The sequence below is a fragment of the Lampris incognitus genome, chromosome 11, assembly GCF_029633865.1.
Source record: "Lampris incognitus isolate fLamInc1 chromosome 11, fLamInc1.hap2, whole genome shotgun sequence".
In the NCBI taxonomy this organism is placed as follows: domain Eukaryota; kingdom Metazoa; phylum Chordata; class Actinopteri; order Lampriformes; family Lampridae; genus Lampris; species Lampris incognitus.
In genome coordinates, this window is record NC_079221.1 from 32,932,089 (window position 1) to 33,076,267 (window position 144,179).

At 43.8% G+C, this 144,179-nt stretch overlaps 1 protein-coding gene across 3 annotated transcripts; it reads left to right on the forward strand.

Moving 5' to 3' along the window:
* Positions 1-34,796: 34,796 nt before the first annotated feature.
* On the forward strand, positions 34,797-76,586 carry mrasa (muscle RAS oncogene homolog a). 3 transcript variants are annotated; one of them, XM_056289203.1, is made up of 7 exons: positions 34,797-34,840; positions 35,013-35,041; positions 60,808-61,063; positions 62,436-62,589; positions 64,628-64,727; positions 72,562-72,641; positions 73,686-76,586. In XM_056289203.1, exons 3-7 carry the CDS (start codon positions 60,871-60,873, stop codon positions 73,783-73,785), a joined length of 627 nt encoding a protein of 208 aa, XP_056145178.1. In that variant the 5' UTR covers positions 34,797-34,840; positions 35,013-35,041; positions 60,808-60,870; the 3' UTR covers positions 73,786-76,586. The 3 variants fall into 3 exon arrangements, with proteins under 3 accessions (XP_056145178.1, XP_056145179.1, XP_056145177.1); XM_056289202.1 differs by lacking the exons at positions 34,797-34,840; positions 35,013-35,041 and adding an exon at positions 40,685-41,026; XM_056289204.1 differs by lacking the exons at positions 34,797-34,840; positions 35,013-35,041; positions 73,686-76,586 and adding an exon at positions 40,684-41,026 and having other exon boundaries at positions 72,562-72,645.
* The last annotated feature ends 67,593 nt before the right edge of the window (positions 76,587-144,179 follow it).

The following is a 144,179-nucleotide window of genomic DNA, read 5'->3' on the forward strand; positions in this document are numbered from 1 at the left end:
CACTACAGACTCAAGAGGCAGACTCAGATTATTGTTCTATGTTTAGGGTCTCATTCTTGGATAAAGTGCCAGTGTCCTCACAAGTGATTGCAAAACAGACAGAGACTGATGCAGTACTACAAAGAGTGAAGCACTTCACATTGAATGGTTGGCCAAAGCATTTGAATGAAGATGAGTTAAGGCCATGCTTCATAAGAAACACTGAACTGACTGTTGAATCTGATTGTGTGATGTGGGGTTTCCGGGTATTCATAGCAGAGGTGTTAAGACCACAGATGTTACGTGAATTGCATGAAAATCACCAGGGAATGGTAAAGATGAAGGCATTAGCCTGTAGTCACTTTTGGTGGCCAAACCTTGATTCTGACAGAGTCACTGGTAAACAGTTGCCAGACATGCCAGTTAAACAGACACAAACCTGCCACAGCTCCTGTTCACAATTGGAGCTGGCCTAACCGTCCTTGGCAGAGGATACACATAGATTATGCTCAGAAGGGAAAGTTCAACTTCCTTGTGGTCACTGATAGCTATTCACGTTGGCCAGAAGTAGCTTTGATGAGTAGCACTGCATCTGAAAAGACCATAGAAGTTTTGAGGGGATACTTGCCACTTGGGGTCTTCCAGATTAACTTGTGTCTGATAATGGACCACAATTTGTATCTGCTGAGTTTGAAACATTCCTGAAAAACAATGGGGTGAAACACGTTAAGAGTTCTCCTTACCACCCAACTTCTAATGGGGCTGAACCTGAAATCAGCTCTTAAAAAGGGAAAGAGTAGCAATATGATGTTGCAGCACTGCATACACAATTTCCTATTCTGTTATAGGAGTACACCACAGTCTACTACAGGGAAAACACCTGCAGAATTGTTTCTCAGACGTCAATTCAAAACCAGGTTGTCTCCCACCAAACCTAATTTCACAGATTCCATGCAACAGAGACAGGACAGTCAACAGTCCAAGCAAGCAGATAAGTTGGCACAAGTCAGACACTTCCTACCAAAACAGAAGGTGTTGGTACGAAACCACAGGGGAGGGGAAGGTGTTAAATGGGTACCTGGGTGCATTGTAAAGGCACTTGGTCCTGTTACATATCTTGTGAAAGTGTGTGGAAAGGTGTACAAGAGACATGTCAATCAAATGATCAATACTGAGATTGAGAACTGTAATGTGTCAGATGAATCTGATGATGATCTGAGGGTTGTTCCAAATGTATCACTTGCATGTGTAGCAACGCCTGTAAATGTTCCAGAATCCACTGAGAGGGTTGTGCAGCAAGGATCCAGTGAGACTGCTCCCTCCTCAGTTGCAGAGGGTGTCCAGAGGCCGCAGCGGCATATGAAGCCGCCTGATAGATTAAATCTGTGAGAACCCAGTTGTTGTTATAACAATATAATGTTGAAAAGATGTAAAAAAAAAGAAAAAAGAAATGTTGTTGTACTGTAAATGTACCGGGTTCAGATTTCAGGGGAGGGGTGTAGCGTATGGAGATACACACGAAAGCAAATGTTTTTATTTGCAGTAACATGTATTTTATGTTTGACCTCTGACCCTCGATGACCATTGGTTGTGTATGTTGTATAAATGTACGCGCGCCCTTGGAAGAAGACAGCAAGAGGGTCACTCGTGTTTTTCGTGCCTGCTTAACGCGGTCATTTTGTAATGTTACTACGGTCTAGCAAATAAAAGAGGAAGACCAAGATACACCTTGATCGTTGTATAATTCAGTTATCCTGTAGATACACGACATTGAGCCTGTTCCTGTGTTTAGTTTTGATGTGGGTCATGGTGGAGAATGTCACCTCACACAGGTATGTGGATCCCAAGGGCAACAGTTCATTCAGGGCATGTTTCCCCAATTCAGGATACTCCTCCACAACACACCAGAACTGTATCAGTGGTGTGCCTGAGTACCTCATCTTCAGGCTCCTATCTGAGGACACAGCAATGAGGTTTTCTTGCAGTCTGTCGGGAATGCTGCTGTTAATGTCCGTCACAAATGGATTACGGACCCAGTCCAGTTTAGAAGACTTGTTGACAACAGTAGGAGTTGAACTCATTCTTGAACTTGGATAAATGTGTGTACTATTTTCACAATTGTAGCTCTGTCCCATTAACCAGTGGCAACGTATTTGTCGAGTTGCAGGAAACAACTTGTATTCCCATTTTCACATTTGCTCTGCCACATACTTTGTCATACAAGCTAAGAACGTGTCTTTACCTTGAAGCGAGAGATTCAGCTGGTAGAGTTTGCTGAAAATCTCGGAGGTATTCCAGCCGAGCTACCCAGTCAGCGTCGTCGAACATATAGCCACAAGGGAGTGCGTGCGCTCCGACAGAAATCCCCTCACTCCATTGCGTAGCTCGAACAGCCGCTGTAACGTCTTAGCTCGTGATAACCACCGGACACCGGTGTGAAGCAGTAGTTGTTCGTGTTCTGACCCACCGTCTTGACAAAGTGACTAAAACAGTCTATGATTCAAAGGCCTGGACTGTATGAAGTTGATCACTTTTACGGCATCGTTTAACTCTGGGCTCCTTCTCTTGCAAGCTAATGCTTCTCGATGAATCATGCAGTGCATCCATGAAATGTTAGGGTTGACCTTTTTGATGTGGGCCATTAAACCATTCACACGGCCGGTGTCATCACCGCAGCGCCGTCTGTGCACACGAGAGCAGGATTTCCAATCCAGCTTGGGTTGACAGAAAAAAATGGTCAATAAGGTTAAAAATGTCCTGTGCGGTAGTTCTCCCCGTGAGTTTCTTGCAAAACAATGTGCTCGTTCTTCTCCAGTCTTTGTAACGCACAAACGCAATCAGCTGCACTTCCCCACTGACATCCGTTGATTCATCCAACTGCAAAGCGAACGTACCCGACTCTTTCAATTTCTCCACCACTTGGGGTCAGTAATGTCAATTCCCATGTCGTCCATCCGATGGCACACAGTATTATTTGACAACGGCACTTTCTTCAGGACATCAGCTGCTTTCTTTTTGGTCGTTGTTTCTGCGAGAATGACGGCAGCAAGCAAGATTAGCTCTTTGGCTATGGCAAATGGCTTTTTGTCTTTCTTTTTTTTTAGCCACACAGCATGATGCCTCCAAAGCCTTGGTTGAGACCGATGTCGCTTTCTTTATTTTTTCTTGGCTTCTCTTAAATTCAGCCAACTTCTGATGGGAAAAACTCTGCGGGTTTACCCACACAGGAGAGATGCTTAGAGGTGGCGATGTAAATGGGACGGTTTCATGCTATTATTCGAACGCATATTGCCGCAGAGGAAACACACTGGCTCCGGCGGCCCTGTAGTTGTGGCAGTAAATCCAGAGAGCACATATTGTTCGCTAAACGGGCGATGCTTTACCTTCTCCATTTTCTTTTTCTTCTGAACGGGTTCTCCCGATCCAGCGGTATCAGCTGTGCTGTTGTTGCTGGATGAACCCGCTCGACTCTGCCATTTATCCATAACGTTAACGGAAACTTTGAAAGAGGCTTTATATTTTACTAGCTAGCAAGAAAAACAGCGCGCCAGTATGCGCTCGTGAGCGGAGTGACGACTGATAAAGTCCGGTGGGAAACTGTAGCGCAGTACGAAAAAGTGTAGCCAATAATAATATAGCCAGCAAATTATTACTTAATTTTAATTGTCCCAATTTTGGTTACATTATTACAGATTATAAATTGTTTGGTTACAGTTTTCCTGTACATTTTTAAAACATTTTTCTCATTTTTTAAATCTTTTCACATACCCCCTGGGGACCACCCACGTACCACTAGGGGTACGCGTACCCCCCCCCCCCGGTTGGAAAACAGTGAACTACTTCATAGGTGAAAAGAACCAAACAGGAGCGGAAGAGAACGGAGTCATTCCTATGTTCCCAGGGTCCTAGGTTCCCCATTTCTTTCGAGTACATAATAGGAACTCGAAAAAGATGTTCCCCAGCTCTGTATTCGCTTAATATGAGATGGGCTACTGTGGAACTCGTCAAAGGGGTTTTCTGTTCCTCCAGCACTGCTGTATGCCTCTCAATATATAATAGGCCTACACTTGAGGGAATTGATCAAATGGTTGGAGTCATGGAATCACCAAAGTTCATAGTTTAATGCTTCCTTGGGTGAAAAATAGCCCAGTATACATGTTTTTGAATCTAACTCTCAGAATCAGTTTTATTTGGCCAAGTATGTGCAGGCCTACACATACAAGGAATTTGACTTGGTTCCTCCATTGCTCTCCGTGTACTTACACAGAATACACATACTACAGCTAAAACAAAAACAACAAGGTAAACAACGAAGACAATAGTGCGATGGTGCAGAGTGCAAAGATTCTGGATTAAATATGTTAACAGTTAACTCTGTTAACTCTCAAACGTCATATCTGTCTTCTAACTGATATATAAAAACATGATATCATGACTTAAGTATTTAAGTTAACCCAGTTTGTTTTTGTCTCCAAGTGCTACCTTATTTTTTCTGCATTTATCTATAGTTGATTTTGAACTCCTTTTTCTATTTATAGCTGTGACTGGATTAATGTGTGTTAACAGAATATGCAATTGGGGAACATATGACCACAGGAACATAAATCCCTGGAAATATAGGCCCTTGGGAACTTAGACCTGGAAACACAGGACCCTGAGAATATAGATATGCTCCTGAAGAGAAGAGAGCAGGGGGGCAATGGAGCAGATCTCTCCCACATCTGTAGACATGGAAATCTTCATTACAGTCCCGTTTTAATTTACCTGTTCATTCTTGTGACCTTAGCCACAGCATATAATGGCAGGGTAATCGTGTGTGCGTGCATGCGTGCGTGCGCGCATGCATGCTTGTTTTTGTTTCATTTTATATTCCTTGTGTATTGTTAAAAACATACACGCACGCACGCACACACACTCACACACACACACACACTCACTGATTAGAAAGTGAGAAAGTGCTGCAGCATATAGTTGTTGCATTGTGATGTGTGTTTTTGACACATACGCGCCTCAGGAGTATGATACGTGTCAAAAAGCCTGCAAGTCGTTATTAAATCTTAATGGAGTAACTGACAACAGGGCTCAGGAATAGGATGCAAATGAAAGATACAGCATGCCACAGGACCTAATTTAAATGCAGTCATTGGGTGCAGAGGCATAGCAGTTGTTTAACAAATGGAGCTGTTAACGAGGGATAATAATGAAACCCATGGGAAGGTAGCAGTTGAGTTAATAAGTTATATTCCTACCCATAGTTTTATACTAGTGCAATGCTAGACAGACAGACAGACAGACAGACAGACAGACAGACACACACACACACACACACACACACACACACACACACACACACACACACACACACACACACACACACACACACACACACACACACACACATACAACCTCAAGCCCAAAAGTATGTGGACTCCCAAACATCACACCCACGTGTGCTTGTTGAACATCTCTTCCCAAAACCATGGGCATTAATGTGGAGTTGCCCCCTCCCCCCTTCCCTTTGTTGCTATAACAGCCTCCACTCTTCTGGGAAGGCTTTCCACTAGATTTTGGAACATGGCTGTGGGGATTCTCTCCCATTCAGCCACAAGACCATTAGTTAGGTCAGGCACTGCTTTTGGGGAGAAGACCTGGCTCACAGTCGGCCTTCCAATTCATACCAAATGTGTTGGATGGGGTTGAGGTCAGGGCTGTGTGCAGGCCAGTCAAGTTCTTCTACACCAACCTCGGCAAATCATGTCTTTATGGACCTTGCTTTGTGCATGGGGGCATTGTCATGCTGAAGCAGGAAAGGGCCTTCCCCAAGCTTTTGCCTCAAAGTTGGAAGCACACAATTCTCTAGACTGTCCTTGTATGCTGTAGCATTAAGATTTCCCTTCACTGGAACTAAGGGGCCTAGTCCAAACCATGAAAAACAGCCCCAGACCATTAGTCCTCTTCCATCAAACTTTACAGTCGGCACTATACATTTGGCCAGGTAGCATTCTCCTGTCATCCGCCAAACCCAGATTGGGCCATCAGATTGCCAGATAGTGAAATGTGATTCATCACTCCACAGAATGCATTCATTTCCACTGCTCCAGAGTACAATGGTGGTTACACCACTCCAGCCGCCGCTTGGAATTCTTTGGGCATGGTGATCTTAGGCTTGTGTGCGGCTGCTCAGCCATGGAAACCCATTTCATGAAGCTCCTGACCATCAGTTCCTGTGCTCATGTTGCTTCCAGTGGCAGTTTTGGACTCGGTTGTGAGTGTTGCAACCAAAGACAAAAGACATTTATGCACTACACGCTTCAGCACTTGGCAGTCCCATTCTGTTAGCTTGTGTGGCCTAGCTGTTGTTGCTCTGAGACGTTTGTATTTCACAATAACAGACTTACAGTTGACCAGGGCAGATCTTGCATGCAGACATTTGACCAGCTGACTTGTTGGAAAGGTGGCATTATATGACAGAGACACGTTGAAAGTCACTGAACTCTTCAGTATGACCCATTCTACTGACAATGTTTGTCTGTGGAGATTGTATGGCTGTATGCTTGTTTTTATGCAACTACCAGCAATGGATATGACTGCAATAGCCAAACCCAATCATTAGAAGCTCATTGCCTGGCAAGGCTCAGTGGGCTTTTGTTTGTTAGGGGCATTGTCAGGAATCAGGAACACTTTGTCATTTCAATTCATGGCGTTAAACGAAATGAAATGAAATGCCATTTCCCCCAGCCCACAGCAGTACAACACAAAAACAAAAACACATCCAAAAACTACAACAACATACGTATCCAAACTAACACATATATCCAACTAAACAAAAAAATACTTGTCCAAGACAACAAACGCCAGCCAGGATGACTGTCGGAACTGCCAGCCTGCATGGGCTAGCAGTTAGTTTAGCCCGCCCCGCTTCCTCATCCTGTCAGACCACCCTCATTGTTTCCTCCTTTGGCGCAGCTCCAGGCAGGGTCCATGGTCCACGGACTCACCGTAGGAAGCAGACCAAGCTCTCCCAGACAATCCAGCGCCACCTCTCACAGCCAGACACCCTCGACACACCTCTCCGCACTCCTCATGACGACATTAAAGCCACCACAGTCAACGCCAGGTGAGGCTGCCGCCAGACCGCCCTCGGTGTTATCGGAACTGCCAGTCTGCATGGGCTAGCACTTAACTTAGCGTGCCCCACTCTCCCAGCCATCAAACGAAGACAAAACTTAGATGCAGACATGGACAAAGACACTACATGGACGGTATTGGGTGAGGCCACTGCAAATGTGAATTCGCTCCGCCATCTTCCAACACCGGCACTGGATGAAGCCGCTGCAGAACGCGAATTCGCACAGCCATCTTCCCACACCGGAAGCAGAGATTACTTTCCTGGTAATTGGATCAGTCTTTAATTAGTCAGAGCAGCAAACCCCATGACATAGAACCAGAGCTCCACATTTTCACATGTGCTGGTCTGCAAGTAGTAAACATCACTATACTAGCAGATCAATCCATGTAGCTAGTTATGTCTGTACACGACTTTTGCTGTCGTTGTAAATCTCATCTCATCTCATCTCATCTCGTCTCATCTCATCTCATCTCATCTCATCATCAGCCACTTCTCCAGGGTCGGGTCACAGTGGCAGCAAGCTAAGTAGGGCACTCTAGACGTCCCTCTCTCCAGCAACACCCTCCAGCTCCTCCTGGGGGATCCTAAGGCGTTCCCAGGCCATATTTGACATGTAGTCCCTCCAGCGAGTTCTGGGTCTACCCCGGGATCTCTTCCCAGTTGGATGTGCCCAGAAAACCTCCAAAGGAAGGCGACCAGTAGGCATCCTACTCAGATGCCCGAACTGCCTCAACTGGCTCCTTTTGATGCGAAGGAGCAGCGGCTCTACTTCAAGCTCCTTCCGGATGTCCAAGCTCCTCACTCTATCTTTAAGGCTGAGCCCAGGCACCCTTAGGCCAGAATGCACATCTAGTCCCTCCAGCGAGCTCTGGGTCTACCCCGGGGTCTCCTCCCAGTTGGACATGCCCGGAAAACCTCCAAAGGAAGGCACCCAGGAGGCATCCTAATCAGATGCTCGAACCACCTCAACTGGCTCCTTTTGACATGAAGGAACAGCGGCTCTACTCCAAGCTCCCTCCAGATGTCCGAGCTCCTCACTCTATCTTTAAGGCTGAACCCAGACATCCTTAGGAAGAAACTCATTTCAGCTGCTTGTATCTGCGATCTCACCCTTTTGGTCACTACCAAAAGCTCATGACCATAGGTGAGGGTTGGAATGAAGATTGACTGGTAAACTGAGAGCTTACCTTTTGGCTCAGCTCCCTCCCCACCACAACGGTCTGCTACAATGTCCGCATTACTGTTGATGCTGCACCAATCCACCTGTCAATCTCCCACTCCAACCTACCCTCACTTGTGAACAAGACCCCAAGATATTGAACTCCTTCACTTGAGGCAACAACTCATCCCCAACCCAAAGGGAGCAATCCACAATTTTCCGGTAGAGAACCATGGCTTCAGACTTGGAGGTGCTGACTCTCATCCCGGCCATTTCACACTCAGCTGCAAATCACCCCAGTGTGTGCTGGAGGTCGCGTTCTGATGAAGCTAACAAAACCACATCATTTGCAAAGAGCAGATATGCAATTCTGAGGTTCCAAAACAGACACACTCCTCACCTTGGCTGCACCTTGAGATCCTGTCCATGAATATCACAAACAGAATCGGAGACAAGGGACAACCTTGGCAGAATCTGATACCCATTGAAAACGTGTTTGACTTTGTGCCAAGAATGCAGACACAGCTCTCACTTTGGTTATACAAGGACCGGATGGCTTGTAGCAACTGCCCCGGTACCCCATGCTCCTGCAGTACCCCCCCACAGAGTACCCCAGGGTACATGGTCATAAACCTTCTCCAAGTCCACAAAACACACGTTTACACGTCGTTGTAAATGTCTTTGATAAAACTAATTCTAATGCAAATTCAAGGCCAACCTCATCTTGAGCAGCCATTTCCAAAATATGGCACTGCTTCTTGTTGTCATCATCATTGGTCCAGCTTTCAGCAACCAGGCACAATCGATTCAAAGTGGATCTTTTTTCAGAATAACTTAAATTATGATTTGGTGAGACAGAGCTAGGTATAATGCTGGCACATACCCATAGGTACTTTAAAGTTTACCTGAAACTTTAAATATTTCTGTTCCATCTTAATTTCCTAATTATGACCATGTTCAATTTATTTTTTGCGGATCCCCCCCCCCCCCTTTTTCTCCCAAATTGTATCCGGCCAATTACCCTGCTCTTCCGAGCTGTCCCGGTTGCTGCTCCACGCCCTCTGCTGATCTGGGGAGGGCTGCACACTACCACATGCCTCTGCCGATACATGTGGAGTCGCCAGCCGTTTCTATTCACCTGACAGTGAGGAGTTTCACCAGGGGGACGTAGCGCGTGGGAAGATCACGCCAGTTCCCGCTTCCCCCAAACAGGCGCACCAACCAATCAGAGGAGGCACTAATGCAGCGACCAAGACACACACCTACACCCGACTTCCCACCCGCAGACACGGCAAATTGTGTCTGTAGGGACACCCAACCAAGCTGGAGGTAACACAGGGATTTGAACTGGTGATCCCCGTGTTGGTAGGCAACGGAATAGACCGCTACGCTACCCAGGCGCCCCTGAAGACCACATTCAAATTTAACTTTTGTCTTTTAGTTTTTCTTTTGGTGATCTAGGCAGGATGCAGCATTGAGGGTTGAAAGACGAAACAGGGTAAGTTTAAGTCATATGAATCCAGGTTGTTTCTAACACTTTGAATATTATTGCTTCAATAGAGATGATCAGGGTTGTTGGCACCCTCTCAAGAAGGCTGTGCTCACCGTATTTACCTCCCCTGATTGCTCGATGAAGTAGTCAAACGCAGCATGACTAAGACATTGTGAGGAGATGAGTATGCCATCTGAGGTTAGTAATCGTCCAAATCACTCTCTTCAGTGTAGTGCATATACTGCCTATATCTGTAAAAGGACACTGAAGTTGCTTTTGACATTGGTTGTCCATGCAAGAGGAAACAATGTAAAATAAAAAAAAAATGTGGAGCCGGTGTGAAGAATGAATAACAATTTGGGAATACTACAGAGTGGTTTTCCAAATATGTCTGTTGCACTGAGACAGAACTTGAGAAATGTTAACCCATAAATCTCAACAAAGCAGATATATACTGCAGGTGAACAACATGATGTCTGTATTTGTCAGGCACCCATAAAACATAGCAATGTAAGCACAGTCACCCAAGTGCGATTTTGCAAGATGTTGTCCGCATTACACCACTTGGAAATTATGTTTTCCTGGATGCATTTCACTTTGGACTGAAAAGACATTGCAAGTCACACAGCTGCACTATTCAACAACGGTGCTTTTCCTCTGAATGAAAACAACCTGTTGCATTTTGTGGATTTTTAATCTTTTTTATTTCAATACGTGCAATATAATGATATGAGAAGATACAGAAATGTTTAAAATGTACAACTGGTATATAGACAATACCAGTTTCACATCCCATTAAAACCAGCGATGTTTCAGCATCAGTCTGTTAAATGCACTATTTCCATGAGAGGAATGACTGGCTGGTCAGATTGACAGATTTCAGAGAAACAAAGTACAAAAACAATGTTAGGATGCTTGTCCAGACACATATGTTAATCATCTCAGACAAGAATTTTGATAGATAACGTCTATATTTCCATTTTCTTTTGTAATAATCACAGCATTTAGATAAAAAGTTATGTAGTTAGAATCAGCCCCCTCAATATTTAGTTTCATGTTGATGGATCAACATGGTGGAAAATAATTTCACTGTTTTACAATTCTGGGACACTTTCAAGTGAGTAGTCTTCAGTTCAGCTCTTAATTCCTTTATACCTTGAACTTTATCCCCAAAAGGACTTTGGTTACGAGAATAAATTCGGCTGTACACCTCTCACACTCTGTTTACAGAGAAAGAAAGAAACAAAGCAAATTTAATTTCACTTGGAGTTTGTATGTCAATCAATGCCAATCCCCCAATCACCTTGCTAGCATTTAACCTTTGGGCAATGGACTGGTCAAATATATCCATGTAAGAAATAAGAAAAATGTCTTTTACTTATCATATTTAAAAAAGAACACATCAAACAGTGTGAAGATTGTGTATTTTCCTCTTCTTCTACTTTTGGCTGCTCCCGTTAGGGGTCCTATCCTCTGCATCACCCCCTGTCACGCCAACCAACTGCACGTCTTCCCTCACCACATCCATAAACCTCCTCTTTGGCCTTCCTCTTTCCCTCTTCCCTGGCAACTCCATATTCAGCATCCTTCTCCCAATATACCTAGTATCTCCCTTCCACACATGTCCAAACTATTTCAATCTTGCCTCTCTTCCTTTGTCAACAAACAATCCAACCTGAGCTGTCCTATACTATACTCCCATACTATACTATTCTCATATACTATACGCGTTCCTAATCCTGTCCTTCTTCGTCACTCCCAGTGAAAATCTTAGTGTCTTCAACTCTGCCACCCCCTGCTCCGCCTCCTGTCTTTTTGTCAGTGCCACCATCTCCAGACCATATAACATAGCTGGTCTCACTACCATCTTGTAAACTTTCCCTTTAACTCTTGCTGGTACCCTTCTGTCGCAAATAACTCCTGACACCCTTCTCCACCCACTTCAGACTGCCTGCACTCCACACTGCCTGCACTGCCTGCCTCCACGCTGCCTGTACTGTCCATCACCATTGCAAACAAGAAAGGGCTCAGAGCAGATCCTTGATATAATCCCACCTCCAACTCGAACCCATTCATCACTACCACTGCACACCTCACCACTGTCACACTGCCTCTCATACATATCCTGCACCACTCTTATAGACTTCTCTGCCACTCCCAACTTCCTCATACAATACCACACCTCCTCTCTCGGCACCCTGTCATATGCTTTCTCTAAATCCACAAAGACACAATGTAACTCTTTCTGACCTTCTCTTCTCCATCAGCATTCTCAAAGCAAACATGGCATCTGTAGTAATCTTTTGTGGCATGAAACCATACTGTTGCTCACTAATCATCACCTCTCCTCTAAACCTAGCTTCCACCACTCTTTCTCATATCTTCATGCTTTGGCTGATCAACTTTGAACCTCTGTAGTTAATACAACTCTGCAAATCATCCTTATTCTTGAAAATTGGTACCAGTATGCTTCTTCTCCACTCCTCAGGCATCCTCTCACTTTCCAAGATTGTGTTAAACAACGTAGTTCAAAACTCCAATGCCATCTCTCCTCAACATCTCCATGCCTCCATATCATCTGGACCAACCACCTCTCCACTCTTCATCGTCTTCATACCTGACCTCACTTCATCCTTGTTAATCCACTGCATGCCCTGATTCACTATCCCCACATCATCCAACCTTCTCTTTCTCGCTCTCTCTTGCTCTTGTTCTCTCATTTTCTTCATTCTTCAACCCCTTAAAAGTACTCCTTCCAATATCTCAACACACTCTCCTCACTTGTCAGCACATTTCTATTTCTATCCTTCATCACCCTAACCTGCTGCACATCCTCCCCAGCTCAGTCTCTCTGTCTAGCCAATCGGTCTTCCTCTGTCCAGATGACACACCAAGTACCTTCCTAGCTGCCCCCTTCGCTATTTTTGCATTGCTTGCCCAGCCATCTGGTACCTCCTCACTACCACCCAGTGCCTGTCTTAACGCCTCCCTGAACTCCACACAACAGTCTTCCTTCTTCAATTTCCACCGTTTGATCCTTGGCTCTGCCTTCACTCTCTTCCTCTTCTTGATCTCCAAACTCATCCTACAGACCACCATCCGATGCTGCCTAGCTACATTCCCCCGTCATCCCCTTGCAGTCTCTAATCTCTGTGAAGATTATTTATGTAGGCTATTCTGTTCCTCATATTGTATTTTCATATTCATTAGTTCATTTATTGATAGAGTTAAAATAGATTTAGCAAACGAGTGCTTTAGTGCTCTACCGGTTTCAGGAAGCTGAAGGCATTCCCAGTTCTGTGGTCAATACTCCTACCTAGTGGTAGAAAAACTTACGTTACAAGTAAAATGTGTTTTGGTAGCTATTTTAGTTCGAGCATACAGAGTGGACATGCATCTGTCTTTTCCTTCGTCTACTGCCCTTGACACAGGATAATCTGTAAATTCACTGCTAGACAATGAAGTTGTATTATATATTCTAGCTTTATTGAGATAAATGAATCGAGTTTCATCCTTTTATACCGCTTTTACATGTTCGGATAGCATGAGCTAACTGATTGCTAACTTACCGTAACCTAGAATGTCATTAGATGTTAGCCGCTCACGTAGCAGAATTATTTTACTGTTACATCTTTGACTTACCTAAGGAGCCATTTGTTTAGCTTGCTGTCTAGGCTATGTAGAGGCATATAGCTGAGGGCAGAAGAGTAAAAAGATTTGTCAACACATCAAGTGCATCACCTAGGATTTGAGACACGTCACCTCCAATGCCAGCAAAGATGTCACAGGCAGGAGGCACTCCCCCCATCTCCCAGATGGTTGTCAGGTTGAAGTGCAAATTATCCGCTTCACGCCAATCAAGTAGCTCAACAGCAAGCCAGGCTGCAGCACAAGCACAAGCAAACACCGAAGCTGCCTGCGCCAGAGCTCAGTACGCCACATGCCAAATAGACATGGAGGTCGAGAAGGCACGCATTGAGGCAACGCTAAACGCTCTGAAGCAGGAGGGTGAGGCTGAACCGACACTTGCCACAGCTAAGGTCCTGGAGGCTGCGGCTGAAGACCCACCTGATCCTATTGAGCTGGCCAGTGCAGGCATCCCTGGTGCAATACCTGCTTCGATCAAGTACACTGAAGAATATGTAAATACCCACTTCTACAATGACCAGGATATAAACAAAGAGAGAAAGGATGACGTGGAACGACAGTCTGACCACAGCGACACTCACAACCTGGATCAGAGTGCGCCGCATCCACTCGCCGTGTCCGCACATCGGTGTTGTACAGACTCTTCAACAAGGTCGCCTAACCATTCCTCACCTAATCCACCTAACCACGTCAGAAAAGACAATGCCCACTTTCAAAGTAGATCACTGCCCAGACAGACTGAAACATCAGATCTTGCTGCCTACCTTGCATGTCGTGATCTCCTGACAGCAGGGTTAAAGGTTTCTGACAATAGGCCAGAGACCTATGTATCCTGGAGGTCTATGTTTCGCAACACTATTGAAGGCCTAAACTTCAAAGCCAGTGAAGAGCTTGATTTACTTATCAATTGGCTTGGTGAGGAGTCTCTTCGACTCACCCTAAGGATTAGAGCTGTCCACGTGAATAATCCAGAAGCGGGTCTTCAGTGTTTATGGCAACAGCTAGACAAGAATTATTGCTCATCAGAGGCAATTTAAGCATCAAACGTCTAGAGAGTTTTCCCAGGGTTTTTCACAAGGACAACCACCCTTTGCAAGAGCTTGCAGATCTTCTTCTTGAGCTTGAAGCTGCGAAAAATGAAGGTTATCTGCCGGGCCTCAGTTTTCTTGACACCTCAAGAGGAATAAATCCAATAGTGGAAAAGCTCCCACACAACCTCCAAGAGTTGTGGGTCAAACAAGGGTCAATATATAAGAAAGACCATAATGCACTTTATCCACCTTTTTCTTACTTTGTCCAGTTTGTGAATAGCCATGCTGAAATGAGAACAGACCCCAGCTTTGCATTACAAGGCTACAGCACACTGCCTCTCAAAGCAGAAAAGACGCCAATAAAGCAAGCAAAATTCAGGATTCCTATCAAAGAGGTTGGTGCTCCTGACAACGATGTTAACGCATGCTCGCTTGGTCCAGACAAACAGTGTCCAATTCACAGGAAGCCACATTCACTTGCTGAATGTAGGGGATTTAGAATGACGACACTGGATGAGAGGAAAAGTTTACTCAAAGAACACTCAATCTGCTACAAGTGTTGCTTATCCACAGATCACAGGGCCAAGGACTGTAAGGCAGCAATTCACTGTTCAGAGTGCAACAGCCATGGCCACATCACAGCTATGCATGCTGGCCCACCCCCATGGTCACTTAAAGAGTCTGACATATCACCAGGAGGCCATGGCGGGGAGAATGACAGCCCAAACTCCACAGTGACCCATGTCCAGCTGCACAGAGGTATGTGGAAAGGGGCTTCAAGGAAAGTCATGTTCTAAAATTTGCTTGGTCAAGGTGTTCCCCAGTGCATTTCCAGAAAAGAAGAGAAAAATGTATGCGATGTTAGATGACCAAAGCAATGCGTCTCTGGCAAGGTCTTCCTTTTTTGATAAGTTTGGTGTACAAAGTGAAGCCCTCCCATACACAATGAAGACATGCTCCAGCATAACAGACACCAGTGGACGAAGAGCCCACGGCTTTGTCATTGAGGGTGTGGATGGAAAAGTATCCATGTTGTTGCGTACACTCACCGAATGTAACCAGATCCCAAACAACAGAAGGGAGATACCTACCCTAGAGGCCGCTGCTGCTCACCTTCATCTTCAGCCCATCGTGTCACAGATACCTCCACTGGATCCATCAGCAGACATTCTTCTCCTCCTGGGCAGGGATATCATTTGGGCTCACAAGGTTCGCAGGCAGGTAAACGCCCCACATGATGCACCTTACGCTCAATGCCTATATCTAGGATGGGTAATTATAGGAGATGTTTGCCTCACAGGAGCCCATAAACCCTCTGTAAACTCTTTCAAGACAAATATACTTGACAATGGGCGACCCAGCTTTCTCTCTCCTTGTGAAAACAGAATCCATATTAAAGAGAGGTTCACAGAGAAATGCCCCTTCTTTGAAAACAAACAGGATAAGGATGATCTTGGCAAACACATTTTCAAGCAAACAACAGATGATGATAAACTGGCACTTTCTGCAGAATAAGAGTCATTCTTGAACATTATGCGTAATGAGTTCACCAAAGATGAGGCAAACAATTGGGTGGCCCCACTCCCATTTTGTTCTCTCAAGAGCGACTGCCGAACAACAGGGGGCAGGCTCTCCATTGTCTGATGTCACTCCGTTGGACGTTGAAAAAGAAGACTGAGATGAAAAACATTTATGTGGAGTTTATGGAGAAGATCTTCAGCAAGGGCCACGCAGAACCCGCCCCTCCCCTCGAACCTGGTCAAGAATGCTGGTATCTCCCGTGCTTTGGTATTTACCACCCACAAAAACCAGGAAAAATCAGGACAGTCTTTGACTTAAGTGCTCAGTGCAACAATGTGTCCCTCAATGAGGTGCTGCTTAAGGGCCCAGACCTCAACAACAGTCTTGTTGGCATGCTCATCCGCTTCAGGTGTGACCCTATATGCAGTAATGGCAGATGTGGAACAATTGTTTCACAATTTTGTGGTCAGAAAAGATCATCGCGATTATCTTCGTTTCTTGTGGTTTCAGAACCATGATCTGGATAAAGAAGTCGAAGATTTTCGAATGAGGGTCCATGTGTTTGGAAATTGCCCGTCACCATCGGTCGCCATCTATGGGCTGAAAAGGAATGCCATAGAAGGGGAAAGCGAATACAGCAGTGATGTGAAGCAATTCACTGAATGCCATTTTTATGTGGATGACGGACTGAAGTCATTCGCCTCTGAAGCTGAGGCTATTGATGTACTGCGCAGAACTCAGAAAATGCTGGCACAGTCCAACATCCACTTACACAAGATCTCATCCAATAGTCCTACCATCACAAGTGCCTTCCCAGATGAAGATCTCACCACTGGTCTGCAGGGTCTTGAGCTTGGGCAGAGTTCACTGCCCATGCAGCGTAGCCTAGGATTGGGCTGGGACCTGTCCACAGACCTATTCGTGTTCCGGGTAGCAATCAGTGAAAAGCCTTTTACCAAAAGGGGTGTGCTGTCAGTCATTAACCGTCTAAATGACCCCCTCGGCTTTGCTGCACCTGTCAGCATTGAAGGCCGTTCCATTCTGAGAGAGATCTCTTCTGATGTCTGTGATTGGGATGCTCAGCTGCCGAAAGAAAAACAAGATCAATGGCAAAGATGGAGAGACTCTCTGAAACACCTACAGAGGCTAAACATCCCCAGAATGTACACTTCAGTTCCCTTGTCTGCAGCACAGAGAAAGAGATAATCATTTTCTGTGATGCATCCACAAAAGCTGTGGGCGCTGTTGCCCATCTGAAGCTGACGACTGCTGATGGTTACAGTGAAGTGGGCTTCCTCTTCGGCAAAGCAAGACTCGTTCCAAAGCCAGACATCACCATTCCAGGACTGGAGCTCTGCGCAGCGGTGCTGATGGTAGAGGTGGCTGAATTAGCCCTGGAAGACCTAGATATCACAGTAGATGAGGTGAGCTTTTTCACAGACTCTAAAGTGGTGCTGGGCTACATTTTTAATGAGAAGAGACATTTTTATGTCTATGTTCATAACCGTGTGGCATGCATCAGGTGTTCTACACAGGCCCATCAGTGGCATTATGTGCCCACTCATCTAAATCCAGCTGATCACGCCACTCGAGCATCACCTGCTGAGCATCTGTCTCTCTCTACATGGCTGAGTGGACCTGCTTTCCTCACTGACTCAAAGCAAAGTCAAATACAGGGGGAACCCTTTGACCTTTTTGACCCCAAGACTGATTCTGAACTGGGTCCAGAGGTCGTGACCTGTGCCACCGCCCTGTCAAAAGGTAAACTTTGAAGTGCTAGATTTGAAAGATTCTCAAGCTGGAGTCTTCTGTTGAGAGCCGTTGCTAGGCTGCAACACATCGCCCACTCCTTCAAACATAGACCAGAGACCGCCTGTCATGGATGGCATGAGTGTAGTAAGCACCTTAACGAAGAACAGCTTCACCAGGCCAAAGCCACTATCATTCACATTGTGCAGAGAGAGGTCTACACAGATGACGTCAGATGCATGGAACAAGGTGAACCCGTCACAAAATCAAGCCCACTTGGCAAGCTGAGTCCATTTATTGATGCAAGTGGAGTTCTTAGAGTCAGTGGTCGGCTGACAAGAGCACAGTTAACATCAGATGAAATGCATCCTATGCTCATTCCCGGAAGACACCACATAGCCCAGCTAATAATCAGGCACTTTCATGAAAAGGTATGCCACCAGGGTAGACACTTCTCTGAATGGGCCGTCAGAGCTGCGGGTTTTTGGATTGTTGGAGGAAAGAGAGCTGTAAGCAGTACAATCTTCAACTGCATCACATGCCGCAGACTGAGAGGTAAACAACAACAACAAATTATGGCAGACATGTCTGAGGACAGGTTATGCACAGACCCTCCTTTCACATGCGTGGGCCTGGATGTTTTCGGTCCATGGCTTGTCACAGTTAGGAAGACACGGGGAGGTCAAGCAGAAGCCAAGAGATGGGCAGTCATCTTCACATGTATGAGCACGCGTGCCATACATATTGAAGTCATTGAATCGATGGATACATCATCTTTCATCAACTCACTGCATCGTTTCTTCGCCATCAGAGGTGCTACTAAACTGCTCAGGTCTGGCTGTGGGACCAATTTTGTGAGTGCCTGCAAAGAACTACAAATTGACAAGAAGGGCTGTAACAACAAGAAAATTGATGCATACCTGGAAGACAGTGGATGTCAGTGGCAGTTTGGCTTGACATCCTTAAGAAGTCAGTGGGGGGAGTATTCTGTCCCTCATATTATATTTTCATATTCATTAGTTCATTTATTGATAGAGTTAAAATAGATTGAGCAAACGAGCGCTTTAATCCTCTACTGGTTTCAGGACGCTGAGGTTATTCCCAGTTTCTGTGGTCAATACTCCCACCTAGTGGTAGAAAAACACGTTACAAGTAAAATGTGTTTTGGTAGCCATTTTAGTTCTAGCATACAGAGTGGACGTGCATCTGTCTTCTCCTTCGTCTACTGCCCTTGACACAGGATAATCTGTAAATCCACTACTAGATAATGAAGTTTTATAATATATTATAGCTTTATTTAGGTAAATGAATTGAGTTTCATCCTTTTATACTGCATTTACATGTTCGGATAGCATGAGCTAACTGATCGCTAACTTACCGTAACCTAGAACGTCATTAGATGTTAGCCGCTCGCGTAGCAGAATTATTTTACCGTTACATCTTTGACTTACCGGTTATTAAGAAAATGGCTTATATTGGTTATAGAGAAGAATGTAATGATTTGATGTGTGGTTTATGTATGTCTACACAGAATAGTCCGTTAGAATATCTTTATTTTTCTCTGTCTGTTACAGTTATACAAAATATGGTTTCTAAGTAAAAGCTCTGAAGAACTCAACACGGTCTCCAGAGTACTTACTGGAGCCATTAGCTCGCCGTCTAGGCTACGTAGAGGCATATAGCTGAGGGCAGAAGATGGGCTATAAAAAAGTAATGAAATCAAAGCAGTGGAGAAAGCACTTCTACCCTATTGTTCAGCTAGGATTACACTTGCAATATGATCTCAGCAGCATCCTGATGCTAAAAGCACTCCCTGATTGACTCATGTAACAGAAAGATGTTGCTAATGTTGGCTGTTTTCCTCTCAAACAAACAACAGATGGAACCAGTAAACATGCAAAACTGTCTCATGGTGGGTTGCACGACTTCTTTTTATGTGATACAATTCTTGGGGCCAAAATTTGGATCTCACTAAAATCCAAGTCTTTCAGAACAGCGAATATTGACGTGGCATCATCAAATGGGTGGGGCAAACCCTATTCCTGGCCCAAGCACTAACCCCTGTTAACCATTTCTTATGCCTTGGTCTGCCCTTAGACACCTGTGGCACTGATCTGAAATCCTGGACTTTGGTGAGACTCCCCAAAATTCCCACTGCACTCAAAATGTCTGCAGCCAGAAGATTTAAATAGTGCCTCACTGCAACAATGCAACAACTCTAATAGAAATAAATTTGCTGCCACTCTCTGTTATGGCTTTCAGTTTTTTTTCCTTTCACCATTCCCTGATTGGGTAAATACACACACACACAAATATATGTATAGTTTTAAGGTGTCCTCTTAGAGGGGTAAAAATGAGAGGGAAATTTCCCCTCAAAAATTAATAGAATATTTCATCATATCAACTCCCTGCATGACCTCCATGGATTCCGTCTTGCCTGCTCATCCAATGATGAAATATGCAGCATTTTTTGACAAAGTTATATCAGCTGTTTTGTCCAGCTTGGCTCTTTTTGCAAAACAGAGACAACTTGGGTATTGCTTCCTGCAGTTAAGTATGTAAGATGTTGGCTCAAGCCTAAATACACTGTCCTGAGTTTGCATCTGACTGAGGACATTTGTTGCAAATCTCCCCCTCTCTCTCTATCCTGTATTGGCTGACCTTCTTTATCATTCTGTCCAGTAAAGGCAAATATCACCCAAGAAATTAAAACAAATAGTTAAAACCCAAATATGTGTGTATGTGTGTGTGTGGGGGGGGTATGCGTGCATGATCTTCCTTAAAAGATCAAGTCAGATGCTTTGATCAAACTGAAGCAAAACAGCTCTCCCCTGTCTCCGTGGAAACAAGCAGGAAACGATGGAAGTTGTATATGTGTGTGTGTGTGTGTGTGTGTGTGTGTGTGTGTGTGTGTGTGTGTGTGTGTGTGTGTGCATGCAAATCTCTTTGGGCCGTTTGGATATGAAGCATCAGCTGGAATTGGGTCACTCTCTTCTTTCATCAAAAACCTTTGAAATTCTGTTCTTCTCTACTCCAGAATGTCGTTCTCATTCCTTCTGGATCATGGGTTAACTTGATCAACTTTTAATCCTCAGTAGTGAGGTTTAGTCTGTGCTAGGTGTTTCTTCCTTGATATAAAATTATGGTTGAACTGCTTTCGCTCTGTGAAGCACACCCTTCTCCAGCTCCACTGCCTTTACTTCATAATCTAACAGTCCACTGGAAATTATAGGAAGCTGATTATTACTGTATTAGCCCCTAGATCATCAACTCTGGGCCAATTTAATGCATAACAAATCAGTCCATAGGGGGTTATACATTGAGAGAGCGGGATCAACAAAACAGTAGAGAGAGAGAGAGAAACCAATCAGTGTTACAGTATCACCCTTTATCCATCCATCCATAATATATACCTGTTTCAGCCAGTTCAGAGTCACAGGGGGCTGCAGACTATCTCAGCAACTGCTGGGCAGAAGGTAGATGCAAACCCTGGAGTGGTTGTCTGTCCATTACAGGGCTCTCACGCACAGTCACTCACACACCATACACACACCTATGAGCAATTTAGAGACACCATTTCACCTAACATGCACGTCTTCAGACTGTGAAAGTAAACCGGAGTACCAGGTGGACACCAATACAAACATGGGGCGGAAATTAGAACGCCACACAGATTGTTCGAGTCAAACCTCGGACACTTGCTGTGACGAGACAACACTACCTGCTAAGCCACCATGGCAGTCTGACAGGACGCGGAAGCGGGGCAGGATAAGCTAACTGCTAGCCCATGCAGACAGGCAGTTCCGACAGTCATCCTGGCTGGCGGTCTTAGCTGGACAGTGAATTTTTTTTTCTTTTAATATATGTTGGATATGTGTTTTTGTAGTTTTTTGTAGTTTGGATATACTATGTGTTCTTGTAGTTTGGATATGTGTTTTTGTCTTTGTGTTGCACTGCTGTGGGCTAGGGGAAGCAGTATTTCGTTGAAACGACAAATAAAGGTCCCTGATTCCTGGTAATTCGTTTTGCAAAGGCATAAAGTTTCATTTTTCAGGGACTGCAGGAGCAGTGATGAAAATATAGCTGTTTTCAGGAGGAAATTTTTATGCATTTTACATAGAGAACAATAGGGCAATTAGCCAAATTGTTAATAAAGGCTTACCTATGATAAGCCCTAATAGCTATGCAGCTGAGCCAGCACTACGGTATTGGTAGAAAAAAAAACATACTCAAAGACAAGGCATTCAGCAATTCCTTGCAGTTTTTTTCAGTCTTTGTACTGCTTGTATCCCTGTTTGAGTGAGGCGTCCCATGCATTTTATTAATATACACGTGTGTGTATGTATGTGTATATATAATTAGATATACCATGAAATTTAAGGTAGGCAAAAAAGGTATAGTGATATAAATGAGGCCTAATAAAATATGTATATAAAGTTGGTGCTCTGTCTAGTCTGCATGTGATATGTCCAACAAGTCAACTAAACAAAATGCAATAACTCGCCTCCATTCCCATTCTTTAAAGGGAAGGGAGTTGGGTTCGTTTTGCCTATGTGTCACTAGGATGACGAGAGGCATTTCCAGTATATTCAGTATGTCAGCATCCAAATCCAACGACCTCCCTCACTGCAGTGCCCCTCTCACTGCCCATGACTGGAGCCACATGCAGTTTGATGGATGCTTCTTGTTGTGACTGTTCCCAGAAACGATTACTCCAGATGTGTTGTTTGCTGAGTAGTATTTGCATTTAGAGCCTCTATGGAAATTGCCCCACATATTTGTGTCGTGTCAAAAAAATGTATACACATGCATTTGCTACTAAAGAACATGGGAAATGTCCCTTGTGTTGATCTTTGCATTGTTGCATGCCTTGAGTTGTGCAGGCTATCTAGGGGGCCTAAGCCAGCAGTCACTGTCAGGGCTAGTTAAAGCTTTAGGTCAGATGACTTTGTTATATTTGAGTATAGCACAATTGTTTTACGCAATGACTTTAAGGAGTAATCTGGAGCTCGGGATTATTTCTATATTGCATTCTGCCTGTTTGTCCCTCCCCTGTCCGCTCCTTCGTACACTGGAAAACGACCACTTCATCACAACCCCCATCCCCCCATCAGTCCTCAGCATAGGGTCACTAGGCAACAGGCAGCCCAGGCAAGGAATGGAAAGATAAAGAGGGAATATATGTATGTGAGGAAGCGAGAGAGAGGGGAGTGCGTGTGTGTGTGTGTGTGTGTGTGTGTGTGAGAGAGAGACAGACAGAGAGAGAACAGTTCCATGCCTTCATCTCTCCCAAGCGTGCAAAGGTCAGTGAGGTTATCGCTGATGTCTTTTGGATTAGGTGTGTGTCTGTAAGTGTTTACTCATGCATCTGTGTGTGTGTGTGTGGGCGCATCGTTGTCATATTTTTGGACATCACTGGTGCTCAAGGATGCATGGTGCTGAATGGAAGGCAGACTTCCCAAAGACTTTCTTTAAAGGGAGAATTCATGCTGAAACTCTGTTCACACTCAACATGCCCTGATGGTCTTGGATAGCTCAATCAATATATCAGTAGATGATCGACCTCGTTTCAAAACTAAACCTGGAGATTTCTGAATCTATAAAACTGAATTTGTACTTTTGTTACAAGTCATTTTAGGAATCGCAATTTAAATTTTAATTCTTAAAAGAACTTATGTTTAAGAAAATAAAGAATGTTGGGCATCCACATCGCCGGCATGGGGGTCTATTCCATTGCCTACTAACACAGGGATCGCCAGTTCGAATCCCTGTGTTACCTCCGGCTTGGCCGGGCATCCCTACAGACATAATTGGCCGTGTCTGTGGGTAGGAAGCCGGATGTGGGTGTGTCCTGGTCGCTGCACTAGCGCCTCCTCTGGTCGGTTGGGTGCCTGTTCGGGGGGGAGGGGGAACTGGGGGGGAGAGCGCCGTGATCCTCTCATGCGCTACGTCCCCCTGGTGAAACTCCTCACTGTCAGGTGAAAAGAAAAGGCTGGCGACTCCACAAGTATCGGAGGAGGCATGTGGTAGTCTCCAGCCCTTCCTGGATGGGCAGAGGGGGTGGAGCAGTGATCAGGACGGCTCAGAAGAGTGGTGTAATTCGCCTGGGGGGTCCAAAAAAAAGAAAGAAAAGAAAATAAAGAACATAAATTCAGTCAAAGTAGATTTCTGATTTTCTGTGTCTGCACTTCACGGCACAGTTTGGCAGATTCACCCAACTCAAATTCTTCAGCTTGAAATGTATGGGCATGTGAATGAACAACTGGCAATTTAAGTTTGCTCACCGTGATCATCAGTTATTTCCATTGACATATAATGTGAGGAGGCTCAGTTAAACATGGAAAGTGATCAGTATGCCTAAATGTGCAATGCACTGGTAACCCCCTTTTCTTGGTTATACTGTGCAGAAACCACACCAGTCCTCTGAATTCAGGGTAGCTGCTGCAGGCCCATTTATTTTTGGCACAACTCAGTTCTGGCAAAATCAATATGAACATATAGATGTTGTGGTCAACCCAACTGTCGCCGTCGTGTGACGAAGGGCTTTCTACAGCTGATATATACATACATAATAAACACAAAATAAAATACAATAATAACAATTGGTTCAACCAAAATAAAACTTGATCATATAGTTTACAACAGTGTTAAATTTCACTACATGTTACATAATAACATTCCCTGAACCCGTTTGTATTAATATGAAATGAATATGTACATCGCGGAAAATGTATATTCCGCAAAACAACATACCTGGTAAAGTCAAAATGAACATATAGATGTTGTGGTCATATATTGTCAGCTCAACTCCAGCCCTGTTCGTAAAGAAATGTAACCAAATGTTTGCTAGCAAATGTTAATTGTGTTGTTTAAACGTTAGCTAGCAGAGAACAATGGCGGCCATTACACTGTTCATTAGCTTGAGTGTACGTTTCGTGAAGTTTAACATAAGAAACATAAAAACATACATAGCATGGAAAAATATTGTGCATACATTTACGCAACGATTGCCGTAACTGGAATGCACTTTTATCAATTTTATAACACCTTTTTAGCCATATTTGGAGTGAACTCTTCAGGACTACGTAAAGCTCTGTCGCCGTTGTATGGCCGACGGACAGCGATGTTACGTAATACACGTAACCACAACCGTGACCACTAGGTGGTGCTAAGCGAAAGATGCCAGGGTTGAATATGGGGAGTACAAGAGAATCTCAATATATAAAGAACAGCTAGAAGAACCCCGCTACAATGTAGCGGTTTGGTTATCCACCCGTCTAATAGTCCATGGGCCAGACGATATTTCGGTACACTCAAGGTGGCAAAACTTACTTATAATTTTTGAAAGGATCCATGTCTGTAGATGATATTTTGGTATGATAACCATTCCTGAGTGGCAGCTGTATCACAGTTATCAGCTCATGAAGTTAACCACCCGCTAAACTAAATTGCATTTTAGACGCTGGTGCATATCCTGGTTTAGCCTCATGGTCAGGACATTTTTCAATGTTCCATAATATTGTCTTTGGTATCATTTTAAAGGGGACCTTCTTAGCTTTCATTCAAGCCCTGTTGTGGATATTTCTCACAAATATAGAGGTCACTTGAGCTCTTCAACCCGTCAATAACACACATCTTTCTGCAATTTTCGCCTAAACTATATACTTTCTTTTAGCCCTGTGGCATCTAGGAATATCAGGGACACAAAACACAAAAACTGGAATACTCACAGGACTGTAAAGATTCAGGAAATGTATAATATACCCATACTATTTCATTGTGTGAGGTGATTGTGAACCTTAAATGAGAACTAGACCAAAGCCAGATAGGTCACAAACTGGTCTCTATACATTTGTTTAAATACACAATCAAAATACATGATAAAAAGGAATACCATAGTGAGGTAATGAACTATTTTAATATTTTAAACAACATTGACATTTACATATACTTAGTCAATGATACATGTAATCCCATATCATTAGTTGGTATATGTAATGGTAATGGGTAGGGTAATGGGTATATGTGAATATGGTTACATTATTGTTATCAAGCTCTGGGTAACCAAGTCCAGAATCAACATCCTGTGCATCAATAGACTACTACCACAGTAATACCATCAGAATCATCACACTGTCATTCATCAAACTGCTCGTTTCTCTCATCATCTGACTCCCCAAGTTCAAAGTCCAGTTCTGGACCATCCTGCTGTTTTTGGTTACTGCAGGTCTGTAACCTGCACATGTCTGTGCATGGAAGTCCATTTGACAAGCACATGCAGCTTGGCATTTTGCATGAATGCACACACTTACATGTTAGCATTTCCAAGACCACATCTGGTGCAGGTGGGGAGCGCATCCAGTAAATGGCCAGCTTGCCTTCATCGTCTGTCCATCCATACTCAGTAGGGCTTGGCACCACAGGGTTAGCCTGCAGACAGCACTTCCATATTGCTGCCTGATAGTTGGCTCGTTGAACATGCATAAAGAGACAGTCTCTACATGGTGGCAGCTGGCTGGACTCAACCTCTCCCCTTTTGGTGCAGAAGAGCTGGTAACGCAGTTTGTTCACCTCAGCAGTGCTGCTATTAGCAACATACATCCGACAGGTGAACTGCTCAATTTTCTGGAACAGCTCATCACTCACATTTGGGACAGACACATGTCTGTCCCAGTTGACTAAAAGTCTCTTGGCAGGAAGTGTGTTTTCTCACTATCTTCAGGGCATTCAGCTTCCCTCGACCAGCGAATGCACTGACAGTGTCGCAGCCTGTGAAGGCATGTAAGCCAATTAGGCTGTCACAGATGCTGTCTCCAAGTGAACTTGCCAGTTTGGTGATGTCGACAAACCGTGTGCGGTTCTGAGTCCCACACTTCTGGTAGATGGGACAGGTGATGTCCTTCTGGAAGCCAAGACAAAGCACCATGACATCAGTGTCCTCAGCTGGGATGATAACTGACTTTGAGCCCGCATTTGCTGCATGCAATGCATGCAGGAGCAGACGGGTGTCAGCTTCTTCATGTGTGGAGTGCAGTTCTGCTGCTTCCTCACACCCATCTTCTGTCAACTTGTAGCAGGTTTCCTCACAGGTCATGTACAACACCTTGCCATGCAGCATAGCTCTGTATCGTGGGAGTTTTCACTCTTCCACCAGAAACTTGATGAGACTGATCTTGTTGGAGAAACTGCACAGAAATTTTCTCCACTGCTGGACGTGGTGTCCCCCTGCAAGATTCTTGTACTGGAGAGTGATTTCTCCACCCCGGTTCAGTCGTTCAGCATCTTTGATCGAAGTCTGGTGATAGACATCAAAAACAACATCAATCCTCCCACTCTGTGCTCCCTCATGGAGGACCTGGGTCAAGGCTGACTCTGCCACCTGTGCAAAGGTTTTGTTGTTGCCATTCATTTTTTGGACCAGGCTCATCCCATCAATGATGGAAGTAGATGGGATTGGGATGTCTTCTGCAGGAGATACATTCTTTTCAAGCTCTCTGGCAAGTGCAGCCTTGTTTGTTTTTCGTAAGGACCCATCAGCATTTGCCAGTGCCCATGGTAGTGGGCCCAATGGGTAGGCAAGGACATCCTTCAGATTCACCTTCCTGCTTTCAGCCACCAGGATCATGTGACTGAAAAGGTTTCTATCTGCCTTCAGAACCACATCCTGTGCTTTCTTTCCATGAGCTTGTTTTGTGCTGACATTGGAGAACGTTTTCAGACTTTGCTTGGTCATCTTGTCGTGGAATTTCACAGGTGGTGGGTCTGCATCTAACCTTGTTTGCTGGAATGCTTGGTAGGCCTCTTCTCCTTTCTCAAGAGCTCTCAAGAGATCTATGGTCACATCAGGTGGAGCCATGTTGCCAGTGGAGAGGCTAACCAAATCAATCTCATCAGGGGACATAGGATTGAGCCAGTTATTCTCCATAAGGTCCATGAGAGACTGGACATCTGCTTCATCTCTCTTGATCCTTGGACTCTGTAGATCTGGATGAGACCATTTGCACCTGCCTTGACCTGTCAGGTCTCTCAGCTGTCTGAGGTACATGCTTCTATACTCAGCTGTGAGATAATATTTGGTCACAGCTCCTGGCTTCAAGCTGAATCCCTTTGTCCCTCCAGCTGTTTGGGTGTCTTTGTTCACCGTTTCTTCTATAGCTTGGTCAACAGGGATTCGGCCAAAGGGATTGGTGGAGCCCAGTTGGACTGAGAAGCCTCCTTCCATGAATTCTGTGTACACATCTGGGTGTGTGATGGGCAGCTCAGACATCTGGGTGTAGTAGTAGGGGAGGTAGCGTGCATAATTCATCCTGTCATAAGCAAAGCACCATGGGATCATTGCTCGAATGCTAGCCAAGTGTAGCATCCAGTCTCCCTCTCTGGATGCTCGGATGAGCCCCAACAAGATTTCAACCATGTCCAAATAGGACATCCAGAAGTTCGAGAGGCTGCCGTTTCCACCTCTAAGGAACTCACGGTAGACTTCAAATAGATCCATGATGCGTGTACAAGAGCTGTTCTCGAGGACCTCCTTCAAAGCATGTTGTGAGACTTCTTTCCCAAGGCTGTCAATGGTCTTCAGTGTCTCATTCAGGTGAACCATGTCATTCCTGTGAGTTTCTTCCAACCAGGACAGGAAACCATTCAAGGTCAGTCGCATGAGAGCCTCATACAGGAGCTTGTGTAGTCGCACTGCCCTGTTGTACTTGCGGCCATCCATAACACCAGCAATTGAGCCTTCTGCAATCATGCCAGACTCAATGCAGAGGTCTTTGAGTCCAGCATCTTGGAAACGCTTTCCTATTATTGCCAGCAGTGTGCAGATGGTGTGGAATACCCCAAGCCTAACGATGATATCATGGAACTTGTCATGGTGTTTCCATGTGATCTCGACAGCCTTCGCATACAGGGCTTGGTCAAAGACACAGACAATCTTCCTCAGGCCTAAGCACTGCATGATGCTCAATGACTGGTTAAGCACCTCGTTGACAGTAGACATTTGTGTCGCTGGAGCATTGATGGTAGGCAGATAGCCTATATTGTCGGGGATGACCGTCATCTCTCCTCGAGTCAGGATGTTGAAGCCTGTCCAGCTGCTGACTGACTGTTCTTCTTGTTGTGACATGCGTGCTAGGACCAAAAGAAGGTTTTTCTCTCTGGCAAGCTTAGTTTTGGCTGCAGTATCGGCATCTGACTTTTTGCTTTGTGGTGGCCCTACACGTTGTCCAGCATTGTAAGTTGGTAACATTGGTGGGGGTCCATCAATGCTTCTCTTCTTTGTTTTGGGAACAGTGGGCATGGGTTGGACAGGAAGTGGGTTGACTGGCTTTGCTTGCACAGTAATCCCATTGACTCTGTGAGATGTTCCCTCACCACTGACAGTTTCTTCAAGACGGTCGATATTGTCCCAGGCTAAAGTTGTGAATATGCCAGGATGGATGTTAGCTGGAAGGGCAATGCCACTCCCTGATGATGAGAGTTTCTGGAGACACAGGGCAGTGTTGATGTCTTCCATCTGTGAATAGGACACACTGTGACCAAGTCGGTTGAGGATGTTTATCAACTCTACATTTCCTGTCAACGATTTGACACTGAATGGCAGAACAATGTGCTTGGAAGGCTTGGTATTTCCACATGTCACTGCATATACTATGTCATGGCCAAATGACTGCAGAAGGCACTGCACTCTCTGGGATGCATGATCAGGATAATTTGAGCCTGTGAGTAGAGAGTACAGGAAGATAATGAGCGACTCTGGAATGGTAGGACATTCTGCTTCTGGTTTGACTTCAGGCGGCCAGGTTTGAGGAACATCTTGACTTTTAATGTCTGCTCTCAATTTGATGGCTGCTTTGGCTATAACACCTTGTGCACTGACACTTTTCAGGGTCTGCAGCTCCCTTTTGAGAGACTGATTTTCTTTGGCAAGTTCCCTCATGGACAAGTTATCGGGATAGAGGAGGAATTTTCCTTTCTCATCAGGGAATATCTGCAAGGCTCCAGCAAACTCACTCTCCAGGTTTCGCCTTATGTGCTTCTTGGTTGATTCCTTGACTTGGGCAATGCCTTGGGAGTTCATTGAAGCTACCAGTCTAGAAGTGAGATCAGTCATTGTCATCACTTGAGGATTGCCAAAAAGCTCCATCCTGATGAAGAGGAACAGCTCATTGTATGCCTTATTCACAGCAGCTTCATACTGGGCTGCAGCATCATCATCTTCATTGCTGGCAAACTCTCCTTTGGAAACCTCTTCTTTGGTGTAAAGTCTATAGCATGACCTGTGGTAGTGCCCTTCAGCTGCTACAAGGTCTCTACTCACAATGGCAAGGATTCTGCTGTCCCTTTTCTTTGTGGCTGCACTCCTGATCTTTGCATCAGCTCGCAGTTCTCGACACTGCACCAGTACTTCTCTCGTATTCTGTCTCTTGGAATATTTGCTGTTTTTCTGACAAAATATGCACTCTTCATCATAAGTCCTAGATGTACTTGGAGCATGTCGAGCTACTCTCTTAGATTGTTTCTCTTCAGCAGAGACACAACTTTTCTTTTCTTTTGCAAGGAGGCCATCAAGAATTTGCTTTATAGTGAAGATACTGCGACACTTTCTGTGGTAGTAGATTGCTGGAATCTGTCCCTCAGGAATGTCTTTTGCCAGTTTCAAAACTGGTGCATGATTTCGTATCTGAGCTGCCCTGAGCAGAGTTCTCCATAAGTCGACACTTTGTAGTGAAACCAGCTTATCTGTATCATCAGAACAGTGGATAATGCACTCCACCCGTGGGCGCTTTGGTATTGGGTAAAAACTTGCTTGTTCACCAGTGGCCATATTCAGTCAGTTTTCACCTGCCACATACAAACAAATACATGTAACTTAGGTGTATGAACACTACTAAAACAAAGTTTACTTTGCTTCACCAGCGTCATATTACCATTATTTATCTTACATAGCCACAAATAGATACATTACCTAGTTGCTATGCAACAGCTGTATTTTGTCCACATGAGGCCGCTAAAATCAACACAAGGTGAAAGTTCCTCGTAGCCACTTTAACTAATCATATTAACATATACATTAAAAGAACATGCTAACATTATGGGAAATTAGCTTACAATCTTCTCCAGAGTGAGACAAGAAGATAGATACCAGTTTCCTCTATATGTATTTAGTAGAAAGCTATCTGGCTGCACGTTAGCCTAGCTTAGCACAATGAATGGAAGTACACAGTACTGGTTATCCTTGGTTGTTGGCCAACTAAGAACTGTCCCAGAGTTTAAGCTAGGCTAATCAGTACCAGGGGTGTTGAAATGCTATATTTGTAAAAATCTGGGCAAATACACAATCGTGAGAGGCACAGAAACAGGTTTCCTGAAAGAAAAATGAAATAGCTGCTCATTTGGAAAGGTTATCATGTATTATTTTACTTCTGTTAGTGTACCAAATAAAATGGCACCAGTGAAGTTGTGTCACCTTGGGTGATATCGATATCTGGTCTGACCCATGGACTAACTGGCTTTGGTCTAGTTAGTTTCTTAGTAATAATGCCCTTCTAATTTAAGGTTCACAATCACCTCACACAATGAAATAGTATGGGTATATTATACATTTCCTGAATCTTTACAGTCCTGTGAGTATTCCAGTTTTTGTGTTTTGTGTCCCTGATATTCCTAGATGCCACAGGGCTAAAAGAAAGTATATAGTTTAGGCGAACATTGCAGAAAGATGTGTGTTATTGACGGGTTGAAGAGCTCAAGTGACCTCTATATTTGTGAGAAATATCCACAACAGGGCTTGAATGAAAGCTAAGAAGGTCCCCTTTAAAATGATACCAAAGACAATATTATAGAACATTGAAAAATGTCCTGACCATGAGGCTAAACCAGGATATGCACCAGCGTCTAAAATGCAATTTACTTTAGGGGGTGGTTAACTTCATGAGCTGATAACTGTGATACAGCTGCCACTCAGGAATGGTTATCATACCAAAATATCATCTACAGACATGGATCCTTTCAAAAATTATAAGTAAGTTTTGCCACCTTGAGTGTACCGAAATAGGAAATTTTGGGCTCTGGCCCATGGACTATAAATCTCCCTCCTCTTCATCCTGCCAGCTAACCGCCTTCCCCCTGCCCCTAAACCCCCCCCCCCCACTCCAACTCCCTCCCTCCATGCTCAGAATCATCTGAAATGATGAGAAAAGTGGTTTTTAGCCATGTTTAGAAAATTCATATTTTGCATAATTATGCATAATTATATTTTAATTTTCTGCTATTTTTCTGGTCCTCTCTGGAACAATACCTACCACCTCCCAAAAAAATTAGGATCATAAGTGCATTTTTGCAAAAATGCATATTTTGCATAATGCCAAAACATTTCTGTCCCAGAAATTTGTTTTTATATAGGTGAAAAAATCAAACATGCTCATAATCATCTGAAATGCCGAGAAACGGGGTTTTAGCCATTTTTAGAAAAATGCATATTTTGCATATTTATGCATAATTAATTACGCATAATTTTAATGTTCTGCTATTTTTCATAGGTGCCCCTGATCATCCCCAATAATCTCCAAAAAGAATCAAGGCCCCAAGTGCTTTAGTTTGGCCGTTTATAGACTCTCACACAGACACACACCACACACCAGACACACATTGTGAAAATACAGGAGTAGATAAGTTAATATATTTTGCCGAACTTCAACAAGCTTACAACATGTAAACCCCATCTCTGTCACACACACACACACACACACACAATGAAAAAATACCATGTCAAAATGTAGACCAAATCTAGTATTTCAAGTAAGAAAATCCCCTAAAAAATAAAATAATCTGCCAGTGTGGTACGATATTTCAACTACGCATGAGTCCTAGAAATAAGTTAGAATCACTTGTTTATCTGAAAGACCAGAAATCTTGGAACAAGTTTCATTGATTTTAAGATAGTCTATTTAGTCTGAAGCATAATTTAAGTTTAATTATTCAATGATTTGACAACACTGCTTAAACACACACAAAGCTTTATTTTACTTCTGAAAAATCTATTTTTAAGATGAAATAACTAAATTAGACAACCCAAGATATGTGTGAATCATCAATTGGGTTACATAGTAAATCGGTAAATTGTTCTTGAAACAAGATGGTATAACGTGTCTGTGAATGTTCTCATTCATCCAGGTCATGGTTATACCAAGTCCAGTTGCACTTGATTCAACTCCTTTGGATAAGATGGGAAAACATTTCTGTGTGATTTTAAGAGTTAATCTTGTTCAGATATATATTTTTGCAGTGACACAGGAATGGAGAGCAGCTACCTGTTCCAAAGAGACAAATAACACATTGTACACCAAAAGCTTCTTGTCTTTCTCACTGCATAAGTATTTGCTTATACATTTTCAAGGGCTTTATGTTGCCTGTGTCAGACAGGACTGGGACAGGATATGAAGGGTCAAGACCCCATCAGACCCAAGCTCAGGATGCCGCAGTTGGTCATGGCCTGGGCCCACATGCTAACTGCTTATCTGGCTAAGCCACCTGGATGGTCATGTGATTTCAAAAGCATTACTATGTAGTTATGTGGAAGCAGTGTGCGAATGCCATATCAGGAAACAGGAACACTTTGTCATTCACGAAATGAAACAAAACATAATTTCCCCCAGCCCACAGTAGTGTAACACAAAGACACGCATCCAAAAACTACAAGAATACATCCAAACTAACACATATATCCAAACTTAAAAAAAAAATCACTGTCCAGGAGAACAAACACCAGCCAGGATGACTGTCGGAACTGTCGGTCTGCATGGTCTAGACCTTCGGTGTTTCCCCTTCGGGCACAGCTCCGTGCAGGGGCTGTGGTCCTTGGGCCAACTGGACACAGCAGACCAGGCTCCCTCAGTCGATCCAACACCAGCTCTCCCAGCCAGACACCTTTGACACACCTCCCTGCACTCCACACGACGACACCAAAAACACCACAGTCAACACTAGGCGAGGCCACCGCCAGACCGCCTTCGGTGTTATCGGAACTGTCGGTCTGCATGGACTAGCAGTAATCTTAGCCTGCCCTGCTTCCGCATCCTGTCAGACCACCCTCGGTGTTTCCTCTTCGGGTGCAGCTCTGGGCAGGGCCATGGTCCCTGGGCCCACGGGACGCAGCAGACCAAGCTCTCCCAGCTGATCCAGCACCAGCTCTCCCAGACATCAAATGAAGATAAACTTAGATGCAGACGTGGACAAAGACATTGCATGGATGGTACTGAGTGAGGCCGCTGCAAACGTGAATTCACGTCACCATCTTGCCTCCCCTGCGACTAGAACAACTTTAATGGTCAGTTTAAAAACACGCTGATGCACACGAGTCGACACTTGAGTCGAAAATTTGCAACTTCGACATTTATACCTTGACCCAAGCGCAGTGTGGCAGTGGTGGTGAGCTCACAGATGTTGAGGCCATCGTGCTCATGATAGCCACCGTAGATGTAGATGTCATTTTTCCACATGGACTCATCCTGTTGGTAGGCCTGGCTTGTGGGTCCAAGCTTTCTGTCACTCAGCTGTCCTGCAATGCAGCCTACCTTTACCCTGTTCAAGAAATACTACCCCCCCCCCCACACACACATTTCACAGAGGAGTACGCAAAGGCTGCAAAGCAATCAATGCTCAAATTAAGGCCCCATCAGACTGACCTTCTCTTATCAATCAAGTCGGGTGACCTCTCAATGAGGGGATCAATAGTTCAGTCAATCAGTCCAGCACCGCCTGATTGCTTCCGAGAAGTTGACCAACGCTCTTATCAGTAAACTTTTTATCTACCAGCACAATGTTGTGTCGCCTGGGAGAATGTTTATATCCAAAAACAGAATTTGTACATCAGTGACGTCTCATTTTAAGAGTCACATCCCCAGTTTATTCCACCTGAATCCCTCACGTTTACTTTATTGTAATTGTTGGCTGGCATTGTCTGCCATATCCAGGAAATGCTTCATCATCACCGTTACAAAGTTTTGCCATTGTGAAATGACGCAAAACAATGTAGGATGTAGAGAAAATAAATCAGGTCATTCTTCCATATCCTGAAAAGTTGAGGTTTGAAGAGAGCAAGCTGATGCATTCGTTTCTAATGTTCCCATCCTCAGGTACCAGGAAGACTTTACAAGTAAGACTTTAAACCTTTATGAAAGTGGACTGTGAGGTGAGATGTGATACTTTGATTTTATGTTTCTCTCTCTCTCTCTCTCTCTCTCTCTCTCTCTCTCTCTCTCTCTCCCTCTCTCTCTCTCTCTCTCTCTCTCTCTCTCTCTCTAACAGAAAACATGTTCAGAGCTTTTCCGTCTAAGGTCGGTGTGCTTTGACTTATTTTCATCTCCTTAAAACATTGAAGAAAAGACTCTTTAAATAGTTAATACCCGAAACCATCGTATTGTTACATCATCAGTAAGATGAATTATGTAAATGTGCAGAATTGGATCTGAAATCGTCTTGTCAGCTGCTTTCTTTCTTTTTTCCCTAATAGCAAAATAGCTAGTGTGTGTGTGTGTGTGTGTGTGTGTGTGTGTGTGTGTGTGTGTGTTTTGCCTCTTAAATACTAAATGACCATCAGTGGATTTCCTGGAAATGGTGGGAAAGCTAGATAGATGGACAGGGAGAGAGATGAAGAGGCAATAACAGTGAAGGAGGGGAGGGAAATGCTCATTTCGTTTGATGGCCATTAGTCAATGTAATTGTAAAAGGCAACAGCATATAATGGCAGATTTATTTATGAGGACAAAGTTCACATCTAGCTTCCTCACCCTTACTTTAATCAAACTGTTTACATCTCTCTCTCCATCTGCATCTCTTCTCGATCTCTCTCTCCCTCTGCATCTTTCAGTTTTTCTGCATCTCTCTCGCTCTCTCTCTCACTCACTTACTTGCCTGGTACACTTACTGCTGCCAAGTCTGGCTCATAATGTGGTCATCCATTACCAGTAAGCATCTGTGTGTGTGTGTGTGTGTGCGCGTGTGTGCGTGTGTGTGGGAGAGAGAGTGGGAGCTGCGGGAGAGAGAGGGAGGAAGTGAGAGACAGAGCGAGAGAGAGAGATGTTAATGTCTTACCTTTCCTTAAAAGATAAATCATTTCACTGATTTATCTTTAATCTGATTTTCTGTTCCGTTTCCCCCAGTAGCTAATTAAGATTTCCAAGCTCCCCAAGTGTATGCATCATTTGCATCTCCTGCATGGGATTAATAACCACAACCTGTTCACCAGCTTTTTTTTTCCTTTAACAACCAGAATTTCTGGGAAACTATACTCTTTAATCTTACTGGTGAGTAATCAAGAAGGTTAACTTGGTTGTTAGCAAGACACCTGCATTATATCAATAAGCAATTGCAGCTCCTGCTTGTTGGCAAGACTTTGCCATTTAGTTGCCCTTAATGTGTTGACAAGGTATTACATTTCAAATAGTTACTTTAGAAGCTCACAGAAAGTTGAATTAGTTCATCTGGACACAACGTTTATTAGGAGAAACAGTTCATCTAAGGGACCTCTTCAGTCTCAACTGACTGCAAGTATCCCCACTCTTATAAGCAATACAATGGCATAACGACCGGTAACAACGATTGGTTCCATATGCAAAGTGCCGTAACCATTAACTAGAGTTACAAAGGTCATGTGTACTAATTGCAGAGGACTGGGGAATGTTTGCAATCACAGCATTGTAAGATGGCGAGAGATGTACTCTTAGGCCCCCCCCCCCCGGGTTCAGGGATGGCCATCCCCTCTTCACATAGATGGCCTCTTTGACTCCCCATTGAAACCAGCATTCCTTCCTATCAAGGATGTGCACATCCTCATCCTTGAAAGAGTGGCCACGGGCCTGTAGATAGGTGTAGACCAAGGAGTCTTGGCCTGAATGTGTTAGCTCTCCTGTGTTGTGCCATCCTCTTAGCCAGCGTCTGTTTGGTTTCACTGATGTACAAGTAACAGCAATCCTCCCAGCACTTAACAGTGTACACTATATTGCTCTGTTTTTGCCAGGGGACCCGATCCTTAGGGTGGACCAATTTCTGGTGCAGCATGTTTTGGGGTTTCAAAGAAACTGAGACATGGTGTTTGGAAAATATGCATTGTTCGGAAACTCCTAGAACATACAGAATCACCACTGGTTTCGGCTTAAGACAGCTGTTGTCCTTCTCCTCTCTTCAGTTGGCTGGTGCACTGTTTGGGCGTCTTCCTGGCTTTCACAAATGCCCAGTTAGGATAACCACACTTAACCAGGGCCTATTTAATGTGGGATTTCTCCCCTTCCCTGGCCACTGTGTCAGTGGAGATGTTGTCAGCTTGGTGGTACAGCATCCTGATGACTCCTAGTTTGTGCTCCAGTGGATGATAAGAGTCAAACCTTAAGTACTTATCAGTATTTGTTGCTTTACGGTAAAAATCAACAATAAAATGTCCCGTCACCAATTGCAATTTCACAGCCTAAGAAGGCTACCACTACTACTACCACTACTACTTTTTGCTGCTCCCATTAGGGGTCACCACAGCAGATCATCCATATCCATCTCTTCCTGTCTTCTGCATCTTCCCCTGTCACGCCAGCCACCTGCATGTCCTCCCTCGGCATTTCCATAAACGTCCTCTTTGGTCTTCCTCTTTTCCTCTTGCCTGGCAGCTCCTTTATTCAGCATCCTTCTCCCAATATACCCAGCATCTGTCCTCCACACATGTCAAAACCATCTCAATCTTGCCTCTCTTGCTTTGTCTCCAAACCGTCCAACCTGAGCTGTCCCTCTAATATACTCATTCCTAAATATGTCTTTCTTCATCACTCCAATTGAACATTGTAGCATCTTCAGCTCTGCCACCTCCAGCTCTGCCTACTGTCTTTTCGTCAGTGCCACGGTCTCTAAACCTTCCCTTTAACTTTTGCTGGTGCCCTTCTGTTGCAAATCACTCCTGACACTCTTCTCCACCCATTGCACCCTGCCTGCACTCTTCTTCACCTCTCTTCTGCACTCCCCGTTAGTTTGAACAATTGATTCCAAATATTTAAACTTATCGACCTTCGTCACCTCTACTTCTTGCATCCTCACCATTCCGCTGTCCTCCTTCTCATTCATGCATAGGTATTCCGTCTTCTCCTACTGACTTTCATTCCTCTTCTCTCATGTGCATACCTCCACCTTCTCTAGGCTCTCCTCAACCCTCTCCCTACTCTCGCTACAGATCACAATGTCATCCGCGAACATCATAGTCCATGGAGACTGCTGCCTGATCTCATCCGTTAATCTGTCCATCACCATTGCAAACAAGAAAGGATTCAGATCTGATCCTTGATGTAATCCCACCTCCAACTTGAACCCATCTGTCATTCCAACTGCACACTTCACCACTGTCACACTTCCCTCATACATATCCTGCCCACTTTTACATACTTTTCTGCCACTCTTGACTTCCTCATACAATACCAGACCTCCTCTCTCGGGACCCTGTCTTATGCTTTCTCTAAATCCACAAAGACACAATATAACTCCTTCTAACCTTCTCTATACTTCTCCATCAACATTCTCAAAGCAAACATCGCATCTATAATAATCTTTCATGGCACGAAACCATACTGCTGCTCACTAATCATCACCTCTCCTCTTAATCTAGCTTCCACTACTCTTTCCCATATCTCCATGCTGTGGCTGATCAACTTTATACCTCTGTAGTTTCTACAGTTCTGCACATCGCCCTTATTCTTGAAAATCGGTACAAGTATGCTTCTTCTCCACTCCTCAGGCATCCTCTCACTTTCCAAGATTGTGTTAAACAATCTAGTTAAAAACTCTCCTGCCATCTCTCGTAAACATCTCCATGCCTCCACAGGTATATCATCTGGACCAACCACCTTTCCACTCTTCATCCTCTGCATAGCTGCCCTCACTTCCTCCTTGCTAATCCACCACACTCCCTGATTCATTATCCCTACATCATCCAATCTTCTCTCTCTCATTTTCTCCATTCATCAGCCCCTCAAAAGTTCTTCTTTACACTGTATCTCCTTGTACTCCTGTCTACTTTCTTCATCTCTGTGACTACTTCTTCTTTGGCAACCTTTTTCTTTGTATACTTTCCTATAATCCCTCATTCCACTATCAAGTCTCTTTGTCTTCCTTCCTCTTAACAGATGACACATGAAGTACTCTCCTAGCTGTCTCCTTTACTATTTCTGCAGTAGTTGCCCAGCCATCCGCAGACACACTTGGTCCTGTTGCTAAGGGTGGGGTTGTCCTGTAATTTCATAAGGACCACCCCCACTGCTTTATCAACAGGAACACACGTGAAGAGAGATGTAACATCATAAAAGACCATTGTTTCATCCCTCTCCAATGTCCCTCACCTTATCCACAAAATCCATAGTGCTCTGAATGTGATGTTCATTACTGCCTACCAACAGGTTAAGAATAGATGCCAGAAACTTAGAGATGTTATATATAGGTCACTGAGTTAATCATACTAACAATAGGCCGTAATGGCACATCCTGTTTATGTATTTTAGGTAAACCATACAGACTAGGTGTAGCTTCTCCTGGGTACAATCTGTGGTAGAAAATTCTGTCAATAGCATTGTCCTGTTCTAAGAGCTTCAGACAATCCATCACCTTTTTCTTGTAACCACTTGTTTAAGGGGCTCAGGGGACCATCTTACAATGCTGTGATTGCAACCATTCCCAAATCCTCTGTGAATAGTGCTCGTGGCCATTGCAACTCTAGTTAATGGTCATGGCAATTAGCACATGAAACCGATCGTTGTTTTTTGGTCATTATGCCAGTGCATTTTTTATAAGGGTGAGGATACCTGCAGTCATTTGCGACCGAAGAGGTCACTTAGATGAGTGATGAAACGTTTCTCTCAATAAACGTTGTGTCCAGATGAACTGATTCAACTTTCTGGGATTTTCTTACCTGGATTACTGCGCATGCATAAAGACATTTTGATGCATTAGGATGATTTACCAATCATTTGCTTAAAAAAGCTTAGATTTTGAGTGGAATACAAATAACTACTTTTTGGGCAGAATACAAATACTGCATTAAAATGATGCTGCTTATTCTTTCTCCAACCGTCCAGCAATACATGCTAAAAGTCTTGTAAATGGAGTACTTCTCTCAAAAATAACACACACACACACACACACACACACACACACACACACACACACACACACACACACACACAACCTCTCTTGATTAATGTGATCCTTATCTGTCCATTTGAGCTCTGGCTAAACTAACAAAGAAACCTGAGGGCCTTAATGCTTTGTATACGGACCATGTTTATCACATAACTAATAGGCTATGCATGGACTACATTAGGTCTAATAAATGTTAATAAATAATATTTCCATTTCATGGAATTATTTTCAGTTTTCTCCCAGAGACATTGCCTCAGTGCGTCTTTGTTTAATTGTAAAGTAAATTCTTCAAACCAGCATATTGTGATGTCAGGGCCTGCAAAACAGTTATATTTTAGTCTGGGCAGGTGAAAGAATATCTGCATTTGAGGATTACTTAGATTCACATATCATCATAAACCAGGACATTATTAAGCCGGAGAACCGGCCAAAAAAACCCCCAAAAACATCCTTATACCACCTCTTCTCCAGCATTGATCACGTGTTGCTGAATTCGTTGTAAAAATGTAAGACACAGTTGTGACATATAAGATCTTTGACAGAATACTCATATTACAGACAGCATTACAGCAGAGACGCAGGTACAAGAACGTTGTCATCATAGCATAGCACTAATCCAAAAAACACCAATTAAGAGATTAGAAGAGACGGCTGGAAAATGTAGATCTATGTTAATAGTTTTTTTTTTTACATTATCCAGATGTTATCCCCAGATGCGGAACAGGTCGATTTGACAAGACGGTCTCTTTAAAAGTCTCCTGCCGCGACATAACGGAACGCTCCATTTTCAGCGGAAAAAAAGGGGAACCGCGCGAACGGTGTCGCGCGGTTTCAGCGTTTCGTACTCAAAACTACCGGATTTTGAAACGGGGGAAACCGTTTCCGGGAAACTCGTGATAAAACGCTCACAGTGCATTAGAAACGTAAACGAAATTCGGCGACGCGATTGCCCTGTAGACAGGGAGCACACCGCTTTCGGGCTATTCTATTTATAGCATCAGCTGTTGCAATATAAAGATTGGCTACGCTACGTACCGAGGCAGCCTCCTGTCTGTAACGAAAGGGCGGCGGTGTTTGGGGGATCAGCAACGCGGAGGGATGTGGACCGTGTCAACGTGAGGCGCTTATCCCTTCACACGACGACAAGGCTCATATCGGTAAGTTGCCTCGTCGTGATTGCGGGCTGTTGTAGGCATGAACGGTGAAGGGTGACCCTGCTGTGCTTGACGTTATCGATAACTTGCCGTAGATCCGCTGCTGTGGTGTTTTGACCCTGGGCTTTAGCGTCAAACGACACACACCATGAAGACAGCGCGGTGAACGGGCCGATGGGGAAACTGCGCTTCATTCAGTGCGGACGCCAGTATTCCGTTTGCGAAGATTGCTTATCGCTGCAAATTTCAGAGGAAGATGAAGCAACCGAAAATCCGTTATTCAGGGGCGGTAACTGCCCCCCCCCCATACAGTCGCTGACAGTGCTGAGAGAGAATAGATAGATCTACTCTGGATGTGTCAAAGGCATTTTCTCTCTCTCCCCCTCTCTCTCTCGCTCTCTCTCACACACACACACACACACACACACACACACACACACACACACACACACACACACACACACACACACACACACACACACACACACACACACACACGTCTTCCCTTGTCCGTTAGGGTGTTTTCGCCAATCAGAATAATCAACAATGAACCCAATGGAATTGTGTCAAAATGGTCGTGTATACTATGAATTTGACCATCTTGTTTCTATAAGATCAACACACTTCCCGTGGATATAGGGCCCGTGTTACGTTCAGAAATGATTCCGGTTTTAAACCATTAAACAAAATGTTGAGATTCTTACCGTCTCAGATCATCGGATGAGATCATTCAGAAGCACCGGGCAGCCTACACACACACACACACACACACACACACACACACACACACACACAAAGCAGGGCATATTCATCACTATTAATAGCATAGTGAAATCACCAGATAATTTGGCTGGAAGCAGGCAGGAACAGGCATGGACCCCTCTCAGCCTTCCCTCGTAGCTCTTCGGAAGTGTCAGATCTCGGTGATGATGATGATCGTGAGAGTCATGACGTGTTGATTTTGTAAAACAGCAGCTGAATTGGAGCTATGTAGGCAATTTGATATGGCTTCAGCCAGGGGGAATTCCCCTCTATAGATCAGTGGCAGATGTTGGGACTCCTGCTCCGGAGACCCTTGCTGGTTTTGATTTGAAATACTTGACTGATTCTCCCAAGGGCAAAACTCTCTTTTCGGCCTCTGGTAAGGACACAGGGTTAGATAGATGGTTGCGGCTCTCCTTGAGCAGGTGAGGGGGAAGTGTCTTATGTAAGGATTCCCTGACAGGCTGCATGGTGGATTGAGATCAGCCCCATATGTTTCCTATAAGATGATGGTTTTCCATCCTGTCCACAGGTACCACCAGTATTGCTAGTTTTATGTTCTGCCAGGTAGTTAGATTCACCTGTTGTTCCAGGTCTAACCCCCCCCCCCCCCAGATTAAATGGCTGGAATACCTGAAACAGCAGGTAAATGTAATTAACTACATGGAAGAATAGAAAACCAGCAGTACTGATGGTACCTGAAGACCTCATGGAGAACCACTGTTCTAAGGTGATCAGTTTCATTTCCGTTCACCCAATTACTGTTTACTCAACCATTGAGCTTACATAGGGATAGAATTGGTTTTGCCACTGCAACCTGTCTCGCTAGCTCTTACATACAGACACATATGAAACTATATTGTGCATGCACTGTTTTACGTATATCAAAATCCATAATTCTAGCACACAGAGAAACAAAAAGGTGTACTTGTTAATGAATGTGTAAATACATTTGTGTTCTGGCCCAGTAGGCGTATCTATTTGAGCAAGCCATCAAGTCAGAGTGCTTATATAGGAAACTTACTTGGCAAATTTAAAAGATTTTGATTTTAATTTGCTGTGAAGCGGAAATTGCATACATGCCTATAGAACTTTTTATTAAAAACGCATCTGAAATTTGAAAGTGTGATATTGTAAAACTTATTAAACAAGATTAAGGGGTTAGGTACTTATTTTCTTGGCTGTATTGATGGTAAATGAACCACCAATCTACCCATTTAGGTGGAGATTCCAATCCATACCTAAAACAGTTTGTCCTAAAATAAGGCTGGGCTTTGACCTCAGCATTCATCCAAAGTCTTGTTCGGTAAAACCAATGCATACATTTTATGTAGGGATATTTCCAGTAGGAAGCAAACCACCAACGCTGCAGGTTGGAGATCAGTGGTTTCTGTTTTTTGAACATAGTGTTAATATATCATCATTGTTATGGTGTAGTAGATAACCAAAGTACAGCGTCAACAAAATCCTAATGCTGTCAGACTTGATATTCTGTATTAAACAGAAATGAATTGTTGGGCTTCACTTGATGGTATTATGATTTGGAATGAGGGCTGAGCAAGATATTGTTTCAAACTCGACATCACAGTGTGCAATAATGGCATTTGCAGAGTAAGGAAAATTGGGCCCATTGGTCATGTTTAGAAAGAAAGTGACTTTATTTTTATCATTGTACAGTTGTTTGGTTACAGTGAAATTTGTCTTCTGCATTTAACCCATCATATTGTATAAGGCAGCTGTGGTGCAGCGCCCGGGGACCAACTACAGTTCTTGTTCCTATTGCCTTGGTCAGGGGAACAGGCAGGAGTATTAACCCTTAACATGCATGTTTTATTGATGGTGGGAGGGAACCGGAAACCCCGGAGGAAACCCACGCAGACATGAGGAGAACATGCAAACTCCACACAGACAGGACCTGGGATGGCCTATAGGGTCTCAGGACCTCAGCACCTATACTTGCTGTGAGGCAACAGTGCTAACTACTGGGCCACCATGCCGTCCCTAGCTATAACTCTTTAAAAAAAAAAAAAATTCTGATTTCTCCCAATTTAGTGGCCAATCGCTCCCTATTCTAATTCAAACACCCGCCCTCGTACCGTATGCATTCGGCAACTGCATCTCTCCGGCCGGCAGTCTCGAAGGAGACGCCTCGCCACTTTCGTGATAAGGCGAATCCTGGCCGAACCACTGCTTTTTCCCCACACACACACACACAGACGCATTCATGTGACGAACACAAGCCGACTCCGCCCCCCTCCTGAAGACAGCGTTGCCAATTATTGCTGCTTCATCGAATCTAGCCATAGTCGGATCTGACGAGACCGGGGCGCGAACCCCGATCCCCATTGGGCAACTGCATCGACACAAAGCAGATGCTTAGACCGCTACACCACCGCGGACACAGCTGTAACTCTTATTGCTTGATAGAAAACAAAATCTAGTAAGACCTACTTCTTATGACTGCTCTTGGGAGAAAAATATTCTAGCGCATCAGAGAAATAATACAATCATACTAAAATGGAAGGAATCTCTGTTTGTTTGGCTGTATCTATGTCTCTCCGTCGATTTTATCAACAACCGTTCATCCGATCGACTTCACACTTGGCGGGTGAATTGCTGAGGACCCAAGGAAGTGAAGTGTGAAGTTGTTCAGCTGAGCGGCTCTTTGTTAGCGCCAAACATGACAGGATGACGTCATGGGTATAAATACCACAGCTCAACCATCCCCACACTCAGATTACAAATTTCCACAATGGGTGCAAGTTGAATGGGCACTGAATGGGCACTGCACTAGTTAAGACGGATTTAATGACTTCTTGGATAACCACTTTCTTTTCTCCACTAAATTCACCCTCATGATTGCTAAAGTGAGAAATTCCTTGCAGGTGGAGCTTTCAAAGTTAAAAGTTGCTTATTTCTGGTGAAATTTTATAACTTTTTAAAAAAATTTCCCCCCTTTTTCTCACAAATTGTTCTTGGCCAATTACCCCACTCTTCTGAGCTGTCCTGGTTGCTGCTCCACCCTGTCTGTCGATCCGGGAAGGGCTGCAGACTACCACATGCCTCCTCCCATACATTTACATTACATTGCAGTCATTTAGCCGACGCTTTTATCCAAAGCGACTTACAATAAGTGCATTTAACACAGGAAATCAGGAGAACTACTAGTCATCAGAGGTCATAAGTGCATCTTCTCTCTAAACAAGCATCTAAGAGCAAAACCAGTGCTAAAGTAAAAGCACAGGAAAGAGATTTTTTTAAAAAAAATAAGTGAATACAATAAGTGCTAAGAGCAAGTAACAGGGTAGTAGTTCTTGAAGAGGTGAGTTTTCAACCTGCGCTGAAAGATGGGCAGCGACTCCGCTGTCCTGACATCAGTGGGGAGTTCACTCCACCACTGTGGGGCCAGGACAGAAAAGAGCCGCGACCGGGTCGATTGGCAGCAGGGGCCTCAGAGTGATGGGGCAACCAGGCGTCCCGAGGCAGCAGAGTGAAGTGGTCGGGTGGGGGTGTAGGGCTTGACCATGGCCTGGAGATAGGAAGGAGCTGTTCCTTTCACTGCCCTGTAGGCTGGCACCAGTCTTAAACTGGATGCGAGCAACTACTGGGAGCCAGTGTAGGGACATGAGAAGGGGAGGTGTGTGGGAGAACTTAGGGCGGTTGAACACCAGACAAGCTGCAGCGTTCTGAACAAGCTCCAGAGGTCTGATGGCCGACGCCGGGGCGCCAGCAAGGAGGGAGTTGCCGTAGTCCAGCCAGGAGATGACCAGAGCCTGGATGAGCACCTGTGCCATCTCGTCAGTGAGGAATGGGCGAATCCTCCTGATGTTATAGAGGAGAGGTCATCCAGGATCACATCCAGATTCCTCGCAGTCCGAGTTGGAGTTGCTAGCCGCTTCTTTTCAACTGACAGTTAGGAGTTTCGCCAGGGGGACATAGCGCGTGGGAAGATCACACTATTCCCCCCAGTTCCTCCTCCTCCCCCGAACAGGCACCCCGACCGACCAGAGGAGGGGCTAGTGCAGCGACCAGGACACATACCCACATCCGGATTCCCACTCGCAGACACGGCCAATTGTGTCTGTAGGGACGCCCGGCCAAGCCGGAGGTGCGAATCCCCATGTTAGTAGACAACGGAATAGACCGCCATGCCACCGGGACGCCTTTTAACTCCTTTTTATCCTTAAACATTGCAATACATCATACTAAAATGGAAATAATCTCTGTCTGTATGTATATGTATGTCTGTCTGTCCTTCGATTTTCTTGACAACCATGCATCTGATAAACTTTGGACTTGGCGGGTGTATTGCTGAGGGCCAAGGGAAGTGCAGTGTCGACTGTGAAGTCATTCAAATATGCGGTTGTCGAGAAAATCGCGGGACACCCATACATCCAGACAGTTGAACAACCCCACTTTGTCATTGTGGTCAGAGGGGGAACTGCACCTGAATGGGCACTACACCCAAACAGGCACTGCACACGTATCTCCAAAAAAAACAAAACAAAAAAAACCACCAAAAATATTGCAATGTTGACTCTTTACTGTATTGTTCAGCCCTATCTGCAATAAATGTATCAACTTCATGCGATTGATCATCAAACTGAAAATCGCATAGCAGCTAAACATTTCATTGATGCCTTGCTGGGCTTCACTCCTGATATTGCTTTGGCCTGGTTGGAGAATTTCCGAACAGCCAAATGAATGGAAGATTAATAGAATGCTTGAATACTGAGGCCCGAGAGGAAAACTGTCAACAAGTCACAGCTAATTAGCAAGACAGGGGTATTGAGTATGGAAGGTCGCTCTTTGCACAATGACATTTTCCACACAATCATAACATTGACTTACGAGTGATGGAAGTCACAATAGTTAAATATTAAAGCAAGATGTGATGAAAATGCTTGTGAGTTATAAAAAACAGGCGAAATATCAAGTGATTTGTTAAATTCAAAGGGGATCCAATTAAAATGGTGATTTGATTAAAGACATCTCTTTTCTATCATTTATTTATCATCATTGTTTTATCCGTCATCTGACAATTTGCTTGACAAAACTAACAAATTAAAGCTGTAAGCAGCATTGATTAGGTCATCACACCTTGTGTGTGTCGGCGGGAGCAGCAATTTGGTATTGCTAGTGGAGGTTGGTTGACACGGCTCTGAATTTTCAGGATTATCGGATACTGTGTGAATGGGTTTACCGTTTACACATGCCATTCCATGCCAATACACCAAATTGGTGCAGAGATAGAGCTTTACTTTCTATTTGGCAACAAAACCATCTCTTTTGCAACAAAATGTTGTGGGAAGCCTCAGTACATGGCCAACACATCAATCATAAGAATTGTTGAAATTGCAATAAACCTCTTTAGATATTGGAGTTTAAAGTGTAGTACACCCCTTTAATGTAGGTGGCTCTCTAATTATGCGCCATGAACGGATGAATGTTACATTGGTGTGATCCGGAGTGGTCCATCAATAACCATATGAAGTATGAAACCGATTAGCCAGAGCACCGAGTTATTTCCACTTCATATTTGGCATGACGTCATGCATCTGAAATGGTGACCCCATTCAACACATCAACTATACACTTTCAATTTAGAATCAGACATGCTTGTGAGTTGTGATCAAATTTAAATTTAAAAAAATAACCTTGCGCAGAATTTTATAGTGTAGTACACTTCTTAAAATACAGGAGGCGTTATAACTAGTGCTGCACGATATATTGTTTCAGCATCGTCATCACAATGTGCGCATGTGCAATAGTCATCGCAGGACATGACATGAAGTAAGACAACATTTTGCTGCTTGATACAAAAGGAAAACTCGCACGGTTGTCATTTTCCATGATTCATCTACAAGAGAAGTCTGTCTGAAATAACAGCATTCTCTAATTTAATGCTCGGAACTTCGTAATTTCTCACTCGATTTGGACAACAACGACCCATTGACGTGTTCGTCGTCCGCTTCTTGGCTGGTGATGCGCGGATCGCAGTTATATCGATCGGGCAGGCCGAGTCATAAAAAATGACTTTCTGATTAATAGCAGATGGGTTGCGGTTGTGTTGAAATAATACATCATTAATGACAAATATATTAATTATATTCTCTAAAATGTGAACATATTTTAAGCTTCATTTTTTGTCAGGCATGAATTAACAGACTAGACTCCCATTGCGGTGTCCATTTGCCTTAAGCAGCTATGGAGGCAAAAAAGAGCCAAGAGGGAAAAAAAAGAAAAGGAGAATCATGTGTGATCAGGTGCGGGTCTCTAAATCGTAGAAAATAATTCGTTCGAGTGGGTGGCGGATCCATACGTGCAGATTCGGTTGACGTCAGAGCCAATTACGGCATGAATATTCTCGGCCGTCGCTCCACGTCGTCTGTCTGGCTCCATCTCCTCTTCTTCCCGTAGGAATTGCGAAAAAAGGCACCACTCACTTTTCACCATTTCCCATTAACTCCACTACAAAATCTACCGGATCATTCTGGAATGATTAATTCTTTCCAAATAGAGCTATTCAAGTCATCTGGTGAAAATCCCTGTATTTTTTTTCATATCCCAATATCTATGGCAGGGAAAAAAATATCACAATGTTGAGTTTTTTCCAACATCGTGCATCCCTAGTACTACCTATGTATCATAGATCAGAATACTTTATTTATCCCTGAGGGGAAGTTGAGTTCTATTACAGACACTCACGCTCTAATAACTAAAAACTAACAAGAGACAAGATAAGAAAATAGAAACAGAAACAAACAGAAATAAAAGATAAATAAGAAATAGAAATAAGAACAAAATATATCAACCAGCATGGTGCACATAACACCCCATCTATACTGCATTACTGCAGCACACAACAAGCAAATTTGACTAGGAATGGTCCTTCATTAACTATATAAAGATTGAGGCTGATTGGCCAAAGCACCGAAGCGTTGCAAAATTATTCCCACTTCCTCTTTGGTATGTCATCATGTGCCTGGCACGTCATCCTCGTTTGACACATGAAATATACCTTTCCAGTTTAGTATCAGGCATGCATATACGTTGTGGAGATCAAATTTGAAGTCAATCACATAGTACCTGTTGGAGTCGTTAGAAGTGCACTTTACCTCTTAAAATATAGGTGGCGCTATAACTATGCTTCATGAATGTCATAGGTGTGATAAGAAGTGGTCCTTCAGTGACCATATGAAGTTTAAGGATAATCAATTGAAACATTGATGAGTTATTCTCACTTCTTGTTGGGGATGGCGTCAGGCTTTTGCTATGGCGACCCCATTCGACACATCAGCAGATGTTGCTGTACGTCACTACACAATCCGTAACAGAAACCCAATTTTGTTCTAACCTCAATCTCAACCTAACCCTAACCTTAACCACGCTTACTTTGTGCCTGCCTGCACAAGCCAACAATAACAACATGGCACATACATAGAACAAATCGGGTGCTACACTGTATGGGATGGGCAGTTACACTGTGTAGCAAATGTGGACAACACAACGTGCATACATGTCAAGTTTGCTGCATATGGGACAACATACAATCAAGCTCAGACAGCTTACCGTTTCCTGTTGCCAAATGGCTGGGTTATTTCAGAGAATCACTCTGGGCATGTGGATATCATCATAGCTGTCATAACCCATAACCTGTGACGTTTGAGCCTTATCAAGCAAATGTATGACACATTCCCCATTTGCTTGACAAGACATAAATTCATCATTTCGCCATTTCCACATATTGCAAGATACAAAAAACCCTTCTTAGTTTGAAACCAGCAACATCTTACCATCATGTATACCACATCTGACATGAATCCGATGAACCGTCTAGGAAAAGTATTTCAAAATGCAACGTGTGTCAAAATGCACAAAATCGAAAATAACTCACTGTTTGATGTGGCTTATAGAATATACATTACAAATGTATTTGTCTTGGGGAGACCCACACACCTACCAATTTTGGTGTGTGTAGGTGAAACTATACACCAGGCACAAGCCTCAATGATATGGGGGCACTCTGGAGTCCCTGGCCAGACCTGTTAACTGTCACAAGCACTGATCCATCCATCCATTATCCGAACTGCTTGTCCTGCTGTCAGGGTCGCGGGGATGCTGGAGCCTATCCCAGTAGTCATTGGGCAGCAGGCAGGGAGACACCCTGGACAGGCCGCCAGACTATCACACACACACACACACACACACACACACACACACACACACACACACACACACACACACACACACACACACACACACACACACACACACACACACACACACACACACATTCATACCTAGGGACAATTTAGTATGGCTGATTCACCTGACCTACATGTCTTTGGACTGTGGGAGGAAAGTGTAGCACCTGGAGAAAACCCACGCAGACACGGGGGAGAACATGCAAACTCCACAGAGGACAACCTGGGATGACCTCCAAGGTTGGACTACCCTGGGGCTCGAACCCAGGACCTTCTTGCGATGAGGTGACCGCGCTAACCACTGTGCCACTATGCCGCCCACAAGCACGGATGTGTGTACCAAATTTCACGAGTTTTCGTCCATGGGAACCATCTCAAAAATGGCCAAGTCTTGAAGAAAAAGAGGAAGAAGACGAGTCCTTAGAGAAACAATAGGGCCCTTGCACTCCGGTGCTCAGACCCTAATTACTCAAGCAAATGATGAAATCATCACTGCCATTCTAGTCTTGTGCATTTTCATTGAATCCACATTTATCCGGTATCTTTCGTTTAAGGAGAACCTTTTTAGATGCTCATCTTAAACAACAAATTTTGTAGTTAGATAAATAATAATGCTGACAAGTAAAAAGTGTTGGTTAACAATAACCAAATTTTTATCAAATCGCTTTTGGACTTATTTTGGATCCTGACTGAATTTGTTCTGCTTGTTGCTATGAAAAAGACATTAGGGAATCATGCAGCTCACAGTATGGTTACTTGTTACAAGCTATGTTCACATCTAGTAATCAAAGTGAGTTTCAGGGAAACTTCTGAAATGGGTTTTGTGTAATGTTTTTTTTTTTTTTTAACTCCAGTGCAAGGTTAAAAACCTGAGGCAGTAAGTCGTACTATAGTGGAAGGAATCTCTGCATGTATGTCTGTCCTTCGATTTTGACTTCACACTTGGCGGGTGTATTTCTGAAGACCCAAGGAAATGCAGTGTTGAGTCTGAAGTTGTTAAGATGAGCTGTTGTCGAGAAAATCGAAGGACAGACATACAGACAGAGCCGTTCCTCCTGTGGCGACCGGACAAACAGCGCCACTCTGCCATTGTGGTCAGAGGGGGGATTACATTCAAATGTGCACGTACTAGCAGTATGATAATTTCAGTAGAAGACTTATCCATCAATATTTCCTCTCGGTGTGGCCCTACAGTATTGGGTCACATTAATAACAAATTTAAAGAGATCTGAACATGTATTTAATCAAAATATACAATCTACTGCAAGTCTAATTAATTGTCAGGTTGTAATGCTGTGTTGCTTTCATCCAGAAAGCTACTTTATTTCCAAAAAAAAAAAAAAAGAAAAAAAAGAAGAGAATCTGAAAATAATTGACCTCGCACACACATGGATAGTGTAAGAAATTAGGACCATAAAATTAGATGTTAATTGTATATACAGACTGAAACAGTGTTTTTATACTGTGTGCTGTAGTTGGGAGAAATGATCATATTGATATCAGAATCATCTTTGTTGGGCAAGTATGCTTACACATACAAGGAATTTGACTCCAGTTTAGTAGCTCTTAATGTACTTACACAGAATAACAACACAGCAGAATAACAACACAAAAATCTCCAGGAATATACTTGTATCCTCAGGAATAATCTTGATATATATATATATATATATATATATATATGATTCTTAATATTAACATAATTTAATTAATTATACAATTTTATTATACAATTATATACTATATATCTTCAGGAATAATCTTCAGGAATATAAAAGGAATGACTACAGGTCAAACCGTTTCTGTGAAATGTACTGTGATAAATATTAAATGGGTAAAAATAAATATATATCATATAAAAACATAACATTTAAATTACATAGATAACATATAGGAATATATAATTTTTGTAAATAAATACATGTAACCCTATAATCATTAGGCCATCGGTCCAGAGGGTCCTTTCCCAGAAAAATGTCCTTTTAAAAACATTTTCCACAATTCTACACTTAAGCTTTTTTTTTTAAACTGTGTTCTGTAAGGTGTCCTTGAGTGCTCTGAAAGGTGCCCACAAATAAAATTTATTATTATTACTATTATTATTATTAAGCTCATTCCTCTGTTTCAATATGTACTCAATAGAGCAGGGACCACGACGTGTAGTAAAGCTCACACAAATTACTGAGGACATGACCTCAGCATCGTCCATGGTAGTAAAAACCATGGGTAATATGATAGCTTTGTTGTTGTTCTCACTGTTACCCAATATTACAGTACTTCATTTCCCTATGACATGCCAGACGGGGTCAAGGAACTGGATAAAGGCCTGTAAACTTCAATGAAGAGGCAACATCGAGCAAGGAAAGGGGGCAAATAATGGTTTGGACTCAAAAGTTGTTTGCAAAGTACACAGCTGGAAGGGATTTTAAGGTTGGAAATTGCTGCTGACAGGCTGGGAAATTAGTTCATGTCCAGCTCGTCCAGTCAACTAAATTAATGAGGTAAAGTTGCAAGTCAGTCAAATTAGTTCTATTGCTATGTGGGGAAAAATGTGACATTTTTGAACACTGGATGAGATGCATCCTCCTGTATGGGTGTAGAAGATAGCCGAGATGTTCTGAATGAAAAGCGCGACAAAATTAATTTGTTTCTAAAGACCTAAAATTAATTATTGCAATTGGGGATCCTGAACACAACGTCTGGCACAATAAACAGCATTGTCATCTGGGCCATGATGATGAGAGAATAGTGCTGCACGGAGGCCATGAGGCAGGCCGAAAACACAGCACCCACAACCCCGGAGAACATTGTGTTTGCCCCGGCACACTAGAATGACTAGGACTCCCCTAGCACATGGTGACTTTGACTTTTACGGTCTAGCTGACAAACAGCTCTCTGCTTGTCTTGGCGCACAAAAGTCTTGTGCCGCCGAAAAGTCCAGACCAAATACTTTTCAGCAGTATAGAAAAGCCTTTGTAGGTTGACAATAAGATGAAAACTCACCAGTGTTAGGAAATGGGTGTAATGTGCCCAGCGATTATGTAACTTAGGTTGTAGATAACCGCCCATGTTAGTTTTTTTTTTCTCCTGAAGGCGAGAAAAAGCATGTTAGAAGGTTTTCGCCTGACAGCGGCCTAGAGATACATTACGGTTTGAACTTGACAAACTCTGTGTGTGTGTGTGTGTGTGTGTGTGTGTGTAACACATTGTTTAAGCAATGGATAAATGTTTATAGGCAGTAAGTACAAGCTGGGGTGTGTTCCTCAATGTTCCTGTTACATGAGCCTTGTCATTGCTTTGTTTCCGTGTGAAGGAGGAAGACCCTGTAGCTTTCCTAGGGCAGTGACCAGCCACTTTTCTACAGCAGAGCCAAGTGGACTTATAACTAACATAAAACCAATTGGAAGCCAGAACAGAAGATATGTTTTTGTGTGTAACAAGAACCTATGCCAGAGCTGATGAATCAACCAATTTTGGAAATTAAATGCTTAGAGTTGAAGAAAATTGACTGACATAAAAAAAACATGTTAGTCCCAACTAGTGCTGTTTGGCTCTTCTGTGGAATCCCCATTTCCTTTCTCGGGGCACTGACAAGGGTAGTAGCCAGCCTATCGGATAGGGGCGGGGGGGAGGGGTGTTGATCTTTTTCCCCCAAAAGTGGCTTTCAGCCTACTACTAAAGGCTACCAATACACTATTTATTATGGCCAATGGCTTCCAATGTCTCCGCTACCTATCACCATTTGATATGATGAGTCATTAGTAAACTTTTCATTTAGTGTTTAGTCACTATGTGCTTGCTATGTGCCCATGGTAAGTGTTAGTTGTGAGTTGTGTGTTGAAGTGAATTGGCTTTATTTGGGCTTTAGTTCTTTTTGGGGGGTGGTAGGTCGAAGGATACCCCCTTCCTCACGACCTCCTGAAGGTTGCACCTATGGTGATTGTTCATAAGGGGCACTGACTGAGTACATCGACATGGAAACAGATAGCCGTGTTACTGGAGATAATGGGTTAAAAGAGATATTTCGATTAAAGGGTTAACATAGTCGGTAATAACCCGAGTTCTCAGAAACCCAGGGCATACATTGAGCATGTTTACATGTAACTGGATAACCCGCTCATGGTGATGAAGGAATTAATCCAACTTTAGAAACAGTCATGTAAACAACCAAATAAATGAATAAACTAAATAAATAAACAGCCCCACTGTGGTAGTCCACAAGCAGGCATGTCTTATAATTTTCTGTGTTTTTCTCTTTATTTAATTTACTTTTTATGCATTATTACACAACTCATGAGCATTCCTATTTGCCATCCGGCCAGACAGTTAACTGTTAGCCACCCAACTGGGCCTGTGTACACAGTGGCAGACTGTAAACCATTGCAAACTGAGCATCAGCATTGTAGTCAGCTGTATTCACCATCATGTCAACATTTGCAACGGTAAACTAGTGAACGACTTGTCCATTTTTATCACAACTAGTGCAGTGCCCATTCAACCTGCATCCGCTGTGGAAATTTGTAATGTAAGTGTGGAAATTGTCGAGCTGTGGTATTTATACCCGTGACATCATCACATCTCTCACGCACATGATGTCGTCACGTCACGCTTGGCTAACAGCCTAATTAGCTTGCTCAGACAGTTGAGCAAGCTAACTAACTGAGTGTGAAGTCATCCGAATGACTTCACACTCAACATTGGACTTCCTTGGATCCTCAGCAATACAAGTGTGTAGTCAAATCGAACTGTTGTTGAGAAATTGAAGGGCATATAGACATACATACACACACACAGACAAGAGATTCCTTCCATTATAGTACCACATGAAGAATCGAGAAGACAAGAATACAGAGCAATAAGATGCCAATGTTTCAAGAGATTGTTGTGATAAGCTTTTTGAAAACTTTGTGTAAGGTTGATCGGAAGTCTAGCCAAGTCGCTGATGTTATCTCAAACTTATGAAAAAAACCTTCCAGGTGCTTCCTGTTCTTTATTTGTGATAAATGATGAAAATGCTACAATTCACTTGTTTACTTTGTGGATTGATGACAGTATTACTTACAGTGAAAGTATCTGATGACAATTCTATATGTTTGGATCCAACGCTGTTTTACCCTTTCATGTCTTCTGTGGAAGAAGACATGAAATGGTATTACAGAAAAATAGTTAAAAACTAGAATCTAATTTTTAGGATTTGGCATGTACTTACGAAAAGGTTGGTTATAAAAATTGTTAACGTTAGGCTAATGAATAAAAAGTATCATCGATTGGCTTTGCACAATATGCATTTCTCCTCTTTTGAGAGTCACTGCTGATGATCCCATTAGATAAAACAAGTGAGCTAAGCTAAACTCACTATCCAGCGTGACTTCAAACTGTACAAACAGAGTTAAAAAGGTATCCATGAGTTGTCTTTATGCATGCTCAATAATCCAGGTAAGAAAATCAAAGAAAGTTGAATCAGTTCATCTGGATACAACGTTTATTGACAGATACGTTTCATCACTCAACTAAGTGACCTCCTCAGTCTCAACTGGCTGCAGGTATCCCCACCCTTATAAACAATATAGTGGCATAACGACTTAAAACAACTATCAGTCTCATATGCAAATTGCTGTGACCATTAACTAGATTTTCAATGGCCATGTGTACTATTCACAGAGGATTTGGGAATAATTGCAACCACACCACTGTAAGATGGCGACAGTAAAGAGTGAATCTATATGAAGAGGGAACAACCATCCCTGAAATGGGGGGGGGGGCTAAGAGTACATCTGTCACCATCTTACAATGCTGTGATTGCAACTATTCCCAAATCCTTTGTGAGTAGTACACATGGCCATTGAAACTCTAGTTAATGGTCACAGTATTTGCATATGAAACTGATCGTTGGTTTCGGTCGTTATGCCACTGTATTGTTTATAAGGGTGGGGATACCTGCAGTCAGTTGAGACTGAAGAGGTCACTTAGATGAGTGACGAAACGTTTCTGTCAATAAATGTTGCGTCCAGATGAACTGACTCAACTTTCTTTGTATACATGAATTGATCGAGTCAATTTCATTTGTATTTTGTATACAAATAAAAACAAATTACAAATTTGGCCCAAGGGTGCTTTACGGCAAAACGACACCCTGCCCTTAAACCCTTGCATCGGATAAGGAACTGACTCTATGTAAGCAGGACACGGTGAAAGTATCCCTTTAAACTTCAAGTTCTAATTGGAAGCCAGTCACTGCTATTCAGACGATGTCAAACGTGTTTGATATTTACGACTTGAAATGGAACGCTGTCCTGTAGTGTGATAGTGTGAGGTGAACAGCACTTTCTTCTCCTTATCGAAGATGCTGTTTAATTGCACCTGGAGTGTTTTGGCTTTGAAACATTGTGGTGGGGTGGTGCAGTTGCACCTGTCTCACATACAAGATCGCCTGACTAGAGGCTGAGTAATACCCCGATTGCACCCACACAACATCACACCACAGACAGAGAGAGAGAGAGAGATCACACCAAAGAGAGAGAGAGCGCGAGAGTGAGAGAGAGAGGAGCCGACCTACACATGGCGGCTGTGTCGACTCTGCTGATGTCTGATGTCTTTGCTGTTGCAACTTGTGGTGTTTTTAATCTCACACACACACACACACAACACACACACACACACACACAAAGATATACATTATCAGCCACTTTTGCCCAGCTGTGTGGTAGGCTGTACGTCTGTGAATTACTGATTGAGTGTAAAAAGGAAGGAAGCTTCTTCCTTCCCTCTATTGTGCTGGGGAGGAAGGGGCGGTCTTTACCCAGCTGACAGCTGTTTCCTGGTGGATGAATGATTGATGGGGTGGTGATAGTGTTGATGGGGGGCTGTGGGGGTGGCTTGTGCTGGTACAGTGTGAATGTGTCTATTGGGCCGTCTTTCTATGTGTTGTGGAAAAGTCTAACTCCGTCTTGTGTTTTTCCTTTTCTTTCACTGTAAGTTGACGGGGTTTTTGTGCCTTCAAACCGGCAAACAAAATGTTTGTTACTTGTATTATTAATTAGTAACACCCCCCTAAACTCCTCTTTTCAACAATGGCGATGATTAGGCGGGTGATAAAATGTCAATATAAAATCGTTCCATATTGATCAAACCGTAAGATGTGTTCACATGAACACGGTGAGTGGTACCAGAGTGTTGTTCTCATTCGCTGTGTTAAAAGCCCCCCAAGCCTCAGTGATAAAGCCGTCTGACTATTATTTGTTTGGATACACAGGGTAGGATATGGTGACCCATGTGTCCACTGACGTAACACTAAAACCTCAAACACGTTTAGTGGAACTCTGCCATCATGTCTTTGAATTAACTCAGCACCATCCTGTCACCCCACCCCTCCCTTTTCCCTCTGTCTCCGACTCCAACTATCTATTTTATCTTCTCTCTCGCTCCCTCCCTCCTTCCACCCATGTCTTTTTCTCTTCTTTACACCTCGCTTCTTGCCTGATATCAGACAGAATTGTCAACTCGTTACACTCCATTTCCATCGACATCATCAGAATCAGTTAACTTGGTGGAGTGGGCGGACTCGAAGATCTGGACTCGAGGCAAACTGTCTTTCTTCCCTTCTACTTCTGTCTCCATCTTGCGCTCTTCATCTATCATCTCTCTCATCCTGTACCTCTCTCCCTCCCTCCCTCCCTCTCTCTCCCTCCGAGGGGGCCAGCTGTGTTGTGAGCTACAGCCTTTTGCCCTAGCAGCAGGAGATCCCATGCAGCAGAGACGAGGCTTGCTGACACACAGAACAAAGCCTCTTAGTCACGGTCCTAAAGCCATTCGATGACCACACTGTAGCTCTCGAAGCCCTCACGACTGGGCAGAAACAAACAAGAAAAAAAGAAGAATCAAGAACAGTTTGTTTTTCTTCCCACTCAATTCTAAGTGAAAAAGTATTAAAATCATTATCAGACGTTCAAACGGAAATGATTAGTGTCACTGAAAGTTTGACTTTATGTTTGTCCCCCCCCCCCCCCACACGGTGCCACAGTACTGCTGCCGTGGGCTATGCGTCGCAAATTGTGTTCACTCACTCAACTCATGGACGACCCGAGAGGACCCGCGCTCGTCTTTGGTATACATGTTAGAATTCCCCAGGATAATAATAATCTCACTAAAATGGAAGGACTGTTTGTCTGTCCTTCGATTTTCTCAACAACTGTTCCTCTGATCAACATCACACTTGGGCGCGCCGTGGGTCTGGACGGTTTTGTGCTTGTTTTCTGGGAAACCCTCCATTTTAGTTGAGGGCTGGGACTTCTACTTCTAAACGCTTATGCTGTTGAAATATAGACTGTATTTACGCTGTCAGAAAGCCATAATTACAAACTGCATTGACCTATATGTTTTAAATCATTGTTTCTCTCTGCGGGTCCTGTGGGGATACAAAGAGTAGACAGGCCGGAGTCCAGATCCAGCGCTAGAGCAAATCAATAGGATGGGCATTAGATTTTTGCGAGGGGGCAGAAAATCACTCCAGCAACTGCAAAACAGCAACAGCAGCACCACTGCATGCACACAGCGGCACCACACAGCACTTTGTTTTCATTAATGAAAATAATTTTATAATTATATGTTATTATTACTATTTTTTTGTTATAATAATAATGATCATTAATAATGATTAGAATCAACTTTACTGGCCAAGTGTGTCTATGCACACGAGGAGTTTGATGCAGGCACACAGCAGCAAAAAGCACTTGCAGACATCACTCATACAAAAAAAGAGAGAGAAAAGAAAAAAACACCAAAAAAAATAAATGGAATAACAAGACATTGGAGACAAGCATGTATGTATGTATGTATGTATGTATGTATGTATGTATGTATGTATATGTGTGTGTGTAGGATAAATATAATAGGCTTCAGCAACCCCCCGTGAAATTTGCGGCACAGAAAACAAAAGGCTGTGTCAGCTTTGAATATTCCAGCCAGGGTCTATTGTGGTCTGTTTCTTCTCTGAAATCATTCGAGCTGGAAACGTGTCCAGTTTCACCTGGTTGGGCATATTATCACCGAGGTCATCCAGGGCTACTGATCACTGTGGGGGTGCTTGCTGTGGTCTGATCCAGTTAGCAGCAGGAGTGAGCAGCTGTTGTTGAAGTTGAGCTTGAGGAGGCCGATGTTTCTGGTTGTGGCACCAGCGATGTTGTCGCGTCAAGAGAGGTGGAGAGTTCACAGGCTGGCGGCAGCACTGGTGGCATGGAGACCGAGAACGCTGATGTGCTGGTTTGAGATTTTTTTTTTGTTTTTTTTTAAAAAACTAATTTCTGAAGTTCATTTTGTTAGACCAATTACGATTGTATTGATGAAGCAGCAGTCTAGCCTTCTTCCATTCTTACACCGTTAGCTAATTCCACCCGCCATTTTAATTCAAAACTGGAGTCAAATGATGCAACTCTGTGACAGATAAAAAAAATGACATCAATCACAAATAGGTTTATATGTGAGGACGGGGCCACTGTCAGTGGGCAAGAAGTTCAAATGAGCGAACAGAGCCCGGTCTGGCCCACCCCCAACACCAGCCATGCCGGAGTCATGAGCCTGGATTTCACTATGGGTGCTGTTGGTATTGTTGCCATAAAGTAGGAGGGTCTGGGGTCCAATTGCTTCTGTGTGGAGTTTGTTCTTCCCATGTTCATTTTGGTCTCCTCCCACACTGTATTTGGTGAATTGTAGTCTTGCTTGGTAGGAGGTGTTCCCCATGATAGCCAGTGGCTTGGCTATCATCCTATTCTTCATCACTTACTCCAGCGTGTCTCCGCTAAATCCAGTGACTGAACTCCAGATTAGCTCGCTCAGCCATGTTGAATTTGCCAATCACCTCCCCACCCCAAACTAACAACAGCCAGAAAAATTGCACTAGCCACTACAGACTCATATAACGTTTGTATAGCATTTTGCTAACATTCATCAAATGACTAAGCCTCCAACAGGAGCACAGCCTACTCTGATGTCTTGTATGGAGCCTCTGTGTTAACAGTTCAGTCAAGTTTATTGTCCAGGTGATCTACCAAATAGGTATAGGAGCTTAGAGTCATCCAAACCATTCATATTCACAGTTCCAAAGAGTGTCTTGGACAGTCTGCTAGTACGGACTTGCATATCCGTATTCATGCATATTGTGCATATTGGAAAAATATGCAGGAGTCCAGTTACTTAGCCATGTTTTTAAAAGGGTGATAGTCCATAAATCACTTGCCTAACACAGAGAAAGACTAGTTTTTATATGACAGAATATAAAAAATACACTCGCGCCTCAATGTCATTCCACATTCAAGGCACATGTTTGAGATCAAATCAGGGTGGTTAAGACAGGCAAATTTGACTTCTCTTATCCACTTCTCATGAGAACAAATATAATGTGAATGAAACTTCAGATTAATTTCTTGTATTAGGCCTGTTGGGTAGCAGTTGGTTACACTTTCACTGCTCCCATCAGTTTTTCATTAGACGCCTGTAACACCTTAATCCAGAGGTGCTTTGGGAGGAGTAATTTCTCCCTGCCTTTCAGTCTGTATGCCTCACCCCCCCCCCCACTTTCTCTCCATTTTCCTCTGTCTGTCTCCCTCACTCTGATCCACAACTCTTGCTGTGGTTTGGTCTCCATGGGTACAGATAAGCTGCAGCGGCAGCAACAACCTTAACACCTCTCTCTCTCTCTCTCTCTCTCTCTCTCTCTCTCTCTCTCTCTCTCTCTCTCTCTCTCTCTCTCTCTCTCTCTCTCTCTCTCTCTCTCTCTCTCTCTCTCTCTCTCTCTCTCTCTCTCTTCCTCTACCCACACAGGTGCATATTTAAAGCCACCTACTAGCCTACTTCCCACCTCTTCCCACCGCTGGCGTGGTAGCCATGGCGACCAGCGCAGTGCCGAGTGACAACCTGCCGACTTACAAGCTGGTGGTGGTGGGGGATGGCGGTGTGGGGAAGAGTGCCCTCACCATCCAATTCTTCCAAAAGATCTTTGTGCCAGACTACGACCCCACCATAGAAGACTCCTATCTGAAACACACAGAGATAGATGGACAATGGGCTATACTCGATGGTAAGTGTGTGTGTGTGTGTGTGTGTGTGTGTGTGTATGTGAGAAATAGCGGGGTCATCCAAGCAAAGTCCAGTAAATATTCTCCACTGTAACAAGTGGGCATTGTAGCCACAAGAAATTAACACAAAATCCAAGTCGATGTGACACTCCATTGGACAGAAACACTTAGAAAGTGGTGGCGTACTGTGTGTGTGTGTGTGTGGTTTATTGTGCTTCTCATCAACACGTAACAGGCCAGGCATTCTGTCTCTTTCTCCTTTCAGAGTAGTTACAGTCCAATAACAACCAACTGTTAGTAGGGTCAAAATTCAATGGCTCATCCTTAACAAATGAGCCTTTTTTTCCAGGATAATGTGCACACTGTCCAGTGCTTCAGCTTCAATAGGACCGTCTCTCTATTAAATCTGTGACTTTTCTGTCTTTCCGATGACTCCCATCCGCATTACGTTGATTTTTGCCATAAACAAAGTAAATTTCTGCCAGAACCGCATCCCTACCAGTGCCCCACATTTCTCAAGAGGTTTTCACTAAAATGATTGGACCACAGTTTCACGGAGGTCATAACAGTCATTGGTCAGTGAAAAACAAAATACAGTGGCGACGCATGCCGGCTAATCCTGCCAACCTGTAACTATGGAGGGTGGCCAAAAAATGCACATGCAGTTCAGCTTCAGCATACAGACTCTATTCACATGGCTGCATATGGGATATGTATCTGGCTGAGGAACATGGGTGAAAGTGATCTGATTTTGTTGGTGCCATTTACAATACCATAATACAAGACCGAACACAATGTTGTGGATGCTTTCATCCAAATTGCCTCTCAGTAACATCCGTGTGTTCAGTTTTGGAATGGAGGTATCACAGCACTGACTGATGCAAAGTCAGCTGCTTTTTAAGTTGCACATCACTGCAGTTATCATTACATTTCACTGGCTTTAGTTGCTACCTTAAAACTAACCTCGATCATTCAGCGACTGCAAATAACAATTACTGCAATTCAAAATTAGACGTGTGGTTTGGTGCCTCCTCGGGAAGACTTTCAAAGGATAACAGAAATGCTCGGCTCGCTGGGATCCTGCGTTTAGGAATGCAGAAGCTGTGTGTGTGTGTGTGTGTGTGTGTGTGTGTATTGGGGGGAGTGGGGGATGGTGGTTGTTTACATTGTTCCAATCACCACCCCTCAGCAACCCCTGCTGATATTTACTAGTCATATTGTGCTGTGGGAAAGCAGCGGTATCACACATAGCGGCTCTGAGATGGTGAACATGTGTGTGTGTGTGTGTGTGTGTGTGTGTGTGTGTGTGTGTGTGTGTGTGTGTGTGTGTGTGTGTGTGTGTGTGTGTGTGTGTGTCTCCCTCCCTCTCCTCAGTGTTGGACACGGCCGGGCAGGAGGAGTTCAGTGCCATGAGGGAGCAGTACATGAGGACAGGAGACGGCTTCCTCATCGTCTTCTCTGTGACGGACAAAGCCAGCTTTGAACACGTCGACAGATTCCATCAGCTCATTCTGCGGGTCAAAGACAGGTAGGACCGCCTCTGCAGAGCCAGTCACATTAGGGATGGGAACTCCCAGGAGCTGAGCTATTCCATTTATTTATGATTCAGGCTATGATTTCATTATAATCGAGTCATCGTTAATCTCATTATTTGATTTGAATTTATTACTTGTTCACAATTTGAATAATCTTATCTTGCCGTGAGGCTCTTTCGATATCGATGTGCGTTACAAGTGAGTACAACAGCAGCTTTCCCGTGTGAATCTTTGAGATGAGTCATCATCTCCATATGGAGAGCTGCCTATGCATCACTTTTTTAAAAAAAATAGTCAAAAATATCTTGGCTCTGTAGCGTGCACTACATGGCTTGCAGAAGGAACTCACTAAATTTCCATCTGCTCAGTATTTTTCCCTTGCTGGCCAAAGGAGCTTTTAGGGTACGGATTTAAACATTTCATACCATTTTCCCCTTATGTTACACCATCCAGTCAACTTAAAAACTGACAAGGCCCATGTACCACCAAGTTGCTGGAAGTATGGATACAAAGATATGCAAACAATAAGTTATGAAAATTAATTGCATGTCTTGCTCTACTGTTGTCTGAAATAGTCTATCTTGTTATCCTTTCCAATCCCCAGTCTAGTTATCCAAATTAAAATGTGAAGGTTGTACTTTAAAACAATCTATTATCAGAATCATGATGTGTTACAGGAACAGTTTTGCCCCTAACACCTTGTGAAGAGCATGAATGGGCTGATCATAGATCAGGAGCTTGAAAAAGAAAAACAATTTCTCCCAACCTGAGCAAAGCTGAAATTGAAAGCTTCTTACCATCTTAAATTGCTGACTAAATCCCAATTTGCTCACTCAAAACAGTATTGTTCACCTATGTTTTTGAATCTGAGCTGGAGCAGTGAAGAGAGATTCAGTGAAACTCAAACTCAGTTGGGGCCCATTCAGGTTCTGCCAGGCTTATATAAAGTATAATTATAATTATCAAGATCTCATGTGGCTCCATATGCATACAAATGAGATGTTGATCTGCTAACACCACCTTCTACGCATAATGGAGGTATTTATTGTCTCGTAGCATGGCTGGGTTATTTAACATGCCGTGGTTATTTGAATTAGCAAATCTGCTTTAAAAGGCTGTGTGCAAACAGACCCAGAATCTGAGGTTAACTGAAATGGAGCAACATTTTTATTTTTAGTTAAAACTGAACTAAAGTGACCTTGAGGTTAAATCGAGCCAAGCTGAACTAAGCTCATCTCGGCAGAAAATGAAGAAGTAGATCAAAAACACTTTAAGGGCAATTGGTCATTGTGGAGGGGGGGGGGTGTTCTGTTTTATGAGAAAACTCATCCGTATGGACTCTTGCCTCTCTGAGCCTTGTTTTCTCACAGTTTTTAAAACCGTTAAATGTTGTATGAAGTCCGCCAAGCTTTTTCTTTTCAGTTGTTCTCCCATCAGTCTAAAAACAATGAGGTCTGATAGAAGAGTCGATTTATTTTGTCACTACGCAACATATGCCTGATGAGTGGGCATACCCATGAATAAGTGATGTACAAATATTTATTGTTGGGTAACCACCTTGATCCAGCTTAACCAGTCGAAGAAATTGTACTAGTAAAGCTACCAAAATGGTGTTTTTAGACATGGGGCTAAAAAGACACACCACTGAACATCTGGGCACACTTATATTCCATCTCAGTTTAAAAGACATAGGCTTAATGCTTATGAAAACTCAAGTTGTCACAGCATCCTTTCAAGTGAACCATTCAGCCTGACTCAACCCAGACTTGTCAGACCCACTGCGATTCTTACATGGGTTTTACATTGGAAGGGTCAGAATTGATGTGTAATGTGTACCTTCCTACACATGGAGACCTCAATTTAGTGTTGGTAGCCAATGGGGTTGGATTACCATGAAAACAGTGTTGAGACTAAAGGACAGCTAATACTCCGTTATAACCAATGCAAACTGACAGAAAATTTAATCTTTAGTTCTTTAGTGGTAGAAGAAACGTATGCGTGTGTGTGTAATATATGTGTTTTATTTCTCAGAGAGGCCTTCCCTATGGTGCTGGTTGCTAACAAAGTGGATCTGGTCCATCTGAGGAAGATCACCAGTGAACAGGGCCAGGAGATGGCTGCCAAACACAGTGTAGGTAGTAGCCGGCTGTGCATGCATTTTATTTACATTGGTGTAGCTCCTTAGTACTTCAAGGCCAATCAGAAATACCCTGGCTGTTTCCAAACCCGTGAACTACCCAGGCTAATACTATGGTGTGAAATAAGTATGTAGTGCTACACAGTACACAATACACATGTATTGTGTATGCGAGCAGTGCCCGGATGTGTACTACATTTACTAATTTATTCTTTTATTTTTGAAAGGCAGGAGAGGAAAGGTATGTTTATTGCCGTTATTCAGAAGTGTGATGAAAGTATAGTGCAGTCTAAACAAATACTATTCTGTACTAGTATGCTCAATTACAGTTTGCATATTTAGTAATGACTACTGACATACTGAGTAGGAATATTCACTGAGTATTCACTCATTCAGTATGTGGTATCCAACAAGCTAGTATGTCATTTTTGACACAGCCCCTTCTTTTTCCTGCTTTTCTTTCTCTCCATTCATGCAAGTTACCTGCATTACATAAAACCAATAAACAGTCCCTCCATGCTGTCCTTTCAGTATTACACACCACTTTACCCCACCTGTCAAGTTGTGTCTTTCTTCACTGAAGTGAGTATATGTGTGAGCACACGGGGGAGTGTGCCTGCTATATTGTTAGTGTGTTTTGGAATAAGAGAGAGAGCGAGAGAGAGAGACAGAGAAAGAGAGACAAAGTGAGAGAGAGAGAGAGACAAAGCCAGAGAGAGAGAGAGAGAGAGAGAGAGAGAGAGAGAGAGAGAGCAGGGTTGCTGAGTCTGCATGTTGTCAGTGGTGTGCAGTGAGTCTGGTCCAGGGGAACAGCAGGACACAGGGAAAACAACAACCCACAATGCCACTCTGCACTAGCGTTTCCCTCCTTTCTGTTTGATTACAATAGTCTCATTCATTTTATTAGCAGATGTCCTGTCCAAGTTCTGTGTTTATTCTGCTAATTAGAAGGACTTTTCTATTTACTGAATTTCAGATGCTTTAGTTGGCATCTCTTCCCTCTTGCACCAATGGGAAAATGCCAGGGTATTGGAAGTGGGCTGACTGAGAAAACATTTGTAAAATAATGACAAATACAGAGGAAACATTTGCCCACAAGTCTTGGCAACATAAACGATATTGGATTTACCAAATCAACATTGTGATGTAATGTGTTTCTCACACAGTGCCTATTAGAGTGTAGTATACTGTACCATCTTTATAGCAGCGTTGCTGTATGATGGACAGGGTTCAAACACCAAGATTTTGTTTACCCTGTTATTTCCTATTTTTTTGTAAGTATTGACATGTTGAAATGAACCATAGGGCTGACTGGCTAATGCTCTACTATTATTATATCACTGAAAATTTGCATTTGGCAGTTTCATTTGAAAATACTTCGGGGCCTGATATGCAAATGATTTCCTCTTTGTTCTGTGTTCCTATGCTTTGTAAGTTTGTTAGCCACTTGTTATTTTAATAGTTTGATCAACATTAAATTCTTATAATTACCTGAAAATGGCCTCCTGAGAAGAGCCAGGTACTACACATTCGTTATATACGAAAAGGTAGAATGTAAAGGAGAAAAACATAAGCCACTAAGTTCAACAGAGGGGGCAGAAACCACAAGTTTAATTTTGAAGGACAGCCAAGTCAGTTTGCAAATAGTACCAGTACCATTTGTCTTAGCGGGATGTTTAGCTTTTTACGATTGCTTAAGCACGATTTTGAAAACAGGGCTTGTTTTGTCAAAACACTACACCCAACCACACCGCACACACACAAGTAGCAGAACACCTCAGATCTTTTGTTAAATGAAACACTTCATTCAAAACTATACAATAACTTATAAAAGCCCAATTTTTTTCACCATATGGCACACACATGGTTGATATGATCTGATTGTCTGAATCAGTTGCACACTGCTCTGCTTAATCTAAAACACTTTTAACATTTCTACTTTTCTAATGATATAGTCTGGGTTTTATGCTGAAAAAACCTCCTCAATGGGGTTAAGAAAGGGAGAGTTTGGTGGGAGGTACTGGAGTGAAAATTGTGGCGGCAGGGCATTTCATGTACTTGGGACTTAGATACAAAAGGCAGCTTCCCCTGCTTCAGAGTTAGTACGAGGAATGGTTAAAAGACCACTGCCTTTGGACCTGAGAGTTCTTGCTGATTTGTGTCTAATTAGCATGTCTTTTATATAGTATGGTGCAAAGACATTTAAGCGTTTTGTATACAAGTAACATAATTTTTAAATCGATTCTAGTTTTGATGGGGAGCCAGTGCAGAGATCTAAGAACAGGTGTAACGTGTTCATTCTTGTTAGTTCCGGTGAGAACACATGCAGCCGCATTTTGAATTAACTGAAGTTGCTGCACAACTGATTTTGGGAGGCCAGTGAATAGACCATTACAGTTGTCTAGTCTATGTATTATAAATGCATGGATTTCTTGAGTCTTATTTTGAAAGAAAGCCCTTTAGTTTAGAAATGTTTTTTAAGATGGTAGAAGACTGATCTTGAGAGATGATTGATATGGCTCTTAAAATCTAGATCGTCGTCTATGATTACACCCAGATTTCTAGCTTCACTTTTGCACTCCAGAGACAGAGAAATGAAATGAGCTGCAATTCTCTGTCTCTGAATCTTTGCACCAAAGTCTATCTCCAAAGCTGTGGCCAACAACAAGCAAGCCTGTGGACAGAGGAACATTGCCTTTGTCAGGGCTGGTGAGCAGCCTCAGTCACAGCCCAGATCAGCAGCTGGTCTCCTCACCTCTGCGTCAGACTGGGCGCTGCAAGTCGACCTGGGGGGGCAGCTCAGGTTCCCAGACCACAGTACAACAACTTTGTTGAGGCCAGACACAGTGCTATCATCACCCTCTTCAAAACAGGTGCTCCTTGTAGAGCTGACTGTGCCCTGGGAGGACCGGATAGAGGAGGCAAATGAGCGGAAGCAGTCCAAGTACCAGGAGCTGGTGGATCAGTTCCGGAGGAGAGGCTGGAAGGCACATTGTGAGCCCATTGAAGTGGGGTGTAGAGATTATGCTGGCCACTCACTGTGCAAGCTCTAAACTCTACTTGGCATCACTGGGGCTGCTAAAAGGAAAGCCATCAAGTCTTGCATGGAGGCTGCAGAGAGGGCCCCCAGATGGCTTTGGATCAGAAGTGATTTCTGGCCAATGCTGCTGGGACACAAGCCAGGGCCTGATTAAGATGTTGAAAAACCCGAAACACCCGAGGACCTCAGGAAACATCACTGATGATGTGTCCCAGTGCATCCTAGGATGTATCTTCAAATCTGACATCCAGAGATTAATATCATCAATACACTGAGTTAGAGAATGTATGTGATCTAGGTCATCAGGAGATAGGGATATGTACAGTTGTGAATCATCTGCATAATTATGGGGATTTATTTTGTGTTTCTGTATAACATGTGCGAGTGGAGCACATAGAGATTAAATAGTAATGGTCCAAGAATTGAACCTTGGGGTACCCCACACATAATACCCACTTTGGCCGAGGCAAAGTTTCCAATGGACACAAAGAACTGCCTGTCTGTATGTTTTAAACCAGTTCAGAACCGGGCCAGATAGACAGACTCATTTTTCTAATCTCTCTAGTAAAATATCATGGTCAGCAGTGTCAAAGGCAGCACTGAGATCCAGGAGCACACGAACAGATAATTTATTAGAATATGTGTTCATATGCAGATTGTTCACAACTTTGATAGGTGCTGTTTCTGTGCTATGGACAGATGAAAACCTGATTGATAAATGGCTAGAAGGTTGTTTGATGTTACATAGTTATTAAGGTGAGAATAACTCCCCCCCCCCCCCAAATATTTTGCTGAAGAATGGTAAATTGGAGATAGGCCTATAGTTGGCAATACCTGTTGCATCAAGGATGCTCTTTTTCAGAAGTGGTTTAATGACAGCAGTTTTCAGTGCTGCAGGAAATATACCTGACTGAAGAGAGTAGTTAATAATTTCTAAGACCTCAGGTGCTAATTAGTTAAAAACAATTTTAAAAAATATGGTAGTATGGTAGGATAGGATCCAAGCAGCAGGTGGAGGACCTGAACTGCCCAACAATATTGTCTAGTTTTTTTAAGGTCTAGACTAGAGGGTCAAAGTGAGACATGGTGCCAGTGATATTTCTGGAGAACTGGAGGGCAAGTTAGTTTCTGGATCTTGAGGCACTAATGTTCTATCTGATGACATTTTTGTTATTGAAGAATGTAGTGAATTGCTCACATTTTTCAGTTGACATCTCTTATGGGGTTGGAGATGGTGGATTAATAAGTTGATCAACAATAGAGAAGAACACTTTATTATTGTTGATATTTTCATTAATGAGTTCAGAGAAGAAAGACTGTCTGGCCTGTTTAATTTCTTTGTTGTATTTATTCAGTCTATCCTTGTAGCTTTCATGGTGAACCTGAAGTTTTGTCATTCTCCACTGTCATTCTGCCTGGCGACAGTCTCTCTTAAGCTGCCTAACAACCACTCCATTTCTCCAGGGGGCTTTTTGTTTTTCTGTCTAGTTTTAACAGGTGCAATGTTGTCCATGATATTTCATATTTTGAGTCAAAGTTGTTCGCAAGATCCTCAGTTGGTGATGCCATGAATGACAATAACTCATTTATAGTTTCCTTAAAGGTTTCAATTGTATTATTGTCAATGATATGTTTTTTTGAATGTTCCGAGTACTCTTCTGTTGTACAGGAAAAGCAGAAAAGCGTCAAAAAATATGCAACAATAACCTGAAATAGCAATATCCATGACACAGGGTACAGTAATATTAAGTCCTTTTGATTTGACTAAGTCCAGAGCATGGCCCTTATTGTGGGTGGGTCCAGGAACATGTTGAGTGAGGGCAAATGCCTCCGGTAAGCTAATTATGTTTCTAGCATCAGGTTTTGTTTGATTATCAACATGAACATTAAAATCACCTGAGATAATTAAACAATCGTAGTCAGTGGAAACCTTGAACAGTAGCTCAGTAAATTAATCAAAGCCATGTTTAGATCTTGGTGGCTGACAGACAGTAATTATTAAAATTGTAGCTTTACAATGTATAGTAAAAGCAAGGTAGTCAAAAGACGTGAATTCCCTGAGGGGGATTTCCTTGCTGCTATAGGAATCAGAGAAGACAGCAGCTGTTCTACCGCCTCTCTTATCAGATCTGGTGGTATGGATGAATTTGAAGCCAGGATGTGCAGTCTCGGTGAGTGCGACTAAGCCATTTCTATGCAGCCAGGTCTCGGTCAGTAGGGTGAAGTCTAGGTTATGGGTACTTATAAGTTCATTAACTACAAATGACTTATTTGTTAGTGAGCTGACATTTAATGAAACCATTTTTATTGTCCAAGGTGCATGGCTTTGTGGGGAACTGAATTGAAGTCCAAACTGGTAATAAATCGTTTAAATTCCTGTATGTTATGGGGAGATTACGGGGTCTGTGTCTATGGTTTATTATTACAGGAATTAGTATGGCAGAGTGACAGTTATTAGAATGACAGATCGGACTCACCAAAGGACTTTAATAGGTGTAGTTTATCGCAGAAACAAAACTGAAAGCACTCGACCCTTATGGACGTCAATTGGTCAATATAGGCCTACTATAAATATACATGTAAAAAGGTTCTGTGTGCAGTGCACAATACTGAAGTGTACATTACTTACTGCTGCATATACATGCCACAGGTCTTTTACTGTCTCAGAATATCTTTCAAATGGCACTTGGTAGAGTTGTTTCATCTGTATGTGATGTTTTTTAAGGATTCACCCCAGTGTTAATAGAGGGACCTGATGGATATTGAAAACTATGTAGTCATTGAGGATGTTTGTTTGAATTTCTCTGTGGCATATCACAATATTGGTCCAAACCACATTTGCAATAGCTCTCTCTTGTTTCTCTGAGAATTTGGGGCCCCTTTTTCCTTGATGTTCTCAACCCTTCATCCTGTGTTGACCAATCAAAATACATGTAAAATGTCACAGGACAGTATACAAGGTTCAAAGATGGACTGCAGTGAATGGTTACCAAAAAGTATTGCTATAGTGCATGCAGTAGGCTACACTGTGCCAATGTTACTGTAGACAGTAGAGAAAAGTTGTTTTTCCATCTGTGCTCTTGCTGAAATATCTGAATTACTGTTGCAACAATATATCTGCTGAAATTGGGCTGAACTCTGTCCAGCCTCTCTCAATGTCAATCCATGGTTTACAACATGGTCAACCAATGTTGCTCAAATCTCTTCTGATAAATTTGGTCCTCATGTTCTTTGTCCACGTCCTCCTCCAGGTCTACCTCTCCCTCTTATTGCAATGTTGCCCTCCATTTTTGTTGAAGACAGGTACACTCACCTGTGGCCTTTTTATAGTGCTTACACCTGATTGGCGTGTTTACAATGAAGCACCTAAGTGTCTGAATGAATGAATGAATGCCTATATTTGTCATTGCACAACTGTACAACGAAATTAAGGGCAACTCCCCAGTGGTACAAAATTAAAGAAATAAAATATATACAAACAGTCAAAATACAAATAGTCAAACATTTGCAGCACAATAAACATAGAGATAATGTGTAACTGTAAAAATAAGTGTAATATCTATTACACTAGATAAATAGTCTGTGTATCGCACTAACCCCAGTCAGCATATATACATATATTTTTTGCACATGCCAAATGTACAGGTGTTAATGCACAGTTTCATGATATTATTGCAACCTTAGAGTTTGTTAACAGAGTTAAATTCTTTAATGGCACTTGGGTAGAAACTGTTCACCTGACGGCCATGTTTGATCAATTGGTTCATAGGTGTTGTATTTTGAAAGGCAATACTTCTCTGCCTTAAAAATGGCAGAGAAGTGACATCATGTCAGATTTCTTTGTCTAATGGTGAGAAGTGTGTTTAGTATTTTGCAAAACACTGTGATGTTTTGCAAAAAGTGTGAGGCTGAGAGTGTGCTCATAGTTGTACAGATCTGGACTGAGGTTTTGCTCGAGTGTCAAGTTTCACTAACTGTGCGCTATTATAATTTCAGTATGTAAGTAATTGTGAAAAACTGTAGAGGTTTTAGGACATTCTTAACGGACATCATAAAGGTTTAAACTGTTCACTGATGGTTTTGCGCATGTACAATCAGTAGTGTTGAGTAATGCAGTTGACTGAAGCAATAAAGTCCTCACAGTGTACTACATTAATGGAGAAATCTCCTGCTCACAGTCTTTCCCACAGCGCCTACGTGTACCAGAATGCATTGCTGAATGCTAGCTTTTGTATCATCATCATCCATAAAATCCTCTGCGCTACTGTTGTGGGACATCACTTCCACCACGGGAAACATAGTTTAGTCTTGAGAACGAGGATGTGTTTATTGAACAGCGTGTTTAGAGTAGATTAGACTATTAGAAGCCCTGCGAGGCCGTATGTAGTTTTTCCAGCTGCCAACTGACGTCATGATACGTCACTTAGGGAAACTACTCCGCTTCCCCGAGATGCAAAAAAGATCAGGGACAACTGCAGGTGATTTTCATGTGCTATCCACTGTGGGAGATACACAGCGATAAGGGTGAAAATCATTGAATTTTCCTTTTAACTTTATCTACTTTGACACAGTGTGTCAAAGTAGATAAAAAAGGAACATCTAACACATTACTTGAATAAGCTTCTATGAACCTAAGATTATCAAAATATCTTAATTGCAAGAACAAAGCAGAAACAGGAAAAACTTGGGGGCAGAGCAGCACTGTCTCAGTTGGTGCTTTAAAACCGTATTCTCATAATTATTGATCATCTTGGATATTAAATGTGAACGTTTCTTGTGTTTCTCCAGATAACCTACATTGAAACCAGTGCCAAGGACCCACCTATGAATGTGGACAAGGCCTTTCATGAGCTTGTTCGAGTTATAAGGTAACTCATGCCCCTCTCTTGTTTCTGTTCTGCTTTTGAACTGCGTGCTGTGGGGGAGGTACAGGGCTGTTCATAACTGGGACTGGATTTTGATGCTTTTATCATCACACGGCTTTAAAGAGTTTGCTGCCACATCAGTGTGCATAATGAAATCAGAACACACCGAGGATCCCTTTGAACAGGAATGCAACTTCGCTCCTAGCCCTTTGGTTCCTTAGTGAACCAGCATCTGTACAGTGGAAGGGTTAGGGCAGGGAAAGTGTGTCAGCCCTTATAGGAACATGGCGGCTGTTTTTATTCTGGCGGGACGGCTGAGTGAAAGTGTTCTCAGCAAGAGAGGGAGAATGAGGACAGAAAAATCCCAGAGTTATTTCCTGTCTGAACAGACATGTAATTTCAGAAGAATTTGGTTTGTGTTGATGCTCTCTATGTGGTCACATCCTGTCGGAGGGCCTGCTGCTGCTACTAGGAGGAACTGACAGATAGGTCACGTCATAACTTGCAAAATCAAGATCCTCTGATATGAAACTGAGCAGTGTCATGTCTCTCCCTTCGCCTTTCCTTTTATTTGTCAAAATAAAGTCTAGATAAGGACAAGTTGTTCACATGCCCATGTTGTTTCTGTAACTGGCATATGAAAAACTGGAACTACTCCCGTTTTTTTTTAAAGCTCCACAGTCGGAGAGTGGATCAGTGAACCAACATTGCCCTCTAGTGGTGGAATTACTGTGTCTGACCAATCCTAAACGGATAATAAACTGAATGTGAAAAAGCAGGATTTGAATATCACTAGTGCAGTGCCCAAAATCTGGGTTGCAGTGGCAGAATGATGCTGTTCACCCGGTCGCCATGGAGACACACAGGGATTCCTTCCACTTTAGATAGATGAAATAATGCCTGTATCTTTATTGTGTATTTGCTAATCTATATCCCCGTTTACCCCCATTTCTTTGCTTGTCTCTGGTTGACCCTTTTTTTTAAAATCTCTTGACTTTTTTTTTTCTTCTTCTCTCTATACTAACTTCACCATCTCTGTCTCAACAGGCAACAAGTTCCAGAACGGAGTCATAAGAAGAAAAAGAAAATGAAATGGCGAGGGGAGCGCTCCACAGGCTCACACAGGTTCCACTGCAACATATTGTGACCCCCCTCATTGCCCGTGTTATTCTTACAGAACATACACATGCACACACATGCCCACACACAAACTCATGAATTTTTGGACGTCAGGGGACACTTGCACCCCTTCAGTCGCCAACTACTGGAGCACAAAGGGAGGGCAGGATCGATGGAGGGTTGGATGAAGGGAGGGGATCGAAAGAAGGAGGAAAGGGAAGGAGAACTAAATCTGAAATTCCAGATGGACTGAAATGGAGTCCGCTCAGCCTGGTGTGATGTCCTTGGAATGGCCACCACGGCCCCCTTCCTGAATTTGGGGTTTCCTTCAAATGTTTGCATCCCTTCTCTCATCTCTGCATCAAATCCAGAGCTGCATTGGTTTAGTGAACTGCCTCTCGGATCGAGTTCAATTTTGCCAGCGCGTCCCAGCAGATGGTTGGACTTGCGTACTGGGAGCGCGAGACAAGAGAGGGCAGTGCAGCCAGAAAAAGTGTCTGCTTGGACTCAGCTGTATTTTGGGAAAGGAACGTGGCAGGACGGGACCGGAGGGTCACGATGTTACGATGGTAACAGAAGCAGGTTAATATACCGACTCATTCCACCGACCTGCTGTTCTCACCTTTCTGTCTCTGTCTTTATCCCTACCATTTCAGCCGTGAGAGAAAAAAAAAAGACATTTGTCTGAAATCTAGGCTGTTTCCAGTCCACCATGCCATGGAAGAACTCCCTTTATGGAGGGAACATCATGAAGGGGTTGGAACGAACTGATGGACAGAGAAGGGCTGACAATGTTATCTTTTTTTTGTTGAAGGAAATGAAAATAACTGTTTTGTGATGTTGTCGACAAGTGATGAGTGAGCTGTGATTTTAGGGTGTACATTGTGGTTGTGTAATGCTCCATGGTGTTGCGAAGTCAAACAGAAGGACAGTGGGAAGGGTTCATTGTTCAAGTCAAAAGGAAAGTGGATAGAAGCCAAGAAAAATGTAAGTAATTGGTTCCCGAAAATAACGGTCACGTCAGCTGTGGCTGCTGAATTAACTGGCTACTTAATGGCAAAAATATGTAAAAGACGTTATTTGATTGTAAAGGAGAGTGAAATTGGGCGCTGTTTGTAGTTATATTTCAGTGTAAGCCCAACAAGGGCCTACTTTTTCCAGTTAACAAAACTCTTCTCTCAGACTCCTATAACTGGAATCTTTTACCCCCACCCTATTTCATACAAGTCAGAGTCCCTTTTCATCAACTGTGAGTAAAATTAGAAAAGATGATCTGAGCATAGTTTGCCTTCTGTAGTCGTTATAAATGCCATGATGACTATGACAAGACCAGAAATCCTCACCCGGTACCGTACGAACACAGACCTTAAGATGTCATGCAGTTTTTTTTTTTAGATGGTTAGAAATCAAAGTAAACGCAAGCTATGTCTGAAACACACACACACACACACACACACACAAAAAGAAAACAGATTTTAGGCAGCAGTATAGAAAAGTTCAGCTGTTTTACAAAAAGATTTGAAAGCGATTGTTGAAATGACAGATGATAGAAAATGAGGGCTGCATATCTTGGGTTTGAAACGGCCTGGAGAAGCTGTTTTTGCACTACCCACTCACCAAATGATGTGTGAAGCCAGTTCATGTCAGGGCTGTGGAAGAGGAGTTTGCTTTCTTTAGATTAAATGAGGAATAAAAGTGTTTCTCCTGGTGTAGATTCTGAGCCCATTATTATCTTTAATCCTAGTCCAAGCGTCCTATGGTAGTTTATGCAAAGCTAACTTGGCCCCTTTTAACATTGCACCAGTTGCTTACTTTGTCATTTAAGATTTTGTTGTTATCCCGTTTGGTCAGGAATAACCCACTCCACAGCTGGGCTTTGTGGATCCGGGTTTAAATCAGAATTACACAGCTTTATAATGTACCAGTGTTACCCCTCTGTTAGCCCAGGACTAAGAGCCATGTTAGCTTAGCATTAAATATGACTAAGATCTGTTCTAAGGGGACGGCGGGCAAAAAGACATTCATTGTATGTGAAATCAGATAAGTAGATGGGAATGTACAATTTATTAACCTATGAAATGGCGTGTACTGTTATCGCACTAAAAAGTTGATTTTTGAGGCTTCTCTGTCTGGGTGAGTTGTCTCTGGAAGAAAGTAACCTTTTTGCACTTTGAATAGATTTTCTTACTTTCTATTGGCATGGTCCCTTTTTCAAATCTGTAAAACAAAAGGGAAAGCATGGTCTAAATAATATGAATGTAAAAACGACTATAACAAAGTGAGCGAATCAAGTTGTAGCCCTATCTGCCTGTGTGTGTGCCTGTTGCCTTGGAGGAAGGGATGAGCATCACAGAGTTGAGACAAATTGCAAATCATTGGTTTGAAAAATGCTGATTGAAGCTGTAGTTCCGTATTTGAAATTAGGATGTTGAATTGAGGGGATGGTTTGGTAGGAGGGAATTTCAGATGTTGAACTGTAACGAAATCTTTCCTCTGTGTGGAAAGTGAAGTGATCCTAACAGAGAGACTAATAGTTTATTAATCCAGACTGTAATATGGGACTGTTAAAGGTGAAAAGATTATTGCTGAGAATGACTCTAACATGGCTGTACCATATGTTAGGTCTTCCAGCAACAGTCTCCAGGCTGGGGAGATTTGGGGGGGGGGGGGGGGGACTATGTGTTTGAAGAAATGTTATATCACGTATGTTTGATACTTTTTGTATTATTGATATGATTCTTGCAAAGTGTTTTCTAAAGAACTGAATAATTTATTACTGTCCATGTTACCTCAATGTGTCCCAGACCTGGACAAAAACTTTTTTTTTTTTAAGAAATACTCTATGTGTAAAGGTTACAGCAGTGGTCCTTACTGTATGTAATCTGTAATAGTGGTTCTCAAAGATGTATCATCAAGAGTATGAAAGTTTTCCTTCCATCTAACAATCCCACTGGCTGATTTCCACCTCTTCAGTCTGCATAGAAGGAATGAATTGGTTTAAACCAGCTGGAGAAGTTTTAACTGTAAGGAAAACTTGTGTACTCTTTCTTGGCTCTCAGTAGCACATTTCAAAGAGCGCCTGGTTTCTAGGTCGGAGTTGTAAAAGGTTTGTGGGTTTTCCCCACTTTGCCCCTCCTTCCTCCAAATACAAACTTTGTAATATGCTTTAATGAGCCTATGGACAGGGGTCAGGAAACTGAGTTTTATTTATTTTGGATTCTAAAATGCAAGAGCTTTACAACATCTGGTTTACAGGAGATCATCACAGACCCGGGCTGCCTCAAAAGTTGAAACTTCACCTGTAAGCACACCTTGGTCAGGTAAGGACAGACCATTTTGAGCAAAAGTAACACTCAGTAGTTGTAACTGCTTCAACAGTGTTACAGCAAACACATCTTTCATACATAGTGCTGAGGTGAACCTTATACGGTATAATGCAGACCAAGCCCGTGCACCGCTCTGCTTGTGTAGACTAGACATGGGTTCTGTTAGATGGAAACTCTATGGTCAACACTCCAATGACTTTTCAGTAATTAATCAGATAGCCACTTTTGAAGCTCTACCATGGGTTTCAAACATCAAACTTTTTTTTAGAGCAACAAGGAACATTCAGATTTAAAATCTCACTTTAAAAACAAAAGAAAAATTGTTGTCACGGTGAAATGAGTGTTTTTGACCAGGTCTGCAATGTATTACCTGGCTGTGTCAGACTGAAGAGCTAGACGAGGCACAAACAACTTAACTATGGCCTTTCTATCTAGCCTCAGGGGTCCATTATATTTCAATAAAGAAATAAAAGTATTGTGATTTCAAACATCTGATTTTGTGTGTGTTATAATGCCTTAATACATGGATGGATGGTGGATGGTGAGATGGGTGCTGCAAAATTGTATGGGAACACTTAATAAAGGTACATAACTTACACTTAATGCATAACCAAGGGTGAATGGATGGGTGTAGGAAACATTAGAAATGAGCACAGATTTACCACTTCTTTTTAACATGTTCCCATTCGTTAACTTATAGTCCTCTGTCACTCTGGGTTTGCCATAGGCTCAGGTTGCTCTGCATCTACACGTGTTCCAAAGTCACCTCTGCTTGTTCAGCACAAACTCGGCTCATTAATCATCTGAGACTTCGAGGTCGATTGGGTATGACTGTCGAAGCACCAAAAGTCCCATTTTACTGTATTGATCGCCGTCCCACATTGTGAGTTATGGCAGATGAAGCAGTCTGCATGGGTCATGCTTCACTGCAATCAGGTCGATTTGTAAAAGAATTTCATGTGGGATGGTCTGATGGGGAAAACTGTTCTGGTGGTGGGTGGGTGCTTAAAAAAAAACCAAAAAAACAATCACCCTAAAACTGTAGCCATAGACCAACTATATATTTTTAACCATGAAAGAATTCCTGGCACCAAATGTTTTTGAAAAGTATTTGAGAGCCCAGAGAAAGAAACATGTCTCTTTTTTTTTTAACAATTTAGCTTTGTATTTAGACTCCTGTTTCGTTTAACACAGTGTTTTTTTTAAGTAATTCTAGTGTCATTACACTTTTTACTGTGCTAAGAATTCATTTTATTACAATACTCATTCACAACAATGTCCACAGAAATTTATACACTTCATGAACTTCCAAACAGATGCATGCTGCATGTCGGATTGGAGTGTTTTATAAAAAAATTTCTTATACATGCTGTATGAATTTTTCTTGATTAAGATACATCACATAATGCCATTAACCCAAAGGGGACTGTAAAGGGGGGATGGCAGTTTTACAAAGGGTTGATTTTAGTTAATATATTTAATGGGGGATTGGCATCCCCTTGCAGCCCTCTATATAGCAACTCTTGCCTGACATCTGTTTTACATAAATGTGCCTAAAGAAAATGACACTGGTTAGAAGTGCAAAGATGATCCCCGCAGTTTACTGAGATGAACCACAGAAAGAGAATGGGAAAAAAAAAAACACCATTCATTCATTATCCAAACTGATTATCCTGTGCTCAGGGTCACGGAGATGCTGGAGCCTATCCCAGCAGTCATTGGGCGGCAGGCGGGGAGACACCCTGAACAGGCTGCCAGGCCAACTCACTCTCTCTCTCACTCACACACACACACACACACACGGGAACAATCTAGCATGGCTGATTCACCTGACCTACATGTCTGTGGGCGGAAACCGGAGCACCCGGAGGAAACCCATGTAGACACGGGGAGAACATGCAAACTCCACACAAAGGACCACCCGGGATGACCCCCAAGGTTGGACAATCCCGGGGCTAAAACCCAGGACCTTCTTGCTGTGAGGCGAACGCGGCAACCATTGCGCCACCACAAAAAAGAATAATCTTTATTTATATAGTAAATAGCCCAATGCTCCACACATAACAAAAAAAACTATGACAAAAGCAAGCAAACAAACAGGTGAGCAAAGGCACAAAAAGCAAACAACAAATAAAAGACGCAACAATAGATGAATAAACAACAAATGACAAAGCACTTTAAGTTAAAGACAGGTTAAAAAGATATGTCTTAAGTTTTCTTTTAAAAATGTCCACAGAGGTGGACTCCCTCAGATCCTCAGGCAGACTGTTCCAGAGACAAGGGCCACAGTGTCTTAAAGCCGTCTCCCCATGCATTTTTGTTGCAATCCTTGGGACAACTAGTAGGCCAAATGCAGAGGATCTTAGGGACCTGCTAGGCACATATCTAAAAAGCAAGTTTGAGAGATAGGCTGGTACCAGGCCATTCAGTGATTTAAAAACTAGTTATAAAATCTTAAAATCAATTCTAAAACTGATGGGCAACCAATGCAATGACTTTAAAGTAGGTGTTATATGTGTTCTCTGTCTGGTCTTCATTACCTGGGCTGCTGCGATTTGAACAAGTTGTAGACAACCAAAAGCTTTTTTAGGTAGACCAAACAAGAGAGCATTGCTGTAGTCAAGCTTAGAAGTTATGAAAGCATGCATTTCTTTTTTGTGTCAGCCTGAGAGAGAAATTATCTAACCTTAGCAATGTTTCTGGGATGATAAAAGGAAATTTTGGTTACATTTCTGATGTGGGCTTCAAAGCTGATGCCAGAATCAAAGATAAACCCACATTTTTTGATCTGGTCCTTGGTATGAAGTGCTAATGGCTGAAAGTGCATGGACAGTTGCTCTCTGTGCTTTTGCCCCAAATATTATTATCTCTGTCTTGTTTCAGCTGTAGGAAATTCTATGACATCCATACCTTTATATTATATATACATTGAACTAACCTATCAATCGGGCTAAAATCATCTGGGGATATAAAGATGTGTAGTGGGGTGTCATCTGCATAGCTATGAAACTCAATTTAATGCTTTTTGACAACATCACCAAGTTGTAGCATATAGAGGCTAAAAAGAACTGGACCTAAAATAGAGCCTTGCGGGACCCCACAGGTTATGGTTCTTTTCTGTGAGGAGTAGTAACCCTGGGAAACAAAAAACTCCCGGCCAGTCACATATTATCTAAACCAACTTAGATTCAGATTCGGACAACTTTATTTATCCCAGAAGGACAATTCAGTTCCCACAGTCCATCCAGACATACACAAATGCACAGACAAGCGGCAATCATCACCATGTCAGAGACAACAGACAGATCAATACATGGGCAAGAGATGCACACTGCCACCCTCATGTGGCCCTGCATGAAGACTCACACGAGGACCAGGCGAAGGGCAAAAATCCATATAAGTCAAAAGAATAGAGTAAATAAACAAATGAAGCATTCCGAGATGCATTGCACGCCACATTCCCCCACTACAGTCGGTGAACACACAGGCCCACAAGCCATGCGAAAAACAGACAAGGTATAAACCAATGATTGTAGTTTAAAACAATATAAAGCATTTATTTAAAATGACTAATCTCAGTATTTAACAGCCTGATAGCAGAAGGAATGAAGGACCGAGAATAGCGGTTCGTTTTCCTAGGAGGCACTTTATAGCGCCAGCCTGGCAGCATTACAGTGAATTCACTGGACAGGATGTGGTCAGATTGGTTAACAATTCCTTTTGCTTTCTGGGCCACACATTTCTCCCAGAGGGAGCACAAGTCTCTCTGCTGGATTCCGATTATTTTGGAGCAGACCTTAACGATACCATTTAGTCTATTTCTGTCCTTCACAGTCAACCCGTTAAACCAACAATTAAAGGAAAAAGTTAAAAGACTTTCAATAAATGACTGGTAAAAAAAACAACATAAAATGGGGTTACAGACATTAAAGGAGTTAAGTTTCTGCATCAAGTGAATTCTTTGTTGTCCACGCTTGACAATTAAATGTGTTCACATCGAACTTGAGTTGGGAGTCGAACACGGTTCCCCAGTACTTATAAGTGTCAACAATTAGAACGTCTTCACCATGTATAGTGCTAGCTGTGGGTATATCACTGTTCTTCTAAGATCAATGATAAGTTCCTTAGAACCCCAACTTTTTTTTTTCTGTTTTTCTTTTTTTAAAATAATGTTGTAGTGAACTCGGGGGGAAGCTGGGAACCCCCACAGCCGGGACACGAACCCATGTCTTCAGCACCACGGGCGACAACGCCAACCAGTCGACCAAAGGGTCCGACCCAGAACCCCAACTTAGAACCATTCCTGAGCCCAGTTTTCCAGCCCAGTTTTCAAGTCTGTACAGTAGGATTTCATGATCAACAGTATCAAAGGCTGCACTAAGATTTAGGAGAATCGGGACTGAAAGCTTTTTTGAATCAATGTGAATTCTTAAATTGTTCACCACTTTAACCAATGCAGTCTCTGTGCTGTGGTGGGCTCTGAAACTTGACTGAAAAGTCTCAAAGATTTTATTGTTTTAATTATTACCCTGTTCAAGAACAACCTTTGCTATATCTTACCTGAGAAAAGGGAGGTTTGATATGGGTTAGTAATTACTAAGAACTGATAAATCCACATTATTATTTTTTTATAGACATGATCTAACCATGGCAAACTTTAATGCATCGGGGAAGGTGCCTGCGAACAAAGAGTGGTTTACAACACTTAATAATTCCTCTGACAGGCAGTTAAAACAGTTTAAAAAAACGGGGTAGGTATGGGGTCAAGCAACCACATAGAGGGTTTTAACTCAGAGACCACATTTCTAATCACCTCTGTATCCATCAGAGTGAAAGAGTGCAAAGTATATTTACAGTGCATAGTGCTTTCTAAAACATTATCCAACCTTGTCCGATTAATATTCATTCTAATTGTTATCTTAAATCTAAAATCAGCAGAAAATTCACTGCACTTCAGAATTCAGAGAAGTCAGCCTGTCAGGCATTTCTCAGCACCTTTATTATATTCTAAAAGGTGATCATGTAGACTATTATAGTGGATCTGGAGTTCTGTTAAGTTTGTTAACAGTCAATTTTTCCACATTGGCTTACATTTTAGAGTGTTTTTTTGTGGCACAAAAAGGTCTATCGTTGTCCTTAATTTTGTATTAAAATCATTTACTAGGCAATCAGCATATGAAGGGAGGGTTTGTAAGTTAAAAATTCATATACAAAATGAAACTTTCAGCCATTTCAGGTGTATTTTCTTTAAAGTGAGTTCAGCATTAATCTGGGGCATGAGCACTGACACATTAAGTTCAGTACAATAATGATCAGATTGAGCGACATTTCTAATTGATAACATTCAACATCTAGCCCCTTACTAACAACCAAGTCCAAAGTATGGCAACAGTTGCAGGTTTGTCCATAGATATGTGTGAAACCAAGATCTTCTTATAGATTAATAAAATCTGTGGCCCTTTTGTCATTCATGTTCGCTATGTTCGAGTTAAAATCACCAACATCTCATGTGTCATTATGTTATCATATTAATATGGTGCCAAATTCTGTTTTTCTTGTTAGATATCTCTATCCATCAACATTACATCACACCTGAATATGGACAGCCTCCCTCATGGTCCATTCTGTTGACAGGTTGTATGCCTCAGGGAACATACATTCATCAAATCCTGCTTTTGCCACAAATAAAAATAACAAAGAACGTAATTATGAGGTTTATTAACAATTTCCAATGAAGAGTGAACTGCCTTCTATGTTTGCTGTACTGTTCTTGCCAGATGGGGGCAATAGCATGCTTATCATGGAAATATTACAGAGATACAAGTCATGACAGATTTTCCCCCTTCATGGTTCAACAACAGAAAACCATGTTCATGTCAAAGCCTTGTTTGGTGGTAAACACCTAGCAAATTAATCGACCGTCTTGAACGCTAAACTAAGTGGACTAAAATTGTAAACGGACTGCATTTTTATAGCAATTTTCTTGCCTAACGACCACTCAAAACCCTTTACAGTATATGCCTCACATTCACCCATTCACACACTGATGGTGGAGGCTGACATGCAAGGCACCAACCTGCTCACCAGGAGCAGTTAGGGGTTCAGTGTCCTGCTCAAGGACACTTCAACACACTCTCGGGAAAAGCCGGGGATTGAACCAGTGACTTTCGGATTATTAGACAACCTACTCTACCTCATGAGCCATGCGTTTTCAAAACCCCTCATGTAATTGTGTCTGTTAATGCACATGATTTATTCACAAATGAAAATTACCTCATCAATTTTTTATTAGTCAAGAGAGAAACCTGCTGCCGGAATGATAAAAAGGAAAAAGATTGTGCCAGACATAAGTAGGGTAATTCTGTGACAGTGTTACTGACTTCTCCACACCCATATTCTATAGATGTGTGCAAAAGGCCCACAGTTACAACAAGGAACATTAAGTATGCATAGCAAATGATCAGGAGCTTCCCCATCACTAAACAATATGGTCCCTAGCCATTAGGCTGCAGCCTTGTTTACTGAAAACTCTGTGTGTCTGTGTGTGTGTGTGTGCGCGCGCCTTTGTTTTTGTATTGTCATGGGGAATAGTCTTCATAAGGATAGTAAGATCGTGGGGACAATTTTAGGGGTTATTTCTGGGCTAGGGCATTAGGTTTAAGGATAAGGTTACAATTGGGGTTGAGTTAGGGTTGTAGAGCCGAAGGAACGGAGAAGACCGTAGGTTCACACTTTAGCCGTGTAGGCAACTTTCTTTAATCCACGGTAAATCAGAGAGACAACCAAACCCAGCTCGACTGAGCGGAGGTGGCAAGAATAACCAGAAAACTGGCTGGACAACCATAACTTAACCCTGCGTTAACCTGCCAGGGCAACCATGACTTAATCCTTAGTTCCTGGGTTGAATTCTGTCCCCAATACGTGTCCACCACATGAGCCCCCCCAGAATTCGCCCTAGTAATCGAAGTCAGGCAGGCGCGGGGGAACGACAGGCCGTCCGCGGCGGCTCCGGATAACAGGGGCCGGAGTGTCTCTGGGAGGCATTGACGCGGGCCTGTGGAGGTCGGCCTGAGGAGCAGAAGAGGCAGCTCGGGCCTCCACGGGGGGAGGAGGCGGAGCCGGGGGACGACCGCGACGAGGAGGTTGGGCTAACTCCAACGGCTGCGTCAAGTCCAGGTGTGCGGGTTTAACTCGGTCCACTGAAACATGCTCGGCCGTGCCCCCAAAATCCACCACCAGGTGCTTAGTTCCCCGTTCCAGGACGCGGAAGGGGCCGTCATAAGGGGGTTGCAGAGGGGGGCGGTGTGCGTCGTGACGGATGAACACGTAGTCCGCTGACTGCAGACCTGGGGGCACCTGGGACACCGGAGCGCCGTGTTGGGCGGTAGGGACGGGTGTGAAAGCTCTGACCCCGTCCAGCAAGGAGGCTCGTTGGTCCACAGCTGACCAGGGACGCGTTGCATTGGGCATGAAATCGCCTGGGACTCGCAGCGGCGTGCCGTACACCAGCTCCGCAGAGGAGGCTTGTAGGTCTTCCTTCGGGGCGGTCCGCAGGCCCAGCATGACCCATGGGAGCTTGTCGACCCAGTTGCAGTCCTTGAGAGTAGCCCGAAGCGCAGCCTTCATGGACCGGTGGAAGCGCTCACATAGGCCGTTCGCCTGAGGGTGGTAGGCGGTAGTGCGATGAAGCTTGACGCCCAGAGCCTCACCCACAGCATTCCATAGCTCTGAGGTAAACTGTGGCCCGCGATCAGATGAAAGGTCGGAAGGCGTACCGAAACGTGAGACCCACGACCCAATAAAAGCCCGGGCCACATCAGCAGACGTCGTGGATGCCAGGGGAACAGCTTCAGGCCAGCGCGTAGTCCTGTCCACCACAGTGAAGAGGTAGGTGAACCCATGGGAGGGGGGTAGGGGACCAACCAGGTCGACGTGGACATGGTCAAATCGTCTCTCCGGCACTGCGAAGCGTTCCAGGGGCGCCTTAATATGGCGGTGTATCTTAGCCCGCTGACAGGCAACACACGAGTCAGCCCACGCTTTCACGTCTCTCTTAAGTCCCTCCCACACAAACTTAGCAGAGGTCAGGCGCACGGATGGCTTACCACCTCGATGAGAGAGGCCGTGCACAGCTTCAAATACGGGGCGTCTCCAGCTGTGCGGGACGATGGGCCTGGGCTGTCCTGTGGAGACGTCACACAGGAGGGTGACACCTGTGTCGCTGAAAGGAACGTCCTGCAGGCGGAGCCCCGTGTCGGAGGCCCAGAGACGGAGGATGCTCGGGTCCGTGGCCTGGTCAGCAGCCATCTGTGCATAGTCAAGGCCTAGGTGGACCGCTCCAATCACTGCCCTAGAGAGGCAGTCAGCTACCTGGTTAGACTTACCAGCGACGTGCTGGATGTCGGTAGTGAATTCCGAAATGTAGGAGAGTTGTCGCTGCTGGCGAGCGGACCATGGCTCGGCCGTCTTGGACATGGCAAACGTGAGGGGCTTGTGGTCCACGTACGCAGTAAACTCGCGGCCCTCTAGCAGGAAACGGAAATGCCGGACGGCGAGCCAGAGACCGAGGAGTTCCCTGTCAAAAGTACTATACTTGCGCTCTCGGGGTGTAAGCTGGCGACTGAAAAAGGCCAAAGGCTGCCAAGCCCCCCCCACCCACTGTTCGTGAACCGCACCAACAGCATAGTCCGATGCATCCGTGGTTATGGAAATAGGCGCTGTAGGTGAAGGATGCGCTAGCAGGGTAGCCTGGGAGAGCGCAGCTTTAGTCTCGGTGAACGCACGGTCCCACTCTGCTGTCCAGTCGACCGCCTGGTTGGGGGACATGCCTTTCAGCGCCTCGTACAGTGGCCGGATGATAAAGGCGGCTCGGGGAATGAAGCGGTGGTAGAATATCACCATCCCGATGAACTCCCTGAGTGCACGAGCTGTTCGGGGGCGCGGAAAGGCCGCCACCGCTTCCACCTTTGAGGGCAGGGGGACTGCCCCGTCCCCAGTGATGCGGTGCCCGAGGAAATCAATGGCTGTCAGCCCGAACCGGCACTTCGCCGGGTTGACGATCAGCCCATGCTGGCTGAGGCGTGTGAAGAGGGCATGAAGATGGGACAGGTGTTCTTCCTCGGAGGCGCTGGCGATGAGTATGTCGTCCAAATAGACGAAGATGAAAGGAAGGCCACGGAGCACTGAATCCATCAGCCGCTGAAAGGACTGGGCCGCGTTTTTGAGTCCAAATGGCATTCGTAGGAATTCAAATAGGCCGAATGGGGTAGTCACCGCTGTCTTGGGGATGTCTGAGGGGTGCACGGGAACTTGATGATAACCACGGACCAGGTCGACTTTTGAGAAGACGCATTTGCCAGACAGGTTTGCAGAAAAGTCCTGGATATGCGGGACAGGATAGCGGTCGGGCGTGGTGGCGTCATTTAGTCGGCGGTAGCCCCCGCATGGGCGCCAACCTCCATCAGGCTTAGCGACGATGTGGAGTGGGGACGCCCACGGGCTGTCAGAGCGGCGGATGATCCCCATGCGTTCCAGGTGCTCGAACTCAGACTTGGCAATGGCGAGTTTGGCGGGGTCGAGACGCCTGGCTCTGGCGTAGACCGGGGGCCCCTTCGTAGCAATGTGATGCTCCACCCCATGCTTAGCGGTGGGTGCAGAGAAGGTAGGCTGGGTGAGGTCAGGGAACCCAGCGAGGAGGCGGTTGAACTTGTCTGCCTCTGAGAGAGAGTTGGCTAGACCTGCATAGGCCGCTTCCCTCCGCGTACATGCGAAGGAGGAGAAGGTTAAGGCATCGACCAGACGGCTGTTCTGAATGTCCACTAGCAAACCGTAAGCGCACAAAAAATCAGCTCCGAGGAGGGGAAGCGTTACATTGGCCATGACGAACTCCCACGTGAAACGTTGTCCACCAAAACACAGTTCTACAGACCGCACGCCGTAGGTGTGGATAGGGCTGCCGTCAGCCGTCGCCAACTGGGGGCCCCGCTCCCCGCCCATGATGTCGACGTCAGTAGCAGGGAGCACGCTTCTCTGTGCGCCCGTTTCACAAAGAAATCGCCGACCGGAGATGGTGTCGAGGATGAAGAGTAGCCTGCTCGTATCGCCAACACTCATGGCCACTACTGAGTGTTGGCCCTCTCGTTTCCCGTCGGCCTGTAGTTGCAGAGGGAACGGCACCGTTTAGCTTTCGCACCAAATCGAGCGTGGTACATACAGAGTCCAGAGGGCTTGTAGCGGTCTGATGCTGTGGCGCCACCGTCGGGCCACGCCCGCGATGTCGGCGGGAGGCCAGTGAAGGTAGGAGCCAGCACCCCGGCATGGGAGGAACGTTGTGTAGCGACGAAGAATCGGTCAGCCTCCTTTGCCAGCTCACGGGGATCAGTGATGGTGGAGTTAGCGAGCGCAGTCTGGACGTGGGTCGGCATGTTGCGCAGAAACAGCTCCATAAACAGGAAACATGGCTTTTCTTGACCCAGTAGGTTTAACATCCTGCTCATTAGCTCCGATGGTTTGCCATCTCCCAAGCCCTGAATTGCGAAGAGGCGACGTGCTCTCTCCGTTGTTGACAGTTCAAAAGTTTCAAGGAGGAGATGTTTAAGTGCGGCGTATTTACCATCGGCCGGTGTGTTGGTTATGAAACCGCTAATCCTGGAAGCCGTAGCGCACCCCAGCGCTGCCACTACGTAGTAGTACCTGGTCTCGTCTGCTGTTAAGTCTCTGAGCGCGAACTGTGCCTCAGCCTGCGCGAACCATGTAGCCGCGGAAGACTCCCAAAACTCCGGCAGTTTAATTGCAACGGCGTTCGTAGCCATAATGTGTGTGGTTTCAGAAAACTTATCCGAAAACCGACGTCGGGGTCACCAGTGTAGAGCCGAAGGAACGGAGAAGACCGTAGGTTCACACTTTAGCCGTGTAGGCAACTTTCTTTAATCCACGGTAAATCAGAGAGACAACCAAACCCAGCTCGACTGAGCGGAGGTGGCAAGAATAACCAGAAAACTGGCTGGACAACCATAACTTAACCCTGCGTTAACCTGCCAGGGCAACCATGACTTAACCCTTAGTTCCTGGGTTGAATTCTGTCCCCAATACGTGTCCACCACAGGGTTAGTATTAGAGTAAGGTTAAGTTTGGACTTAATTTTAGGGTTTGGTTTAAGGAAGTACGATTTTTTTTAAAAGGATTTTTTTTGGGCAATGTCACCTTTATTGGACTGTAATAGCGAAAAAGCAGACAAGAAATTGGGGGGTAAGGCATGCAACAAAGGTTGCCGGCTGGATTCAAACCGGTGACGGTTGCAACTGTAACCAGGTTAAAATTAATGTTTTTATTTTATTTTGTTTGAGTATGAAATATCACCAAATCCTGTCTGTGTGCTGTTATTTGTGTTAACTACATTTTATTTTATGTCATTATTTACTTTTATGTATGTTTTACAACGACCGTCATATACGTGTACTGTCGCTTTAAGAGAGAGGTCTTGTGGGTACACGGAAGAGGGAACGCGGGAGAGGCCATTTTTGTTTTGTGGGAGGAGTCTCAAGCAGCGATCGAGCCGAGCCACGCGTGTTTCTTACGGTAGGACAGTTTTGCTGGTTGAGGAGAACGTAACCTTGAGTATCCCTGTAAGAAGATACTGCAAGCTGTGGGATAAAATACTTGTTTATCCTTTCTTACATCGGAGTCCCGTGGACGGTTTCTCCGTCTAATGCACACGAGTGAAGTCTGGGCGGTGGTTGAACTTCGACCCCCACGTCCGTAAGAAACACCGCTCCCGCTGGAGGACTGGACGTTTGTCGAAGGGTTTGAAACCAAAATAAATGGCAAGGTGGGCCAAATAGAGTCCTGTGTGTCCCCCCTCCTTCCTTGATCATGATGATGATGATGATGATGATGAGAGACTGAGGGCCCCCCACAACACCATGGGCCCCACCCAACTAGAACACAACGCAGAGCTAACGATGAGTGACGGGCGTGCAGCAGGATGACCAGCATAGAACAGCATAGGACTGCCCCCGTTACATTGGTGCCGTGACCCTCCTGGATCCTGAGAGTGACATCAGTTGCTCGCCGCGGGAGGCTGCTGTCGTCATCAAGCCCCAGACGTCCTCAGGTATTTCTATAGACTGTACACTCATGTTACAGTGGACTGGAGTTGAGCTGTGTGGACACTGGACAGTCATAGCTGTGGTTACCATGGACTGGGCTTATGAACAGGACATTTTTATATACTGAAGGAAGAAAAACACACGAAAAAAAAAAAAGGAAAAAAAAGTTAATGTTGATGTGATTGAAGGACTCGTGTGAATAATCTATTGATGTAAACTACTAGATATGTGCATATGTGATTAATCTATTGGTGAATTTGTTGATTGTATGTGATTGTTTCAATATCTTGGTGCTTTCTAGATTCAATTATTTAAATGAATTGAGCTTTTCACTTTTTTTATTTTATTTTTTATTTTATCTGAGTGTTAGAGGTAGGAACATGGCAGAGGGTGGTTCGTACGTAGGTGGGGGTAACATTGCTGATCAGGATCTTTTGGATCGCCAGTGTGCTATGGAGAGGGGGTACCAGTTAGATGTGGGTGGGGGTTTACGGCTAGGTGTAGGTAGGAGTTTCGGGCAGCTCTTAGAGGGTGGGGAACCAGACACCAGAGCACCAGGACCTAGAGACCCGACTACATTTGGCACTCCTCAGTTCACCTCCACACGCTACGTAGAACGGGCCAGGCCAGGTATCAGCGAAGGGGCTGTGCTGGGTAACAGCGAGCAGCCAGTGGGTGAGTTAGCCACGCTCATTACTCAGTTAGCAGAGAAGATAGGAGAGTCAATCACTGCTAAGCTGCAGGAAACACAAATGCTTAGAAACACACACACAGACAGTGCTAGGTCTGCTGAACAGTGTTCGGAGACAGTGCCTAGTGTTAGAGTAGTAATGCAGACAGACGCTAGGGAGCCTCCTATTTTCAGGGGCGATAGCTCTGATAAGTTTACAGTTCATGAGTGGGAGAGCCTTATGACTTTGTATTTGAGGAAGCGAGCCATTCCAGTTAGTGAGCAGTCACATGAGATTCTAGCTAAGCTTATGGGGAAAGCAGGGGACGTGGTAAGGATAAAGCTGCGCAACACATCTGTCGACCACATAGCGAACCCCCACATTATTTTTGATGTACTGAAGCAACACTTTAGTGACCTCACATACTCGAGCATGCCCCTGGCGGACTTTTACAGTACACTGCCCAAGCCAGGTGAGGACGCTATGGAGTATTGGATTAGGCTTAATAAGACAGTGGAGGTGGCTGACGAATGCTTGAAGTGGCAGGGCCGTAGTATTGAAGAGCCAAGCCACGAGGTAAGCATGATGTTTATCAAACACTGTCCAGATCAGTCTCTTGCCAATGTTTTTAAGTTCAAGTCCGCAGGGAAATGGTCTGCTAGCGAGATCCAAGAGAGGCTTGATGAGCACATGCTGGAGAGGAAGTCCCGTGTTGCTGCAGGTGGACAACGTGAAGCAGGCGCGGTAGAGCGTAGGTTCATGTCCCTGTAGTCGACGTGGCTCCCGACTTGAACATGACCGTGCCAGTGGTGCCATCTCCCGTCCCGGCTCATGCGTCATCTACACCATTTTGTGCAAGGTGTCCTACACCGTCTCCCGCACCTGTCTTTGGCGGTGATGACTATATGAGGAGTTTGGTGAGCTTGCTAGACCGTTTAGTCACAATGCAGACTCAGGTTCCAGTTAGCGCTGCAGTCCGGACACCGACGCGGACTCGACCGCCAGCTAGCGTCGCAGGGCGGGTGCCAGACGCACCGCAGCGGTTGTGCAGGGTTTGTAAGTCTCCGGATCACTCCACATTTTCCCACTGCAGCCGGGAGAACCGATGTATAAACTGTTTGTCCCCTGGTCATTGGAAGAGGGACTGTCCTCACCCTCAGCCGCCCAACCAGCTCCGTTCTCAGCCTGGTGGAAGAGCTGGTTGTCAGTCTCGTCCGTTAAACTACTAAACCCACACTTAGAGAGGGATGGTGTGGGTAATGTAGATGTATCCCTCACTGATGTCTCCGACTTGGCTAAATGGTATGATGACAAGTGTGCCAAAGCACCTCAGGGTTCGCGTATGGTCATTCAGGCGACACAGAGGATTCAGGCTTTCAGTGACTTGTTCTATGCTCCTGTTCTTGTCAACCAGAGTGTGCAGCTTAATGGCATGTTGGATACTGGCTCTATGTCTTGCAGTATCAGTGAAAATGCAGTAGAGAAGCTCCGCTCTGGGGGTGTTTTACCTGAGAAGCAGCAGCCTGAAGAGAACATTGTCTTGATTGGCTGTGGTGGTCTGGAGACTAGGCCTGATGGTTTTTATGACCTCAACATGCAGCTTTATGGTGTTTCCTTTGTCATACCCATTCTGGTCGTGCCCGGTCAGCATGATGATCTGATAGTCGGCACAAACGTCATTAAACATGTGGCCCATGTACTCAAGAGTGGTACTGAGTACTGGGACATCGCGTCCAGACAGGAACATCCGTCTAGTCCTGACGTTGAACTGTCCATGTTCACGAATGTAGAGCGCTGGAGGGGTGGTGCTGTTCCTGAGAAGATAGGTACTGTTAAGCTCACCCAGGCCGTGACACTCTTACCGAGGCACGAGCACTTAGTCTGGGGCAGACTTCCTGCTAAGGTGCCTATGTCAGCTGGAAGCACTGTTGTTGTGGAGCCGACAGACTCCAAGGCCATGCCACGCGGTGTCCTCGTAGGTCGACTTGTCACACCGCTCTGGGGTGATAGGTGGGTACCCATGACTGTTGTCAATCCATCTGACAAAGCCATCATGCTGAAAAGGAACTGCAAGTTGGCTGATGTGTTTCCATGCTTGGCGATTGAGGACTTTAATGTTTTCTAGGGACTGCAATCAGTTGCGGGGAGGCATGAGTCCAACGCCACAGGTAGTGCCTGTCCCCCTGTCCAGCCGGCTAGGAGTTTGTCAGAGCTCGGACTCAGTGACATTGACCTCAGCTCCTGTCAGGTTAGTGAGGCATGCAAGTCCCAGCTCACTCAGCTGCTCACCGAGTACCATGACATCTTCTCCAGGGACTCTCTGGACTGTGGCGAGGTCACAGGATACACACATCGCATCCATCTGGTGGATGAGCACCCCTTTCGCTTGCCCTACAGGAGGGTTCCCCCAGCCCACTATCAGAAGTTGAGACAGGTTCTCACTGATATGGAGGAGAAAGGGATTATCCGGAAGTCCTCGAGCGCATATGCTTCACCGCTGGTTATGGTGTGGAAGAAGGATGGCGGGCTTCGGATCTGCACTGATTTCAGATGGCTGAATGCTCGGACCTTGAAAGACGCTCATCCCTTGCCACACCAGTCAGACTGTCTTGCCGCGCTGGGTGGTAACTGCCTCTTTAGTACGATGGACCTCACCTCTGGCTTCTTCAACATCCCAATGCATGAAGATGACAAGAAATACACTGCTTTCACGACTCCCCTTGGGTTGCATGAATACAATCGCATGCCACAGGGCCTTTGTAATAGCCCTGCAGCCTTCATGAGAATGATGATTGGGATCTTTGGGGATCTGAACTTCATGAAGCTTTTGTGCTATCTTGATGATCTTCTTGTCTTCGCGCCGTCAGAGGTTGAGGCTCTGTCGAGGCTCCGCACTGTGTTTCAGAGGTTGAGGGAGAACAACTTGAAACTGGCTCCGAAAAAGTGTCATCTGCTGCAGAAGCGGGTGCGGTTTTTGGGCCACGTGGTTGATGGCGGAGGTGTGTCTGTCGATCCCTCCAAAGTAGAGGTCATCTCCAACATGACAGTGCAGGATCTCATGGAAGGTGATGGGTGCACGCCTTCTGTTCGTAGGATCAAATCTTTCCTTGGTATGGTATTTTACTACCAGCATTTCCTCCCGAACTGCTCCTCCGTGGCTAAGCCCCTGTTCGCCCTTACAGCTGGACAAAAGAGGAGGGGGAGGTCGGCTAAGGATAAGAAGCCCCATGGCAGCTTCCGTAAGCTTACTTTCGCAGACTGGACGGTGGAATGTGGGGAAGCATTTGATCTGTTGAATACGATGTTACTGGAGTGTGTGGTGCTTGCCCATCCAGACTTTGAGGTGCCTTTCATTTTGTCGGTCGATGCGTCTTTGGACGGACTCGGCGCGGTGCTGTCTGAAGTGCCCCGAGGAGAGTCCAAGGCCAGACCTGTTGGTTTTGCAAGCAAGTCCCTCAGTGCCTCACAGCGGAAGTATCCAGCTCATAGACTGGAGTTCATGGCGCTGAAGTGGAGTGTTTGTGAAAAGTTCAGCCACTGGCTGAAGGGTCAAAGCTTCACCGTTTGGACAGATAATAACCCGCTGACTTATCTCCTAACGAAGCCGAAGCTTGACGCGTGTGAGATTCGCTGGGTGTCTAAGTTGGCGTCTTACACTTTCGATCTCAAACACCTGCCAGGGAAGAAAAACGTGGTGGCGGATGCCTTGAGTCGCGACCCTTTTTCCAAGCCCGTCAGTCAGAGGCTACTTAGGGAGCCCTACCCGGCCCTTGTTCAGGAAGCCGACGGGGTTGAGGGGGACTCTGTGCAGGATGTTTTCCGACTCAGTTGCCAGTCCCAAACAGTGAGTAGTGCGCGATCTGGGTTTGCTTGTGATGCAGCTGAGGTCAGGGCTTTTTGTCAAGCCAAATGTGACTGGCCTGATGCATCAGTATTCACAGCACTCAGTTTGGTCCAGCACGTTCAGCATCTGTCGGGTGGTCAGGATACACTGCCAATGTTATCCACTGAGGAGCTCAGGTTGTCAGGAGCAGGACCCCTGCATCTCCAAGGTGTTGCCCTTTGTCGCTGTTCGGAAGCGGCCATCGAGACGTGAGAGGCATGGTGCTGACCAGAAGGTCCTCAGGCTGTTGAAACAGTGGGAGAAGTTGGAAGTCAATGATGGTGTCTTGTACGGGGTGACAAAGGACCCAGTGTCCAAGCAGAGGAGGTCTCAGTATGTTTTACCTCTGAGTCTGAAAGACAAGGCACTGTCTGGCATCCACGATCACGCTGGTCATCAGGGCCAGGACCGTACTCTCTCTCTTGCAAGGCAGCGTTTTTATTGGCCTGACATGGAGAGGGATATCAGAGCATATGTCAGATGCTGTCGGAGATGTGTGTTTGGGAAGACCCCAGAGCCAGCTGCTTGCGCGCCCCTGGAGAGCATTAAAACTTCCGCACCGATGCAGCTTGTGTGTATGGATTTCTGGTCCGCTGAGGACAGTAAGCAGCGGTCAGTCGATGTCTTAGTGGTTACTGACCACTTCACTAAGCTTGCTCACGCGTTCCCCTGCACCAATCAGACAGCGAAGCAGGTCGCCAAGAAACTCTGGGATCATGTATTCTGTGTTTCCGGGTTTCCGGAGAGAATACATTCTGACCAGGGCACAAACTTTGAGAGCAACCTGATTGCAGAGCTTCTCAAGTTGGCGGGTGTAGCGAAGTCCCACACGACGGCCTACCATCCTATGGGTAATGGCGGGACAGAGCGTTTTAATCGCACGATGGGGAATATGCTCCGTTCCCTTCCGCTTCAGCAGAAGCAACGGTGGCCTCAGCAGATCCATTCTCTCACGCTCGCGTACAATGCCACTGTTCACGAGACCACGGGTTATGCGCCTTTCTTCCTGATGTATGGGCGTGTCCCAAGACTGCCGGTGGATGTTATGTTCAGGCAGGTTTTGCATGATCCTCACGTTGTTGACTATGACTCTTATGCTCAGTCTCTGCTTTCCTGTCTAAGGAGTGCAATGGAGATCGCTCAGAAGCACTCCACGGCTGAGCAGCAGCATCAGGCGCGACAGTACAACAGACACGCCAAGGGCACTGTCCTGTCTGTCGGGGATCGTGTTTTGGTTGCGAACCAGAGTGAGCGAGGGAAGAGAAAGTTGGCTGACAAATGGGAGAACGGAGTGTACACGGTTGTCGGTGTCAACCCTAATATCCACGTCTACAAGATTCAGGATGCAGAGGGGCACACCAGGGTGGTGCACAGGAACCGTTTGTTGGAGGTCAACTTCTTGCCCCTTCCTGAGTTAGATCAGGGTGAGGAGTCCAGTACAACCAGCCAGTTGCTTGACTGCGCAGAGTCCGATGAGGAGGACAGTGCAGATGGCCTGACGGTCTCAGGGGATGCAGTGGGGCTAGCAGTCTCATCACTTGGAGACTCGCCTAGACCTGAGTGGGCAGAAGCGGAAGAGTTCATTCCGTCTAGTCTGGTAGTCAGTCCTGTGGGGGCCACTGCTCAGACTCCACCCAACACACACGCACCACACATAGAGGCATCACACTCACTCGATGTTGGTGTTATGTCTCACACTGATTCGCACACAGAAGCACCACACTCACTCGATACAGATGTTGCAGCTCGCACTGTCTCACGCACACAAGTAGAGAGTGATGGTCGGGTTAGGACACGCACAGGGAGGGTGGTGAGGTCAGTGAACAGGTTAATAGAATCTATGGCTCAGATGCCATTTCTACGGAGTGTGAGGGTTTGAACTTTGATGGAGGTTGGAGTCATTCAAACTAGTTTAATGTGAGTTATTAGGTGTCTATCAGACAGGGTTGTTTTGGGCCAAGTGCATGGTGTGGCGTATCAGGCGTCACATTGATCTAGGGGAATACTGAGACTTGATCAACCTCATTATTTTCTGAACCTCGTAACCGAGGTAGCTCCTAAGTTGACTGGAGGACTAGGTCCTTCTTTTCACTTGTGCCAGTAGTCAGTGATGGGCTTTTCCTTTCCTCTTTTTATCCTGCTGTCAGGATGTTGGTGAATTTCAGGTGGGGTGAATGTAACCAGGTTAAAATTAATGTTTTTATTTTATTTTGTTTGAGTATGAAATATCACCAAATCCTGTCTGTGTGCTGTTATTTGTGTTTACTACATTTTATTTTATGTCATTATTTACTTTTATGTATGTTTTACAACGACCGTCATATACGTGTACTGTCGCTTTAAGAGAGAGGTCTTGTGGGTACACGGAAGAGGGAACGCGGGAGAGGCCATTTTTGTTTTGTGGGAGGAGTCTCAAGCAGCGATTGAGCCGAGCCACGCGTGTTTCTTACGGTAGGACAGTTTTGCTGGTTGAGGAGAACGTAACCTTGAGTATCCCTGTAAGAAGATACTGCAAGCTGTGGGATAAAATACTTGTTTATCCTTTCTTACATCGGAGTCCCGTGGACGGTTTCTCCTTCTAATGCACACGAGTGAAGTCTGGGCAGTGGTTGAACTTCGACCCCCACGTCCGTAAGAAACACCGCTCCCGCTGGAGGACTGGACGTTTGTCGAAGGGTTTGAAACCAAAATAAATGGCAAGGTGGGCCAAATAGAGTCCTGTGTGTCCCCCCTCCTTCCTTGATCATGATGATGAGAGACTGAGGGCCCCCCACAACACCTGGGGCCCCACCCAACTAGAACACAACGCAGAGCTAACGATGAGAGTGACGGGCGTGCAGCAGGATGACCAGCATAGAACAGCATAGGACTGCCCCCGTTACACAACCATGCGGCATGCGCTGTAACCATTTGGCTACGGTGGTGCCCTGGGAAGTAACATTTTTACTCAAACACATTTTCACTCCCCACAAGAATAGAAAGACAAGTGTCTGTCATCCTATTTTCTGGGACACATTTCAGACTAAAGACCAGTTAATTGGGGCCGGCTTGTCCAATTAGGGGCAACTTTTTTTTGTGTGTCACATTGTCTGTGGGCTGTTCTTGCCATTCTGGTCTGAAACTTATTGGCTGAAAGAGGAAACGTTGATTGAAGCTTCTATCAATGCTGTGTATTGCGCTGACTAGGTTTTAAGGAGAAATTATGGGGATCGACCTGTTTAAGTGTCCCTCACTTCCCATTTAAAATACCAACAAATGTGAGTCCTTCAAGTTACTTGTTCACCAAAACTGGTCTTTGACTTGAATCTGATTTTTTTTGAGTGGATAACCCACTCTTCTCAACTATCGTAAAAAAAAGATGATTTTTTTCAAATCTCAACAAAAGGCTGAAATTGCATATTGAGAGGGTAACATGTTTATCAGGTACAACAAATGCAGATGACTATGCTCACTGTGCTGTTGGCACAGCATTTTTCAAGCAAAGGACTCATAATGTGTAATACAGCTTCCAATGACAAAGTTCACGTGCAGAACTACAAATTATGGTTGCAAGCAGAGAGGACTACATTAATAAGCCTCCAGAGAGACACAAGAGTATGAATCCAATATAGTTCATCTTGGTGACACAGTCCAACGTGCTGCATTGCTGGTCTTCACTCATCTATTTTGAAACAAACACAGCTACCACTTTATATGAAGGGCAGTGCATAAGACTGACACGACACTTGTCATGGGGAAAAAAAAAAGGGGCAGCACAATGGCTCAGTGGTTAACGCTGTCGCCTCACAGCAAGTAAGTCCTGGATTCGAACCCCGGGGTTGTCCAACCTTGGGGGTCATCCCAGGTTGTCCTATGTGGGGAGTTTGCATGTTCTCCCCGTATCTGCCTGGGTTTTCTCCGGGTGCTCCGGTTTCCTCCCACCATCAAAAAGACATGCATGTTAGGGTTGATACTCCTGTCTGTGCCCATGAGTGCTGCAGCTGCCCACTGCTCCTAGCTACACAACTATGATGGGTTAAATGCAGTGAAAGAAGTGCCCCACGGGGATTAATAAAGTAGTAAAAAAAAAACAACAACATGGAATCTTTATGAATGTTTATGACTGTTGTCACTAAATGTCATTTGGTTAATGTGTTAACATAAACATGCCATCTCAGGCCTAATTATCAAACTTAAAGAAACTATTTAGCTTTATGTGTTGACGTTAAACTGTCATATGTGGTTGGTTTTGACATTGGCTCTCATGAGACCATTATAATTGTGTAATGAATACTGTCCTACAGTGGCACAATTTGGACTTGTCATAAATATGTCATTAAGTTTTAATTACACTGTCAAATGATTTTATAATGGTGTCATGAATAATTCCCTTGACTGACTACAGTGGTACAATTTGGACTTTTCAGTAAAATGTCATTAAATGTTATTACACTGTCAAATGCTTTTAAATACTTTAACAAAAACAATAGACAATTCAAGAGAACGTTTTTTCTTTTATTGTATTTGCATTTCATACTTGGGGGGGGAAAAAAACCTGTTGACTATTTGTATTACTTGTTCTTCCTCAAACAGAGAGTTCTGATATATTCCCAGCATGCACATTTTGTCCTTTGGAGATAAATAAAACTGGATTACTTGTTCTTTAAACTGGAAAAAAAAACCCAAAATGAAAAACTGTCCTCCCGAATGTTCTTAAGTGTACTTACACATTACTGGGAGGAGTTTTCCACTTTTTTTCTTTGCTGTGATCGTTTCAGCCATCTCCTTTCTTATAGCCCACCTGCAGCGCTCTGCAAACTGGGACATCTTGCTATTTTCTTCTCCGGGCAGCAGCTCCTTGAACATGTCCGGAAATGTGATCACTAGCTTCCCAATTACGGCTGTTCTCGCAATTGTGTTGCGGTCAAAGTTAATCTTGGCAAAGGCCTTTTTCATGGATCCAAACTTGATGAATCTCCTCAGGGTATTTCTCATAGTGGCAGATGACTCCATCCGTTGTGATCACGTAACAAAAAATTTTATCACCGTCTATTGTCAAGCATGCAATGTTGATTTGGCACCCTACAGGCAGAACTAGCAGATAAGGAAGGATTCCACTTACCCTGCTGTTTCACTGTGCATCCTCCTTCCAGGCTGGTGATATTAGATTTAGCTCCTTTCCCATCTACTTCTGAGGCGAGCAATATCTGCAAATACAAGCCTGGAAGGAGGATGCACGGTGAACCCGCACAGCAAGTAGTATCCTACCTGCCTCAGAGACTATATCTAACATTACCAGCATGGGGGAAGGCTGCACAGTGAACCAGTATGGTAAGTACAATCCTTTCTTATCCGTTTCAGAGGCTAAATATAGTATATCTAATATAACCCAGGGAGAGTGAGGTAGCCATTACACAGGGCTACAAAGATCTGAATCACCGATTTTTAGAGTGAATACTAAATTATAACAATCAATGTGGGACATGGACATAACGTAGCAACTCTGATTATTATTAACTAAGCCCATGTTAGTTGCTGCATTTCATACAAATATGAACCACAGAAGACAGTTAATTAATGGGCAACTTTAGGGTAAGAAACCATTTGATTATAAAAACGATCAATGCCTGTGCTTACTTTGAACCGATGTGTGAATCAGTGTGCTTCTTGGTCTTCTTTTACTTCTCTTTCTCTGAGGATAGGAGCTGGAGTCTGAGGAAGAAGAGGGGGGGCAGAAGATGTTGAAGGTGAAGATGAAGAAGGAACCTGAGTAGTCTTTCTAGAGCCTGTGAGAAGGGGGGGGGGGAGTAGGAGAGAAGCAGATAGGTGTGTAAGTAAACAAAGCTCAAAAACCTAAAAAGCTGCCCTTTTCCAATGTGCTCTTGAGTACTGTCTTGAGAGAACATTTCACCTTAAAATGAAAGCTCTGTCATTATCTTTTGTAGTTTCTGCATCCACTTAACACAAGTCAGCTAGCTCAGCTCCATCTAAGCCTTCTCTCAAACAACTTAAGTGAAAGTCAAGTCAAGTCAAGCTTTATTTATATAGCACATTTCATACACAGGGCAACACCATGTGCTTCAAATAAAATGACAATACAATAGTGGGGCAGCTTAGCATAAAAACTGTTCATTTTGTGATAAAAGCATCAAACTTGGGACATATGTAGCTTAATATATTTAGAAGAAATTTTGATATGGAGCCACTGAAAATTAACCCCGTAGTGGCCATGGCAGGCATGGACGTTATTAGATTGCTTTTAGCGGGGCTGTGGCTTCCCTGAATTTCATATCAGCCATTATGACAAGACAGAGGAGAATGTTACCTTTCCAGCGATGCCAATATTATTGTTCTAGTCCAAATAGAACCAGAGATATGCCATTTTACATATCGGATGTCACCAATGCATGATGAAAAAACTAAGTTCTCAGTCACTTTTGAGACATTATTCATCTATACACCATGTATAGACATCTATACCTAAACACTCTTCTGTTGGGCAAGGTTTAGAACCAGCGATTGCAGGAAACAATACACAATTCAGTACTTCAACAGTGTTCATTGTTTTTTTAAAATTTTTTTATTTACAAAAGTAACCGCTTATCAACGTAGTTTTTTCAACATGCATCTCTGGAAAGGCAACATTCTCCTCTGTCTTGTCATAATGGCTGATATGAAATGTAGTGAGGCCACAGCCCCGCTAAAAGCGATCTAATAACGTCCATGCCTGCCATGGTCACTATGGGGTTAATTTTCGGTGGCTCCATATCCAAATTTCTGCTAAATATATTAAGCTACATATGTACCAAGTTTGGTGCTTTTATCACAAAATGCAAAATCCTAATGAACATTGGAACTAAGCTGCCCCACTACAATTGCAACTCAGTCATAGAACTGCAAATACAGAAAATAAATATTCATATCAACATGTGTTAGTGCAGACTATACAAATATCAAAATATACAAAACACACACACACACACACACACACACACCAAAAGTTTAGCAGGAGGCCGTTTTAAAAAGTAAGGTCTTTAACCTGCTTTTAAATGTGTCCAGTGTGGGGGCCTCTCTCAGGTCGTCAGGCAGGGTGTAAATACAAAATGCAGCCTCCCCTGCTCTAGACCTAGTACGAGGGATGGTTAAAAGACCACCGTCATCGAAAGCGATCAGTTACTTCAGTGTTCCAAAAAAGAAAAAAAAAAGGCATAAAATGAAAATTGAATGTCTCCAAACAGCTTGTGCAGCATAATCTTAAACCTAATTTATGCTCCAAATGTCGGCTAGCAGACAAATGTCTCCCGGCAGACAAAAAAGTGTCTCTCGAGTTGTTGCATTTATGCTTGTCGCAATGTCGCTGACTGTCTCCTGGTATCTATGGAAACGTTTCGCGTCACGCGCTGTGTTGTAAATGGTAGCGAGTGTTCTTTTTATGAATGAGCGCACGTAATGTAAACAACGCTATCAAGCAAAACCATGGCAATGCTCGAACACCTCGTCCCTTCAATCCAACTATCCAATCACCGCTAAGCGACATAATGTGGGCGAGTCTGCGACATAAGAAAATGTGTCATGTACACGACAGCCCTGGGAGACACAAAAAGTGTCTCTCATGATGTCAAAATTGTCGAGAAACGTCTGTCTGCTAGCCGACATTTGGAGTATAAATTGGGCTTTAGAGTTGTGTAGCCAGGGTAGTGTTACATAACACCACACGTCTTTCTGGAGATCCTCGTTTTTGATAGCGTGCCCCACTGCACTCTGCTCTGCAGAATTTCCACTTCTGGTGCAGAGAGATGGTGGCATGAATTCCCGTTTGCAGCAGCCTCCTCACCCAGTACTGTTGTGGGAAGATGGCGGTGTGAATTCCTGTTTGCAGTGGCCTCACCTAGTACCATCCATGCAGTGCGCTTGTCCATGTCTGCGTTTAAGTTTTGTCTTCGTTTGATGGCTGGGTCAGCTGGCGCTGGATCGGCTAGAAGAACTTGGTCTGCTGCATCTTGCGGGCCCAGGGACCACGGCCCTGCCTGAAGGTAACACCAAGGGAGGTCTGGCAGCGGCCTTGCCTGGTGTTGACTGTGGTGTTTTTGGTGTCATCATGTGGAGAGCAGGAAGGTGTGTCGAGGGTGTCTGGCTGGTGGGCTCAAGGACCACGGCCCCTGCCTGGAGCTGTGTTCAAGGAGGAAGCACCAAGGGCGGTCTGACAGGACATGGAAGCTGGGCAGGAGAAGCCAACTGCCAGCCATGCAGACCAGCAGTTCCAATAACACCATGGGTGGTCTGGCGGCGGCCTTGCCTGGCGTTGACTGTGGTGTTTTTGGTGTCATCGTGTGGAGTGCAGGGAGGTGTGTCGAGGGTGTCTGGCTGGTAGGCTCAAGGACCACGGCCCCTGCCTGGAGCTGTGCCCGAGGAGGAGGCACCAAGGGGAGTCTGACAGGACGTGGAAGCGGGGCAGGCTAAGCCAACTGCTAGCCCATGCAGGCTGGCAGTTCCTGGCTGGCGTTCCTTCCCTTGGACATCAGTTTTTTTTTAGTTTGGTTATATATGTGTTAGTATGTGTGTTCTTGAAGTTCTTGTAGTTTTTGAATGTTTTTTTCTGTGTTGCACTGTGTTTTCTGTGTGGCCCAGTTTGACTGACATGCTGATTCAAACTCCTTGACAGATGGTAGCTAGCATCTGTGCAACTTATCACACACTCATAACAATGTGGAATTCCCATTAAAGCGATATTGAACTTTGGTAGAACCTTTGGTTGTACACATTCCTGGCCATGATATAAGTCCATTTAAAGTGACACTCACCTTTATCAGTTGCTTCTGTGGACAGTGAGTGGGGAATGGAGAGTCGCTTTTCTCTCTCTCTCTCTCTCTCTCTCTCTCTCTCTCCATTCACTTGCATGGCCAACCAGTTCTCTAAATCATATTCCTAACATAAACAAAGGCAGACAAAGCGGGTCCCTGCTGACATATGAAACAAGTCCTTGTGCATATTCTTTTGAAAGTTATTAACGGTTTATGTAAAGAGACATCATTCTTGCTCACGCTGACATGCCACCTATCTATTACACATCCCCAGAGGGAGAGAGGAAAATACTATCTTTATTAATAATAGTAAATAGGGAGAGAAAAGGAACTTATTGTTCCATACCTAAGCACTAAGCATACACTGCTTTATCCATGTTTGTTTATGTGTTGGGAATATGATTTTAAGACTTGGTTCACCATACCCGTGTAAGTGAATGGTGAGAGAAAAAAAAGCTAATCTGTTCCCCCACACAGACCACAGGAGCAAGTAATGAAGGTGGGTGGTCAGTATATGGACTTATATTGAGACTAGGGAGCAATACAACCAACGTTCGATGTCACCAACAGTCCAGCATTCATCAAGCCAACAGAATGCAGATTACTGTAGTGTTGAAGAAAGTAAATGTAAATCGCTTCAACTGAAAACAAGCAGAGCTGTTCTGAAATAACCTTAGTAAATCAACAAACTAATATTTCCCCCTGTCAGTTGTAGTGATTGTGAAACCAATTGATGAACATCAGATAAAACTGGCCTTAATTCACCACATAGCGTTGTAATTGCTGTACAGTAAATAGCACCCACGAACAACAAAAACAATGTGCCATGTTGGAGAAACTAGCTACCCACTGACGTTAGTTTACAAAATAATGATGTGGCTGATAGCAGGGTCGCAAAGCACAAAATGCATGATTCTTCCCGTAAGTCTGTTTTTGAAAGCCGAGAACTGTAACATAGAAGAACATGTCCTAAAACAGGTTTTGTTTTATTACAGATAATGACTTATAATACTCACACTGTAGTAGATGATTAAAGGAACGGTACCCTTTAAAATATACAAGTCTTTCTTTAAGTCCTTGTTTTTGAATGCAGAATAGAGTGTCATTGGATGCACATGCCATTGGAAATAATGGGTTTCAGGATGCAGAGGTGGAGTTACTGCATTCTATCTGAAAGCCACTTAAAAGGATTGACAACATATCTGACATTTCTTATTAAAATTACTTTTTCCTCATGTTGGTGAGCGATAATCTTAACTCTTGCACCCTTAAATCCATTATTTCCAATGGCTCCACGATGACGGCTTTTCATTGCGCCAAGTGAAGTATGCCCCTCAGTGAGCTTGCATGCAAAGTTGACCCTAGTTAAACTTTTTGCACTGCATGCTATGATGAATGCCCGCACCTCCAACAGAATGGAAAGGCAGCTAGTCAGACAGGGAAGGAAAAAGAAAAAGTTGACAGTGGCACAATCACAATTTCCTGCATTGTAGGAACAGATTTCCAATCAAGTGGACACCCCAGGTGTGTTTAAACAATGCAATGAAGATTAGCTCTTATCTATCCTTACACTTTGCTCTTGAAAACCCAGCCTATTTTGTGCTCTCCTCCCAAACTTCCCTGAAAATCTAGTCGATCCCCGAACATCTACTTCTGCATGAATAAAGTTAATTGTATTGCCAGTGTGCCTGACTTGCCAGTAGATGCAGGTGCTCCGGGAGCTCCATTAATTTGGTTAAGTAGGAAATTCTTGTCATTTTTTAGCTCCCCGTTAGCTTCCTCCTGGTATTTAACTCATTCTTCAAGGTTTTCAATCGTCTGTCAATCCATTTTAGCTTGTTCTTGTAATTTGGCCAACTTCAACACCCTTGTTGGTGACTCTGCACATTTTGTTTTTGTTTTCTATCTTGGTTAAAAAAAACCCAACTTGATGGTATACAAATTCAGCCTTTTTTAGTCTACCGTCCTGAGAATGTCCCTTGCTACATACGGTGCAGGCAGACAATTGTGCAGTAACAGGCTATTATATAGTGTAATGAAAATTGCACTTATGGCTTATCTGGACTAAACAAGTAGCCTAAGTGCTAGGGCTGACCCAAACTATTTTGATCAAATATTTATTGGGCTGAAGTTCAGATAGCCTACCAATGTTGCTATTCACAAGGCATCATTTATACTTTTAGGCACGAGGTAATAATTATTTTTTCACTTCATGGGCATTCGTCGAACAGATATAATGGCTCATGGATGTGCCTCAATCAGCCAAAATAAAACAGATTGGCAGCAGATTTTCAACCTGCATTTAAAGTGACTAGTACAATTGACAGAATTAATAGCCATAACCAAGGTTGTTGCATTACATACTAGTCATCTAACTATCTAGTACTTCTACTTTCGGCTGCTCCCATTAGGGGTCGCCACAGCGGATCATCCGTTTCCATTTCTTCCTGTAGTCTGCGTCCAACTCTGTCACACCAGCCACTTGCATGTCTTCCCTCACCACATCCATAAACCTCCTCTTTGGCCTTCCTCTTTTCCTCTTCCCTAGCAGCTCCATATTCAGTATCCTTCTCCCAATATCCCCAGCATCTCTCCTCCACACATGTCCAAGCCATCTCAATCTTGCCTCTCTTGCTTTGTCTCCAAACCGTCCAACTTGAGCGGTCCCTCTAATATAATCGTTCCTAATCCTGCCCTTTCAACTCTGCCACCTCCAGCTCCGCCTCCTGTCTTTTCCTAAGTGCCACTGTCTCCAAACCACATAACATAGCTGGTCTCACAACCATCTTGTAAACCTTCCCTTTAACTCTTGCTGGTACCCTTCTGTCACAAATCACTCCTGACACTCTTCTCGACCCACTTCACCCTGCCTGCACTCTTCTTCACCTCTCTACTGCACTCCCTGTTACTAGTCATCTATAATAAAGTAAATAAAAGATTAGATCAATGTTGGGTTAGCTACAACCCACTGTAGACAATTGGTACACATTTATTACACTGACAGATCCAATGCACATACATTGATGGCTAGTGCGTGAAAATGCACACACACTATTTCTAAATCTGCCCATACATGATATTTACAATTCCATACTAATGTATTGTTACAAGTCAAGTTGCTGATGTTTTATTTCTACATTTGAAGGGTGCGTTGCAGCCCTCAAGAGACTGAGGAAGAGGGGAATGAGAATTGGTGGTCATCATCGATGAGAGCAAATTTGCCCACAAACAAAAAGTGGACTGTGTATTTGTATGCCGCTGTACTATAACCTTACTTCACATTAATCAATTTTGCCATTAGGGGAAACATTCAGATGTCCACCATTTCCTTGTGTGCATACTCATTCACGCGTTAGTATACATTAACACAAAACATTCACCATATGAAATACTGTGAATGCTTGAAATGGTTATGAATGGTGCATTTTTATCCTATTTGCGGAGGCTGCAGTTTAAGTGTGAAATGAGAGGTATGTTGATTTTACACAGTGCTGACCACATTTAGGTCTATAGTGCAGACTTGAACTAAAAAAAACAAAACAAAAAAACACAACCATGTAGCACAAAAAACATCTACCTGCATTTTTACTATTAAGCGCCATTATTTACTAGGCTCCATAAGCAACTAACTAAACAGGTGAACTGCATACTTACATTGAGTATATGAAGTCAAAATAGACTCAATCTGATGAACTGACAGTTGTAAACTTTGCTCATGTTCCTATAGAAAGACATGATGAAAGCTCATCACTGCTGTGTTGACAATGCAATGCAAAATGTGTATTGTTGATGTACTGCCCTTGTAGCGCATACTCTTGTGCAAAGCTAGAGAGCCACTCTAAGTCTTGTTTCCCGTTTTGGTTTTTTGCTTTTGTTAAAACACAAATAGTCTCCCAAGGCAGAAGCATATCGAAATACACTTAGTAACATGTATTCATCACTGTCCGTCTTGCCTGTCTGTGCTCAACTGAAGAAAGGCTAAGCTAGCGGAAGATATGGAGAGTAGCAACACATTCCCACAAGCCCCTGCGCCATAGGGTCCAAAGACATCAATGCCAACAGTGGTGAATGGGGGTTCAGGAGTGAGTCTGTCAGCAGGCAAATCTGCCATCTTCTGATCCTCCAACCTCCCTCACATTTTGCGGCAGGTAACACACTTGTGGATGCCAAAAGACACCGGACGCTTCCTCCCAATTATCCAGCTGCTGCGATAGCTCCTTCCGTAATGTGACGCCCTTGGTTAACTATTTGTTCATGAAAGTGTCTCAAGTCGTGTGGCAATATGATGGTTGTGTGGAATGATCAGTGGGTGCTTATCTTCTTCCAACAGGTCAGCAGAAGAAAGACGACCTTCAACACGAAGCAGACCATCTTTATCCATGACTGGATTGAGTTTTTTTGAGTGTGTTTTGCTTGGGGCATGTCCGTCTGTCTTCAAGACATTTAAATTCCTCCTTGAAGGCTTTGTGCTGGACAGAGCAAATTATCACAGCTTTGGTTTGCGACAGCTCACTTACTGCTGGACGTGTCTTTGAAACATATCCATCCCTTCCTTTCTGCATTGTCTGTCTTTCCTTTGAAGGATGCTGCAACATGAACGAGTCTGGCTATGGTTCGATAGAGTGTTCTCCAGCTTGAGCATCGCTCAAAGTGTTATGAGCCCAACTGGGACTCTGATGCCTTGGTTGCCAGAGTAGTAACCTCAGGACGAATTTCATCATCAGCTTCAGGCTCAATGAGGGTGAAGAGATTGGATTCAGGTGTCTTAGCCGCTTTGTCATGATACAGGAAGGCTGGACCTGAGAACCAGTTGCTGTTTTGGAGCTGGGATGCTAGTGTGGACCTAGTTGCATGGTCTGCAGGATTCAAGTCTGTTGGCACATAGTGCCACTGGTCAGGATGTTTGGATCTTCTAATCTGAGTTATTTGGTTGGAAATATACATATAAATCCTTCTTGTGGAGTTGTGTATGTAACCAAGCACGAGCCTAATATCAGTGAAGAAATTCACAGTGTCCTCCTCAATGTCAATCTCCTCTCTGATCAGCTTGTACAGATCAACAGCCAACACAGCTGCACAGAGCTCCAGACATGGAATGGTGTGGGCAGGGCGAGGGGCCAGTTTCAACTTCCCCATGACAAATCCAACATGATATTGTCCCTCAGTGTTGGCAGCTCTCAAGTAGGCCACAACTCCTATAGCTACTGTGGAAGCATCTGAAAAGATGCAGTTCCTTTTCTCTGTGTTGAAGACAACGGGACTGGAATATAGCACCTTTGTATGTGCAGGTCTTCAAGAGCCCTTCCATGAGTTCCACCCTGCTTCCTTTTTTGGATGGAGAGGAGCATCCCACTCTCTCTTCAGGTAACAATTTTTGGACTAGTGCTTTCCCTTGCATTGTTATAGGAGCTACGAAGCCCGGGGGGGGGGGGTCATACAAACTGTTTACCGTCAACAACACACCTCTGTGTGAATGGCTTCTCTTTGCGGGACACCAGGTAAGTAAAGCTGCCCGTTGCTAAGTTCCATGAGAGCCCCAAGCTCCCCTGGAGGGGAAAAGGATCCACTCCAAGGTCCAGATCCTTGGCACAGTCCTCTGCTAGGAAGGCTTCCATTATCTGGCTACTGTTTGATGCCACTGTGTATAGTAGTAGGTTGGATTCTGCTAACATCTCCCTGGTTCATGCGAGGAGATCTATCACCTCTTCAGGTGTGGCAACTGAGGTGAGGCCATCATTAATGGGAAATTGCCTCTCAACAAACTGTCTTGCATCAGAACCATGTTCTTGCTCACCTTTGTGAGCTACTCATCTCATGCAGTAGGTGAAGGGCTGTTTCCAAATACATGGACCTTCATTCTGTACTTAACCACATCCTTGCTGATGTCATTATCCTCATACTAGAAATAATCTCTGATCTTCTCGGACGACAAAGCAATAACACATTTGCTGTAAGGGGTATGGGTTCTTTTCAGAACCGCAAAAGCACTCCCAACAAGGTATTATTCAAGTCTGGTCCACCGAGGAACACATAATTGAGAGATGTTCCATTACATTCAGTGCTTGAATCAAACACCAAGTGTATCTGGTCTGGCTTTTGCGGGTGGTACACGCTGAATGTTGGCAGGTACCAGTGTTCTTTACTGTTGTCTAAAGGTGACACAAGCTCAGCTTGATCATTGTCTAGCATCTTCTGCATGAACTTGATATAGTGATCTTTCATTTTTGACTTTTTTCCTCCGGAGTTCTCTGTATTGAGTGGAGACATTTCAAGGCTTGCTCCCTGTTGATTGGAAGGCGTCTTCTAGGAGAGCAGAAGGGTAGAGGTGCCACCCAGCTGTTTCCTTTATCTTGGCAAACCTCTGCATCCATGATGGCCAGGAAAGCTTTGTCGTCTATGGATAGTGCTGGTTTGTTGTCATCCTTCGACCTGTCTAACACCAAACACCCTAGGTTTTCTGCACTGATGCTGAGACTTGTATTCTCCTCACATAAAGAGAAGGTTGGACTGATGCCATGTCATGCCCCCATAGTCTTCCTTCATGTGGACACTGTTAGGACACGGTCTGAGAAAGGATACATGACCATTGTGCAGTACATTTGTTTTGTGGACATTGACCTCTGACGGATTGTGAGCTGTTCCCAAGCACACTTCTCCCACAATGACCCAGCCTAGGTCTAGACGCTGTGCATAAGGTGTGTTGTGGGGGCCGCTTATTTGCTTGCATACCTTGAGCATTCTAAGGATGTCTCTCCCTAAGAGCAGGAGGATAGGAGCATCTTGGTCTACAGATTGAATCTAGTTAGTGACTGGCTGTAGGCGGGGGTGATGGTGTGCAATCTCTGGGGAGGGAGTTTCTGTCCTATCATCCAGTACCATGTCACACTCTGTTAAGGGAAGTAAAGGGAGCTGTGGTTTCCTAGCCATGGACTCAACGATGAAGTTAACAGCTCTCCTACATGAAGTCTCCAATTTCCCAGAACAGGTTTTCAAGGTGTATGGAGTGGAGCTGGCTTTAACTCCTAAGGAGTTGAAGAATGCCGTCTTGGCAAGGGTCTTATTACTTTGGTCATCTAGCACCACATGCATATTAATGGTCTTCTCCTTTTTCCCTGCAGGATATGCCTTCACCAAGCAGATCTTGAAACATGACTGTGAACTGTTTGCATTTTCACAAACCTCTGTACACTTTGAGGTGACTGAAGATGAGCTTTCACTTTGCTCCCCACTGTCATCTTAGACAGCCACAACACTCTGTGTGGTTGCATGAGGAGGACCTGGATACAATGCTGCAATGTGCTTGTCGCTGTTACACTCATAGCACTTGACAGTTGCCTTACAGTCTTTTGTCATGTGTTGACTAGACCCACAACATCTATAGCAGATGGGATTCTCTCTGAGATATGCTTTGTGCTCTTCTAGGGGTTTGTCTCTGAAGAGCTTGCATTTTTTTCCCCAGTGGGTGAGGCTTCTTATGTATTGGACACTGACGATCTGATTCCTCCAATTTCTTCGGCGCAGTACTGGTTTGGACACCTGACGGCTCTGCTGGGATGTCCGTTTTGTGTACAGTCACAGCGGCTCTATTACTGTACTTTACAGGCTTTTCAGTCCTGGAAGAGGCGTGACTGCTGGAGATAGTGAAGCTCGGATAATTTTTTTTTATCTTTGCCTGTTGTCGAACAAACTTGAAGACAGAGAAGTGGGGAAAAAGCCACTGCGTAATCTTCCTTGTACTTGCTTCCAAGGCTTATCCATTTTTCTTGGAGGTAATAGGGGGGCTTTTCTACTATTTGTTTTACCCCACGAGCCGTATCCAAATACGAGAGCCCTGGTAGAGCACCGTCTTCCTTAGCACACTCCAGTTCAAGGAGAATGTCACCTAGTTCTCTCAGCTTAACATTATCCCTGTTGGTCAACCTCGGAAAGTATTAAATCTTTGTGAGCAGTGCGCCTTCGATGACCTCTGGTGTCCCATAACACTCAAGACATTGCCAAACCATGCTGGCACCAGCTGCAGGATTGAGAACGTGCACTGCACGAATTCTCTTTGCCTGTTCTGATGATTCGGCTCAAAGTCACTTTGTCATTAGGTCCAGTTCTTCCCTGGCTGAGAGATTCAAGTCCTTAGTAGCACTTAAAAAGGAGGCTTTCCATGACCAATCATTTTCAGGTTTGTCATCAAATTTCAAAAGACCAGCACTCACTATTTCTCTGCGAATGAGATACCTTGCAAAGTATTGTGCACCGTCAGGTTCAGCTAAGTATTCTTTTTCGGGATTAGCTGTGAGCTTTGGAGTGCTATGAGGGTAACTGTTGCTCTGACACATTTATTGTTGGCTCTTTTTTCCCCCCCATGTCCTGGTAAACTGGCTGTGTGTTGCTTTGGATACCATGATGAGTTGCTGTTTTAGCATCAGGTATTTCCAGTTTATTAATTTTTCTCTCATGTGACTCCACTGCTCCATGTTTCGAAGGCAGTTCTGGAAAGAACAACTCACTGTTGTTGGATGTACTCACTAGTGCATTGAATTGTACTGAAGGGCTTGTCTTCGATGTAGGGTTCTCGACTGAGCTCCATGCTTTCCACCTCGGCTTCCTCACAGGCTGTAGCTTCAGCTCTTTGGTACTGGAGAAGATGGAGACTAGCATCGTAGTTAGCCTTTGCTTTAGCATGCTTGCTTCCAGGTCTGCTCTCTGCATCATCATGTCAGTTTCTCTTTCGGCATACACTAGTTGAGCTTGGGCAGCTTTTGCTTTAGCATAGGCTTTTGTGGCTGAAGAGGCTGTTGATGATGACTGCTGAGAGAGTCTGGTGGATGCTCTAGATCAGTGGTTCCCAACCTGGGGTCCACGCATGCAACCCTTGCGGGGGGCAAGCCTGAGAGCCCAGGGGGTACCAAAGATGAAGGGTGCGCAAGGCTTTCTGCTGTGAGGTTGTCAAAGCGCACACGTTAAATAACAGCATAATAACTCAGATAATTTATTTCATACAAATGTATATAAAAATATTTAAAGAGATACATTTTTGCCGCTACCCCCCTTCTAAAATGTAGTTGGGCCTCACCTAGTAACCACACCTCTGTGACCCGCCAATCTGCGCTATCAAACTCTGAGCGGGCAGTGTTGTCAGGTAGCCACTCAGCTAGCAGCTAATGTTAGCTCATCTTCGTTTTTTCCTGCAGTCAGCAGCAGCATTTTACGAGTGAAACAACGTGGTTGAGAAACGTAAAAGTGAGGATGACTCAGTGTCAAGAAAGAAAGTACGGCTTTATTTCAACCTTAACTTTGGTTTTTAATGGAAGGACAGGACAAGTCTCGGCCAGAATGTGTCATGTGTGGTGAGAAACTAGATCATGACAGCATGAAGCAAAGCAAAATGAAACGACACCAAGAGACAAAACAGAGACTACTGGTGAAAGTTAGGAATGTTTTGAGAGGAAACGCTTCCAATGGCCTCACGGTCCTTCACCATCCCACTTCTGACACAAATGTAGCGAATTCGGGGGGGGGGGGCAGTCGGGAATCCCCGCAGCCGGTATGCGAATCTGGATCTCCCGCACCACGGGCGACTACATTAACCAGTCGACTAAAGGATCCGACACGTTAGCCAAGGGCCAATGTGTCTACTTATCTGTGGACGTTGCACAACCCCCCCTCTTTCGGGAAGCCGCGTCTCCGTGCTTCAGCATATCGGCTCCCTCAAGCCTCTGGGCGCACGCACTTCCGGTGGTCTCACGATCTCACCATCCCACTTCTGACACCAATGCAGCGAATTCAGGGGATCAGTCCGGGAACCGCCACAGCGCGAACCCGTATCTCCCGCACCGCGGGCGACAACGTTAACCAGTTGACTTAAGGGTCCGACCCGTTAGCCAAGGGCTAGCGTGTCTACTGATTCGTGTACGTTACTATATGTTGACGGTGATGACTTGAAACAAGACATTCTTATGTCTACTGTAACCGTGGGTTTAGTTAGGCCCAGTCACACCCATGCAGCCTCTCTTAAGCTAAATAGTCTACCTGTCATAGGTGTTGATCTGACTCCCCACCTATTCCGCTGTTGCGACTTTGATTGATTGCTCATGGCTTCTTCCTGAGCTGAGACTGACATTCCCGCGATTCAGACTGCTGTATTCCGTTGATTGTTGCACGGTTGCTTCCTGTTTGAGGTTTACGCCCTGGTTGGTGTTCGGCGACTTTGAGAGCGTCTGTCTGGCGGGTTGGTCGCGAGTGTATCTGCAGGTGTTGGTACAGCCAAGAACATACTGCTAAATATTGTCCCTGCTGCTTTGCCTGCTTAGAATTTGTACAGAAACTACTTTAGTTTACATGGTTTTAGTGGGCGCTGCCTCTTACATGGTCAGGTTCAAATCTCGCTGTCCTGGGCTCCAAATTGAGGACTATTATTATAGTGAGAGATGGTCTAACCTCTCTAGTTTGTGGACACATCCAACTTGGGGGTATAGGAGTACCTTAGAATAAGTGATTGTGTGTTTCTTTCATTTGCATGCATTTCATTGTGTGGTTTTCCTGATTTGGTGTGATTTATTCATTCATCAGTGTTTCTTTCATTTGCATGCATTTCATTGTGTGGTTTTCCTGATTTATTCATTCATCACTTGTATTAGGTGCCCCTGGCATTAGGTGGCTGTGGCACCCCCCCCCCCTGGTGGACCTATATAGTAGCCTCTCTTCAGGTTTTATTATTAATACAGCAGACTTGAGGTTTTAAAATATATTGTTCCTCCCTATGTGAGATCTGTTGTTCAAGCTGTAAATAAATCAGATCGGTTATATTTTATGAAAAACCTTGTCTCTGACTATTTGTGGTCTGACTGCACTGAGGGAAACCCCTGTTTAATGGTCAACACAGTCATTCGGTTGGTACAATTTAAGAGTGTAAACTTTAGGTGAAAGTCCTGAGGTGGCGTTGTCATTAAACATTTCTAACTGGCTGTGGACTCCTATCTCACATCCAACAATCTGCCCTGCGAGAACCTTGTTGCATGCTGCACAGATGGAGCTGCAGCTATGATGCGCTTGCTGACCTTCAAGCTGACTTGGTGTCAAAGAAATATTTCCAGGAGAACAGATACAAAAAGTTTTGGATAGTCAAAGGACACGCTGTTGCACCCAGAATGGCCAAACATGCAGTTACACGGGTTATTCTCCCATTCAGCACTACATACGTATCTGTATTGAGATAGCCTTCAGTGCCCTTGTAACAATAAAAACAAAAGCCCGCAACAGACTCGATGTACACCAGGACTTTAGGCTGGCTGTCACAAGCGTCACACCTGACATTCCATCCCTGGTCAAAGGCATGCAAGCCTTTGGCCATTAGTTTCTGAATGAACAGGATGGCACAGACTCAGTAAAAAAAAAAAATGTTAGGAAGAAGTTATTGCTACTGTGTGTGCCAAAATAACACACAATGCCTGTCAAAAAAAACAAACAAACAACAAACAAACAGCGTTACTGGTTTATGAATGAACAGGATGGTACAGACTCAGTAAAAAATGTAAGGAAAAAAGTTATGACTGTGTGAACCAAATAACACATACTGCCTGTCAAAAAACAGTGTTAATAGTTTATGAATGAACAGGATGGGACAGACTCAGTAAAAATATTACTATTAAAGCCCAAATAACACATGGGCCCACTGTCTCTAAAAAAAAAAACAGTGTTCACAGCTTTACATGATGTGCATGTCAGATTACAACACTACTAATATGTTGTTGTTTCAATGAGCCTAAGTCAGATGATAAGAGTCCATCGATGATGTTTCAGTAAGCCTGAGTCAGATGAAAACTAGTACCAATATGTTGACGTTTCAATGAGCTTGAGTCAGATGTCAACAGGCCTACTCTGTTGGGTTGTTAAAAAAAATGTTAAGCTTATACAAGAGACATTAAACACAGATGTTCTGAGGATGGAAACAAGACATTTTGGTGTGTGGGTGGGGGCCCAGCTTTTCTTAGAAACAAGTAAGGGGGAGGGGGCTCCAAGGAAAAAAGGTTGGGAACCACTGCTGTAGATGACCGTGACTTAGCATCAAATGCTCGAGGGAGCATTTGATCAAGCAAGCTACTTGGTTGCTTGATCTAAAACCTCTCTGCTTGTTGCTCACCACTAGCTTCATTTTGCTGGATAGTGGTGTCCTCCTTGATATTGCAGCGAATTTGGGGGGCAACCACAGGAACTGCCGCAGCCGGGACACGAACCCGTTATGTCTCGCACCGCGGGCGACATCGCTAACTGCTCAAATAAAGGGTCCGACCCGTTAGCCAAGGGCTAACGTGTCTACTTATCCATGCACGTTACACTAGCCCCCTCCTTCGGGAAGCGTGTCCGCGCGTAGTTCACTTCTGACACCAATATAGCGAATTCGGTGGACACCCACAGGAACCGCCGCAGCTGGGACGCGAACCCGTAACTCCCACACTGCGGGAGACATCGCTACCCACTCGACTAAAGGGCCCGAGGGTAAAGGGTAGTGTAACGTGCATTGATAAGTAGATAAATAAAGAGTGCGTCAGCACCCATGAGCAAGCTCGTCAGTTTTATCGCCGAAACACCCGATTTTACTGCCGTGCTCCGGAGATTTCTGCGGAAATGCTCAGCACCACTACTAGCAAGTTGAATGTATTGGTGACCAAACCCCATGAGTACTTGGCTCGTTCTTCAATTGAAATGACAAGCGCATTAACATCTGAAGATCTGACAAACAATGATTGTGCTGTGGCAAAACCAACAGGACAAATTAGCAGCCAGATGGGAATCTCCACGGATATTACAAAATATTCTGGCTCAAAGAGGAAACCTCCCATAGTTATAAAACACTCTGGGCTGGATGAATCTGGAGACTCCAATGAAAGTGACTAGGTTGTACCCATCAATTCAAATGGTCATCTTGATTTAACATGATTACCAAAAGGTACTGTGTTGGCGAGGCCTGAGTGGACAATGTAAGAGATGACTTCAGAGGTCCAGAGTTTCACAGTCGGAAATCTGGTGTGCTTAGGAAAGACTTTCCAAAGAGACGAGGAGTTGAACGTCTGGAAATTGTAAGTTGCACAGCATGTGGTCGGCAAGTTAACCACTTCCAGAGATTCTTTTTATCGGCATCCAGTTCTTAAAGTACTTGATCTATTGTGACTTCTGTAGTAATGCCTTTTGCAAGAAGTGCATTTTGAGAAATATGGGTAGGAAGCAGCTGTTTGGTATTTTGGAGAGTAAAATGGTGCTGTTAGGTCTGCTGCCCGGAGCCCCTTTTGGACCTGGTAGTGGCCTGTGACAATGTCCACGACAACTTGGAGCGTCTGTGTAATCAGCATCGCAGGAAAAGCCGTGTGGAGCCAGAGCTGGATATCTCTGATTAACAGTGCGTGAACGATTTGCAGAAGTTGGCTGCTGAACATTTAGAAGAAGATGATTCAGACTTGAAGGGCATGACAGATGATGTAGATGCGTCTCTTTCCCATGGGAAAAGTGCCCATTATTGCCCCAGTGAGGCCAGTGTCAACTTCAAATCGACTCAGAGGAAGACCCAAAAGACCTGTATTGAGAACGTCTGAAAGTTTGGTCAGCGTGACTAAATAGCTGGTGGTGAAACTTATGACTGTGCCTGTGGAACAAGAGCTGCCCCGCGAATTCGCTACATTGGCGTCAGAAGTGGGATACGCGCGGACGCGCTTCCCGAAGGAGTGTAACGTGCATGGATAAGTATACACGTTAGCCCTCGGCTAACAGATCGGACCCTTTAGTCGAGCGGTTAGCGACGTCTCCCGTGGCGGCGGTGCGAGAGATACGGGTTCGCGCCCCGGCTGCGGCAGTTCCTATGGTTGCCCCTCGAATTCGCTACAATACGTTTTCTTCCCGAGAGTAGACTCATGTTTGCCGAGTATTGTTTTCTAATACTTTAGCCCGCCGTGCTCTTGTCTTTTACTGTACTGCCCTCGCAGCGCGTACTCTTGTGCAAAGCTAGACAGCCAGTTAACGTCCAAAAGTCCTCTAATAAACACACAAGGCTTGACTTTTCTTCTATTTTACTGAAGTCTTGTTTCGTCTTTTGTTAGAAGAAAAACAGTCTCCAAGGCAGAAGCGTATCGAAATACATTCAACAACATGTCCGTCTGTCTTGCCTGTCTGTGCTCGACTGAAGAAAGGTGATTTTTTTTCTTACTTTATTGATACTTCAAATACATTCAAACAGAGCAAAATAGACACACGAGACACCACAAAAACAATAGATAGAAGATAAAAAAAACAATAAGGACACAAAAGAGAAAGTAAATTATAAAAAATAACAGAAAAAGTAAATAAAGGTGAGATCATATTTTATGTAAACAGATTCAGAGATTTGCAAATGTTGATAGTTTTTAAAGCCTTTGTGTTTTTTTGAAGTAGAGATTGTCCTTATATATTGTTCAACTTCTTTTTTAAGTGCAAAGAGTTGAGGCTTTCTGTTGGAGAATTTACATTTATGTATATGAAACTTGGCTAAAAATAAAAGCATATTTATAAAAAAGAATGCATCACCATCTTTGTGATTAAAATTATGAAAACCAAAAATAACATTCTTATAGTAAAAGGTGAAAATCAGAAAAGACAAAATCAGCGATAAACTTGTGGAAGTCTCTCCAGAATTTATAAGTGAACTGACATGACCAGAATAAGTGGACACATGTTTCAGGATGCATTTGGCAAAAAGAACATTCAACATCTATATCATTTTTAAACTTCGATAAAAATTGTTTTGCAGGGTAGAATTTGTGTAGCAATTTAAACGAAATCTCTTTGACTTCGTTAAAAAAAATCTTTGTGGTAACCATTAAAACTTTCTTCCATTCAACATCATTCACAAAGTTGTTCCAAAAAAATGTTGCTGGTGGGACGGAAACTAGGCTATCCTGAAACATGGCTCTTATTCTGGAGTTCAGAAGTTTACATGATGAGAAGCAGACAGTACCAAGAGGAGACTGTGACACATCAGGAGGGTTGAATGATATGAGAGGAGAGCTGCCAGAGGACCTGAATAACATGCACAAACCAGAAGGGATAGCATCAAATACCACCGAAAATTCTCTAGGTGTTACTGGTACATTATATCTCATTAGAAATTCAGAGTAATTATATAGCAGCCCATCTTTTTTTGAACAAATTGACCAACTAAAACAAGACCATTGTTAAACCATCTGTCCAAAAACAATATTACAGTTGTTCCAGATGAAACAATTCTGTGGAGAGAAATTGTGTTTGTATATCAATGCCCACGCTAAAAGGACCTGTTGATGGAAGTGAGAAAGTTTCAGAGGTATTTTTGGAATGCTATAATTACATAGCAGCAGGAAATTAAGGCCGCCTAAGTTTGAGAACACATGATGTGAAATGAAATTCCAGATAGATGTGGGATTTTTCAAATATTTTTTTATCCAGTTTATCTTGAAGGTATTGTTGAGTGCACCAAAATCAATAAAATTCAAACCACCTTTGTCATATGCGCTTAAAGTAAGATTTTCGTAAATAGTGGGTTTTGTTTTTCCATAAAAAAATTGTTTAACATTTTATCAATTGATTTGCAGATTGTTTTATCGACATGCAAGGACTGAGCAGCATAGGTTAGACGAGATTCCTTCTGCCTTCGAAAGCAGAACTCTACCCCTTAGAGACAAGTTTCTCTGCAGCCAGTGATTAAAGATTTTTTGGGACTTTTCTATAATAGGGCTGAAGTTTACAGAGCTTCTAGATTGCCTATCTTTAGTGATTTGAATACCGAGGTATGTTACCGAGTCTTTCACAGGAATCCCATGAATTGAGGTCGCCAAACAGTCTTTAACAGGCAAAAGTTCACATTTATTAAGATTAAGGAAAAGTCCAGAGGCTTTCGAGAAGGACTGGATACTGTTGATAGCGGCAGAAACTTGCGAGGCATCTCTGAGAAAGAGAGCCGTGTCATCTGCCAGTTGACTCATAAATATTTCTCTGTCAGCTACGACCATACCCTTTAATGAACTGAGTTTAATATGTAAATTAAGGAGTTGTACAGAAAGAAGAAACAGATACACTGAAAGGGGGCACCCCTGCCTCACTCCACGTTTCAAAGAAAATCTTGGGGAAGTACCACTAACAAGTTTTTATGGAACTATTACTATTGAAATATAAAGTATGAATTGCATTGCAAAAGGATTGACCAAAACCAAATTTCTTCAAAGCAGTAATAATAAAATCATGTTCTCAGGAGTCAAAGGCCTTATAAAAATCCAAAAGAAGAATAAAACTCTCATCCTGCACAAATTCTGGGTAGTCTATTATATCTAAGATTAGTATTATGTTATTTGAAATATGACGATTCTGCATAAACCCGGACTGACACTCATCAATAACAGTATCTAAAACAGGTTTTACTATTTGAAAGAATCAGCGCTAGTATCTTGTAATCGTTCAATAAGGAAATTGGTCGCCAATTATCTAAGAATACGGGGTCCTTTCTAGGTTTGGGAATCAGGGTGATTAGGCCTTGAGATAAAGTGGGAGGGAGCGCACCCCTATCAATACTTTCTTTAAAGACTTCCACAAGAAATGGGGCTAAGCTGTCAGAGAACTGCTTATAAAGTTCGGCAGTAAGGCCATCTGTACCAGGAGACTTATTAACTTTATAGCATCTGCGACCTCATTCAGAGAAATTGACCTATCAGAGTTCACTGTCAGCCTCACTCAGCTGAGTAATATTATCTATGGAGTTAAAAAAATCAGAAGCAGCTTGAGGGCAATAACTGGAAGAGTATAGTTAACTATAAAAATCAGCACAATACCTTGCTATGGTATTCTTATCGTTAGAAATTGTCCCATTAATATTTAGTTGTAGAATAGAGTTAATGCTGGATTGGTGTTTCTCGAGTCTGAAAAAATATGCAGAGTTTTGCTCTCCTTCTTCAAGCCACTTTTTGCGAGACCTAACAAATGCTCCTTCAGCTTTGCGCTTATAAATCTCATCTAACCTATGCTGCAAGTCAATTAGTTCTGCCTTATCCTAGTCGTTGAGAGCCTCTTTTGGTTTGGATGTTAAAGATGTAATCTTATGTACTGTTTAATTCTCGTCAGCCCTTCTTTTCTTTGCCAAACAAATGCTACATTTACGAAAAAATTTGCCAAGTTCATATTTCAAAAGCTCCCAGTTGTTACAAAACATATTTTCAGCCCGAGCTTTGCTCCAGTGAAGCCTTATTAAACTATGAACTTCAGTAACTACTTCCTTATGCTCAAGGATAGTATTGTTAAGCTTCCAATATGACGCTTTAGCATCAGAAGACGATGACAAAGATATTTAAGTGAATTGTTTTGTGATCTGAAAGCGGCGTAGGAAAATTGTCAGTTTTAACTTCTTTCAAGTCTTTTGAAATAAGCCAATAATCAATCCGTGAGTGACTGGTTTGTGTCTTATTGCACCATGTGTATGCTCTTTGAGCTGGATGAGAATCCCTCCATGAATCTAATAAATCAAATCTTTGTGCAAACAACTTTACATGCGAGTTAGAGAAGTCTAAACCCCTAGAAGGCCACCTATCCATGCAATTATCAAATACAACATTAAAGTCTCCACCAAAGATTATAAAAGAACCTGGATATTTGGACAGCCAGTGCAGTAAACGCTCTTCCAACCTGTCAAAATAAACATTATTCTCTGTTTGACTGTTAAATCCATACACATTGACTAAAATATAGAGTGTGCAACCTCAAGTATCAGAATAATATAATGACCGTCTTTATCACAGTCAGAGATTAAGATTTTTCCATTAAATCTGTTTTTCAGTATACAAACACCAGCAGAACGCTCTGTACCATGGGACAACCACAAATCATTTCCCCACTGCGACCTCCAGAAACACTTGTCTTGCTCAATTGACTGGGACTCTTGTATAAAGCAAAAAATCTGTGCCAAACTGCTTACAATATAAAAATATGGCTTTACGTTTCACATTACTTCTTAAACCTCTCACATTCAAAGAGATAATAGACAACGACATAAGGATAGAGCAAGGAAAGAAAAAAAGACAAATAAGTGAAAGCTTAGACCAAATAAGTGAAGAAGTGGTTAAATTGAGAACTTGTGGTCACTTAAGAGAGTACTGTTGAAGGTGAGAACTGCAAACCCTGGATGAAGGACCAGTGAACTTGAGCCATAACAAAACGTATTTATAATAAAATACAGCCAAAGTAACATATAGCTCACCTCATGTGAGTGTGTGAGTTTTGAAGGCAAAAAATGAAATCTTTCACTCGTTTTAAATAGTCCAACAAAAATAGCTGCTGTTCAACTCACACAATACTCAATGTATGAATGAGTGCTTAAAATAAAGTGCATATTCAAATTATAAATAACTGAGAAATATATGGCAGCTTAAACCTGGTTAGCTTTTGAATGCAATTACACCCAATATCAAGTAACAAGAAAAAAGAGCAGTCAATGTAAGAGATTAATAGAAGGCAGTTGAACTGTGTATTACTTCAGTTTGTACCTTGTGCTGCCTCAGAAAACGTCATTGAGGTGGAAATATTTCTTTCCCATTCACGAACGCGCGTCCCCCGACGAAAAACGCTAACTTATTTTCCTTGCGTGCTTTATCCACGGCGGGCCAGAGTCGGTTTCTCCGGTCGCGGTCATCAGCTGACAGAGCCTCTGCCAGCTTTAAGTTGTTGTCCTTCAGGAAGGCTGACTTCTTTGCGGCCCGCCAGACAGCATCACGGTGGACCCTGGATGTGAACTGCATGATGACGCCTCTGGGTTGGTTGTTGCTGGGTTTCTTAGGACCGAGGCGGTGCACCGTACCCACCACGTCTGGTAGTTTATCCTTCGCCTCCGGTAAAACAGACTGGCACACCTGGATAACCTCTTGCCGCAAGTCTTGCTTCTCCTTCTCGGCTAAGCCGTATAGTTTTAAATTCCAACGGCGTGAATAGCTCTCCAGGTGAGACATCCGCTTCTCCTGTGTTTCAGCGTATGCCTTGTATTTTTCAAGCTGTGATTGAACGTTGACAACTCTGTCCTTCATATCATTTATCTCAGCACATACAGCATCAAATGACTCTTTCACGGCTGTGATTTGTTTAGTGTTCTCTTGAACTGCCATTTTCACCTCGGAGATCACTGTGGTGTTGCCACTGACCATTTTTTCCAGCGTATCCGACCTCGAGTTAATCAGGCTAGTAAGAGACGTGAGCTGGGAGAGAACAGTAGTTGTCTCCTCGTCCCCAACTTTTCTTAGCTTACCGGCAGGAGAGCAACATGGTGAGAGGAAGCGAAGGAAAGTCTTCTTCCATCAGGGCAAATTGTGGTGGTTCGGGTACCGCTTCGAGATAGTCATGCATGGAGTCGAGAAAAGTATGTTGACCGTCAGCAGGCTTATCAGGTGTCGAAGTTGACTTCTTGGGTTGGCTAACGTTAGCAGGCTTGCTAGCGGGGCTGATGTTAGCTTAGACTTCCTAGGTTCGTTCGCTTTTCTCAAGTTTGCTCATTTTGGTTTGTTGGTGTCAGCAAAAGTTGCGGGTGAGTAGTAATTGTCCAATAGGCACAAATAAAGTCCTTGTTCACCGTATTTAGTTTAAAAAAAAACAATTAGGTTTGCAGAGCTCACGAAAAAGTCACCGCTCAGAGCGCCATCTTGGCAATCCGACTGAAGAAAGGCTAGGCTACCGGAAGATACAGAGAGTAGCAACATATTCCCACAAGCCCCTGCGCCACAGGCGTCAAAATAGTCCGCCCGTAGTGTCCGCCAAACCGACCGGTTATTTAACTAGCTTAACTTTAAAGGCAGCACAGTTGAAGCTGACACCATAAACTAATTGAGCCACAACGATCACACATCCAGTATGCACTTAACTTCATGGATACGATTACAGGCTAGTACAAACGAGGCACATTGAGTGGGCGCAGAAACAGGACCCAAATGCAGACAGCGGAGACAGGCTGGGATAAAGCAATATAATCATACAATAAGACAAGGTACTTACAGACAGACGTGATACGTACAAAAGGTATGGAAGACGTGAAGCACGCCAACATGGGCTAAACAAGGGACACGTTTCATTGAAAGTCCAACAATGAGCGCCAAACTGGGGGATATATAGCTGTTGGAAAGCCAATCAAGGAAATGGGGAGCAGGGGAGCAAGGCAGGGCAGGAACCGAAATGGCAAGCCAATCAGGTAATGGGGAACAGGTGAGCCTGGGAAACAAAACGAAACAAAAACCCAACCATGACAATAGTGGAGAGTTAATATGGAGAAAAATTGAATTGGATGGCAGTGTTTAAACATAGAACAGACATGTTTAGAGGGCTGAATGGGGAAAGGAAAAAAATCCCTTAAGTGAGTATACCCTGATAATGGTGCCATCTTATTTGATTTAGACCCCCCCCCCCAAAAAAAGGGGGGAAATAGCATCTGGAGACATAATCCTCTTCTATTATGAGACGATAAATTTGTAGAGTTAATTTCAGCCCAAATACAAATTTTCCTAGAGATAAAAACCTCCCCGGAGATTTCACAAGCTACATTATGGGTGACTCTTAAAGTATACATCCAAGGGCAAATCATAGCTTATTCTCCTACAATAAAAAAGAACAGAACTCAAAACTATATGATATTTCTCAACATATCTGGAATATTGACTCAAAATTTGCTCAACTCCAGATTGTTATAAGGAACATTTACTACTACAAACAGAATTCAGTCTTTTATCCACCGATGAGGCAATGTGTCTTATCTTGAAATCCAAACATAATGTCTAAGAATTTGGAGATAAGGTGAGTAGATTACTGGCCCTGCAAGCTCATCAAGCAGCCACCACCCGCTCAGTCACAAAGATTCAATCACGTAAAGGAGAGATACTGATAGATCATGATGAAATAAATAAAGCTATTTTGAAATAAAGCAATTTTACTCTAACCTTTATACATCAGAATGTGATGACCTTGATCCCCCGCACACCTTCTTTGAAAACTTGACTATTCTTACTGTGTCGGAGGAACGAAATATCAATTTGAGTGCAGATATTTCGATCTCTGAAATCATTATGGCCATTAAGACCATTAAGTCTATGCAAAATAACAAGTGAAATTGAGGTCACTCACTCCTTTCTTGCTATTTTTACAAAAAACTTCAATGACTGTCTTAATAAGTGTAAACAGGATATGAATCATTGGGCCTCTTTGCCATTATCATTAGTGGGGCGTGTTAATCTAAATAAAATGATATCATTACCAGAGGGTGTGCTCCAATTATCGGGGCATCACACTGCTCAGCCTCCCTGGGAAAGTCTACTCTAGGGTGCTGGAAAGGAGTCTGCGACCAATTGTCAAACCTTGGATTGAGGAGGAACAATGCAGATTCTGTCCTGGCTGTGGAACAACGGACCAACTCTTTACCCTTGCGGAAGTGCTGAGGGAGGCATGGGAGTTTGACCAGCAAGTCTACATGTGTTTTGTGGACTTGGAGAAGGCTTATGACCGTGTACCCCGGGGGGCTCTCTGGTGAGGGTGTGGGGGTACTGCGGGAGTATGGGATACTGGGGCAGTTGCTACAAGCAATCCAGTCCTTGTATAACCAAAGTGAGAGCTGTGTCCACATTCTCAGCACAACGTCAAACACGTTTTCAGTGGGTGTCAGACTCCACTAAGGTCGTCCCTTGTCTCTGATTCTGTTTGTGATATTCATGGACAGGATCTCAAGGCACAGCCAAGGTGAGGAGTATGTCCATTTTGGGAACCCCAGAATTGCATCTCTGGTCTTTGCAGATGATGTGGTTTTGTTGGCTTCATCAGAATGCAACCTCGGAAGTGCACTGGGGCGGTTTGCAGCTGAGTGTGAAATGGCCGGGATGAGAGTCAACACCTCCAAGTCTGAAGCCATGGTTCTCGACCGGAAAATGGTGGATCGCTCCCTCCGGGTTGGGGATGAGTTGTTGCCTCAAGTGAAGCAGTTCAAGTATCTCGGGGTCTTGTTCATGAGTGAAGGTAGGTTGAAGTGGGAGATTGACAGGTGGATTAGTGCAGCATCAGCAGTAATGTGGAAGTTGTACCGGACCATTGTGGTGAAGAGGGAGCTGAGCTGGAAGGCAACGCTCTCAATTTACCAGTCAATCTTTATTCCAACCCTCACCTATGGTCATGAGCTTTGGGTAGTGACCGAAAGGGTGAGATCACGGATACAAGCGGCTGAAGTGAGTTTCCTCCTAAAGGTGTGTGGGCTCAGCCTTAGAGATAGGGTGAGAAGCTCGGACATCCGGAGGGAGCTCGGAGTAGAGCCGCTGCCCCTTCGCATTGAAAGGAGCCAGTTGAGGTGGTTAAGGCATCAGATTAGGATGCTGGGCGCCTTCCTTTGGAGGTTTTCCAGGCACGTCCAACTGGGAGGAGACCCCGGGGTAGACCCAGAACACACTGTTTTGTTTTGTTTAATACTCTATTAACCTGTTTCACTGTCACCTGCTTTGGCAACATTGTAATGAAAGCAGTCATGCCAATAAAGCATTACTGAATTGAATTGAAATTGAATTGAATACTGGAGGGTGTTGCTGGGGAGAGGGACGTCTGGAGTGCACTACTTAGTTGCTGCCACTGTGACCTGACCCCAGAGAAGCGGCTGATTATGAGGTGAGATGAGTTGAGTATTGCTAAAATTTGTATATCTCGTCCAAAATATCTCCATCCTAATTAAGAAATCGTTTTTTAAAACACCTGATAAAAGTATAATCTTTCATATGGGCAAATAAAGCTAGTCAGATCAATATGACTCATCTCCAAAGACCAAAGCTCTCAGGAGGTCTGGCTTTGCCTAATTTCCTTTTTTATTATTGGGCATGCAACATTCAGAAGTTAGTTCACTAGTGCGAAGACAAACCAACGGCAGGAAAGGCAGATTGAGTGCAACTAGTCACTTGCTCCTTTATTGCTATTTTTACAAAAAAAATTCACTGCTTTTCTTAATAAAATAAGTGTAAACGGAATATGAATCATTGGGCTTCTTTAACATTATCATTAGTAGGGCGCATTAACCTAAATAAAATGATAGTATTACCCAAATTTGTATATCTTGTCCAAAATATCCCCATCCTAAATAAGAAATCTTTTTTTAAAACACTTTATAAAAGTATTATCTCTTTCATATGGGGGAATAAAGCTAGTCAGATCAATATGACTCATCTCCAAAGACCAAAGCTCTCAGGAGGTCTGGCTTTGCCTAATTTCCTTTTTTATTATTGGGCATGCAACAATCAGAAGTTAGTTCACTGGCTTGAAGACAAACCAATGGCAGTAAAGGTAGAATAGAGTTCTCATCATGCCAACACCACATGGGCTCAGTGATTTGTGCAGGCTTGCCCCTTCTTGACAGTAATTTGAGTTCAAACATAAAAGTTAATCACTCAATAAGAATATGGGCTCAGTTCATAAGAAATTTTGGGCTGCAAGGAACTTCTCCCAGGCTCTGGAACTCACTCCCCCAAATCATTAGAGACTCAGAATCCCTCCCACTCTTACAATCCCGTCTCAAGACACCTTTTCTCCATTGCCTTCTCGTGCCCCCCCCCCCGTCCTCTCGTCCACCCTGGTCTGGGGCAGGCTGGGGACTGAGCACTCGACCTGCCCCCTCCATCAACTCCCTCCCCGAGCGCATCGGACACTGCTGCGGGCTGCCCACAATCAGGTCATTGGTCGGAACTCACCTCTTCAGACTTCATCTGTGATTTATGTGATTTATGATGTTTGTTTTTCTTTCCCTTTTGTATGTGTTTAAGTCGGAGAGTTCTGCTGGTGTCGTGTGTGGCTGCTGCTTCTCCCTCTCGTAGCCCCCCTTCCCATCCACCCCTGTATGTCTGTGTTATGTTTATCTGCCATCTTGTTTCACCCCATTTATTGTAAAGTGACTATGAGTATTAGAAAAGCGCTATGTAAGTTTAATTTATTATTATTATTATTATTATTATTAAATCAAATCACATGTTCATTCCTCCCTGTATGGACCCTGCATTTACTTTATAGTTTAATACAGGGATTAGCTCAATCCATAATCTATACATAGATGAAACATTTGCATCTTTCTCTCAATTATCCAAAATCTATGACTTACCCAAGAACAAATTCTTCCATTACTTACAGATCAGGAGCTTTGTACAAAAGACATTTAATTCATTTCCAGATAAGCCCATAAAATCACATGTTGACCATAATCTTGAACTGAATTCAGACCGCAGAGGATTGATATCTCAGATTTATGAGCTCATTAACAGCATCAATGCACACTCAATTGAAAATATAAAAATGGCCTGAGATTCAGATCTTGGAGTAGTTTTAACAGATGACCAATGGGACTCTGTCTTACAATTGATACACACATTGTCTACGTCTGCTAAACATGGCTTAATCCAACTGAAAGTGGTACAAAGAGTTCATTTTACCAATGCTAGATTGGCAAAGATTTATCTGAACATTGATCCGTTATGCCCTCAATGTAGAGGCCAGCCAGCAGATTTAATGCACATGTTCTGGTTGTGTACTTTTAAAGCTTTAAGTGAGATTTTTTGAAATCCATTTGACCCTGACTCAGTCTGTGCCCTCTTTGGTTTAACATGAGAGGAATCCCGTGCTCTCTTACCATCCATCCATTATCCAAACTGCTTATCCTGCTCTCAGGGTTGCAGATGATGCTGGAGCCTATCCCAGCAGTCATTGGGTGGCAGGCACACACACACTCACACAGTCACACCTAGGGACAATTTAGTATAGCCGATTCACCTGACCTGCATGACTTTGGACTGTGGGAGGAAACCAGATCACCCAGAGGAAACCCATGCAGACATGAGGAGAACATGCAAACTCCACACATAGGACAACCCGGGATGACCCCAAAGGTTGGACTACCCTGGGGCTCGAACCCAGGACCTTCTTGCTGTGAAGCGACCACACTAAACACTGCACCACCAAGCTGCCCGCTCTCTTACCAAATAAAGCCAAATACACTCCTTGTGAGATGTTTGATCCTTTTAAAATGGAAGCAATGTGCTCCTCTGTCCTTTTCTCATTGGGTCAAAGATGTTGAGTATTTCTTAAACAAAAAATTAAATATACAAAGGGTCTTCCTCTCAAACCTTTGTTAAGCTATATACGCCCTTTCTGCATTTTTATGATTCTCTACAGAGTAGGTTGGAACACAATGGAACACAAATGTCCTTTTACAGTAGTGAGATAGTAAGCACCCCCTTCCCTTTTCCCCCCCTTACTTTTATTTGAGTAATCAACACGGTGATTTGATTATCTCATATTTTTCCTTCCTTTACCCAAATGTATTCTGTAGCCTGTAATCCTATGGGTGGGTAGGGTGGAAGCGGGGGGAATGGAGAATTCAATTTGTCAACATATTTGATGAATACTGCTTCTTTGTATCTGGGGGATGAGTAGGTGAATTGAAGTCAAATATACATGTTTAAAATATACATGTATCTTCTACTCTTGTGGGATAAAAGCTTTGAAAATTAATAAATTATATTAACAAAAACAAAAACAAAAAAACCCCCAAACATAGCATACTGTATACCACAGAGCAGGGATGGATACCAATGTATTAGAAATTGATTCAGCCCAACCCTTGTTAAAGTATCTATCTTTTTTCTTTATTTTTCAGTACCATCGTGGCCGATGTGGCGACACTTGGTGCCATGAGTGTCAATGGGTGTTTGGGATGCTTGAGGTTCATGGTATTTCCAGAAGACCCACTCTGAGACTTGTCAGGGACCGCTCAAGGCAAACCCTGATATGTCAAATTCAATGACATATTAGACCCAGAATATTCATCCTCACTAATGAATGGCGTGCGTACAAAGGGCAGCTTTCCCAGTACGGATATGGCGAGTATTCTGTCTGCCATAAAATTAACTTTGTTGACCCAGAGACTGGTGCTCATACTCAGCATATTGAGCGTGCATGGTAGAATTACAAGTTGTAAATAGACATCATAGAGGTAAACGCACTCCGGAGTCACTAAAGATTCACCTCAAAATGATCGAGTGGCACCACTGGTTAGGTGTACGCGATTATAATGAAGTCTTGGGCAGACTTTTCCATGATGCAAAAAAACAAAAACAAAAACAAGTTAAATAAATATCAAAGTGTAAGTGTTTAAAATTTGTTAGGTTTGGGTTTTAGTTTGTTGAAGTTGGTAATGTTATTTGGCAGCCATTATGGCCCATATTTTATATTTTTAACGTAACAGTAATGTAGCTTCAGCATTGCAAACACCTGAAACCAGCATATTGGTGAACTGTAGATTTTTTTTTTCTCCTCCCTCTTTTTCTCCCCAACTGTATCCGGCAATTACCCCACTCTTCCAAGCTATCCCAGTCGCTGCTCTACCCCCTCTGCCGAGGGCTACAGACTGTTACATGCTTCCTCCGATACATGTGGAGTTGCCAGCCTATTCTTTTCACCTGACAGTGAGGAGTTTTGCTAGGGGGATGTAGCACGTCGGAGGATCACACTATTCCCCCCAGTTCCCCCTCCCCCCATAAAAATGTTTATAAATGTTTGCGAACAAACATTTATAAACATTGTATCCAGATGAACTGATTCAACCATCTTTGATTTTCTTACCTGGATTATTGAGCATGCATCATCAAGACATGCGTTGAGTTGAGCTGAGTTGCATTACAGTTAGGGTTGGGGGAGGGGGGAACTAGGGTTAGCCTAACTTAACCTAGCCTCACGCCAAAGGGAGTCAGATTCTGGGGGGGGGGGGTTGGAAAAGTCTATAACACTGTCATATCACCTGCTGTCTCAATACTGTAAGAGATAAAAGAAGCTGTTTAAAGATAGAGCGAGTAGGATTTGTCAGTTGCAGTTTGTAAACACAACTTTCAAAGTTGGCCCCTCTTCCCTGGCTCAATGACACCAGAAGGACATGCCCCCTGACTGCAGTTACCAGAACACATCCCAGTGTACAGGCCAACTCTGTGTCGCTCTTCATTCCCATCCTCTCCTTCAATGCTTGCCAGCAGGTGAAAGCCGACCCCAGATTCACCCTCGTTCTGGAACGAGCTTTGTCCGCTTGGCATTTCACCTTTGTGTCTTTTCAGCGCTGTGTCTGCCATTGTCATAGCTTCATCTTGGATGTGTGCTTACAATCTCAATCTGGCACCTGGTCACTCTGTTTTGATACACCGATTAGCCAAAACATTAAAACCACTGACAGATAAGTGAATAACATTTTATGTCTGGTTACAATGGCACCTATCAAGGGGTGGGATATATTAGGCAGCAAGTGAACAGTCAGTTCTCGAAGTTGATGTGTTGGAAGCAGGAAAAATGGGCAAGCATAAGGATTTGAGCATCTTTGACTGAGGCCAAATTGTGATGGCTAGACGACTGGGTCAGAACATCTCCAAAACAAGTCTTGTGGGGTGTTCCCAGTATGCAGTGGTGAGTATCCACCAAAAGTGTCCCAAGGAAGGACAACCGGTGAACCGGCGACAGGGTCATGGGCGCTCAAAACTCATCAATGCACATGGAGAGCAAACCAGTCAGCGTGCCCATGATGATCCCCGTCCACCACTGAAAGCACCTACAATGGGCATGTGAGCATCAGAACTGGACCATGGCGCAATGGAAAAAGGTGGCCTGGTGTGATGAGTCCCGTTTTCTTCTACATCATATGGACAGCTGTTTACTTGGAGAAGAGATGGTACCAGGATGCACTACGGGAAGAAGGCAAGCCAGCGGAGGCAGTGTGATTCTCTGGGCAATGTTCTGCTACGAAACCTTGGGTACTGGTATTCATGTAGATGTTACTTTGACACTTACCACCTGCCTGAACATTGTTGCAGACCAAGTACCCCTTTATGGCAATGATATTCCCTGATGGCACTGGCCTCTTTCAACAGGATAATGTGCACTGCAAAAATTGTTCAAGAATGGTTTGAGGAACATGACAAAGAGTTCAAGGTAGTATCTTGGCCTTCAAATTCCTCAGACCTCAATCCAATGAGCATCTGTGAGATGTGCTGGAAAAACAAGTCAAATTCATGGAGGCCCCACCTCGTAACTTACACGACTTTAAAGAATCTGCTGCCAACATCTTGGTGTCAGATACCAGAGGACACCTTTAGGGGTCTTGTGGAGTCCATGCCTTGATGGGTCAGAGCTGTTTTGGCAGCATGAGCGGGAGCTACAGAACATTAGGCAGGTGGTTTTAATGTTTTGGCTGATCAGTGTAGAGTCCCGCTGCCCAAAGGTTAATGCTCAGAAACGTCCTGTACACAGCAAAATAAGAAAAATAAACAAAACACAGGCAGAGGAGAGGGTCTCTGCAGATACAGACATCGCCACATACGTCTAGTGGGTCATAAGTGATGACTGAGGGATTTTTGTATTTGTATGAGTCTATACATTGATTTTTTAGGAAAATCCTAGTCGTTCTACCTTTAAAACAGCTCCTGGATTGTCCTTCAGCAGACCATACTCAGTATTAATACACATTAGGATGTTTGGTTGTGATCATGCCCAGAATCTGACATCATACCGAACATTAAAAACATGACAGATGAAGCACTGGCCGTTAAACTTTTGACAATAATGATGCTTGATTCAATAGAACGGATACATTTCTAATGTGGCCTAATCTAAGATAGGGACTGTGACTCAAGCCACAGTCTAACAGCATATTAGACTGTGGCTTGAGTCACCTAGTTATCAGACTTGGAGGCAATAACTGATGAAGTTTTACAATTTCAACTTTCATTGGCTAGAACATTTCTCTTTTGACTGATTAAATAAGAATGACATCCCCATTGGAAAACGAATTAAACATTATTCTATACTGAATCTTGAAATGTGCTGTGTATTGTGGGCTTATTGGCTCAGTCAAAGTTATGGTCGTGCAACTTAATGAACAGCCGGCGTCTATTTTGATGATGGAGAGCAGCAGTAAAAGACACGTTTTGGGACGCATCCATAAAATCATTGGAATAACCCATGACTAAAACCCCAACCTCTGCTAAAAAAACAAAAAAAAACAAAAAACAATTGCAAGACAGCTGCCTGGCCTGCTGAACCAAGAATTCTCCTTGTAGGACTTTTAACAAGGTTAAAAAAAACCGTTTATACCAGGCAAAGCCATGGCTCTAGTGTGGTGTATGAAACACTAATACTGTTCTAAAATTGTTTAAGTAGATAACTGGAAAGTGCACACGGCAGACTTATGACAGTGGCGTAGTATATTTATTATTACGCTGTAACAACCTAGCTATCCCGAGTAGAGCGGAGTACCAAGAGAGCGCCCTGGTGGCGATTCTGCCTTATATACTCTTCAGGAACAACCAATAGCTGACCTCCACCTCATTCAGCACCAATCACATTTGAATGTGCACATTCAAAACCAACCAACCCACACTGGTTAATATTCTGCGTTGGGAACACCACAGCTCCTCCCCTGTAAATTCAAACTTCTTTTTTTTTTCTAGGATTCTAACATATCCTTTTTGCTCTTAAGCTCATAACCATGTACAGTATTTCTTCAACAGTAACCATACATTACATTACAGATTTTTCTCTTTTTTTTCTTCCAAAAACCAATCTGCATGTCAGTCACAAGTTAAGTCTATCAGGAGGACGTCTGTCTCTCACAGGACGAGTGTTCCTTTCCACAACTGGCGGTGGTGGTTCTACAGGTCGTTCTTCCACAACCTGTGGTTCAGGATGTTCTGACACATCAGTGTCTGCATTGAAATCATCAATCTCCCAAGAAGCTCCATCACAAGAGTCCATTTGAGTCTGATCTGGATTTCCCTTGACACCCAACATCTGGTTCACATGTCTTTTCACACAACTTCCATTTACTTCAACACTGTATGTGACAGGACCCAACACTTCACTTATAACTCCATTCAACCATTTCTCCCCTCCCCTGTAATTTTTTACCAACACGTGTTGACCAACCTTAAAAGACCTAACATGGGGAAGATTTTGTTCAGACTCGGTCTGCATTCTCTGAGAGAACTTTGGTTTGATAAGACACAACCTGGTTCGCACCGGTCTTCTCAGAAATAGCTCAGCTGGGGTCTTTCCTGTCTTAGTATGGGGTGTATGGTTATGCTCGCGCACCAGAACCTGACCCGTGTGGCGAAACCCAAGACAGACAGACACGAGATGACTTCAAAAGCTACAAAGGGAGGTTTTATTGTGGGAGGGAAATGTATGGTGAAAAAAAGGCGTTCTGTTAGTGGGATGTGTGAATAAACTATGTGTGGTGTCCCGTGGTTTGCGTGTATAACTATGTGTGAGTGTTTTTAGCCAATGTGTGGTGCGGTATGTAAATGACCAGGAGGTGTTGAAGAAATGTGCGTGCACCTGGCGAGAAAGTCCAGTCCGTGATCCAAGAGGGGTTGTCCGAGAAAGTCCAGGTCCGAGATCCGGGAAGTCGAGTCCGAAAGGAGGGGTCCAGATAGAGGGACAAGGGGGGAGATCGCAGGAGAGGTCCGGGGAGAAACGTGAAGGTCGCTGGGGACGAGGGAGACGCGGGGAGCCGTGGAAATCGCGGAGGGAGAGTCTTGGGAGGAAACAGAGACACGAAGATAAGACACTGGGGAATAAACAGAATCCAAGGAACGCTGGAGGGCTTGTCAGAGCTTTACCGCAGGGTTCAGTACGTCGAAGCACTGAGAGACGTTCTGGGAGGCTTCTTGTAGAAGGCTGCCTGATTGCCACAGGTGTGCCTGATGGATGATGGCAAACACCTGGTGCAGTGCAGCGCTCGTCTCCTCAGAGCGCGAGCCGAGCGCTCGGATGTTTCCGGCACGTCCGAGCTGGGGGAGTGGCTTGAACGTGCCGGGGAGGCAGCTCGGGGCGGTGTAACCACAACATGTATTTCTGTACCCAATCAGAAAATTTGCTACACAGTGCTCAAGCGTCATACCACCAATGGCTCTATTCTTTGCAAGGGATTTCTTAAGATTTTGGACCAATCTTTCAGCTAAACCATTACTTGCAGGATGGTATGCAGGTGACTTGATGTGTTTTACTCCATTTTTAGTCAAAAATGACTCAAAGTCTTGCGATACGAACTGAGGTCCGTTATCAGTTACAACCTCTTTAGGCAACCCATAAGCTGCAAATAAATTTCTCATTGCTTCAATTGTCTTAGATGAAGTAGTAGTGGTCATGGGAACTATCTCTGGCCATCTAGCATAGGCATCCAACACTACTAAAAACATCTGCTTGTGGTCCTCAGCAAAATCAAGATGTACTCTTTCCCATGGACTCGAAGACCATTCACATGTATGTATCCTTGTGGTAGCAGGCATACTACGCTGCTGCTGACAAATAGTACACTGATTCACTTCACGTTCAATACTGTCATCTAACGTAGGCCACCAGAATAAACTTCTGGCGAGGGACTTCATTTTAACTATTCCCCAGTGGTGCTCATGTAATTCCGACAATAGCCTGTCTCTTAGTTTATCAGGCACTACCACACGGTAACCCCATAATAAACAATCATCCTCAATGCTAAGCTCTAATTTTCTCTGAAAATAAGGCTTCAGTGACTCATCCTGTACATGTTTAGGCCATCCAGTTAACACCAACTGTTTAACCACTCTTAACACAGGATCTCTGTCTGTTTCTTTGGCTATTTCTCTAGCAGTAAGAGGTACGTCTTCCAGGTAAGACACTCTGTAATTTGGGTTTGACACCACATCTACATCAGGCTTCACAGGTAATCTTGATAAAGCATCAGCATTGCTATGCTGCTCTGACTTCTTGTACTGGATTTCGTATGTATACGCTGCCAAAATTAGAGCCCACCTTTGTAATCTAGCGGCGGCCAGTGTTGGCACACCTGTTTTAGGCCCCAGAATTTTCAACAGTGGCTTGTGGTCTGTCAATAACAAGAATTTCCTTCCATAAAGATACTCATGGAATTTCATAACTCCAAAAACAAGACCCAGTGCCTCTTTTTCCAGTTGAGAGTAATTCTGTTCTGTTTTAGTTAACATTCTGGATGCAAATGCGATAGGTCTCTCACTTCCATCTTTCATTTTGTAGCTGATTACAGCACCAACTCCATAAGGAGAAGCATCACATGCTAGTATGATATGTAACTCTGCATCAAAATGTACTAACAATTTATCTGACTGAAGAGACTTCTTTGCACTATCAAATGCACTTTGACATTTCTCTGACCATTCCCAGGTTGCATCTTTATACAGCAATGCTGTCATTGGATGAATCAGAGTAGATAGATTAGAGATAAACTTCCCATAGTAGTTTAACAGAGCTAAGAATGACCTGAGTTCAGTTACATTTTTCGGAACTGGAGCCCTCTGAATAGCGTCTGTCTTTTCCTTCATTGGATGTATGCCCCTGGCATCAATGACATGCCCTAAGTATGAAACGCTGTTCTGCATGAATGCACACTTCTCTCTTTTAACCCTGAGATTGTAAGTTTCAAGTCTACTAAGCACCTCTTCCAAGTTAGTCAGGTGCCTTTCTGTATCTTTTCCAGTAATTAAGATGTCATCTAAATAACAGATGACCCCTTCCATGCCCTGAAGAACCTGATCCATAATCTTTTGAAAAATAGCAGGGGCGCTAGCAACACCGTAGGGTAACCTATTGTAGTGATACAACCCTCTGTGTGTATTGATAGTTAGGTAATGTCTTGAATTGTCCTCTAACAGAACTTGCTGATAAGCCTGCGACAAGTCTAATTTGGTAAACTGCTGACCTCCTGCTAGTTTAGCAAATAAATCTTGGGTTTTGGGTAGTGGATACTGTTCCACATTCAACCATGGATTGATGGTGACCTTGTAGTCTCCACATATTCTCACACTATCATCCTTTTTAGGCACACAAACTATTGGAGCTGCCCACTCACTGTAATTAATGGGTGAGATGACACCTTCAGCTTCCAATTTTGCCAGTTCTCTCTCTACGGCTTCTCTTAATGCATAAGGCACGTTTCTAGGCTTACAGAACTTGGGCACTGCATCTGGAACTACATGTAGTCTGGCTTCAATACCTTTTAACTTGCCTAACTCAGGTTTGAACACTGATGCATGTCTGGCACACACATCATCCACTGTATCATGAGCCACTCTGTTGACTCTTGACCAGTCTAGCTTTAATTGACTTATCCAGTCTCTGCCCATTAATGCAGGACCTCTTCCTTTCACGACTAGTAGTTCTAGTTTTTCTGAGCGTTCCTTGCATTTCACCTTTGCTGCGAATTTTCCTATCAACGGCAATGATTCCTCACTGTAGGTTTTCAGCACACAATTTGCAGGACTAAGTTTCACATCTTTAAATCTGCATTTAAGTAGAGTTTCAGATATCACTGACACGGCTGCGCCAGTGTCTACCTCCATTTTCACCCTTGTACCATTTACACTGACATACACATAGTAGGGTTTCACAATGTCACCTTTACCCGTGTCCATTTCAAAAAGTTCGGCCCCTCCGCTGTCCAATGTCTGACCAGTGTCAATGTTCTGTACAGCATCCACCATGCACCTTGTCGGCACACCGCAGTCGTCTCTGGCACTGCAGAGCTGAGGCTGGATAGGATCTCCATCTGCCCGAAGACTGTGAGCGTTGCTCTGGTCCACGTGCTTGAGAGCGTGGCAACATTCCAAATGCCCGGTCCCTTTCGATGCCTTGCCATAGCTTCCTTCTCTAGGTGAACGGCATGCTTTTGCGATGTGTCCCTTTTTCTTGCAATGGTGACGCTCTGCGTCCTTGAACCTGCATTCATCCGGTCTGTGGCCTTTTCCATTGCAGTGATAGCAGGGCTTTCCATTAGCTGTAGACTTTATCGTAGCCTCTCTATGCTTTAGGTTAGCCTTCTTTTCTACCACATTAGCTTTATAGCCTTTCTGTGCAAACTGTTGCACACTGTTGCCTTTTGTTACCTCAAAAGAAAGCACCATTTCAACTGCGAGCTGTAACGTTAAGTCGTTTGTGTGAGCAGCATTGAGTAACCGATCTTTTAGCTCACTGCTCTTAACTCCACAGACAAACCTATCACGCAGTGCTTCATCTAAAAATGTTCCAAATTTGCATGTGGCTGCTAACTTTCCCAAACTTGCAATGTACTCACTTATTGTTTCGTTTTCCTTTTGGTTTCTTCAGTGAAACTTGCATCTCTCGGCAATAAAGTTGGTTTTCAGGATGTAGTGCTTTTCTAACATTCCCACCAGTACTTCATATGTTTTACCCGATGGCTTATCTGGTGCACACAAATCCATCAGCAAGCTATGTGCCCTTTTTCCTACCACCGTAAGAAATACCGCTTTGGTTTTCTCATCTCGAGTGTCCAATCCATTTGCTGCGAAGTACTGCTCTAACCGCTGGAGATAACTATCAAAACTTTCCTCACTTTCCTCGAAGTGGAAATCTTCTGGCTTACCGAATGCCATCTTCTGTTCGACGGTCCTTTCACTCACCGAACGGCTCTCTCTGGTTGTTCGCCGTTTACCTCTGCCTCGCTGGAGCTGCTTGACATGCTAACTCTGTGACTTCCAACTTAAACATCCCATCCTCGTCGCCAATCTGTGGTGTATGAAACACTAATACTGTTCTAAAACTGTTTAAGTAGATAACTGGAAAGTGCACACGGCAGACTTATGACAGTGGCATAGTATATTTATTATTACGCTGTAACAACCTAGCTATCCCGAGTAGAGCGGAGTACCAAGAGAGCGCCCCGGTGGCGATTCTGCCTTATATACTCTTCAGGAACAACCAATAGCTGACCTCCACCTCTTTCAGCACCAATCACATTTGAATGTGCACATTCAAAACCAACCAACCCACACTGGTTAATATTCTGTGTTGGGAACACCACATCTAGTCCTAAACAACATGAAGTCTTTTGACATTTAAATTTTGTGGGATTTTTATAAGCTGGCTTGTAAACAGAAAGAAACTTCTTATATGGTATTGCTCTTATCACAGTCCACCACAGCATACAGCCGGCCTCATGTTTTCACGCCGCTCTCTTGTTAATGTGGTGTTCATTCATTCCTTATCCAAACTGCTTATCCTTAATCAGGGTTGTGGGGACACTGGAGCCTATCCCAGCAGTGTAGGTGGCAGGCGGGGAGACACCTTGGACAGGCTGCCAGACCATCACAGGGCCTTAATGTGGTGTTTCCACCTCCAAAATGCACAAATGCTTCAGCAGAGCTCAGGACAGCTGAGTCACCAAGACTTTTTTCTAGACCAAAAGGTCAACACGTAATATTTTCCTCTATGTAGTATGCTGAATTTGTATAGCGAAAACTGTGTGTACTAAATTGCATACTGTGCTTATTAAATACTATCAGTATGCGGTGCACATGGTTTGGACACAGCTATAGTCTCCAGGCTTTTCACCCTGCCTTTGAGATCACACAGATAATAATAACCTCGAATTAACTAAGTAAAAAAAAAAATCTGTTGAGATTCAAAATCTCATTTACCAGGGAGACCTGGCCAAGACAGCAGCAAGTCACAAAAACAGTTACAGACACAACAACATGTAACATATTATATACGAAACAAATAATTCATTAAAGAGTAGAGAGGTACAAAAACCAATTCCATATCACAGGCCAGTAACATCTGGTGTCCAAAACCAAGTCTGAGCTAAAAACAAGAGCAGGCTCCTATAGTCTGTGTATACTTGTCTATATACACTCACCGGCCACTTTATTAGGCACACCTGTCCAACTGCTCGTTAACGCAAATTTCTAATCAGCCAATCACATGGCAGCAACTCAATGCATTTAGGCATGTAGACATGGTCAAGACGATCTGCTGCAGTTCAAACTGAGCATCAGAATGGGGAAGAAAGGTGATTTAAGTGACTTTGAATGTGGCATGGTTGTTGGTGCCAGATGGGCTGGTCTGATTATTTCAGAAACTGCTGATCTACTGGGATTTTCACGCACAACCATCTCTAGGGTTTACAGAGAATGGTCCGAAAAAGAGAAAATATCCAGTGAGCGGCAGTTCTGTGGGCGAAAATGCCTTGTTGATGCCAGAGGTCAGAGGAGAATGGCCAGACTGGTTCGAGCTGATAGAAAGGCAACAGTAACTCAAATAACCACTCATTACAACCGAGGTATGCAGAAGAGCATCTCTGAACGCACAACACGTCGAACCTTGAGGCAGATGGGCTACAGCAGCAGAAGACCACACCGGGTGCCACTCCTGTCAGCTAAGAACAGGAAATTGAGGCTACAATTCGCAAAGGCTCACCAAAATTGGACAATAGAAGATTGGAAAAACGTTGCCTGGTCTGATGAGTCTCGATTTCTGCTGTGACATTCGGATGGTAGGGTCAGAATTTGGCGTCAACAACATGAAAGCATGGATCCATCCTGCCTTGTATCAACGGTTCAGGCTGGTGGTGGTGGTGTAATGGTGTGGGGGATATTTTCTTTGCACACTTTGGGCCCCTTAGTACCAATTGAGCATCGTGTCAACGCCACAGCCTACCTGAGTATTGTTGCTGACCATGTCCATCCCTTTATGACCACAGTGTTCCCATCTTCTGATGGCTACTTCCAGCAGGATAACGCGCCATGTCATAAAGCTCGAATCATCTCAGACTGGTTTCTTGAACATGACAATGAGTTCACTGTACTCAAATGGCCTCCACAGTCACCAGATCTCAATCCAATAGAGCACCTTTGGGATGTGGTGGACCGGGAGATTCGCATCATGGATGTGCAGCCGACAAATCTGCAGCAACTGCGTGATGCTATCATGTCAATATGGACCAAACTCTCTGAGGAATGTTTCCAGTACCTTGTTGAATCTATGCCACGAAGGATTAAGGCAGTTCTGAAGGCAAAAGGGGGTCCAACCCGGTACTAGCAAGGTGTACCTAATAAAGTGGCCAGTGAGTGTACATAGACAAGTTCATGAGAAATTGGTGTTCTTTGTCACCCTGATCAACCACTCCTAAATCTGCCTGCCTCCTCACAATTACACTGAGCACACATCACCTGTAACACTGGTACTTAAGAGTCTTCAGCTGAAATGAACTGCATTCTTTTCAAGCAACTCTCTCTGAGGGCATTGTTGAACGCAGTACATTGATCCACAGTCACTTTCGTTTCTACTAGATGGGATTTCTGTGGATCAAAAAGAGTTCGGGACTGGGCATCAAGGTGGCATGGCAGTCTATTTCATTGCCTACCAACATGGGGATCGCCGGTTTGAATCCCAGTGTTACCTCCAGCTTGGTCAGGCATCCCTACAGACACAATTGGCCGTGTCTGTGGGTGGGAAGCCGGATGTGGGTATATGTCTTGGTTGCTGCACTAGCGCCTCCTCTGGTCGGTTGGGGTGCCTGTTCAGGGGGGAGGGGGAACTGGGGGAATAGTGTGGTCCTCCCATGCACTACGTCCCCCTGGTGAAACTCCTCACTGTCAGGTGAAAAGAAGTGGCTGGCGACTTGACATGGAGCAGCGACTGGGACGGCTCGGAAGATTGGGGTAATTGGCCAAATTCAACTGGGGAGAAAAGAGTCTGGATCTCTTGACACAGCTTTCATATTATCCATTGGTGAGTTAAGGTGTCAAGCTGCTTGCATGTGGGATGCACTGTAGTCACAAAATTGGACCATCCACCTTGTGAAGTTTGAATCTCCGAAATCCGTAATTTGAAAGACTCTCATCTTTTCTCTCATGTTTGAATGGCATCAAAGATTTATTCTGACATCAAAACCTATTCAATTCAGGTGAGGGTCAGAGATGGCTGGAGCCTACTGCAGCAGGGATTGGACAGATCACACGGTCCACACAAACATTCACTCCCATGGAAAATTTAAAAAGTCTCCAGTCTTTGGACTAGCAAACTGAGGTATCCAGCGATAGGTCCTTGTGAACACAAAGAATATGAAAACTCCACAATAAAGAGCCGGGATCGAACCCAGGCCTCCAGTAACAAACAAGCATAAGAGGTTTTATGACATAAAACAAACAGAAACAGTGCTTCATGCTGTGCAACATAGTATATGTTGCAGTCTAGTTATCTAGAGTCTAGTTATCTGTGGTCGCTACATACACATGAAATACTTGATATGTGCTGATTCTGCAAAATTTTGCTAATTTTGGATGCCCTCTCTGTTTGTCTGAGCTCTCTCAAAGATACAGAATTGAAAGGTGTGTGAACAGGAGATCACAGATATGGCTGGCCCGTATCACTGTGATGCAGGGACACTAAATGCAGCACTCATGTGTCTGCTGTTAAAAAAAAAGAAGAAAAAAAGTAATTCTGGTTGCTATTGTGGAAATCTGTCAACTGCAGCGACAGGCGATGGCGCTTTACGGAAAAACAACACACCCATCTTTGGAGAAAATCTCTCAATGTGAAAAAAGTAAAGCTGTGGCTCTTAGATAAAATTATTCTCCCCAGTAAAGTTCATTATAAATAATCAATACATCAGTCAGTCGTTCAGGCCAAGATTGTTTATATATCGATGCAACTGAATGTTAATAATAATAATAATAAATCACATGCCCTGGAACTTTATGTTCAGTGATCATTAGCCTCTGTTGTCACAAAATCCTCTCAACGTTTTTTCATAAAGAACTGGGTGCAATTGTACCTGTATTAATTTATGTGACCAAAAAACAAAAAAAACAAAAAAACTTCACAGTAACATGGCAAAAGCTGAGGAAAGTGAACCTTTGACAGAAGGTTTCGTCAGGAGCTACAGCAGAGGCACGTCTTCCCATGTCTCAAAATGATTAAATATCAATTTTTCTGCCTGTTGTCCACCGTCTACACGAACGCAGCATCAAGTGGGAGACAGGGGGGCTTTGAGGATGGAGAGGAGCGCACACCATCAAAGAGAGAAAGACCTTCACCGCCCTTTGATGGTAAAACCATTTATTGACTTTGTGACAGTTGTGACACACACTATGCAATAGTTGTGTGTTCAAACATAGACTTTGCTCACGCTCTCGCTTGCTCATTTTCTCTCAACCCATTTTTCTCTCTCTCTCACCTTCTTTTTGTCCTCCAGCTACAGTTCCTGGATCAGAGCCAAAAAGAGGATGAGGCGGGGGAGCCTTCCCCTCTCTCCCTCCCTCCCTCCCTTCCTTGTGTGGTCTGTCAGAAGTTATTTTTTATTTTTTGAGTTTCTTTTGATTCGTCACAGGTTGTGGAGATGAGGAGAATTCTTACTCGACGAAGTCACATATTCATTTGATGGCTTGTGCATTGTTTTATGTTTAATCTTCAGTATGCATGTGTCCGCATGTGTATGGTCATTTGTTACATTTGTGCCTCAATGCTTATATGTAAACTTTTGTGGGTGCATGACTTATTTGCCTGTATGTATGGGTGTGGGTGTGTGCCTGCCTCTGAATATGGCTCTGGGAAGGTCTTTGTTCCTGTCCAGGTTTTAAACTTATGTACGTGTTAAAATATGGTGAACATTAATTAATAAATAATAATTAAAATGTATCTTAATTATTCTTCTGACATGAAGTATTAGTCCACACACTGTTTAGCAGTAAGCAGCTTTAACTGGCCTTAACACTAAGGACAAAAGAGCACAGCAACAACAAATTCTTTCATTTTTAGGTAAACACCTTGTTGCCCATTCACTGATTGGGGACAAGAACCAAGATCATAGCTATGAATTTAAAACAGGATCACGCAGCAGGGCTTCGCCACATCAACCACCTCTACGAGAGACGATTCCTCTGTTTGTGTGGGGGGAGGCGGCAGCAGTTTAATTTTGCTGGCAGCGTACATCGGGGAGTTTCACACAAGAAAAAAAAAATCAAATAATTGACAGAAATAAACCTTTGTGGTGAATTGCAAATGTACAAAATGGTTTTATTGTGCACCTACCAGAGAACATTATGGCACCTGGTCTTGAATTTGAATACCATAATTAATTTTTTATTTCATATTTGTTTCAGGCCAGGTGTTAGTTGGTGAGTCAATTTCCCCTCAGGGATGAATAAAGTATTCTGATTCTGATTCTTTGTGTCAGAGTACAAACTCTCGGTTCACAAAGTGTCCTATTCAGCTGAGCCACCCCAGCTACCTTTGTCTCTGGATCAACTCCCAGAATTTTGATTGCCTGGTATCGAGCTTGTGGGTGTTAATTACATCATTAGAATTACCCAAACTCAATTATACTGCTGATTTTACCTTCATGTTTATGACCACATTACTACTCAACTGGCCAGCTGAGTGGACTGAATCAAAGCAGCTCCTTGGAATAATAATGAGAATGTATGCCGCTATGACCAGCAGCATCTAAGAAAAATCTCATCTGGCAACAAAATAATAACTTTTCTCTGCAACCAATGTTGATCAGAGCTTAATTACAGATGCTTATTTTGGAATGAAAGCAAACGAGTACAGCCAAGCTTGTGCGGTCCATTGTCGTTTGACCATCCACACTGGGTTTAATAAGATTTTGATCTGCATTAGAAGCATCCTGCTGAGAATCAGCAGCCGTACTCCTGTAGTTTGTTACAACAGTCTGATTGTAGCGATGGACTCTCACTCCTTGCAGATAAAAAGACAGAAGGAGAAGAAGAGAGAGATGAAAAGTGGAGAAGCAGGTGATAGAGAGAGGAGAGAGAGAGCCCAGCGAGTGGTTGGGTGACAAAGGGTGAAAGATGATGAGGAAGAAAGGGGGGAACAGGAGAAACTCACATAAAAGAGAGAGAGAAAGCAAGAGAGACACAGAAAAGGGAGCTGTTTGCAGAAAAGAAACGAGAAAGTAATGTAGATGTTAGGAGGGAGAAAGGCATAAAGAGAGAGATGGAGAGAAGATAGGAAGACACTACAGAGAATGGAAAAGTGATTTCCTCTCATTTTCTGCTTCTGAAGCAACTGATAAAAAGGAGAGATGCTGAACCAAGGAGTGAGTCATCGACCAAAGCAGCATGATATTTAAAAAAGGAAATTAAGGAGAGGAAGGCAAGCATGGAGGTTGACATCCCTGCTCACTACATGTGTTCAGCAGTTGGTATGAAATACATTCAAAGTTGACTGAGTCATCGACCAAAGCAGCATGATATTTAAAAAAGGAAATTAAGAAGAGGGAGGCAAGCATGGAGGTTGACATCCCTGCTCACTACACGTGTTCAGCAGTTGGTATGAAATACAATCAAAGTTGAAGTTCTTTTGGGAAAAAAAAAGGAATTAGACTTAGGGGAAAGGCGGGGAAACACAAAAGACTATCAATGCAATATAATATCAAGGCTATTCCCAAGCCTATTAATATTGTCAAAATCTGACCTATTCTATCATTGCATGATGCTGAAACTGTAATCCATGCATTTGTATTGTCCAGCCTTGACTATTCGAAGGTGCTTTTCTCTGGTCTTCCTAGTCGAGCTACTAGAAGTCTTCAGTTAGTTCAGAATGCTACAGTTAGAATGTTGACAAAAACTAGAAAATTCGACCATATAACACCCATTTTGGCATCTCTACACTGGTTACCCGTGCAAGCTAGAGCTGATTTTAAGGTTCTTCTTTTAACTTATAAGACCTTGCATGGACTTGAACCACCTTACCTATCTGAGCCAATTACACCATATACACCGCTACGCCCTCTACGCTGTCTCAATGCTGGCTAGCTGTCAGCTG

Bases quoted from the DNA above. Each gene is read 5' to 3' on its own strand.
- mrasa (XM_056289203.1), top strand. From the start codon at position 60,871: ATGGCGACCAGCGCAGTGCCGAGTGACAACCTGCCGACTTACAAGCTG. The intron at 64,728-72,561 runs GTAGGTAGTAGC...GTGTTTCTCCAG, and splicing joins AGATGGCTGCCAAACACAGT to ATAACCTACATTGAAACCAG. The intron at 72,642-73,685 runs GTAACTCATGCC...CTGTCTCAACAG, and splicing joins GAGCTTGTTCGAGTTATAAG to GCAACAAGTTCCAGAACGGA.